The sequence below is a fragment of the Trachymyrmex cornetzi genome, unplaced genomic scaffold, assembly GCF_001594075.2.
Source record: "Trachymyrmex cornetzi isolate Tcor2-1 unplaced genomic scaffold, Tcor1.1 scaffold262, whole genome shotgun sequence".
Taxonomy (NCBI): Eukaryota; Metazoa; Arthropoda; class Insecta; order Hymenoptera; family Formicidae; genus Trachymyrmex; species Trachymyrmex cornetzi.
In genome coordinates, this window is record NW_017297292.1 from 715,016 (window position 1) to 837,827 (window position 122,812).

At 32.1% G+C, this 122,812-nt stretch overlaps 15 protein-coding genes across 24 annotated transcripts; 14 read left to right on the forward strand and 1 right to left on the reverse strand.

Annotated features, from left to right (window-relative positions):
• The first annotated feature begins 2,584 nt into the window (after positions 1–2,584).
• Positions 2,585–6,162, forward strand: LOC108761761 (putative protein TPRXL). The gene is made up of 2 exons (XM_018508471.1): positions 2,585–2,664; positions 4,453–6,162. Exons 1-2 carry the CDS (start codon positions 2,653–2,655, stop codon positions 5,839–5,841), a joined length of 1,401 nt encoding a protein of 466 aa, XP_018363973.1. The 5' UTR covers positions 2,585–2,652; the 3' UTR covers positions 5,842–6,162.
• A 4,794-nt stretch (positions 6,163–10,956) lies between these two features.
• Positions 10,957–13,421, forward strand: LOC108761763 (uncharacterized protein DDB_G0292186). The gene is made up of 2 exons (XM_018508474.1): positions 10,957–11,077; positions 11,626–13,421. Exons 1-2 carry the CDS (start codon positions 11,066–11,068, stop codon positions 13,222–13,224), a joined length of 1,611 nt encoding a protein of 536 aa, XP_018363976.1. The 5' UTR covers positions 10,957–11,065; the 3' UTR covers positions 13,225–13,421.
• Positions 13,422–24,418: 10,997 nt separating this feature from the next.
• LOC108761764 (uncharacterized) lies at positions 24,419–29,483 on the forward strand. 3 transcript variants are annotated; one of them, XM_018508476.1, is made up of 7 exons: positions 24,419–24,463; positions 25,538–25,786; positions 26,149–26,419; positions 26,739–26,977; positions 27,221–27,601; positions 28,843–29,051; positions 29,125–29,483. In XM_018508476.1, the coding sequence occupies exons 1-7, from the start codon at positions 24,461–24,463 to the stop codon at positions 29,207–29,209; spliced, it is 1,437 nt and encodes a 478-aa protein (XP_018363978.1). In that variant the 5' UTR covers positions 24,419–24,460; the 3' UTR covers positions 29,210–29,483. The 3 variants fall into 3 exon arrangements, with proteins under 3 accessions (XP_018363978.1, XP_018363980.1, XP_018363979.1); XM_018508478.1 differs by having other exon boundaries at positions 26,152–26,419; XM_018508477.1 differs by lacking the exon at positions 24,419–24,463 and adding an exon at positions 24,977–25,027.
• A 2,856-nt stretch (positions 29,484–32,339) lies between these two features.
• Positions 32,340–36,972, forward strand: LOC108761769 (uncharacterized). The gene is made up of 3 exons (XM_018508485.1): positions 32,340–32,401; positions 34,474–36,076; positions 36,357–36,972. Exons 1-3 carry the CDS (start codon positions 32,381–32,383, stop codon positions 36,947–36,949), a joined length of 2,217 nt encoding a protein of 738 aa, XP_018363987.1. The 5' UTR covers positions 32,340–32,380; the 3' UTR covers positions 36,950–36,972.
• Positions 36,973–40,137: 3,165 nt separating this feature from the next.
• On the forward strand, positions 40,138–46,284 carry LOC108761801 (uncharacterized). 2 transcript variants are annotated; one of them, XM_018508529.1, is made up of 3 exons: positions 40,138–40,302; positions 42,252–44,237; positions 44,292–46,284. In XM_018508529.1, the coding sequence occupies exons 1-3, from the start codon at positions 40,273–40,275 to the stop codon at positions 46,119–46,121; spliced, it is 3,846 nt and encodes a 1,281-aa protein (XP_018364031.1). In that variant the 5' UTR covers positions 40,138–40,272; the 3' UTR covers positions 46,122–46,284. The 2 variants fall into 2 exon arrangements, with proteins under 2 accessions (XP_018364031.1, XP_018364030.1); XM_018508528.1 differs by having other exon boundaries at positions 42,252–46,284.
• A 2,493-nt stretch (positions 46,285–48,777) lies between these two features.
• Positions 48,778–52,579, forward strand: LOC108761774 (glutactin). The gene is made up of 4 exons (XM_018508493.1): positions 48,778–48,819; positions 49,523–50,834; positions 51,096–51,575; positions 51,899–52,579. The coding sequence occupies exons 1-4, from the start codon at positions 48,814–48,816 to the stop codon at positions 52,477–52,479; spliced, it is 2,379 nt and encodes a 792-aa protein (XP_018363995.1). The 5' UTR covers positions 48,778–48,813; the 3' UTR covers positions 52,480–52,579.
• A 1,114-nt stretch (positions 52,580–53,693) lies between these two features.
• Positions 53,694–55,491, forward strand: LOC108761776 (protein TolA). Its single transcript, XM_018508495.1, has 5 exons — positions 53,694–53,733; positions 54,209–54,436; positions 54,566–54,762; positions 54,890–55,127; positions 55,316–55,491. The coding sequence occupies exons 1-5, from the start codon at positions 53,716–53,718 to the stop codon at positions 55,406–55,408; spliced, it is 774 nt and encodes a 257-aa protein (XP_018363997.1). The 5' UTR covers positions 53,694–53,715; the 3' UTR covers positions 55,409–55,491.
• A 9,892-nt stretch (positions 55,492–65,383) lies between these two features.
• LOC108761773 (zinc finger protein 512B) lies at positions 65,384–68,388 on the forward strand. Of its 2 annotated transcripts, none has more exons than XM_018508491.1 (4): positions 65,384–65,441; positions 66,248–66,318; positions 66,433–66,668; positions 67,793–68,388. In XM_018508491.1, the coding sequence occupies exons 1-4, from the start codon at positions 65,424–65,426 to the stop codon at positions 68,113–68,115; spliced, it is 648 nt and encodes a 215-aa protein (XP_018363993.1). In that variant the 5' UTR covers positions 65,384–65,423; the 3' UTR covers positions 68,116–68,388. The 2 variants fall into 2 exon arrangements, with proteins under 2 accessions (XP_018363993.1, XP_018363994.1); XM_018508492.1 differs by lacking the exon at positions 65,384–65,441 and adding an exon at positions 65,764–65,874.
• A 3,540-nt stretch (positions 68,389–71,928) lies between these two features.
• LOC108761802 (pupal cuticle protein 20) lies at positions 71,929–74,042 on the forward strand. Of its 2 annotated transcripts, XM_018508531.1 has the most exons (3): positions 71,929–71,995; positions 72,306–72,759; positions 73,153–74,042. In XM_018508531.1, the coding sequence occupies exons 1-3, from the start codon at positions 71,984–71,986 to the stop codon at positions 73,446–73,448; spliced, it is 762 nt and encodes a 253-aa protein (XP_018364033.1). In that variant the 5' UTR covers positions 71,929–71,983; the 3' UTR covers positions 73,449–74,042. The 2 variants fall into 2 exon arrangements, with proteins under 2 accessions (XP_018364033.1, XP_018364032.1); XM_018508530.1 differs by lacking the exon at positions 71,929–71,995 and having other exon boundaries at positions 72,291–72,759.
• Positions 74,043–76,232: 2,190 nt separating this feature from the next.
• LOC108761803 (uncharacterized) lies at positions 76,233–78,047 on the forward strand. Its single transcript, XM_018508532.1, has 5 exons — positions 76,233–76,281; positions 76,494–76,617; positions 76,827–76,940; positions 77,568–77,677; positions 77,778–78,047. The coding sequence occupies exons 1-5, from the start codon at positions 76,270–76,272 to the stop codon at positions 77,961–77,963; spliced, it is 546 nt and encodes a 181-aa protein (XP_018364034.1). The 5' UTR covers positions 76,233–76,269; the 3' UTR covers positions 77,964–78,047.
• A 5,445-nt stretch (positions 78,048–83,492) lies between these two features.
• LOC108761805 (proline-rich protein 4) lies at positions 83,493–84,893 on the forward strand. The gene is made up of 4 exons (XM_018508533.1): positions 83,493–83,569; positions 83,925–84,048; positions 84,213–84,382; positions 84,643–84,893. The coding sequence occupies exons 1-4, from the start codon at positions 83,558–83,560 to the stop codon at positions 84,784–84,786; spliced, it is 450 nt and encodes a 149-aa protein (XP_018364035.1). The 5' UTR covers positions 83,493–83,557; the 3' UTR covers positions 84,787–84,893.
• A 3,457-nt stretch (positions 84,894–88,350) lies between these two features.
• LOC108761789 (mantle protein) lies at positions 88,351–90,091 on the forward strand. Its single transcript, XM_018508510.1, has 3 exons — positions 88,351–88,433; positions 89,114–89,398; positions 89,789–90,091. Exons 1-3 carry the CDS (start codon positions 88,422–88,424, stop codon positions 89,942–89,944), a joined length of 453 nt encoding a protein of 150 aa, XP_018364012.1. The 5' UTR covers positions 88,351–88,421; the 3' UTR covers positions 89,945–90,091.
• A 1,097-nt stretch (positions 90,092–91,188) lies between these two features.
• On the forward strand, positions 91,189–92,928 carry LOC108761786 (repetitive proline-rich cell wall protein 1). Its single transcript, XM_018508509.1, has 2 exons — positions 91,189–91,279; positions 91,898–92,928. The coding sequence occupies exons 1-2, from the start codon at positions 91,265–91,267 to the stop codon at positions 92,597–92,599; spliced, it is 717 nt and encodes a 238-aa protein (XP_018364011.1). The 5' UTR covers positions 91,189–91,264; the 3' UTR covers positions 92,600–92,928.
• A 1,725-nt stretch (positions 92,929–94,653) lies between these two features.
• Positions 94,654–96,152, forward strand: LOC108761790 (uncharacterized). The gene is made up of 3 exons (XM_018508511.1): positions 94,654–94,692; positions 95,090–95,348; positions 95,747–96,152. Exons 1-3 carry the CDS (start codon positions 94,681–94,683, stop codon positions 95,839–95,841), a joined length of 366 nt encoding a protein of 121 aa, XP_018364013.1. The 5' UTR covers positions 94,654–94,680; the 3' UTR covers positions 95,842–96,152.
• LOC108761785 (1-phosphatidylinositol 4,5-bisphosphate phosphodiesterase) lies at positions 96,152–119,570 on the reverse strand. Of its 5 annotated transcripts, none has more exons than XM_018508508.1 (20): positions 119,308–119,570; positions 109,647–109,701; positions 107,416–107,644; positions 107,227–107,286; positions 106,776–106,913; positions 105,657–105,736; positions 105,089–105,224; positions 104,906–105,006; positions 104,202–104,368; positions 103,643–103,853; positions 102,895–103,153; positions 102,369–102,563; positions 102,058–102,256; positions 101,749–101,906; positions 101,459–101,665; positions 100,773–101,145; positions 100,292–100,453; positions 100,043–100,220; positions 98,556–99,006; positions 96,152–97,087 (listed from the first exon to the last, which is right to left on the reverse strand). In XM_018508508.1, exons 3-20 carry the CDS (start codon positions 107,584–107,586, stop codon positions 97,016–97,018), a joined length of 3,318 nt encoding a protein of 1,105 aa, XP_018364010.1. In that variant the 5' UTR covers positions 107,587–107,644; positions 109,647–109,701; positions 119,308–119,570; the 3' UTR covers positions 96,152–97,015. The 5 variants fall into 5 exon arrangements, with proteins under 5 accessions (XP_018364010.1, XP_018364008.1, XP_018364009.1 ...); XM_018508506.1 differs by having other exon boundaries at positions 102,363–102,563; XM_018508507.1 differs by having other exon boundaries at positions 106,776–106,916.
• Between the last annotated feature and the right edge of the window lie 3,242 nt (positions 119,571–122,812).

A 122,812-nucleotide genomic window follows, 5' to 3' on the forward strand; every position in this document is an offset into this window, starting at 1 on the left:
GGTTCTTTTCTTCATTTAGTGAAAGTAAAACAATCGAATGTTTTCAGATACTATAATTTAACATGTTGGAACAAGTTAGATGTAATGCTATGAGAGAATGATCGCAATTACCTTCTTACGGCTGCGTTCATTCTTAAACATGCTCGAACTTTGTATATGTTTATCGTATAAAGACGCAAAAACGAGAAACGAGATGTGGTAACTTTTTCATTCATTTCCCCAAACGCACGCATTTTACTTTCAAACGTCAATCGGCTTTTAACGTGTAGCAATATCTCATGTTTTTCCATTTGCACAGCCTAAGAACACTTCTCAGTGAGCGTTAACATCTTTTTCTCGCTAGTACATGCTACACTTTATGTAAGAGGCTGATGAACGAAGCACGCGCATAATACTCGGCACTGTGATGTTGACCTTACACTCTCTTGCAATCAATATTAACCCTTACCGTACAAGAATACAATTTGGTGCCTCATTCATACAAACGGGGATCACTGGATCGGTTCGTTTTTTTCATCTATTCAGAATGATTAAAAAAATTTCTAAAAATTCACCAACATACTTTCAACTTTCTAGAATAAATATTGGAACTTCATTTTGAAAAATAATAAAATGTAGTATAATTTATAATTACCGAAAGACTCAAAGAAACTTGCACGCACAGGAATCGCTCAGTCAGTGACCTATACTTGTAGAATAAGGGTTAAAAGTAAAATTAAAGTAAATGTTAAAAGTAAGATTCTCTCTATCTCTCTAGACTTGGAAGGAAGTTCCTTTGTTAAAAGACATGATAAATCTAAGGAACTCTCGCAATTTCGTGAAATATTTTGCTTTGTTTAAAATGCCTGAGATTCAGCTCCAACTTTTTATAATAAATAATGGTATCAATAAATCTACTTCTTTTCGTTGTATCTCTTACTTAGATAGATACGCCTAGTTTTGTATTTTATAGCACAAAGCAGTTTAGCTTTAATAGGCCGATAAAAAGACTGAAGACTAGATAAAAAAAGAGTATATAAAAATAAATTAAATAAAAAGTACGCGTGCTAAGATATGGTCTTTTTCATGTTTAACAGTAGATTTTATTAACTAAAATAAATCGTGAAAATAAATGCAAATAATGAACATTTCAGAAAACCATATATTCTGGAATTATTTCATGCATGAAGAAGCGTTACCAGGAACTAAATGTCCGGAAGCATACATACATATTTGGATAAGAACACTGAAATTAAGAATATCGGAAAACAATACAGTTCTGGAAATACATATTCATACATAATATAATAAGTCTGCCTTTCTCTTATCAAAATAAATTAATAGCGATAATTGCTAAGATTTACGCGTAACGGTACGTACTTCAACGAATTTAATGGTCTATTTTCTGTTCCTGAACTAGACTGCTCTTGAACTCTCTTTCTCGCTTTCGACAAATATCAAACGTATATCTATCTCACTTTAAGTTCTAAAACTGTACACTAGTTCAGCTACAGAAAACAGATCTTAAATGTTAGATTTGATGACCCTCTTGTAAGTTCAAACTAAAAGTGAAGAATATAAAATAAACTAGATATCTTGCTACGATCCGAGCAAACAATTGCGTTTTCTCTCGATGCTTGACGAAGCAGTGCTTCCGCTTGTCTACAGTAATTAATCGCACTGGGAAATAAAATAAAGTAAAATATTCCGAAAAAAAAGGTGGAATGAAGTGGCTCGAAACAATAGTAATTCTTATCACGTTGAAATTAGATCGTCGGTTCTGCAGAGAGTAGTAATTAAAAATGGCTTAGCATATCCTACTATTATACCCGGCCTTCCGAGGTTTTCTCGATTTCAGAGCAAGGATATTACGTGATATCGTTCATAGAAATGTATAAGGAAGAAAACAAAAGCCTTTAATTGAAATATCCCGGACAGAAAGTGCGGAAGGTGGTTGACCTTGTACACTTTCTCGAGATGTCTTGCGAGTGCAGGGGTAACAAGAAGCGAGAGGACAAAATTTCAATCTGTTACGCAAGAGAAGCAAAAAATCGTTTCGAGCCCCTTATGTGCTGACCCAGTTGACACTGTTCGCCAACGAATTTTGAGTCTTTTCTTTTTCCTCTCCTCACATTGAGGGAAACATTTTTGATAATTGTAACTATAATTACATGTTATTACAATTATGATTATTACTGCCATAATGATAATAATTATATGTATAGTTCTATCGACAAATATGTATAGCTTGTAACAAAAAATGACTATAAAATTATAGTTATTATTACCATAAAAATGGTTACAATTACTATAATTTAACTATAATTTAAAATTATCTTTTTCAACTAATTATAAGAATTGCGGTCGATAAGGATCGAATTGGTCCGCTTTTCACCTGCAAGTGGGGTCTGATTTGCAAAACACATGTGAATAGTCCCCGCGTTGCAGTTGACTACTATCTGTGCCAAACGGCGACGATGCGATGCGACGCTCGACATATTAGCGAGGGGATATTTACCTTCACCTAGACCTTTCTTTCACCGTACGAGAGGGGATCCATGTATAAAGGCTTTCTTCTTGCTAGCAATGGCATCAGAGACCACAATATCATTCAACCACTCGTCTACCACTAAGTTACGAGATAGTTACAACAGCAACCCCATTTTGGCAAGCATGTTGTTTATTGTGAGTATCACGTCTTCACAAGTGTTTGCGAAAATTCAGTTCTAATTTCCGTACCGATCATTTTTGTGTTTTCGTGTGTGTTTTGTACATATTGCAACTGTATAATTGCTCTTTTTATACAAACTATCAAACAAAAGTGATGTTCAGTCATTAAACTTTTAAACTTTTTATTTCTAAATAATTTCCAAGAAATTTTGCTTTTAAAGCATTAAGATATAATGTGTGTGTTTAATAATTTATATAAATATATTATAATTAACGTAAAATATAATAACTTAAGAAATAAAATTTTTATTAAGTTTTCATTTAGTGGATATGATATAGACACTATATTTATTTACTTATCATTTAATTTTTAATAGATGTTACTAGTAAATAATTAAGTAATAATTTTATATTAACGTATTTAAATTTGCAATACAGTGTCCAAAAATTAATAAACTAAATATATTGCAATTAATATCTACAGCATATTACTAATCAATATAAACTATATTTGAAAACCGACCAAAGTTTCGTGTCATTAAAAATTGACGCGATACTAGTTTTGATTTACATAGTCTTTATCAGTCGCTTATAACTACTTATGTTATTAGTAGCTATAAGCAAATGATGAAGACTATGTAAGTCGAAACTAATTTCGCGTCAATTTTTAATATATTGAACACATTAAATTTAATTAATATTATTTAACATCTATTATTCGTCTTTGGTTGGTTTCCAAAAGAGAGTTTATATTGTTTTTCAATAACAAGTTATAGGTTAAAGTTTTATTTATATTACTAATATATTACAATAATTATATTATTTAGTACAGTGCAACCTTTTTTAAGAGTCGTTTTTAGAGGATTATTTTTAGAAATAGGTAAAATCTTTAACATTTATTTCGGCAAGTCGGAAAAAATTCGCTGATAAGCCACATGCAGTTCGTAGACCGCAGATTGTGTATACTGATCTAAGTATATAAAACACTCTGCAACTCGCTTTTATTTTAATTTTTATTTTGTTTATTGAGGAATATGTACTTAAATTGATTAAACATATTAATGTCGGGAATATTAAAATTAACATAATATCAACGATATACATAAAAATATTATTTTTTAATAAAATTATTATTATAGTGAAATATTTATAAGAGTTAGTTAATTAATATAACAAATTTAATTACGTATACAACTGCTTAGATCTTTTAGCTTTTCTCTTAATAATTATTTATTAAGTATATATATATATATCTATACATAGATACATATATATATTAGCCATAATTGAGATTGAACTATTTTAGTTTAATTAATTAGTTATAACGACTTAAATTGATATTTAAAATATTTTACACATTTTACGTTAAATTCAAAGCACTCGTATTAATTACGATTCATCTATTTCAAATTCTGATTAAATACTTTCCCACGAATATTAACTGAATTACAATATTAATTAATACGATGTAGTTATCATGTAACCACTCATAGTTAGATTACGTATCACGTGCATTAATTATCGACTATCAACTCATAATACAGTGATAATAATGCGCTAGATCAGCCAATTAATTTTCATCTACTCCACTGACTAATTAGAATTTACCACCTGTTTTTTGTTCAATTAACGTAACTATTCATAGCTCATCTGTAATTATAACTCGGGTAACAGTTTAATATAATTGGCTAATATTGTAGTTTTGTATTCCACTTTCACGCAAACTGATCAATTGCACGAAAGTGGGACACCCTAGAAAGTGATGTATAAAGAAGTGCGATAACAACTGATCTGATCGTGTAGGTGTTTCTGGTGGCTTTCGCCTGTGGAGTCTGCTGCAATGAAAATCTGCCAACTCAGCTTCTATTGCAGCTGAAGGACAAACGCGGCATCAACGACAACTTGATAACTTTCCCGTCGGGATCTTCTTCCTCCTATTCGTCTCCCGTTTCGGGCTTGAGTTCCGGTTACGAGCTAGGTGGATCGTCCGGTGGCTTCTCCCTAGGACACGGCGGTTTGCTCAATTCGGGCGGCTCCGTCGGCCATGGAATCGGATATGCCTTAGCGCCGTCCAGCGGTCTCAGTCTTGGATCCGGGTACCAGTCACCTGGATTGAGCCACAGTCACTTGAGTCACCAAAGTGTCTCTTTGGGTGGACACTCGGCTCAAGGTACCTACTCCGTGCCCAGCATAGCTCATCTGGGAAGCGGCGGAAGTAGCAACGCACTATTTGCTCCAGCGAAAACAGGTCCCGTTACTTTCGGAGCCCATGGTGGCAGTGCCGCAAGTACTTCCAGTTCCAACTCGCACAACGCGCCGGTCTACGCTACCAATGGCCACGGACTCTCGGCTTACAGCAACGGAGGATCTAACGTTGGTTTTCAGCTCGTACTGGGATCGTCAAACCAACAACATGGTCTATCATTGGGCTCATCGGGCGCCTCGTCAGGCTACAGTCTTCCTACTCATTCCGCATCTTCAAGTTCTTCGCACCCCGTGACAGGTGGCCTGATCATCGCTAGCGGTTCGCACGGCAGCCCCTCCAGCTACAGCCTCCCGTCTACATCTTCTCACGGCATCTCTACCCTTGGTAGCTCTTCGGGTACTCAAGGAGCCACTTATTCTCTTCCGATTAGCTCAGGATCTCACGGAATCTCTTCATTGTCCTCTGGTGCTGCGTCGTCCAGTTATCCCGTTACTTCAGGATCTTCCAGCACTCATTCCGGATTTTCGTCCGGTGGTTCCAACTATCAGCTACCAATCACTTCAGGATCTCACTCGAACTCGGGATCGTCCAACACCATCACGTACACGAATTATCTGCCGTCTCATTCGTCCGGTAGCAGTACCAGCTATTCTAGCCCCAGTGCCTCTTATGCGAGTCCGAGTATCAGTCATGTGGGTTCTTCCAGTTCCGGCTACTCCGGCGCTGGTCCCAGCTATACCCTCAGCGCAAATTACGCAGCAGCTTCCAGTTCCAGCCCCGTCGTAACTTACACCGGAAGCCACGGCTATACGCCCACAATATATAGCTCGTCCAGTTCCCACGGGACATCCGCGGATTCGCAAGGCACTCATACTGGCGTAAGTCCGAGATATATCGGATACGTTTCCGAGAAAACTGTAAATGCGGACTTAGGTGGCGCAAAGTATGACACGATTTCGTACTCAGTTCCAAACGGAAAATATTAATTTATGTTTTGTAAATCTTTCTGCGTCCCGACACATTGTCAGGATTCGATAACAGCTTAGGATTATGATTTCAAGATCCATGTTTGGATCTCGACGAATGAGTAATTAAACGCCGAATCCATCTAATTATCTAATCTTATGCTGACTCGGTCTTGCCATGAAAAATAGCAATAGTATTTCTCAAGTAGAAAACCATGTATGTTGTTGAGATACAATAGAATAAATATTTATATTTAAATTTTCTACTGTATGATCTATATCTAGGGACAGAAATCTCTGTACTGTAATTGTACTCAAATACCTAATTGTTATCTATATTTATATCATATGTATTGTAGTAGGTCCCTGTTATTCTTTGTATCACTGACAATTGTGATTTTTGTTACGTAGTTTTATACATTCTTTTGTAATAAATGAGTTGATTTTCCAACGAATACCAGAGAACTCATTTTAAATCTTGAAAATTGATCGTATTATCGTTATGTTAAGTTTATTACAATTAATTAAATTTATAACAATTAACGATCGGCAATTAATTTAGCGATATTTACGATCGACTCATAAATTTCGAATAGCATAAGAGTTCAAATAAGTTTCTAGAGTCACGAAAATTATATACTATATACCAATAAATTGCATGTTGCATATTGCGTGCGGCGTGCATAAGACTGTACGCCAACGTTTTGTCTCTTAATAAAGATCAAACACGCACAGTAATGAAGATGATCAAAGAGATCGGAAAAGTGAAAGTGTAAATCGACAAATAAGATATAATTTTGATCCAATTATTTCAATTCATACTGCAATTAAAACATATAGAGTGCTGGTTTACTTTCGCGTGTTCGAGTTTACAAATATATCTTCGCGAATACTGAGTAATTGATTCGACACGCGCGATGGAGGGCAATACGCGTATCAAAAGATACTTGAATGGATCCTGTCGTTAGTATTGTTGTCCATCAAAATTGACGTATCTAACAACGACCAATGTTGCTTTTACCCGCGGCGCTACTGTGAAAGTTATTAATCGCACGAACGGCAACGGTATAACCGCACATGAAATATAATAAAAGCATAAGTCCGTCCAACGAACAGAACGGGATCGCTTTTACTCCAAGGCCAGGACGGATCAGGGTGAGTAAGAGATATTTTTCAAAACCTTTATTTTATTTTGGAAAGTGATTGCCAGCTGCAGACAGTAAGATTGACTGGTTAAGATTTATCTATAAGTGCAATGTAATGTCATATATAATGGAAATTGATAATGATATTGATAATAATAATATATGTATAACCTATTTTCTTTTTTGAGATATGGATACATAATTATAAAATAATTAATCTTAAAAGAGAACGAAATTACATAGCATAATAAAATGATATTTCTGTGTTGCTTGTTAAAATAATATTTAATAAATATAATTTATATGTTGCCTTGCTAGTTTATATTATTCTTTTGTGCATCAAAAGTGCTACTTAAAGCTCAATATATCATTTAAATTAAAATAAGAAGTTATAAAATTATAATTATTGATATTAATATCTAAGATTAGTAAAATAATTACCAATTAAGTATTTTTATTTTAGAAATTATTGATCGTCATATTTTTCTATTGAACTCATTATTCTTGTTAATAGCATTTCATATTCAGTCTAAGCGGATCTTAATGCTTAAACATTTCTGTGTGAATTTATATAAATCTGATTCTGCAAATTGCAAGCCAAAATTTTTCAGTGTTAAAACATAATCGTGAACAAAATCACAGTAATAATATCACTTATTAAATTGATAAGCAATTTAATAATTGTTGATGCTAATAAGCATCTTTATAAAAATAATAATAATTAAATGTTAATAAGAATCTCAAAACTGTAAATAATTTTACTCTCTTTTATCATTCTTGTATTTTTATAATTTAAAACTTATAAAATATATATAATTTTATAATTCAAAATTTATAAATTATATAAAATAATTTGCGACAGACAATAACTTATTAAACTACATTTAACGTTTCCAAACACATTACATGAAACATTTTAACATAATTTAATTTAATATAAATTTTATATTAATAAAACATGACATTACCTCCTCCTCCCCCCGATCACTAGATGATTAATAGATCATGATGGAAATCGTGATCAGTCATTCAGTTACTAACACGACAAAGCAATTAGTTTATTTACATTAATCAAGTTTTCAACCAAAGAGATATACTTCGTCGCCTACGCGTAAGAAAGCGACTTTGGTTAACCGCTCCAATCGCGTATTACTCGCTCCTTTCGTATACCTGACCCATTTTCTGTGACTCATATGCATGAGTACGTGTGTACTTACATACGCATGCGAGGGCAGCACGACACGATGCAACATGACATCAGTCACACGAGAGAGCCGCACGCATGGCAGAGGTCTTAGCTCTTCAGATGTGTAATCTAGCCGAGATATACGCCCCACGTCGTTGCTATATGCCCGATCTAACCGGTCTGTCTCGCAAATACAAAAAGCACAACTTTTCACTATTTTCTGACTGGTTTTGCGAGACACGCTCAGGCTTGTCTCAATCTCACGCCCCGGTACGGCGAGAGCGGGAAAAGTTCGCTCTTACTCTTCGCAAAGACGTTCCTCCGGGCGGACCTCCGTCACGCATCTTTGACTTGATCTCGGACTGCGAGTCCCCATCCTGTCAGACAACTGGGAGATTCACTTTCGTAACGTACTGACCTGTAACGCGAGACTTTTTTTCTAGTGAAGTAAGTTGAATGAGATGCGAACGTGTGCGAAAGGTAATGCAGCAGTTAGATGTATAAAAAGGAACGCTTTTGTTGCTGTATACTTTCAAAGTTAAACGGATGAAGTAGAATTTGTAATTAAATAGATGCAATAAAATATTTAGAATTCGACGATATGTGTGATACAAGATTTTTTAAATTCACTCAAAATGTTTATTAAAAGAAAAATCGGTATTTGATAAATTTTAATTGTACGCAAGAAAAACGTTATATATTTTTAATTGATGCTTGTTTAATTAATATTTAGTTCGAAAAATTATGTTATATATGCTGATATTGTATTATATATCATGGAATTATGAAATAATTTCACTAAATATTTGTATTATTTAAATAATAATGAATTATATTTTATTGAAGATATATATTCTGGTACCTGATACACAAGTGAAAAGCACCAATAGATATTAAGTTATTCCATGATATCTCTTTCTTTAATGATATCTCTTTCTAAGGTAAGAGAAATTGATGGCAAGATTTTTTTTTCGAATATCGTCGCGATCGTCCATTTCAAATGTTGTTATCATAGATGCGGTCTGCTTGATAAGAACATTTTGTCGGTGAGAGATGGTGCACGGGTGAAAGTGAAGTAAATCGATGTTTTCAAAGGTACAGTCGCGAAAGGTGTTGTTTGAGCAAGATTGGAAAGATCCTTCTCGAGGATGCCGGAGGGCGCTCCACTTCCTGGTCCGTTCGCTTCGAGTGGCTATCGTCTTTTTCTTCGGCCTTTTCAATTCGACCGATTCAATTCGGATTTTCATGCGTTGTAAAATATATTACAGAGGTGCTTTTCTTGGCCAAGGTCAAATTTTTTTTATCAAATTGCATCTTTTTTGAAACCATGGAATCAAAACTAAACTTTGATAGGGTAAACTAGGGTATTATGGCCATACGGAAAAGATGGCCATAGGCCATAATTTCTCCAACAATTGATAAATAGTGCATTTTTATAGTCATTCTTAAAGATAATCAATATTTACAGTAGTTCGTATGCGTACACTGTTCAAAATAACAATATTATAAAAATTATCTAATATTTTTTCTTTCGACTATCTGCAAAGTTTTGCACGTGTCTGCTAAAAACTGTTTTAATGTCTAATAAATTACAGTTCAGCTGCCATAATCAACATTACATACTCAATAAAGGTACGTAAATTGCAATGTGACTTATAATTAATACTTTTATTTTCACTATTTATTTATAAATACTATTTTTCTTAATGTTATGGCCATCTTTTCCCTAAAAATTAGATAAGATGGCCAATGAATACTTTGTAATATTTTTATAAAATTAAAGTTCTGTTAAGTATTTTCTCTTTAATTTCGATAGTATTTGTTACTTTAAGTTTCAGTGAAAGTAATATCTCAAATATTGTTAAAAAGTAATAAGAATAAATGTATGTTTTTTGCATTTTAAAAAACTATGGCCATCATACCCGAGTTTATCCTACCTTATCTAGTTCATGATATATTTTTGGATATTTGCGTTTATTGAAAAAAAGCATATTGTTTTTAATAAAATTTTAATAGTAAACGAGAAAGCGCTAAAAGCGCAAGTCAAATTTTTTATATCAAAATATATTTTCTTAAAATCATACTAACTAAAAAAAAAACAATCTCTTAGCTTGAAATACTCAAGTGAACTTATTAAAATGAAATATTTAATAATGAGTTTCTTAATAATAAACAAGCGCAAAAAAAATGTAGGTCAATTTTGAAGCAGACAACATTCTGTAGAATGTAATAGTATCCTTTTTTAAAGAGCTGTAAAGCATTGTGAAATTCAAGATACGTAGGTAACCGTATATGAAAAATCGATATATTATGAAGTTATTAGTTTAATATTTAATATTTAAATTTTATGATTATATTATAATCTTTAATGCTTCTAATGTTGTTTCTTTCATACACACAAATGAAAGGACACATATAGACTTTTAGATTTGAGAAATTCTCGAACAAAAACATATTTTACGGAAGTAAGTTAAGATTACCAACTTTTTTAATTTAATTCTTTTATTTTTTATTTTCTGTTCCTATTAAAAATAAATTGACTACTTTAGCGACTATAATTTTAAAGACAAGTGCTTTAAATGTTTATTTTACATAATTTTTAATTTAGCATTAAAATTATAACTTGGTTTTTCGTAACTTTTTGTAACGTTACAGCCCACTGCCATACACTGTCGAGGCGTGCACTATCACTTCCAGTTGCCTACACATAAGAGCAGAGAAATGTTAAACTAGTTTCCGTAATTTTTCCGGTGCTCGGGTATAAAGGAGAAATTCAATGCCGGTCGATGTGTCATTAAAGGTGGAACTGTCGTGTCGGTCTGATCTACGAAATTACTAGTGCGGACGAGGTGTTGGATGAGATAGCAATTAAACGACGGAAGAAACATAGCTTCACAGCTATCCGACGGCGGAGATGAAGCAGCTGGTTAGTAATAATAAATTAATTATAAATTACGAAATAAACTAATAAATTTATTAATTAAATGAAGAAGATTTCATATTTAATTTAATGCTATAAATGTACTTAGCGCTAAGTTTATTGTCTAATTTATTTTGCACGGGAATTACAGACAGGCATTTTAGGAAAATTTGTTATGTTTTAAAACGATTTTAGATTTAATGTATTTAATTTTGAAATTAAAATGTGAAACATACTTTTATTTTAATTTTTAGAGATTTCGTTTGTATATGCGTAGGTATGCATGAAGATAATTATAAATTGATAAACAATACTTTAATCATATCATTAATTTAAATGCAGTTTCTAAAGTTATATTATAATTACTGATAAATATTTTCATTTCTTTACGCAATTACACAGTACACTATTATAATATATTATTAATTAATATTACGAAGTAGTTACATCCATATCTCCTATCAATACAAAATTGAAAGTGTACATTATTTTTAATTAGCATAATTGTAGAATTGTCAATTCTATTTTATTACAAATACAATTATTTATTACAGATACTGTTCTGCTTGCTATCACCAGCAATTTTCGCCTGGTCGGATAAAACTGAGAATTTCAATAATGATCCATTTCCGACATATCCGGAGTACCCTTACAACCACAAACTAAAGCGAGGCACCGAAACAGAAGAAAACACTCAATTAACATCGGAACTGTACGCGCCGAAAGTCGACGCCAAGGACACCTATAGCTCCAGCTACAGCAACAATTATCAAAGGGATCCTTACAATAATCCTAATTATAATCCGTATCTCACAAACAGCACATCCTCATTCGTCAATCCCACGTATTATAACGGTGGCGACTTATATGTGTACGCGCCATATCCTGCCTATAATTCATATCCTGCCTCGTACGCGGTGAATCCCATGTCACCGTATCCAAACTATTACTATCAACCGCCCTATTACTACACTCATTACTTCAATCACGGTCTGTTCCCGCCACCGCCGCCGCCACCGGCGCAGCCACAGCCTCAGTCTCAGCCGCAACCGCAGCCGCAATCACAGCCGCAATCGCAGCCGCAACCGCAGCCGCAATCGCAGCCGCAACCACAGCCGCAATCGCAGCCGCAGGTGTACCCGCAGGGGCACCCGCAGGGGCAGCCGCAGTTCCTAGGTGTCTTTTATCAAGAGACACCGCAAGTTCCCATCGCGGAAGACGACAAGCAGGACAAAAAGGTTGAGAAAGAAGAGACGAGCCAAGATGCACAGGTGAGTCACTTCGTGGACGGCGGAAACTACATAGCCGGCAACTCACGGGACCTTGACGTGCAATCCAGCACGTATAAAGCGGCCAATCCGTACAATCAACTCGCGCAAAATGTTCAAGTGAAGAATCTACCGATATCTTCGCCAAAAGTGACGTATAAAGTCATCAACGTAGAACAGCTAATTAATCAAGATTACCAGCCGTCTACTGCATACGTCAACACTCAACAGATTGAACAGACGACGAGCCAAGCTTTTGCGAATCTATTGGGACAGCAACAAGTCGGCAACACCTACGACACCAGTAGGGACGCTTTAAACGGTGCCAATGATGGATCGTACGGTGGATCGTACGAGAACCAGAACGTTTACAATTCAAACGCGGCGTCGTACGTGAGCCTTCCAGACGCGGGAAACAAAGCCGCTGCTGCCTACGTGATCGATTCCGTCGGAATCCCTAAGGTCAATAGGGAACGTACGAAGCAGAGTTCGTCGACTCAGAGGGCCTCGAGTAAGAGTAAGTACTCAAATACCCGAAAGCCAGGATCGCGGAATCACTCCCAAGTGTCGTATACATCGCCTGAAAGTGGCAGCAATCATCGCGCTCATGCGGCCAACGCAAGACTGGCAGGTCAAACTGACAAATACGGCAGTTACGACGCGTCACAGAATTACGACGGTACTTACAGTCAGACAGGCCACAAGCAAGAGCAGAATTATGGAACCTATCAGAATCAAGCGGGTTCTTATCAGAATGAGGGTTTTACTACTGCTCCTCAGACAACTCGATCGTACATTTATCAGTACTCCGCTTACGATTCTGATCAGCAGGTGCAGCAGCAGCAGCAAGATGAGATCAACGGCAAGTTTGGAGCAAAACAATAGAAGATAAAATACAGCAAACACTCAAACTGATTTGATACTATTATGTATAAGTTGCACTGTTGTTATTTCTTGTTGTTGAATTGACGCGACTTCTTGTCCTAGCAAACTAAACAACTGTATAGAACACCACATATCAAACTTTGTTTTTACATTTATAATGTATTAATTATTTACGAAAATACACAGCTAAGTTAATAGTTTACACTCAGTTTTTCATGTTGAATGTTTTATTTTATTTTTATTTTACTTATAGTCCAAAATTACAAGTAAATAATCTACGATTTTAATTTTAAGATTATAAAATAAATCCCACTTATAAAAACTTAACGATATTTACCCGTTCTGGTTGATTCCTTTTTTCAGTTTGATATACCTACAGGTAAGTGGCGATACAAGTAGAAAAATATCTCATACACTAAATAATTTTAAATCTCTAAATTTGTAATTAAATTTTCGAATTGTTTAAAACTATGAAGCTTCACATTCAAAGTTAAATTATAAGTAAGAGCGTTATTAAAAGATATAAATATTAAATCCTTTTTTAAAATAAAATATTTATAATATGTATAAGTATAAATTTAAAATTGAAACATTAAATTTTGTTTGATATATTTCAATTTTTCATATTTATTATTTTTATTTCGTTCTAATTTTATTTAAAGGATATAATAAAGTACAGAATTAGAAATCTTTTAATTAACTTTGTATATTTTGACTTTTTATTATATTCATATGATGTCGCGTTATATTTTTTTGTGCCTAATGAGAAGATTACGAGATCGAGTTAAATTATAATTTCTTCTTCATATTATAAAACAGAAGAAATCCGCTTACTCATCCCGTCTCTATACTTTCACTCTCTAATTCGCTAAATCAAACAAAATCTGTGCTCAAATTAATATTATCCGTCTACCATTATTGATAGTTGCAAGTCGAAAAATAAGAACTTGACAATCTAATGGGTACCGACATTCCGAATGATTTATTTTAGCAATCGCTAAATGAAAGGCCTGCTTATGGGTGTAAGTACAAGATCACCACTTAATACGATTACTCATATCATCTTTCCATCCAGAGAGAAGCTTCGTACTTTCTTCCTTTTATATTTATACTAGCGGCGAATGTCGCTAGTTTTATGTTACCGTAAAAACGGGAGAGGGAGATGTTAATCTTTTAAAATTTACGAGACGCGTGAGAAGAACGCAAAGTTCTGTGTCTGCCTTGCAAAAGAATTGGAGAGTCTTTTCTGAAGCTAAAAAGTCACAATGTCGTATTGATTATAAGTCTGATCTGCTATAATCTGACAATGCCGATCTATGTGTTTACGACCTACATATGATTCAATATTAAATATGCGTTTTGTAGTCACTAATGATATAAAGGATCTTTTATACTGCCTATACCTTTGATGTTTGCACTCCTTTCTCTCCAGTGTAAGTAACCCGAACCGGTTTCCCTTTTGTGTTTATTTTTGTACTTTACTTTCGTTCGATGAGAGACAGCTTCCTGTTTCTTTCTACCGTGTTCCTTTCAACGTAATTATATACACGTCATCACAAACTGCAATGTACAGGAAAATCTAGTGGATTAAGATGCGGAAATTTATATGGAAGAGGCAATTTTAAGGGTGTACCATGTCATTAAGATAGTACGCTTCATGAGTCAAATAATTAATGCACGTACAATAGGAAACTTTTATTTTGTACTTCCATGTATCAGCAATATCGTGAATATCGATAAATTATACCAATGATTGGTTTTTAAAACCTGATGCATTTAATTACGCTATTAATGTTTGGTTATTAAAACTTAATGCATTTAATTACATTATTGAATGCTTATATGTTTAAAGTTCATTTATATAGATGATCTAAAAATTTGCGTCTGATTTTGATAAGTTATTTTGATAATTATTTATGCCGTACAGTTACGTGCATATTTTAACATACATATTTTTATAGATATTGTTATAATTCATTAAATAACTATTACATAGTATATAAAATTATAACTAAATTTCTATTTTATTCTGAACATAAATCATGTAAATCGTCTAAAATTAATTAATTATTCACTAATAATAAGTAAAAAAATAAATTTTAAACTCATAAAAATACATTCTCATCATAAGAAGTTTTAGATAATCGTAGAAAGTTAATATATGAAAGAAGCCGACATAAATTATGGATGCATCGATGCGACGATGTGATTGCTCTATCTTAAAATTCTATGAGATTATCGAACAGTGCGCTACATTTCTCTGCCGGCGAATCCCCTGTCACTACTAATTAATCCCGTGCTCAGTAATTAATTTCGTTATGGCCTTTCTGCGTGTCGTTGCTCTATACGTCGTTCTAGTGCGACGCTAATTTGTACGGTTAAAATTTTCTCTCGTACAGCATCATCTTAACGCGAATAACACAAAATCATACGAGTGACGGTCATAGTGTCGGAAAGCGGAAGAGATCTGGATCACGGCAATGTCCGGTCGATCAACCGGATGAGGCGTGCCAGCCGCGATGGAAAGCGGAAGCAAATCTCGTGATCTGTCTGCTCGCATCAGGCCTGGCGCGTCGATAGACCGTGTGAATGAGATAAGAAACGTTCACCGACCGTTTCCTTTCGAAGTTTCACGAAAGTACGCTCATATAGGTATCTGTTCAGCCGTGTCTTTTTACTTCGTTCTCATATATTTCCTCTGACAAGAATTTGTAAAAAAATCTTATCTGCGGAAGTGAAGTTATGATTCTAAAATATTTCCTCAAGTATGTTTTATATCGTATTCAAAGTCTGAGAATTAATTTTGTTTTCTATCTCTTACAGCAGCTAGCTGTATGGATCGAGTTAATTAACTCTTCTTAATTTTATCTTTGGAACATCAAATTCCGGACTAAATTAACCGAGAGATAGGACGTTGCGAGAGTAAGGACGTTTTATCTGACAATTTCATCAAATACTTTTAAACCACATTTTAACGTATTCTTTCCCGAGAACGACAAATTAGTTTGCAGCCCAATGCAATCTTTTACGAATCACGTTCTATTTTCAAATCTTACTCCTATGATTATTAAAGAAATGTATCTTTTTGTACTAAAGTGTTTATATCATTTTTTATATTATTACTTATTCGATTATTTTTATATGTCCAGCTTTTGAGATTATCTCTTGATGATCTTTTATAAGTTTTATATGAGAAGCTAATTATTTTATCATTTGAATATGCATTTGAATTTTATTGAGTTTATTGATTATTATTACTGTTATTATTACAATTATTACTATTATTATTATTATATGTTGTTAAATTATTTTTTTAGCTAAAGAAGACTCAATGAGTGCGAAATGTTCTTATTCGTAATATATGATTTTATTATGAATGTACATTTATGTTTAATATATATATATTTTTATTGTACGAATAAATCGTATTAACTATTTTCAATAAATACTTATACTTATGCTTGTTTCTCTCGCTAATTTATATTAATGTTTTTGTATGTAACGAGCAAGACTTTATGTTTTGGATAGAATTAATTTATATTTAACGCAATTGCATGTTTTATGCGAAATGCAATAAGTCTTGACGCCAATCCCAATGCGGATATCGCGGCAGATGAGTGAGAGCTGCGCTCTGTGCTCACCGTTTTACTTTATTTTGCTCATTTCAAGCGCGCTTGCGTATACTGATGGTCTGAAATAAAATCGGATGGACCAAGCCTGTTACTTTCACGCGGCGACTCGATCTCGATCGATACTACACACGCCGACCCGAAAGTTCGAGGCGCGTATTAAATGCCTCGCCTGTACAAAGTCTGAATAAACGAGGCTGCAGCTTTTGGCGACGCTACGGTGGTAGAAAGTCCCGTGCACACACGCGTGGGTAAGGACATCCATTATTGTAACTATAGCATTATTTTCTCTTCATGTTTATGAGCCGTCACGCCGTCGTGCTAGCCGACAGCTGAGTTATCTATTATTCCGACGGCAGGGAATGTTACATCCAAAAAAATGTTATAACATTCCAATTAATTTATGTAGAAAATGTGTTATTCTTTATTTGGCACTCTTCTCCAATTATATACTACTTGCTCTGTTTCCTTGGCCACAGCGAATAGATGTTTCTCACTCGGCGCGATGTTTATTTTTGCCATATTTTTTAAACGTGTCGGTTTTCTCTTTGATAAGTTCATAAATTACCGTTACATCGCATCATCATTTAATAAGATAAAAATTATTATCTACTAAAATTCTGACTATATAAAATAATTGCAGAATTACGGATACCTCAGAGGATTATATACATTATAATAATATTCTTATACACGATTTGTTGATGCTTTATTGCTGAATCGTTCGTGTTCCGGGTTAATTTTCATCACTTTTACAAGTATATACAAAAATTGTTAAATGATTCTTACATATAAGTACTTTAACATCTTTAGAAAGTATATGTAAGATTGTATATTAAAATGAATTGTATATTAAATTGTATATATAAATGTTACAACTAATTACTTGCTCCTAATATTCCAAAGAGAAGAAATGCATAGAACATGAATGTTTAAAATAAATAAATTGTTTAATAAATAAAATTATTCTTAATTCATTTTGGATATTGGAGAGAGACAGAAGTTTTATCTTTTATTTTAGTTTCTGAGAAAATTTCGAGTAATCGTAAAAATAATTTTAATTAGTTAATTGCAGCATCCCTTTAAAATGAAAAATATTATCAAAAAAAAATAATATAGAGAAATCATTAATTAAAGATCTTCTAGTATCTAGTATATTTTCTACCAATTTCCCAGCTGCTTTATAAGAGAAATATGCGTATAAATGACGATCGTTACTTGAAAATGATGATCATATAATTGATCGAGCCAATTTCGAAAGCGAATGAGCGGCAATTAACCCGAGTGAACATCAAAAATTTAACGGATCGCGCAAAATGGATAGGTAATCGTAAGCTATCTAGGCGGAGATCGAACTCGAGAAAGCGATCGGCCAAAAAGGTCGAATATTTGCATTTTTTATTGTCGCTTCATAGTAATGTGAGAAACTGCATTCCGATCGACGACGCGCCAGTGTAACGAGTCTAATTGACTTCCTCGTTTTTCTCCTCTCTTTTGCACGCATTTTGTCGGAGGCGCCCAGCTTCACGGCCGAGAAAGTTTTCTCACTCGAGGTTGCGGGTAATTCGTTTCAAGTGCAGTCGTGTCGACGATCGTTTGACGCAACAGCGGGCAATTGGTATATGTATAAGGTTGTAATCCACACCCATGACCACCGTAGAAAGTCCTTCCTCCTTCTTCTCCTCTCTTCATCGTTCTTCTCTTCCGCTTTAGCAGGTGGAATACACCTGGAAATGTCCGAGGAAAGGGTCTGCCTTTGTGCGACTCGATAGTAGAACGTTTCCACTTCTACAAAGAGAAAGAGAGAGAGAGAGAGAGAGGGGGGGGGAGGGAGAGGGAGAGAGAGAGAGAGAGATCGACAAAGAGATTGCGAGTCATTACGAGACCTCCTTTCCATCCTCGCGATCCTTTCCCTTCCGTGACTCCCGACTGCATCGATCACCCATTCCTGCCAAGGAATCTGTGCAAGAAAAGCCGTTCTCCATCCCCTTCTCTTTCCGCTTCCCCGAACCGAAGCCCTTTTCCCCATTGTCTACGACAGAATAGAATGAGCGAGCGATGGACATTCCGTATAGGATTTTTCAGAAACACTTTGTCACGCGATCGATGAGATAGGCGGTAGTTAGTTTGAGTGATTAGTCGGTTAACCGTTATCACTTAAATTTGATCGAACAACCGACAAGAAGATGAAAAATTATTCTGACATGCAGTGCGATCTTTTACCATTCTATGATACAATTCTGCGAGCTGTAACCGATCATCTTCACTAATTAGATTGTTTGATGTATACGAAAATGATTTATTGTTAGATCTAATCTCGAAAATTAAGAGAAAAGGAACGTGAACTTGAACGTATCATTACAGATCATACAGAATAAGATATTGTTCTAGATAGTAAAATCTACATGTAAAAGATTAGCATGATTAATTACTTTGTATACATTGTATCTGCACTGCAGAAAGAACAATTCTACTGAAGTCTAAAAATTTAACTAGATACACATCAGGAGATAATTTTGTTAAAATCATCAAAATTAATTCCGTAGCACGCTTAAACTTGTTGCTAAAATCTCAAAACTCCTTGCAGTATTGCGCAGCATGCTAGAGTTTTCTACATAATTATTTTGATACTCATCAAAATCAATTTCACGTCTGTATTTACCTAAATATTAATTATGTCAGCAAAATCATTCTTTTTGTGTGTTGTTAAAAATTTTGTTTATATTAGCACGTATATAAATATATTGGGCGAGTGAAAAGTTGCCTGATTTATTATTACAACTGAATTTAAAAACGGATCCTTAGAAATTATACTTTATGGAATATATTATAATTGAATTTGAGTAAAGTATCGCGTCCTGAACTTACATTTTTGTGGAATCGAGTACGAACTTTTGCACTCATTCAATATATTAATTACAGTTTTTAAAAATTACATATTAAAAACATTTAGAATAACGCGATATGTCAAAATTATGTTAAAAATCGTACAAAAACCAAAATTATTCTAGTAATTCATAATGAATGTAATTTTTTCCCTATGAGTTGTAATTATTGTAGAATATACATCTGTTTTAAATACCAAATACTTATCATTGCCTCTAAATTAAGCAAAATTACGCGTTCAAATCTCATAGCTCAATCTCGCATGCAACTATTAGACACGCAGTCGTGAGAATAATCCACTTTTCCAGAAGTGTGTACGCCATTATGTAGTTCAATAATCGGATATCATCACTTCCTACGAGACCAATCGATCATTTTCTCCATTGTTCGCAGAAGACAACTAACGTTGGTGCTTGTTTCTCATTATGTAGAACTTGAATTAATAAACGTGGTAGATAGTATCAAGAATTTTTAATTATTTAACACGGTAATAATGAGCCGCAACTATTTTTATTAAATTCCTATCAAATGTTAATTACAATTGTTTAAAAAAATGCTTAAAAATAATATTTAAAAAATAATCGTTATTTAACTTGTAATTAATTTATATCAAGCATTAATGGAAACATTATTGTAATTAAGAGAGAAGACATCTTAAGGGATGATCTTAATCAAATTTATATGCATAAAATTTCATGTCATATATTTTAATACACTGAGAAAAAAAAGTTGCTGTTTCAAGAAAATATTAGTTGATTCAACTAAATGTAGCAGTCACGGACTGTCAAGAAAATATTTGTTAATTCAACTAAATATTTGTTAATTCAAACAAATAATATGTTTTAAATTACAAGATTTTGTTAATCTAAATATATAAATATTTGAACTAAATAATCATTACGAACTAAACGCATTTAGTCAAGTTAACAACTTTTTTTTTTCAGTGTATCAATGCTATAAAAAATTATTTTTACATTTGTAATATAATCGATGTGTATTCTCATTATAGAGATGTAAATCAGTAAAGTTGTATTGTTTGATTTATTTTACGTTCCATTCAAATTATAATTGGTGCAAAATTGATCGAAACGCGCAACTTAGACAATTAGTAGCTTAATGATAACCGAATAATCAGGTATGATAATTAGCGCAAATAATACGGCTATAAAAGATCAAGAGCGCATTTACGTGAAGATAACGAGTACTTATACGCAGCATTTAACGCACTTTATTCCACATTAAATGCAATCGGATAGCCGATCACTGTGATCACACAAATAACGTTCGTGGAAAGAACGCTAATGATTAAGTACGTGAAGCTTGTTTCTGTGCAATTTATTCACCTCGACGCGATATATACATTCCCAGGAGATTGCGTTTTAATAACCGACTTTTTTCTGTCGCAAAGATTAATTTCACTTTAACGATGTGGCATCTTCGATGCGACTCTTTCTACGAAAGGATTAGTTTTCCGCCGTTCGTGATAGACGCAAAATGATCGTTCTAGGCAAAATAACGTTTTCTTATCTATTAATCATACTTAAAGTTTTCCTTTTATGTGTTTACAAAACATCATCGTATCTTGTACCCTTTTTGTATACGGATACGTACACGCGTGTATTTAACATCAATCAATTTCACCTCAATCATTATTCTAATTAACTTGAGTGTCAAGAATTACTCTTGTTAGAAATTCTGTTTATATTTTCCCGAAACTTATAAAGTCCACTTTAAGGCCCGGTTGTTCCACCTTTTGTTAAATTTTACCTATTGGGTAAGTAACAAGATTATTTAATTACATGCGCAGATTGCCAGATTTATCCAACAGGTAAAATTTACCAAAAGATGCAGGAACAATCAGCCCTAAACCCTTTGGCCTACAACCACGAGTGAGACTCGTGGTAAGGAATTTGGTCCATAAACAATAAGTACGAGTCAGACTCCTTACCACGAGTCTCACTTACCAAATTCTTTATCACGAGTCTCACTCGTGGTTGTAGGCCAAAGGGTTAATGATCTATATTTTAAATTATTTTAAATTTAAAAATAAACTTTTATATTTATAATTTTTGATATGCCGTGTATTTTAATATACATTTATGTATATATTTTAATATATATTAAGAAAGTATTATATAAGGGCTACGAGCCACAATAAACAATTTATTAAATATCTGTTTATTTAAAGAAACGTTTCGATCTCTTCATCGGGTCATCATCAGTGTTAGTATTTAAAATCTAAATGGACTAACTTAGTTAGTCCATTCAGTATAATATATATTATTGTGTAACTCGAGAAGTGTAATTGCAGAAAGAATATGCACTCCGTTTGTCTCAAATCCAGTAAAATATAAGTTTCGTACACTGTTAAAAATGTCATGAAATTTAATATACTTTTAAGTTACACGATTTGAACTTAATTTCATGACATTACATTACATTTAATGTATTTATAACTGAAAAGTATATTTGTGTACATGTAACATACATGAAATTTAATGTATTTTTCATTAAAATTTATGAAATTTAATGTACTTTTTATAAAATTTTATGAAAAGTACATTAAATATTATAAATTTAATGTACACGTTCATTACATTTAAGTAACTACTGTAACTGAATTTTCAGTTAAATCATTCATTACTTTTAATTTCGTTCATAACCACCAGCTTCATTTACATGTAAAGGAATCTCGTGGTTACATTTTTAACAGTGTAGTTACAAAGCAATTATTTATTTTAAAATAAAACAATTGATACAGCAAAATGCGATTTCTAATTAAACTTTAAAAACGAAGAAACCAAAAGTATAGTATATGTGAGTCCATTTCTAGTCAAACTTTAAAATTGGAGAAATTAAAAATTAGAAATATTATATAATATTGAAAGTTCATTAGTGACACACAGATAAGAAACTTCTAGTTTCTTCAATTTTAAAGTTTGACTAGAAATGGACTCACATATACTATACTTTTGGTTTCTTCGTTTTTAAAGTTTAATCAAAAATCGCATTTTGCTGTATCAACTGTTTTATTTTAAAATAAATGGTTGCTTCGTAACTACGAAACTTATATTTTACTGGATTTGAGATGAACGGAGTGCATATTCTTTCTGCAATTTCAGTACTTCTCAAATTACACAATAATATATATATTTACTAAACGGACTAAGTGATCTGAAGAAATAATGTTACACATACATGCGGAATTTGAGGGTTGATGGCCTGGCTTGCGTAATTATATTTTGCGATTTATAGAATTTAAATACTAATATTGAATATTTAACACGTTATAGAAACACATAACGAGCAAGAGTTACTGAAAAAAACAAATTTTTGTATTTACATGAAGCATGATTTTATGGATTTTTTGTCATTAACTTTATATTTTTCTTCTGTTTTTTCACGTACAATTTAATACTATCATTCTTACTAGACGTATAATAAGATATTAGCTAATTACTTTCACGCTTTGTTAACGATCATTGTTCTGCGTCATGTCGTAATATTAAAAAAGACTACGATAATTCTCATCATCGCTGGATTACTGATTTTTTCTTTGTTTTTAATCTGTTAACATTTAGATTCATTTCAAACGCAAATGACCAATCAGTCGTTTTGACTTTTGAATATGTATTCACGGAGGAACTGCATGAGGCTTTGGAATGAAGATAAACGTTCTTAACAGCTTTCTATAGTTTAGTTATTTTAGTTATGATCTCTATTTTATAGTATGTGTGTTGTACCAGAGGTAATAATTTATTTTATATTGTATCTGAAGATGGTTCAAATGTAGAACCGAAACATGTTATACTTATAATTAGAATTACACAATTTATATTTCAAACGAACTTCTTTACTGGATAATTATAAACTTGAATGTGTTAATCACTTCTTAGTTAATTGATGATTACATACGACTCTTATTTGCCTTGTTTCCAATTATTACATTTTAATATTGAATATGTTTAATAATTTGGTTTACACAACTATGATGTACGATTTATAGATTTTAAATACTAACACTGATGATGACTCGATGAAGAGGTCGAAACGTTTGTTTAAATAAACGGATATTTAATAAATTGTTTATTGGCTCGTAGCTCTTATATAATACTTTATTTATTTGAATTTATTGACCCATATATATTATTAATTTTAATATATATTATTTTTAGCATAATTAATTTTATGTCATATTTTATATTCTAATTTTTAAATTAGTTCGATTACACGAAATATAAAATTAAAAATAAAATTTTATCCTAAATTCTATTGTCACAGATCACCTAAAACGAGTTAATTTAATATAACATTTTATTAAAAAATTTAAACAATTGATATATGATATTATTTCTAAAGCAATTATTTCCAAAACCAATTATAAAAGCTTGAAAAATATTTATGTTTAATATTTTTATATGTATTACATAGCGTTTTTAAGACACGTTAATCTTTCTCTCAAATGAAATCCAGCCGTATGATCTGAAAAATCGAGGGAGTAATTTAACGAATATCTTTACTTTTACTTCTATCGATAGTATTCTGCGTGGTCCACGATCGACACGGATTATCACACACGCTTTGATCAAGAAGTGAAGTGCTTAACAGGAGATGCATCTGGTAGGGGTAAAGGCATATAAGAGAACGAACGTCTGATTCGGTTTTATAGTAGAGCTAAGTCCCTTGTGTCGTGTCTTTATTTTTTTTTATATATTTGCAATATGGTAAGTATGGCCCCGCTATTTAAATGTTTCCACTTCAATAATTTAGTGGGATAATACCGCATATTATATAACCACCGCGGAAAAGAAATGCATAACTTCGCTGTTAAATAAGAAAAGAGTTTTGTAACAGTTACATATTGACTTTATTAAAAAAATCATAAATAAAAATATCGTGCAAAAACGGACTTACTTTCAGCGAAATATATAAAATGAATTTTTTTGGTATCAAAATAAAAAAATAGTTATCTCCGTGGTTGGTGATATGTAAATTGAAAAATATTTAGAGTAATATTTCGAAGTTTCGTTATATATTTCTAAAAAGCCGTAGCTTTGTCTCGGTATAGTAACATGTACCTGAAAATTCGTTTAATAAAAAAAAAACGAGAGAAATGTATATACGTGCATATAGTGATACACATGTTTGGAGGAGGGAGCAATCCGCCCCGCCGATGGCGGGACAACACATTCTATATAAGAGTGGTCCATGCCGGATGTTTGACCCAGAACTTCGCGTGCAGTGAAAGTGTGACCGGTGCAAATACGTTTTTACCGGAAACGATAATGGTGATTAAAATATAATTAGTCGCTAAGACGCGTCATCGTTGATCACTTCGTTATTAGATTAATTATTATTATTATGTATAATTTAGGGATTATTAATTTTTTTCTGTTACATTATTTTTTGTATATATACGAATTAAAAGTAGAACGATAAATTTGACAAGAAGACGATTTCTTAAGTAATTAATCTTGCGATTTTTAGTGAGTCATATTGAAGTTTATTGAGTTCAACTTTCAATATAATTTCATGTCATCACATTTTATCATCGTATTTTTTCTAATGGTATATTTTCCTTCCTTTGATATGCATCAAGAAAGCAATTAACTTTTTATTTACATGACACATGCCAATCATGCCATTTATATTTTAAACTTGAAAGGCATTTATCAATGTTATATTTGATAGAAGCTTATAGATTATGCACAATTGGATGGCGAATTTTATAAAAGAGAATAAAAGAGCAGAGTAGACGGATGATTGACAGTAATTTTAACTTTCTCTTTCAATTACAGAAAGTCTATTTAATATTGGGTCTGCTGGTAACAGCGACGTGTGCCGAGAAGAAAATTAATTTAGATGATATAGAAAGAGATACTTTGAAGGCGGAGGGTAAGACTAAGGCCGAGAGCATCCAGACTGATGAAACGAAATATATCGCCAAGCCCAATCAGCAGCAGTATCAAATACCAAGCCAATATAATACTTTGGGTCAACCCGAACTGTACGTCCCACCTCAGCGACTTGAAGACATAAAATATAGTGTAAGATATTAATTAAATATTGTAATATGCGAAATTTCAAATGTTTTTATTTCTTTTAATCACGTTCTTATATCAATATAAAAATGATTGATAATGATATTATTCATAAGATATATTTAACTTATATACAGGGTGTCTCAGGATTTCACGGACAAACTGCAGGACTTAATTCTATATGTGGAAATAAAACAAAATGTTTATAAAGTTTGGTAAATGCTTTATTACAAAGTTATTTTGAGACACCCTGTATAAGATAAACGATAATTGATAGAAGAAAAATAATAATATATTTAAATCTACCAACTATAAATGATGTGCCTTCGTTTATTAATTCTTTTATTTTCTTGTTTTATTATCGTTAGCAGGTGCCTGAAGAATACATTCAAGCCAATCAATATGCTGTACAAGAAGCACAATATAAACAGCCGAGCCAAATTCTGTCACAGCAAAATATTCCACCAATCCAATATTACGACGGATATCAACAGCAAGTGGAAATAGCTAAAGGCATTAATCCTATTGTCTTTGAATCGCAAAAATTAAATTACCAACCGGAAATAGTGGTAGGCAATCACATTCAAAGTGTTCAACAAAAAGCAGTCACAGAAAAATACACGAAAGCTATTAATAAAGGTAAACTCGACAAACATGAAATGTTTATAATATGCCGTTATTCTTCAAATTTATATTCAAGAATTTTTTAAATAATAATTTTATATAAATTTTTCACTCATATATCTAATTATGTTCAAAATTGCGAAATTATAAATTAATAACAGAATAAAAAATTATTACATTTAATTATATGGGGAAAAGACACAATAAGTAAATCTATTCTTTTTTTAAATTAAGAAAGAAAAAAGAATCTAAATTCGTTTAATAGACATAAAGTTTTTAAAATAACTGTTAAAAGAGAGAATATAAAATTTGATTACACTTTTTTATTTTGCAGAGCCTGCTTACATTGACGTTCCGGTGGCACAATTGCTTCCCTATTATCCTCATTTGGATGTTAATCCCTTAGTGAATCTAAAAGGTGCTGGACTGGCGCAACCTCCGTTACAGTTTGCTAACCACGCGGCCCAACAAATTTCCATACCCGTATATGCCCCTGTATATAATCAGAAACAATTGATCTCTTCCGTAAAACAACCTTATTCTACTGTCGAGCCAGTAACATTCACGACCAAGGTAAATTTAATTTGCGTAAATCTGTATTCAACTCTCCCAAGTAAATTATATTCTTGTGCAAATGGTTATGTAGCACTAATCGTGTCGCAATATTGTGATTTAATGCAATGTGAAAGAGAAACGGTAGGCTTTCTTCCTGCATAGCAAACAGTTTCGCGAATATTTTATCATTGATTTAAACCGACCGCAAGTCGGTTTTTTGCCAATCCTGTTTTACTCGTCACACAATCGTAAATATTTCAGGCGCCGAAAGAATCGACATATGCAAATCCAAGTCCACACAAGAAAAAGATCAACTCGGCCCCACTATTGACGACACCCCTGTACGTCCAACCCCAGCAATCCCTAGCTCAAGAAAAGCACCTATTACATACGCAAGCTTACATCACGCCTTCGCAACCGCAGTATGTGCACCAATTAGTGTACATGCAGCCCGGCATAATTTACAGCGATCCCACTGCCTCTTATAGCGATCTTTACGCTCGTCTACCAGCCTACATTCAGGATAACTATCTTCGTGCAAATCAGCAACAGCTGTATATCGCATCGACAATCGGCCACGAAGTGCCAAAGGAAGTCTTGCAGGAGCAGATTAGCCAGGACCTCCCGCAAAATTTTATCAAGGTTGGTGTAATTGTAACAGATAGAAATAAATTTTAGTGCTATGTTGATATTTCACTCAGCGTGATTTACAACTTACATGACTACGTTACATTGATCGGAAATCGTTTTGTAATGGAAATGACAGCTTTACATAACTCGTTTTACTCGCCGGAGGTATAATTAGTGATTTAAATTAGCCTCGTGTGTGTGTTAACAGAATGATATCGCTATCTAATTAGTATAGCTTAATTACCTTTTTTGTCATGCTGCTGTCTATGTTTTCTATTGACATATTAATTTTATTTTATCAGATAGAAATGCATATTTCCTATCAATAATTTAGTTTTTTTTAAATAAAATACTATATATTGATTTAAAAACGATTAAAAAAAAGTATATGTCGCATACTTTTAACAATTCTTTTCGTTTTAAGGTAAAAAAATAAAATATTTTTAAAAATAAAATTTTCTTCTGATTTTTTATTACAAATATACACTAAGAACAAAATTTTTATATTTATGACTGTAATTATGGTATAATTATGATTATTATTATTATAATATTAGTAATAATCAAGGATAAGAAGTAAGTTACGCCGTTATTTTTAATGTTACTTTTTATAATAACGATTTGGTAATGACATTGCAATTTTTTGACAATAATTATAATTAACTAAAAGCTAAAGTTGAGAAAGTCAGTTGTCAGTTTAAAAGGTAACTTGTCACCATTACGCGTTATTTATTGAAAAAAAAGTAACTCTCATTGCAACGAGTTAAAGTAGCAAGTAAAAGTAACGCATCGGCAAGTTACAAGTAATGAGTTACGTTTTTCAATAAATAATGCGTAATGATGACAAGTTATTTTTCAAAAGTAATATTCCTAACCTTAATTTTTAATTAGTCATCGTTATTATCATAAAAAATTGTAAAGTCATTATCAAATTGTTATTACAAAAAGAACAAATAAAAGTAACAGTGTCCAGTGAAAGTTCCCATCCCTGGTAATAATTATAATCATTTTAAATGCCAACTATATATTTTTATAAAACTATAAATATAATAATTATTATTATTAATATTATAGTAGTAATAACTATAAGTACGATATTATGTACTTATAGTCTCAAATATAAAAAATTTTTCTGTCAGTGTGTATTATATATTTACGACATCCTGCGGGATTACTTGCTTAGAGTTCTCTTCTAAAATCGTCTTATTCCACGCGACAACAATCGTAATTTTGTTTAATTTATTTTCGAACAGGGGCCTGATGAGCCCAAAACTCATTTCGTACCGCCGCAATTTCCTCCACATGACTTCAAAGCCGGTAGCACACAATTGGAGCCTATTCGAAACTCCTTCGAAGACGAGCAGACTTTGCCGGCGCAAGATCACTCTTTGCCCTCGGAGCCGAGGTCGCTACTTGACACTTACATTCCAAGCAAAGTCATTGCTGCACAGGATACCGCCAGGTATAGTAGCGTGAATAATAAGACGTACCAGAGAATGCCGTATCACTATAATTACCCGTCATAACCATTACAGGTACAAAGAAAGGCCGATAAAGCTGGAAGGGGGTTTTCTCCCGTCGAAAGTAAACTTTGCGCTTAAGAAGCGCAAGTCTGAATGATGATAATTGCCATAAGTGGCATGACGATTGACGAATGTCATACGTACGCAAGGGTCAGTACAGTTTTTAAAACTCGATTATTAGCGATCATACGACGACCGAGGCATATGTGGATATCGAAAAGAAAATGTGACAGAGGTCGGCATCATCGCATCTAGTCTTTCATTGAAGATCACACAAAACCTTTTTATACTGTTCTCTTTTACGTTTGTAAAGATATGTCCAGTAAATGGCAAATACTTTGTTTACAATTTTCAATAAAATCTAAAATAGAAAACACAGCTGGTAACACCTTTCTTTTCTAACTTGTAAAATAAATTAAAAATGTAGGTGTATAGAATTTATTAATTATATAGGTAAATAATTAATTATGTAATTATTTTACATAATTACAATATAATTTCACAAAAAACTAATATTTTTTACTTGAGAGAAGTAATAATTATTTCTTGTACATTATCACCGTTTATCGCGCATAATCAAAGTTAAAAATTTGTATATATACAATTTTTAATAATAATATAATATATTTTTCTGATATTATTTACTTGTGAATAATATTCTTTTTAACATTTTATATAAAGTCTTATAAAGAATTATAAAAAAAAATTACGATATTCTTATATTTCGTTTCTCTATTTAATTTTTATACTTAATTCTTGCATTTAATATATTTCTATGTTTAATTTATTAATGCAAAGTTACATATCTAATAGAGCGATGTGCGAGAACCCGAATAGATCAGGTCGGATCGGAATCGGATCAGATTCCCAAAGTTTTCAGAAGTCCCGACGGAGTCGGGGATTCCCGAGAATGTTGACTTCTGTGAGAATCGGGATTCTCGAAAGAATCGAGATTCCCGATGAATTCAATATTCTTTAGCCTGCCGCTTTTTTCGAAAATTCGATTACCGTTCGTTTCGAGACTCGTTTTAATAAAAATTTTGTAATGTTTTTTGTAATTGTAACCGTTGAGCACAAATAATATAGAATTTGTCATTAAGTCTTTATTATTCGTAAAAGCGGCTCTAAGTAGTAATAGGGTTGTCGAAATTTTTTTCGGGAATATAAATTCTTTCGGGAGCCTCGACTTTATCCAGAATCTCAACTCCCTCGAGAATCCCGAACATTTTTGGAAATCTCGACTCTGTCGAAAATCCCGAACATTTTCGAGAATCCCGACACTTTCGAGAATCTCGAAATTTTCGAGATCCGACTCGACCGTTGTCTTTCCAACCCGTCCTGATCATCGGATTCCCGATATTTTCAGGTCCTCGCACACCTCTAATCTAAGAATTAATTAAGTCTGTTATCATAAAACGAATTCTAATGTAATTTTTTTTATATTTAATATCTTCTTTATTTTAATATAATTTCTTCCGTAAATATTATTTGTATTTTGTAACATAGAACTATAATCAAACAAACACGTAAGATTGTTAAATATATTATGGGATCTCTATAATATGAAACATAGCGTTTATAACATCAAAAAAGAATTTCAATATTAAGAAGGTAAATGATCAAATGATTAATTCGCGCAATAGAAGATCTGCCATTGGTAGACGACAAGGCCACGCTCTTGTCTTCTTTCTACTATTACGAAAGCAGTATATATTATTTATTACACGACATTATTACACAAGTTTTACTAATCTCCTCCATCAAGTACACGGACACAACAAAATTATTTATCGGTTATCAGCAATAAGCTCGTACAAGAGTAGCTGATTATATAAGTATTCTGTCTGTATACTGGTATTTATGATAGTTTATGTTGCGCATTCAGATAGACTGCGTTGACAGTCGAGAGGTAATGATGAAGGTACGTCTTATGTTAAGAAACCTACAAGTATATGCAAGTATTTATGCGAGTGCGATGTATCAACAGAGTCCACACGAGAAAGCTGTAAGAGATGAACTCAACGGTGTAGGCACGCAAACTTAACTTTGAAATTCTGACTGCTTTGTTATTAGTGTCGTCATGCGCTTTCTTTTTCTGTAAATGTATAATTTACTGGAATTTTCTGTTGATATATGGTTCATAATTTTATGGTTTAAATGAAAGTAAAAGCGGTTATGTGTACTTCGTGCATCACGCCTTCGAACTCATTATAATATTTTCTTAAGACCCCTGCAAGGTCAATAATACTGATCAATAATATTGAATCAGTAACACTAATAGTATGTATCAATATTTCTAGTATTTCTACAACCTTACACGAACAGTATTATTGACAATTAATTTCATTTTAGTTTTGATCCATGTCACAGTATATCACGTATAATATATCTATTTATTACACTGACATACTATTTATTATGCTGACATACACGGAGAGAACTTTTTCTTAGAATTTACCCTGAAAATATGACAGTTGTGGGACAACATTGTATTTCGAAGAATTTTAATATAAATCTCTCTCATTCATTAATAAAACTACAATAAAGTATAAAATAAGTTTGATCAATCTTACTAAAGTGCATGGTAAAAATCTTTAAAATATTGTATTGTACCACAATCACCATATTTTCAGGGTAAATTTTAAAAGAAAATTCTCTCCGTATACTGGATTCTAATAAAGCAATACTGATGCTCGAAAATCAAAATTCAAGTCAGTATTCTACGTCAATCCATCAATGTTAACCACACACGATCAATAATATTGTTAGTATTTGTTAATATTGACGGTATTATTGACCGCGTCACCTTTATGAGTAAAACGTGTTAAATAAATTTAATATAAATTATTATAAATTATATAAGTTTTTAAAAAATCGCTAAAATTCTATTTTACATGGAATTATGAATTTTAGATTCGCTTTTTACTATAGCAAACAATTTATAGCATCTAGTTCTCCGATATACATTCTTTATTCTAATATAGAAACTTCCCGGTTAGTCCATTTATAGAATGTTTATTTATGTAACGCAAAAAGAATAAAAAAGTTCGTATGATCGGTGTATCGATCTGTCAGACGTCGCTACGCTATTGGCAGGTGTCTTCCCATATCGCGAATAGCGTTCGTTTCACTGTGGTGAAACTATAATGATGGTGTCCTTCTCACACCAGGAGCGAGGGCATATAAGGTGGGATGTTCTGGCCTCAGCTTCATCAGTACCAAACATACACGACAAGTCCGCCAAGCTAGCAGGTTAAGGTCGGCCGTCATGAGTTTCGTTAGAATCTATGTAAGTACTTAAATCAAAATTGTTTTACATATTTAACGCTCTGTTCTCGTTTTCCTCTTTCATTTTATTAAGTAATGACATGGTTAATATTCATTATAAAATTTATTTTAATTAAAAAAAAATTTATTTTTAATTTTCTGTTAGCTATTTTTATCAATGCTATATTTGTTTATAGAGAAAGATATAATTGTTATATTATCTTCAATTTTATTGACATTTTAATATAAAAAAAGATATTAAGAAAAAATATATTAAGAAAAAATAATAAATTTTCATATTTTTCTATATTTGTAACTTTTATTTATTTATTTGTTTCTGTATAATTAAGACAAAAATAGATAATAACAATTTTTGCATGTATGATATTAATATTCTGCATTAATAATCTTAAATAACAACTTTATAATTTTAATAATAAAATGGCAATAATTGCGATAAATGTCACTGACACAGTTATACGTAATTGCGAAGCTAACAGTTGCGTGTTAACTCCAGTCACGAATAATATATTATCGGTAGGAATTGATTGCGCGTAAAATCTCGCGGTTACAACTGTTCCAATTTAATAATCCGACGGAAGCTTTAAAACAAAAAATCCGTGAAAAATATTTTAATGGAAACGCATCAATCGTGCCATTTTTCGGCGCGTCAGTTGCAAAAAATTTTCTTTTTTTTTTATGTGTGGTCGAATAAATGTTTCCTGGACTCGACCGGACGTAATTGCGGTGAAAGTGCCACAAATTTTTTTCTGATCACGGTCCATACGCGAAGAGGCGGTGATAAAGTAGCTACAGCAGATGCTCTTGAGTAAGCCAGTGAAAGTCAGCAAGAAGGATGAGCCACGCATCTCATCTGCACGCAACGCTTCTTTCAATTCGCGAACGCACTTTTTGACATTAGGTAACACTACGCGTTTCGCGCTGACGACGTAATGTGGACGTTCGGCGAGATCGGCGTGAAATTTGACATCTCTTCAATTGCGACACACCGCTCGCGTTTTTACATCTTTGTCACCACCAATTTCGAGTTGATTGACGAGCTGACGACCGACCGCGGTGACCACATTCGACACGCTGCACCCGTATCTATTTTCATCACGTGTCGCGTGCTGAATATTTATTGGGTTATTAATGTCAGAATTGTAATTTGAGAACAGTCGGCATGTTTAGTTCAGGAAAACAGAAAAAATCAGAGCGATTAAATTTAAATATATATCGCTACTTATAGACATACTTAATTTATATATGCTTTAAGGTATGCATAATTTCGCGAAAAGCATAAATATATAAATTATTCATTTTATTTGCAATGTTTGAATTTTACATTTAGTTGATTCCTAATTTGATATTCTTAATTTTTATATATTTTCTAAATTTGTAATATTAATTTTTTAATTTCTCTTATAAATTATTTTAATGTCGTCCTTATAAATATATAAGTTAAGTATATCTATCTAGATTTCATTAATATTAATTAATATTTTAATACAAATAATATTACAACAGATTAAATATTTTAACATAAATGATTAAATAATTTAATATCTATCCAGCTTTTAAGGTTATAATAAATTCTTTACGATTTTTTATTGCACAAATGGAAAGCAATATTTTCTGCTATCGTTATCTATATATTGCGACGTTTACCTAAAGAAAGCGGTGAAAATCGCAAGTGCGCAACGAATGAAACTCGTTATGGTATTGACCGACACACTTGACTCTGACCCTACAGGAATATCTTTCCATATCTTCAGCTCCGCTTTCCTCCTAGATGACAATTATGCGATCGTTATTTTTGTAATTACGTATCATAACCGGATTATTATTTCGACAATATCTTTATAAAACATAAAAATAATATCTAATTAATTACACATTCTTTTTTGAATGTATCTTATTACGGAGAAAATTCAATCCAGAATAATTTAACCGGTATTTCTTCGGTTCCAATCGTACATACTCGCTAAACAGAGAAGGGAAGTGAAAGTGAGATCTCCTTTGCCGGAGATCGATGACCAACACATTGTTACATCGCATCTGGTGCGATTTCTTACACATGCCCCTGACTTTCAGATCGCCACATTCCTATTGATACACGGGCTCTGCAATGCGGAGACTACCGGAAGCAGAGATATCAAGGTGAACGACTCCGACAGCATCGAACGTCCCATTACCGATGATGCTGCCGATGTTCCAGATGCCGAGAGAAGAAAGGAAGAGGAAGAGGAGCAAAGGGAAAATGTTGAGGAAATGCTGCCAATCTTACCGCCGATAATACTTCTAGACTTTGATAACGGTACTATCGAAGATAATGCGACCGATGAGAAGTCAAAACGCACCGTGAATAACGGCCTTGGGAATTACGGTTTCGACCGGAATTCCCTGCTTGCCCCACGAAAGTACAATTATTACTTTCCTGCGGGAAAGACCGGAACCACAGTGAGCATAGAAGAATCCATCAGCCCGTTTCTTCCGAGGACCATAATTGAAAAGATACCGCCGAGCAATCGGAAACCTATTTCTGGCTCAATTGATTTCGAACAACAGGGGTCCCGTGCTTCGACAGGATCGAACTATCAGTATTATAATTCCATGATAAAATCACCACAAGTATTTGGGCTACGAACGAAATTGACGAAGACATCCGATTCTGAAACTTATCAAGGATTCACGCCGATCGCCAGACCCTCCGTTGATGCGTACTCGAATGCAGACTTTCAGGACGGTGTATACACGTCTACAACGCCACAATCTTTGACGTTTGGTCCTGCAGAAGCAATAACGTCGAGTTACGTCACTCAAGATCCACGAAGTTATACAGCCTCCAGTTCAAGTCGATATACCTACGTCACTCCGAATCCGTCGTCGTACATCCAAAAATATCTGGGACAGAGTTCTCAGCACACAATAAACGTGCAGAGTTACTCCAGACCGAAGCAAGGTGCAACAAAATCCTCGACGTCCAATCCTCATGAGGCTGCTGCTTTCTCGGAACATCTAAATTCTCGTGATTACGCAAGACCAGGTTCGAACACGGTGGAATCATCGACTCCCGGGTCCAATGATGCGTCTAGCTACCCGGAGGACGCTAGACCGTTCCCCAATTTGTCCCGATATACGGTGGAAAACGGTGTCAGATACGAAAACAAGATATTCTGGAAATATCCAGACGGCAGAGTGTCCGACGAGCCGCCTAAGACGTACGAGACTTACTCCGAATATCCATCGTTGGCCGCATTACAGGCAGCTAAGGATCAGGACGCCTCGCAGGTCTACGTATCTGCCTCTACGGAGAGCAGCGTGATGTCACAGGGCCCAGTGCAGTTCCCGTTGGCGCCGGAATCCTCCGGTTCAAGAATCCCGTTCATCTCGGCTAATTCCCTGTCCCGTCTGCAGCAGCAGCAGCAAGCGTTTCGACTGGGCTATCAAAGTTTCATTAACCAGAAGCAGGCTGCTTTGCAGCAAGTCAAAGCTGGCAGCGGAGTTTCGCCCATATATTCAGTCCCCTCGACAACCCTGTCGCCGAGGAATCCTCTCAAGTCAACCGGGAAAAGTCCGAAGAATCGATACGAGACGTTGAGACCGATCTCGAAATACATGGTGAACAGTCCGAATCCGGAATACGTTAACAACGCGGAGAAGAGTGCGAAACCTACCAGACTTTTCACTTCATCAGGTGAGCTGATACTTTATACTTTATCAAGATACACTAGTAAAAAAATGATTGCATAATTTAACTATAATTTAAAATTTTCGCTAATTATTTTTAATTTGTTGGTAGAGCTGTGATAAATATTATTGTTACTGACATTATAGTAGTAATAACTGTAAAACTAGAGCTTCTAACCATTATTATTATACCATGCAATTATAGTAAAAAATATCAAAAACTTTTACTACACGACAGTGTATGTACATGTTGTGATCGTGCGATTACTTGAGAATTATTTTCCTAGCTGGCAGCAATTTGGCTAAAAAGAACACAGAAGACAAGAATCTGGACAGCTACTCGAATCTACAGTACTCGGATTTATTGAATTACAATCCGTCTATATCGCAGTATATCAAGAATCCTGCATCTATTCTCAATGTGCAACCAACCTTCGTGCAAGCCGGGAGCTCCTTGATACCCGTGATTATTCTAAGAGTGGACGGTGTGCCACCTATACAACGCAAGGCAACGCCAAACATGAACTTAAAAGCCTTGTTGCAACAATATCTCGTTCAATATGCCAAAAGTATTGAGGAATTAGCACAACAGTCCAATTACGATCTCGGTGACGATCAATCCCCGAAGGATCAAAGTTCGTTCTCCACCAGTCCTCTGCGCGAACTGGCGCGATTGACATCAAATGATCCTCGGGATTTGATCGGCAATCCTACAGAATCCTACTTCGGCAAGTCGAGTTACGAAACGAGCAATCTGGATGACGAAAAAAGTCCTTCAAGTGGAAAATATGGCGAGCGTACGGCGGCCCGGCCGAAAGTGAAAAGTGTGCAGATCATAGAAGATCCAATTGATCCAAGACTCGCAAATCATAGACTTTAGAACGAAATCACTTGTAAACAATAGACAGCGGATATATCCCTTGACTTTTGTGTTCTATAAATTCGGTTTTTCAAAATACATTCTGATGTAATGTAAAATATACTTATTGTCAGATCAATATATGTATTTCAAGATATGTTATAAAAAGGAATAAAAAATTCGGGGATTAAAAATCTCAACATAAATTCACAAAAACGAAAACTTGTAAGATGAAATGCACATTTTCATTCGAGTTTAATGAATATTGTGATAATATAGAATGTTACATATTGTAAGAAAAATAACCGATAATACAATAGAACACTAAAGTTAAGCTAAAATGATCGATTAATGCAGCATTAACTACTGGCGACAATGTAAAATACGGAATACGAAAGTTTTCATATGAAAAACTATTTTTTTTCCTTTGCATATTCTCTATTTTTAAGTATGAAATAATTACAATGTACATTATTTGGCACTTCACAGAGAATGAAATGTTTTGTGCCATGAACCGATTTAAGAAAACGAGATAATAATAATAATCGGGCGTTAGTGATACGATAGTATTTATAATGTGGGACTGTGCAATGTATTATAATACATACAAACGTACCTGCGCTACTGATTTGCTGAGAACACGCAAAGTTTGATACTAATAAATTTTTTTGCCGTTCTCAGGAAAGCAGTAGTAAGCAAAGCATATAACTTTTGCTTTGTGAAAGCACCTTTGAAAAATCTGCCAAACTTCCACACTTCAGAAAGGTACCTTATATATAAATCATAGTGCGTAAGTCTTTGTACGCGATTTAAGATAATCACAATTTGTATACTCTGCATTATTATAAGCTAATGAAATAAGCAAATAAGAAACCAATTTGTATATAAATTAGATTTGTATTATTTTTGCCTCAAATTTCTATGTAAATCAATTATTTCTAAAAGACAAATCTTTTCATTTTGTACTTTTTATCAAGATTTTTGGCAGTCACATTTTGTTTATTTCCTATAAAAATTAGTAGTTCTATAAAATTAGTAGCTCTATAAAATTTTATGGTTAACTTTACTAATAAGAATTTTTTTCTTTTAAATGTATGATAATATATTTGCTTAAATAAATATAGTTGCATGTGAAAGTCAATCAAAAGTAGAAAGCTATATAATAGTGGTTATATGTAAAAAAAAATTATCTATTGTACAAATTATTATGAAACTAATCGCTAGGACATAGTTTTCTACTTTGATTCATTTTTGATCATGATTTCAATATTCTTTGATTTTTTCCTTACTTAAAATATTTTAAATGACTTGAATACATTGTTACATTGTAAAGTTAAATAATAGTCCACAAAATATTAAAAAAACGAAATATATTTTTAAGAATTAATCAATGTTTAGTACATTATAGATTTTTTTGACATAAATTAAATCAATTTTAATTAAGATATTGTTCAACTGTTCGGCCAATTAACTATTAAAATCAAGAATTGCAATGGATAGACATGACAAGATTATTTTTTGATAAATCTTACACAAATAAATTCTGCTTTAATAAAATTTCATTTTGGTTATCTTGATTATAAAAATAAGCAATGTTAAAAATTAGGTAGTTGTAATAAAGTTCCTTGAACATTCCCCCCCCCCAACCCCCCAGAAGAATCTTTCTTTCACTTTTCCTATATCCATATTTATATTTATATATATATATTAATATTTATACATATTTATTTTTCCTATATTCCATAGACCACAGAAGCGATGATTAAAAAGCAGTTCTAGGATATCCTGTATATTACATTATATGAGCAACGGAAGTATCGTTTGATTACTGGAAAAAGCTGGTAAACATACATTAGAAGAGTATTTATTAACTTTTCCCACTAATTACATACAGCCTTGATTATAAGCACAAAGCACCCTCAATTTATTGTATTTTCTTGGAAAAGAAAACGGTAATAAGAGTTAAAGGATAACAAAATATTAAAATTTGTTTATTTTATTAGACATAGAACATCTACGTCAATTTTTATACTTATTGCAAAGGCCGTATAAGTGTATTATACGCATAAGTAAAGTAAAAGTTTTCGCTTTAGAATTGCTATCAATCTACACACATTAAGCGGCAATCAAGCGCTATTATGCGTTTACTCGGTATGGATAACGCGTAAATGCCGGTGCCATCCGAGAGAAATATAATAATCCAAAATTATTAATAAAAAAGGTACCGGCGCGCGAGTGTGTGGAAATACGCATCAATGTCGACCAGTGCCGTTGAACCTCAATTAACGTTAATTATCTGGCAGGCACGTAAAAAAAAAACTTAAGCCCGCTCTAGCTCCATTGTTAATTCCACGTTTTCACAACAGACAGGCTCCGACGATATATCTGCGTTGCATCTACGGCAATTGCGGCACGGCAATTAGGCGCGAGGCATTAAACTGCTGAACGTTCGAGCACGAGCGCGAAAGACTCCGCATGCAGGCAGGAGATCGGCTCGTGTTCATTACACACGGACGTGCACCTTCGTTTCCACGGCGCGCATCGGGAGGAGTAGGCGCATCAGGTATAACGCGTGTGTTCTAGAGCGCGTAAAATTACGGCGGAAAAAGTACTGGCGAGAGATACCTCGGATCCGATCCCGTCGATCAGAGACAACAAGAACCGCAGGAAGCTGTAAAGCGCCGGAAATGGTGTGCATTCGGATTGATGTTCCCAATGCGGTTTTCAATATAGATAAAACAATAATATTCTACAGAGAGACCTAGAATCTCTTCGAATCTCTCCTACTTATTTGTTTTATAATTGAGCCATCCTGTTGGTTATAAATAAATATTTTGCGATGCATTTAGAAAAATAGCTATCTCCTGTTCTTTTCATAACATTCCGCGATCAGTATCTCGGAACTTGAAATAAAACGATTTTTATTTCAATTGAGATCATTTTTTGTATACCGTGAGTATGCCCCCTCTCCATTTCCATATAATTGCGATCATTGTTGCTAGAATTCTACGTGATGGGATGACCACCACGTCCCATGATACGCCGGACAATATTTCTCCAGGCGCACTCGCGTGTTGCGAATGAAAGTATCTTCTGCGGCTGTGTGCTGTACAGGATAATATTTAGAACGATATTTTTCTCTTGGCTGCCGGACTGTATAAAGAAAATCGCGTATCTACTATGTGGCTCAGTTCTCGCGTGGAGGTTCACCACGCGCGTTTCTTGAGATTATTACGAGGCGAGGATACGGGAACGAATGATCGTTATCAATGTGAACGCGTAGTACAGTGTGGCATATGAATCTCCTTTTTGTTTAATGTTTCATCTCTGGAGGAATCTTAAAAATGATTTCAATGAAAATGATTTTTTATTATGTAAGTACTTGGATCTGAGTACTTTGTGAAAGTGCGAAGTTCATTTGTGCGATAAAAAACAAAATTTGTCGTTTGATTTTTGGTGTGAATAAAAACTTTTGGTGTAGAAATGAATTTGGTATATTAACTCTGATATAAATTAATAAGGCGGAATATTAAATGCAATGTAGCATTATTGTTTTCAATTTGAGTGATAGATTTTTCCCTATACATGGTATAGAACTTTTTTTAAGAAAATATTTATCTAATATAATATATTTCTCTCTCTCTCTCTCTCTCTCTCTCTCTCTCTCATCGTGATATATAGAGAAAAAGAGCATGTAAAAATATATCATCTTCTTTAATTTCTATCCTCGATTTCTTTCCTTTAAGCAATTTATTTTTTGTTATCAATGTTTGGAATTTTTTTTGTTATCAATTTTATATATTTTATAGATTTTTAATGACAAAGTTACATATATTAATATATTTTATAGATTTTTAATGACAAAGTTACATATATTAAAAAAATTTATAAAAAATAAATTACTATAAAAGGCACTTTGCATAAATAATATATACAACATGTATTCTTTTATGTACTTACTTTACATACTTTACATTTAACTAGTTAAATTATTTTTTATTTTATTATTGCATTATATTAATATATACATTTTTAATTGTATTCTGTTATAAAAATTTTTTTGTAAAATTTGTCGTATTAAATATGCAAGCTAAATATATTTTTCCAAATGATTTATATAAAAATTGCTATCTAAAGTTTGTACTAAATTAAAAACTATTAGAAGAATTACTTTTTTGTTGAGCATTTTTATTTTAATATACATATTGTTTAATATAATGACAAAAAATAAAATGTAAAATTTGCATTATAAAAATGTTATTAATCCACACATATCATTTTTAAATGCTTATGAAACCTAATCAAGAGACACACACAAAATTACTTCTAAATAAAGATGTGCATATTAATGACGTTATATTTCGATCGACAACTTCGACCGACTTGTTTAACGATAGGCATAAAGAATAGTTTAAATTGGCTCTGTTTTCTCCACAATTACTTTTCACCGACACTCTCTAAACGGATAAGCTATATGGTTAGCTGCTCGGATTTCTGCATTTTATAAAGAAAAGCCATTTATGTGATACAATTGCACTTCGAGCTTTGGAAATTCTTTTTTACCGTTCACAAAATTATTACATTAACGATGACACCAGTATGGGAGTCATTGTCAAATAATAACTCAAATGACCATGAATCAGTGAGAAAGTCCACAAAGATTTGCTTCCTTGCACATCCAGTCCTTATTTCCATTGCACACGCATTTTACTTTTCCAGTCTGCTTTTCTTTTCTAGGTCATCTCCTTGACGAAACAGCAATTAATACTGCTTACTATCATGAAGCGGCTATCCAAACTTTGCAATGCATATCTGCTTTCTTCTTTAGCAAGACTTATAATTAAAAATATGTATAAAATGTATCTTCCAGATCTCATACTTCTACAATAACTCGAGGTTCTTTTTATGTTTATCAGTTTAATTATATTATTACCAAGAAGAATAATTGTATTATCACCTAGGCGCTCTCTACTATGTATATTTATATATTATTACCAGTTTAATTATATTATAATTTTATCACGCATTTACGTCTTACAATAAAATTTTAATTTTTAATTAGTAAATTAATTTAGTTTTATAAAAATATGTTTTATAAAATTTTTTGTTGTATCATCTCAAGTACATTCTTTTAATTTTTATTTTATATGTTTTATTTTTTATTTAATTTTATATGTCAAATGATATGAAAATGATATAATATTGTTATTTAAATTTATTAAATTTATTATTAATCATTTGATTACTTAAATAAACGATTTGAAAGTTGGCTCTTAAGTTTCAATTACAGACGTAATTTAATAGCGTTTCTCAACTTTCGTAGGTGATATTGCTGTTCCTCGGCTGGCCACAAATAAGATGCTCAGAGGATGCAAACTTAAAGAGTGAAGAGATCTTCGATCAACTCGCAACTGCCTCGGAGACCGCTGTAAAACCGAATGGAGACTCGAAGGACCTTGAAGAACAGCTCTCGAACATATCGTCGTCAATGGTACACTATGAAAATTCTAACGGTTTTGTCCCTATAATACGATCCGTCTCGCCATCCGCCTTATACAAACTCGACTCGTCACAGACCAATGACTACGAGCAGGAGAGATCTGAAGAAAGCAACGTGACGAATGCCGTAAGTGCTCAAGACAGTTTCGATTCAAGGGTGAAAAAATTGGAAGAGGACTTAGCACACTCTTCCGAAGCGAGGATCTTCTTGAGTCTACCTGGAGCACTGACGAATCGCAGGTCTTTCGATTTACAGGACGTTAGGCTAAATGAGTTCGAGCTGCTAAAGGTGAGCAACGACACCCCCGCGGTAGCTAATTATCAGGATTTTTACGAGAACGTGCACGACACAGCGAACACCGAGACTTACAGTGAGTCCGGTAAATCTTCTTCGAGGCGTCCGAACAGCGAGGGAGGGAAGAGATTTGAGAACCACACCCATAATTACGATTGGCAGCCGCAACAAAACAATGACGCGGATATCTATGCTCAATTCTATTTGTACAAAAACGCTCAGGATACAAAGAAAACTCTTTACGAGCAGGAGAAAATCGTTGATAATTATCAGCAGCAGGATACTGCGAACTACAATGGACTGAGCGCGGCCAAGCAGAATGCAGAAGCGACTCCGTCCCCATCAAGGACGAATTACGTGGCCAACGAACTCGCCCATAGCGGAACTTATGACGATGCCGCAGAATTGTCGAGGACACGCCATAGATTCATGAAACCGGTCGTCGTCGCAGAGCCGAGTAATCATAAAATGGAGATAAAGTTCAGCAGACAGCTGAAAGACAGCGAGTCTGATAATGATGAGAAAACTTTGAAAAACTCAGAATTTTTTAACTTACAGACTTACGATACTTACAACAATAACAATAGGCAGCGTAGTTATCAACGCACGGAAGACTCCGAAGAGGTCTCAGATGACAGCAGGGATTACTCCGATTATATCGAACGACTGAGATTGAGAGCGCAAAAAAATCGGAAACGTGATTCCGTCAGAAAACAACTCTCCAAAGAACATCGAGACACATTGAACGAGAGCGCGGACGAAGATAAGTACACGTACAACTCTGCAAAATTAAAATCGCAGCGACACAGAACGAAGGCGAATCCATGGCTCAATGATCCCAACACAAATTACCATGACGAGAGCGTCGAAGACATTCGACACGATTCCAGCACAAAAACGAAGAAAGTTCATGGATCGAAGAATACCAACGCGTGGAGTCAGATATCTCCGAATCTCGAAGTCTCTCAGTCCAACGGGATCGAGTTGGATCAGCTGGAGAAGCCGAAATACTTTGTTAATCTCGTGCCCGTAGCAAACTTTGACCACGCAACCGCGTTAGGTGGTAGTCAAGGTTTTGACATGTCCAACGCTATGCTGCAGAATCTCGCTACCGTCGCGCCGATTGGTGCATTCAGCACGACAACGCCTCTCTTGAGTACGCCTCAACCTGTCCTCACTCAGAATTTGGCAGTATCGAAGAACCTGGTCTCCACGCCAGTGCCCGATATTATCGTTGGCCAGAACACTTTCCAAAATCCCGTGCAGACGGTTCTACTCTCACATCCGAATGGCCCAAATAAGATCGTAAATACTCTAAGAGCGACTTACGTTCCGAGCACTATGACACCTGTATTCGCCTTCGCACCGAACTTAACCCCGGCGCTGCAGAGCTTGAATGTTCACGGTATGCAGGGCAATGTAACACCACAAACGACTTTCACCGTGTTGCCGCAGCCGACTATTCAGACGTACCCAAGTTTTCTACAGACGCCGCTGCAGGCAACTCAAATCCAGGTGAATTCCCACGGACTGCAAGGTCAGAATTTGATAAATCATGGTAATTTACAGGTACAGAGTGTGCCGGCAGTGCCCACTCTGCTGTCCAGCCAAACGATGCCAGAGAGCAGAGCCAACTTGGAAATGCAGAACAAGAAGAACGTGTATCCCACTTCCGGCGGGAACTTTCTGGCTACCGCGAGCCTAGCCGTCGGCCAAAATGGACAAAAACAGGCGGCTAATATTAACTCGTATTATGTTCAGGGACAGAATACGCAGCTAATTCCAACTCAACAGAATTTACAGGAACTGCAAGCTCAAATAAATAAGCAACTAGCGAAGGGTGGTAGACTGTCCGGCATTGTGTTGCAGGCCGCTGACAGTACGACTAGTCACTCGATTAATAATTTAAATATGCTGGGAGCAGCAGCGGCAAACGCTCATCTTCCGAATGTAGGTGCGAAGACCGTAGAGATCGTGAATCCAAACATTAAACTCAGTCCTCTCAATGTGAATGCTTATCAAACGATGCATTATCCGGCTACTGTTTTGACGACACCCATCCCAATTTTCAGCACAATCGCCTCAGCTACTCCGCAAACCATTCTGCACAATTACATGAACCCTCTGACAGAGTCTGGAGCCAAACCTAAGCAAGTGGATCTCAAACTTGTGCAGTCTCAGGAACCAGTATTTAATCCCATCAATTTCATCCCTAACGTTGACATTATAAAAAATCAAAATGCTCTTAACAATAAGTTGCCAACGAACGAACCCCTTCAGCCTGGTTTAAATCTGGTGCCCGCCATGCCCGGCGGGAACTTTTTTAAATCGCATTCAGGGCAAACCCAGTTGATCATGAAGCCGAAGCTTACGTCGGACTTGCAGAATTACGCTGAGGAAATGTTCAGAGAATCCTTGAAGACGATGTACAACTCGCAGAAGTGGAACAACGATAGAAGACCGGTAAACGTTCCGGTCCAGAATAATTCCGAAGCGAGTGACTTAGCCAAACTAAAGCATGAATTACAAAAGTTAAAATCTTCCTTAACGGAGTCCAAGTACAGAGACGTTCTTGAAGCGCATCAGAGCGAGAACAACCTACACACAAGTGACGTACGCAACTCTTCAGGCGGTAAAAAAAAATTGGATCCTCTATTGGAGACTTTGGAACATTTGCTAAAGACACGACCCGCGGGACCAGTACATATCTATCATGGCGCCGTTAAGCCTGGTCGTAAACCTAAACTGGAAGATATAAACTTTGCTGCGAGTTCCAACTATGACTTTAATGATGATAGCTATTTAGAATTTCTTACGCCACCCAGACCGGATGCATTTCGTTCAAAAGTTCCCTTCCACGATAAGCAGATGAAGAAAAAACGACCCGGATCGAGATTTAAGGATGGCCCAAGGAAATGGAGGTCAAATAAAGGATCCAATGGACTAGAAACATCTGCTAGTAATGTAGAAATGTATGTGGATGGACCGCACGCTTACGCACGTAAGCCGCCTAAAGATTTCGATACTGAAAGCTTCGACTACGATTCTAGGCATCGGTCGTTCCTTGATTCTTATCCGACGTTCACCACGTCGACACCGGAAAGCCTCGGTAAAATCTTAAAGGAAATGAAAAGTAACACAGAATATGACATCAATCATCCTAGAATGCACAATCTTCTTGGTATGTTAATGAAGAACAAACAGTTGCCAAATAGAGGCGCGCAGAACTATTTTCGCAACAAGAATCAATTAAGGCAATTCTTCGAGAGAGACAGGCATCGGTTACAGCAGCAGTCCTACGGTAATACCTTCAGGGATTATATAGACAAGTCCGATATCGTTCCGCAGCCTACTTCGGTTGCCAACGAGAATGTCTATTCGGCGAACGATACCGCGTAAATTTGTAATCAAAAGTACAAGCAAGATGTCAATCACGCAATGCGCGCGCGCGCGCGTTCGCTGGATCTACGCGTAAAATCTGTACACTGAGAAAAATTTCTAATTGAAAATGGACGAATCAGAAAATTGTAATCACATTAATCAGAACTTTTATTATCTCACACACAACTATAAATTCAAATAAAAAATTTTGATTTGTCCATTTTCAATCAGAGTTCCAATTGATGCAATCAGACTTTTCCCAGTGTAAATCTGCTCGTGAAAGGACTCTAATTAATTAAATAGTACGTACGTTTACTCTCCCGTTCGCAATAACGGATGACTTTCCGTTCGCTTTGCGCATTATCAAATGCAGCATAAGGTCAGATCGAGCCGCTGTGTTGTTTGCACTAAGTGTTTATTACAATAAATAAGTTTTATACGGAAAATGAAAAATTAATCGTTAGTATCATATGCGCTCGCACGGAATGTTCGGGTCGAGGGGAAAAGAAATTCATCAGTCATTATTGTAAGACGCAGAAAAAAATACTGTATATACATATTAAATCAAACAAGAAATACATACGTCTTATAATTTGTATGGCTTTATATCTGTTTTATATTCTGTTAAACTTATATCTATTTCCTCTTCTTATCGACTTTCTCTTTTCTCTTTCATCTATTCAAGGACGTGATCAATAAATACGCGGTAAAAACTAAACACTTTTTCTGTACCAACGAAAAATGCAAAGAATTTTATAAAAGGTAAGTATTATAATAAAGTTTTATTTCACTAAACAAATATAATTATACTCTAATTAACTTAAACACATTGTTTTCTTATTTTTATTTATTTAAAATATCTTTCACCTTTGATGATTTGAATAATCATAATAAATACATTAATAAAATGTAATAATTATGATAATATTTGTGATAAACACGTTAATAAAATGTTCATTAAGATAAAATATACTTCTAATATATGTATAATGAGTATACTCAATTCCAATATTTAATAAATAATTTTGTTCCAATATTTAAAATTGCAAAAAACTGTTTTAAAAATTGTAGTTTTCAATAAAAATACGATGAATATCAAATTTTTACATCAACATTCTAAAGGCAAAATGTTTTTATGGTTGCATTAACATTCATAACAATTTTTTTCGAGCTTTTCATGACAAAATCATATCGGGATTTTAATCTTGGTTATAAAACTAAACTAATGAAAATATTTTATCTTCTAGAAGGAATTGTTCTTCTTAAAAACTGAAAATATTTCTTTATAATTTATGACATTATTATATTTTTATAATTATTTATAACAATCAAATTAAAAAAAGAATGATCGGTTAAAAATATTAAACGTTCAGTATTTTTGTAAAGTAAATAAAGTATTAATTAATTTTTTATGAAAATATTATTTTCGTTATATGTTTGTATTATTATCATTTAAGGTTTAAGTCCTTGAACATTATCTATTCTACATAGAATGTTAAATAATAAAAAAAATGTCTTTTAAAAGTGAAAACAATCGTAAATGATTATTATAATTTCAATGAATAGTTGTTTTAATTTAAAACAATAATTTGTAAGTTTTATGTTATAAAATATTAAAAATTGTTAGAAATATTTTTTACTTTTGAAAAAAATGTTACATTATATTTATAACTACAAAGTATAATAAGTGTAGAGATGCAATTATAATTTTTCCCAATATTTTAAAATAATTGATTAACAAGATGACCGACAACATAGAGATCAGAAATTAGTAACTGCGTTTAGAACAAACATTAAAATCATATTATAATATAAAAATTAATTACTTACACAACATAAATTAGCAATGTGGCGAAAATGTACATAACTGCATTCTTTCCACTTGATTGACATAATAATTCAACCATAAAACCAGAAGGAAGAGACGTTCACCTCACGGTATGTAACAATCATTACCTTTAAGATTTACTCAATAGAGCCTATACACATAAATCCATTTTTATTGTGCAATAGCCACTTTCTCGAAAATCCTGAGAATTAAGCAGAAATTAGTTTGGGATCTATGTTAATTCATAAAACTATTATGCTAGTTATGCTCGCACAAGTTTTCTCAGAATAACGGCCAATAAAATAAGAAATAATTATTCTGGTAAATGATACAGTTATTATTACCTCTACAGGATATTCAATAAACATTAGAAATATGTATATCTGTATAATTATACAGCAATTTTATATTATTATTCCATTTCCATTTAAATCTATGTAGCAAATATCTTATATTATAAATATTTCTTATTATATGTTATTAACTAATTCAAGTTTTACTAAACAATATCAAATAGGAAATCAAATTTAACCACATCCGCAGATTTAGTATGAAGAATCGTTCGTCTAATTTCTGGTTGCATTACAATTTACATGATGATAATATAAATATAACGAATCACAAAGAGAGAGAGAGAGAGAGAAGTATAAGTTAATAAAAAGCTAGATCAATAGTTACGATCATGGCTTCACTGATCAGGGAGAAGCAAGAGGTAATTTGACTCGGTTTTCCTCGATACGCTTTTTACAAAGTTTAGGAAAGTCCAACCCATTCTGTTGTTTTCGCATCGGTAAACGCCGAATATAAAAGATGAGAGAATGTCGTTCGCGACCAGTTAACATCGAACTTTGGTTTCTACTCGTACCGAACTGTACGAGTATCATGTTGGTACGTGCTTTTTTCAGTTTCCCAATTATTTTAAATAACGTTTACCGCACGTCGATCGTTTATGTGTATCGTAATATTGTAACAACAGTGATTTACTTCCAAAAGTGATTTATTTAATTTCATGGATACGTTGTGCGATGAAATCGACTTTTATCATATATTTGTGATAATTGTGTATTAATAATGTCATTAACATTTTTGATTTATGATTAGTTTAAAAATATTGAAAAAAGTTTCGAAGCTACCTTTCCTACATTTATTTATAAAAAGGATAATTTTCTTGAATTATCTAAACATTTAAATATAAGATACAGATTAGAAAAAAATAATTTTGTTGGATCTAATAATTATGTAAAACGCTCAAATATAATGAGCAATGTTGTAAAAAATTTTGGCGTTTTAACGACTATTTTGGACTATCATTTTATATTAATTATTTTGATGGTCCAACAAAATTATTTTCAGATCTGTATCTAGTTAAATTTTTAAATACTTTAGCAAAACATGAAAAAAATCGTTTTTTGTCATGTTCTTCAACCGTTTTTATTACACATATAATTTACACGAACACCAACTTAAACTTAAATATCATAAATTAATCAAACAAATTACTGTGCAACATTATATTTCTATTTTTATTAACATTTTTTCATATTAAATATAATTCAATATTTAAAGCGCGTGTGCGCTGAATACGTTCCAGATCGTAAACGTCATTCTCTTTACGTCTGCGATATGTTCCGCCACAAAGATCGTGACTTCGACTGGGGCTTCCGTCACGTCAGCAACGTCTACTAAATCGAAACGCGTAGGTCCCACCCGCAATATCCCTAATAATCAGGAGCAATCAAGAGGTACTCAAACTACATCAAGAATCCTATCGCCTCAGGATATTAACTTGAGATTATCGCCTCATTATGGAAACGTCAAGGCATCAGTTATTCAGAAAGTGCCTTATACCGGGACGAATCACGGACCTGGTTCCCATGCATATGGCAGCGTGCCAAAGCGGCCGCTTTCCTACGTTGCTCCACCCAGTCACCAGATAGAATCTCATCGGAGCAATTCATTGACTCCGTATTTTGGTATGTTGAATAATCCCGATGCTTACAAAGTTGCAAGGAGCATCGAGAAACCGCTAGATGCGTCCAAATCGATCGTGTCGCAGTCACATCAAAAACTCCAGGGCATCTATTCGCCTAACTACAATGCGTTCTATCAGGAAAAACCAATTGAACTGTCTAGCTTTTCCGATTTCGAATATTCTCCGCTCGCCAATATCGGCAAGCTTATCCCTCAGGGTATTTCTTCTCCCACTGTCCAGGCGCCAGTGTATAAAATGAGTTATCCACTGCCAAAAATTACCGATTACGCGCATGTGTACCCACCGAGCATTCCAACCGCGTCCAGCATTACTCCATCATCGGATAAAATAACCCAGAGCTCTGGGCAAAAAGATGAAGCTACTGTAGACATGAACGGCAAAAAGATCTCGGTCCCAATCATTCGACTTCAAAGCAATTTAGATCTCCCGGAAGTTTTGCCTGCCTTCGACAGTCAGCCGTTTTTACTAAGCTCGAACTATCCAATCGAACCGGATGTGGGATTTAAATTTGGAACCGGGCCAAAATTGAATTTAGCACTTCAATCAAGTAACATTTCACCGTTTTCATCGCCTCTATCGAGTTTCCAGGGTCAAGTTGTACCGATTCAGACGGCCAGTGGTAGCCCGCAATTTCCGCAGTACAAAGGCGCCAGTATAGAAGCTTACCCTGTTACGAATAATGTTCCTAAAGTGCAAGGCAATTACGAATCCCTTTATAATCAACCACAATTGCACTTTGACAAGGAGCGTAATGACAATGTGCAGACTGTTAATGTGCGACAAAATACCGCTCATCCTCCTGTCGGAACGCAAGGCATTCTGAATGACGCAGAGATTATCAATACGAAAAATCCAGAGCCACATACACCCCAACCTGATGATGACGACGATGAAACTAGAGATGATGAAAGTGTGTATTATCTTCTAATTTGTGTATTCAAAGTAAAAAAACTTAGTTAAAATATTAATTTATATAATATATATTAAAAAGTGACAGATTTTTAATTTATCTAAAATTATAAAATGAATATTAAAAAAATTATTACAAAATTTATATCGATTTACTGCAGATATTTTGATAATAAACTAATGTTTTTTATTAAATTCTAATTTGAAATATAATAAAACAAGTTTAAAATATATTTATACTATATAGAAATATTATTTCTAGGATACCAAAATTCGGATAAGGAATACGATGATAATTCCGAAGAGGATGATGTTGAGCGTCAACCAGGAAAACATTTCAAAGCGTCACCAACGGAAAGTGACTTCAAGCCTTCAACGTCTTACCCTTTCAAAGAGTACGACGAGAAATTTGGAAAGCATAGAACGTACTCTGATGACGACGACTTTGAGGATAAACCATTTTCCAGCTATAAGAATTATTCATCAGACGACGATGAAGAGGAACAAGACTCGCCATCAGAATACCGTAGTGAATACACTGAATCCTCGAAACCATCTCATGACTCGTTCGAAAAGGAGGATGAGGAAGAGGAAGAGGAAGAAGAAAGCCGTAAACAGGAGAAACGCAAGGAAGCTAATGAAGATTCTTCCGAAGTGCAACCTCCAAGACGATCCAAGTATTACCAAAAAGACTTTGAGCAAGAATTCGAAGAATCTTATAAAGAAGAGCTACCGAAACAAGGTATGTAGAAACTGAGAAATTGTATGCACACATACCATCTAGAATTACATTTATATTAATTTTAACTAAACTTTTTCAATAAGCGTTATATATTGTATATTATTAAACAATTTCGTTTAGTATAGCTTTATCTCTGAAAATAATTTTAAAATAATAAACCTTTTTAACTTTAAAATAATATGATATTATATAAACACAAAATATGCAGAAAATAAGTTATTATATATTTATGACCTATAGAGATTTTTACATAAAATTATATTTTTATTAATTGAAGTAATAAATCAATAATGGAAATATTAAATTAATATTTTTAATTACAGAATATGTGCACGTGAAGGAAGTGCCAGAAATAGGCAGTTATATTAATTCGAGTTCTTCTAAACGGCAACAAAGAAATAAATCTCGCGTAAAGCAAGAATCCAAAGAGTCGAACAGTCAAGAATCCCGTAATTCCCGAAAAAATCGTAAGGTACCAAAAACGGATTATAGAGACAGCACTGCTTATGGTTCTGACATATCCACTAAAACGTCGCCCAAAGTGATCTACGAAGAGTTTTTTGGATACAAACAACCCAAGATTGAAAAATATTCTAAACACGCAAAAACTGAAAAGTTCTCGTTCACTAAGAAATCACCGAAGACAAATGACTACCTTCGTGCTGCTAAGTATTACAAATTGAAGAATCCCAAGACTGAAAGCGAACACAGCTCCGAAGACAAAGATCCGTACACGTATTCTTCCGTGAATGACCGGAAATTGAAGAAAAACTCATCTAAGAAAACGGTTCCTAGATCGAATGTGAAACAATTGTCAGATTCTGGCGACGGACCAAGTATATTTAACGGCCGAGTGCGTTCTCCCACAAATGCAGAAATTTTTCGTGATCTGACGGGAATTTGAACAATTAAATAAATATTAAGTTAAGAAACATATTACGTGTGCATATTCTCAAACCAAATTTCTTCATAAAATCGATATTATATGTACGAAAATCTGAATTTTTCCCTGCAGCTTTCTTAGAAGAAACTAAGAAATGCACATTTACGTTCGTTATTGTTACATCCTATTTTTATTATCTATTATGTAATATTATAAAATAACACAATAGATTCCACATATTATTTGTTAAGTTTTTTGTTCCGTTTTCTTATTATTTACACTGTTATTATAATATATAGATAGTTATTATAATATCTGATAGAAATTATATCACAAATATTTTAATTTTTAACAAATATATTACAAATTTATTTCAAAAAGATAAGATAGTAACTTTATAAAAAAAACTCAAATTTTGTATATGAAACAAACAATGCTAAAAATATAATTTGTTTAATGTATGTAAAAATTTAATAAAAACTAAAAACATAAGTTTAATCATATTGTTATTATATATTTTATAATGTGTATATGATATAATATTATATCAAATTATTCATTTCTTTGCATTTTATTATACAAGTCATTAATTTTTTTCATTTTACTATTCCATATTATAATTACATCATTCCAGTGCAACGTGTTTTTGTTTTAACTTTGTTGTAATATTTATCCCATAAATGTAATATCATAATTAGATTGTATATTGATATCTATAAAATTAATATTTAATTGTAATTATTTTATTAAAGAATTAATAATTAATTTTCTTAATTTTCATTATATCGATTTTATTTATACTTTATTTCATAACTGTTTTATATAGAGCCATATATAAGTACAAAACAATACACACGTATAAACAATACCCTCTCATCAAGAGATCGAATGTCCTCTCAATATCTATTAAATTTACTTGTCTACGTAAAAGCGGAAGTACTTGGCTTACTCACAACTAGTTAACTACTTCCTGAGTTCGAGGACGAGATATGATCTTTGTCCATCGATTTCTAAGACATAAGTGGATTCGTGTGCAGTGATTGTATAGCATACGCCTTCCAGAAAATCGTCATTAAACAATAAAGGCCTATAATTCTGTTTGTGATACATGGACTTTTATGGACACCTTTAATAGTTTTAATTAATTCTATGATTATCCCGGAGACGCTAGAGCATTCTTCCTCGTATCACGAGTTGTATATATACCGGAGGCCCACCAGTGGAGAATTCAGTATCATCAGCAATATTTCTCGCAAGATGAAGATCATCGTAACGGTAACTAAAAGTTCAAGCACGTTTTTATCTATATTTTATCAGATCTACAAATTCTATGAATAAGATTTTTTATATCTTATATCGTAACAAATAAAAAATTTATATTTTCAAAATTAACACATGGAAAGAATAATTTTGTATTAAAGTAAAAATTAGTTAGATAAAGATCTGAAAATAAATTTATTTGTTTATCAAAACCATTAAGTAGAAATTTCAAGCAGTACTGCAAAAAGTTTTGACATCTAGGCAACTAGCTTTAATGTCCTACATAATTATTTTAATGGTCCAACAAAAAATTATATTCAGATTTAGCTACATTTTTGGATACTTCAACAAAACCGTTCTTTAATTCTATTATATTGTGCAAGTATTTAAAAAAATTCTAAAACTTTACAGAATCTAAGATAAAAACAGTGAACAATCCATTTCTAACTTATATTTTCATCGTTAAGAATAATTAAGCATTGATTTGCAGATCGTACTTTTGTCCGCTATTGCGACCGTGGTGGAGCTGAAATCGGAATCAAAGAAGAATAAGCGCGGAGTGACATTTTTCGGATCGCCTGATTTCTTTGGGTTCGTGCCAGCCTTCGCTCCTTCATGGGCCCCGAATTTTGCGACTTCGGCCTGGAACCCACCTATCTCTCCGGACGTAGCGCTCGCACAGGTCGAAGTTCAAGCTACGCATGATGTGGCACTTCAGGTATGCGTGTTTATTTCACACACTTCGTGTTACACTGCGCGTGCTATACACACAAACTTCTATAGAAGTCTGTGGTTTACATCATACGTCAAATTTGTGGAATATATTCGCTGTCAATTTACGTAACAGGCGTTGAAGGATCCGGTGCCTGGTACGCCCAGCATCGCGTACCCGCCCGAAGTTTTAAGAGCGATTCAGCAAGCAAAGGAGGCAAACAATAACGTTGCTGTAGCTCAACATAAAGTTGCGGAAGCGAAGCAAGCCGCGCTGATTCAGCAGAAAATTGCATTGGCAAAGGAAGCGGCGGCAAGGGAAGCTGCCGCGAGGTATACAAATAATTAATTTACTCTGGTTTTTCGACATTATATCTAATGTTCTACTGCAGACCGCCACGTGACATTCACTAGCTATCTCTTTTACGCTGCGAACTTATAACATTTCCACTTTATACAGATCCCATGAAATTTCGCAACATGCTGAGACCGAAGCTAAAGCCAGCGCCCGACAGCTCGTGGCATTGCAACAAAGATTAGCAACCCTAAAGGATACTGTGGCAGCTGCACAGAGAGTAGCAGCGGCAAGAGAAGCCGCCGCAGCTGCAGCAATCCAAAGAAACGCAGCTAACACCGCTGCAGAATTGCGAAAGCAGGATGTTGATAAGCAAATTAATCAGAGCGAGCAGGAAGCTAAGGTAGTATTATTAAAACTTTTCATTATATTTCTCTATAAAATAGAACAGTTATTTTCGCGAATATTGTTAATAATATTAATTATTACATGAAGTTCTTACTTAAAATTATTATCATTTTTGTTATTAATTGTTATAAGCTACTGACGTCAATTTATTCTTAATATGTTTATATTGTTTAATCTAAACAGGAAAAAGATATAATAGCTGCGAAAGAAAACGCAATAGCAGCTGCAGTCCAGCATGCGAGCTTACAGAAACCTACTCATCAACCTTGGGGTTAAAAACTGTTTCGTGACATTATATATATTTTATATACGTATATCAATAACAGCATATATTATACATTTGGTGATGGTTACATAAAAGGGCATTTATGTAGTGTGTTATAAATATAATTTAGTAATTATTATATGTAAAGATCGTTTCATCAATAAAGTTATATTCAGTTTTATTTTGTGAATTTTCTGTCAGTTTTTATTTTCTGTTATTTTACATTTTTTTTATAATTATTTATTTAATAAGTAGATAATAACATAATTTATATGTAGATCTAGAAAATATTTTTATATCCCCTCAAAAAGGCTCTTATTTTTATCTACATAATATATTAAATATTCTTACTTTTATTATAAAATATTAATGTTTATTATATTTTATATAATTATTTTGTTTAGCATATTGAACAATAATCTTCCTAATACTTTCTAAACCAAAATATAAATATGCCGTCATTTTTTAAAACTTCATTACAAATCAAAATTAATGCAAAACATAAATTAATTTACAAGAACCCCTTACTATTCAAAAGAAATTTGAAGATAACAGGGCTATAGGAGTCCGGCGCAATAGTCGTTGCGCAAATAATATACAGATATATAACACAAAATTCTTTATTACAATAACGCGCTTACATTTTTCGGCTTATTTTTGAGCCCTCTTCAGAGACATAAATCACCTTTATAAATACAATGATGCGTAATAACTATCTTGTCATAGTGAGCTCCCTTTACTTTATACACAAAAAATTCTATATCAGAATTAAACTCAGATTAATGTTAAAAAGAAAAGAGATTGTTCTTTTCTTTCCTTTTTAACATTTATCTAAGTTTAATTCTGATATAGGATTTTTTACATAGTGGAGGGAGTTCACTATGACAAGATAGTTATTACGTATACATTATATCTATAATATAATTATATAAAAAATGAGCCGAAATATGTAAGTGCGTTATTGTAATAAAGAGTTTTGTGTTATATCTATATATTATTTACGCAACGACTACCGCGCCTGACTACTATATTGCCCTGTCATCTCCAAATTTCATTTAAAATTATTGGATGTGAACCAAAAGACTCTAAGACTTAATCGTATTTCTATTGAATCGTTATTCGAATCTCATCGCTAACATATTAGGTGAGAAATTCAGAGTTAATGACTAGTGAGATCCGAAAGGAATAGAAATTTCGCACACAATTGATATACTTGTCAACGCGATGTTTTCACTTCATTGCGCGATATGCCTCCATGATTTTATATATCGAGTTATACATTTCTTTATTACACTGTTCGAAAATTATTAAAATTCTTTTGAGTATAATCTATTAGGGATATATTATTTTTATTAAACTTAAGCTTTATATATAATACATATAATTATCTTGATTTAATTTTTATTATTTATACAAAATTAAAAAATAATATAAATTTTTTGTTTCTTTAAATTAAAAAAATATTTTTTTATATATATTTAATACTAATAATAGTTAAAATTATAATATTAAAATATTTTCCAGTCTTTCATCTTTATTAAAAAAAAATTTTTTTTATGACTGAAAAAACATTAATGAATTTAATTTGATGTATCTGTATAAGTGTACCTTAAACACACATCAAATGTGTGGCATATCAAATAAAAAAGTAATGAGAAACTATAAATTTAAGATTACATATATGCCATAATCTGTTATAACTCATCCATTTTAAGGCACACATACATATAATGAATCCATGAAATTTTATATAATTTCTAACAACTTTTACAACATTGTTAATGCGGGAGTTTACTTTTAAATCAATTTTCATAGATCCATTATTTCATTCATAAAATTTCTTTTTTACTCACCAATCGATGCGTAACAGCGGAGTTAATCAGCCACGTAGCTACGATGATTCTGTAAGAAAAAGATACATATTACATGTAGGTATAGAATCCAAATTAAAACGGAGCAGAAAAAACACAATATTTAAAAAATATTTACTAAACGCACAGCTCTTTTGAAATAAACATATAAATTTCAAAATACAATTTTTTAAGCATCGAATTTTTTAATTTATTATTCAATTAGATATTTCTAAATAATTATATATTTTCGAAACAAATTTTATAAATACATTTTTAAAAAATTTCAAAATAATTTTAAAGTAATCCTTTTCCCTAATTATTATTTTTAAATCATTGTAAAATAAAATGGATCCAGAATAAACAAAAAAATATTAATTTTACATAAGCAAAAAATAATATTTACCGTAAGGTTGCTCCGCCGGTGCCTGATGTCTTTCCCAGACCTCCTCCTCCTCTCAGAATCGGGTTGACATCCTCTCGCACAGGACACTCGCGTAAAACACTCGCGAATAATATACTATAATCGCGCGCGGACTATAACTTGAGTCCGATAACTTGAACGGCACTCCCGAAGCAAACGCGCGACGCGACGAACCGGCTGCGGTTCGTTCATTTTCAAGTAAATCGGCGACGAGGGTACGTTAGCTTCCCCGTCGTTGGATTTTTATATGAAGAGAACGATTTTACTCAATATCTCAATAAAAATTGATCTAGACATATTATTCAGACAGATCAAAAAATTTTTAGATACTTGAGAAAAACCGTTTTTTTCGTATATATCCTCCAAGTACTGAGCCTTCTCACCATGTCAAGGTGTACCCATGAGAAGGAAGATATCATTTGAAAAATGTAATATGCAGCATTATCTCTATTCTATATTATTATGCAATTATCGATTAACTTCTAGAAACGAATATCAAACACACGTCTGTAATTCGTTATCATTGCGAAATAAATTCAGAGCAGATAAAAGGGCTAAATTTCTTTTATTTATACATAGATGATGTCTATAAGATATGATTACAATCAACGAAATGAGCTAGAGATTAATAAAAAAGAGAAATGTTTCTTTTATTACGGACAAATAGTGTTCCAAAGTTACTTTTAATTTTTTATATACGGACCATATAACGAAAGGTGCACGAAAAAATAAAAGATTAATTAAATTATTAATTACATAAATTATATTAATGATGAAAGCAGGAATTGTGTTATTTGCATGAGAGTTCATATTGACGTTGCTTTTTTATGACTCGTGTGATACCGTTCGTACAGACAAGTAGCCGTGTCGTGTGCCGCTCTTCTTCACATTTCTTTTTGAAACATATAATAATCGCAATAAATGCTAGATATAATACGAAATGTTGTATTTTATGAATATTCACGTAATACGATTACTAGTATGATTAATTAATCATTAAGTACAACGTTTCGTATTATATTTGGCATTCTTCGTAATAAAATTTCAAAAAGTAATGTGAAAAAGAGCCACATGCGACACGACTACCTGCTTGTACGAATCTCGGTAAGTGAATGACTGCGCGGTAACTACGCGTAAACGTGACGCGCCGCTCCGTGCCACCCCGTGCCATCCCCACCCCGAGGTCACGCGCCAACCGTCTAATTTTATTGTCGAAATAATAACGAATATATTACGAATAAGTAAAATAATATATTCGTTACATTTTTAATGTTCTCCGATTAACGAAATAATTTCTTATATGTATCTAGTTTCAGCGACGCGAGTCGTTTAATGTGATATCATAATTATATCGTGATACACCGAGGAACATATTTGACGTTCATTTTATAATTTTAAATATTTCGTATCAATTACAATGTGCTGACAAAAGACAAGAAGTAAAAGGCGGTTTTTACTAGCGTGGTTTTTCTTACATAATTGCTCATGTGAAATGCTTTTGACATCCCAACATTATATCTCAATTTTTATTGCTCTTTTTTGTGATGTACGATTAAATAAAGGTTAATAATATGTCATACATCCTTTAAATGAAGATAAATGCAAAGATTTATTTTAAATTATGAAACAATTTCGACTAAATAGAATAATACGTATAAATAGCATGCACATACATTTAGAGATAGGTAATTTAAATATAATTTATCTGTTACTTTTCCCGTATTAAGAATTAATGCGCAGTAACACGAAAATGACAGAATACGATTCAATTATATGATTCAAAGTGATAAAAAGCCACAATTTGAAATATCTAACAATAAGAATCTCATTTTTATACCGTACATGTAAGGACATATGAAATATTTAAAATATTCATGAGTTGTGTAAGTGCGTAATGAATCTAAAAAATAAAGCAAAAACCGTGCAACAAAATCCTATTTACCCTTAGTACACTCCTTAGTTTTAGGCAACCTTACGTAATTCTCGTTCGTAGATATGTAATTTTCATCATTAATTAATGCGACACCCGGAGCGACTCGTAAAACACGTCCGTCTCCCTTCGAGGTCGCCGAGCGAATGCCGAAGTGATGACGTAGTCAACCACCGCGCCGCGCGGCACGCTCCCCCTCGCTATTCGCCGCGTGACCCCTCCTCACGCTGGGCGCCGTTTGAATACCCAATTATTGCGTATAAAAAATATTCACGGTTTGTTCAATTATTCGCATTTTATACAAACGGGTATCGTCGTACATTCCGCGCTTTGCTTTGTGGCATCTCTAGCACTTGTTAAATCCTATATTATTTGCGCGGTTCTTGTAAACATAATCAGTAACTGTTTGCGTGTGTGGAGTATTTCTGATATTACATTATGTCTCAATTTTGAATTAAATAATTGTACTCTGTCGTTTTAGTTAAATTAACGAGATATCGAGTAACAGCAGTGGTGACTTGTAAAAATGGTTAAAAATAAAAATCAGATGTAATGTGATATTATATTTCTCATCTATATCTTTTAGATATTTCAATTGTGTTATAATGTAGGTATGTGATATAATAAATATTTTAATATAAGCGATTATTTTAGTTTATTATATCTTTATATTACATAAAATCCGTGCAATATACTAAATATTTTTAAAATTAGGAAAAGCTCATATACTCCATAAATTAATATTTTATTTAACCGTTTTATTAATTGCAATTCTTTTTCAATTTAATAACTTCTTTCCTTTAATTTTAATAATATGAAAAAAGGTATCTCTAAAAATTCCCGGGAAAAAATATTTTATATATAATTATATATAATTTTATATGTAAGTTTATACATAATTATATATAAATACATATAATTATATATATAAAATATACATTTTTATATAAATTTATATAATTATGTATAAACATTTTTTCCCGGAATTGTAATATACTGTTTGCATAAATAAATAAGTGAAACAGCACTAAATAATTTAAATAAATAGATATACTCATATTAATTTATGCTTATTTATTTGCGGCTGTAATTTTCAAGAAATTATTTGTAAAAAAGTCAATATATATAAGCAAATAACAGAAAAAATAACTTATATACATAAAAAGAAGCAATGACGAAATTACCAAACCATTAAGTCTTGAAAAGCGTCGCGTTCTTCTGATAGAAACAATATATCTTCTGACAGAAACAATATATCTAGTATGATCATTAATTAACCAGGCATGAGCAGTTTCCTTATGGAAAATCTGAAGAATGCACTTTTATTAACAGACTTGAAAAATGGCAATGGAAGGAATCCTCGTTTTACAAGATGGAAATATCTTTTTCTTTCATCAAAACAAATCGTCATGAAACTATCTAACGCTCATATCATATTCATCAAACGATCATTATACATATAATTATAATAACTATCATACATATAATATAAAGTGTCTGATTATATGTTTCAAAATTTTGATTTAAACTTAAAGTTAATGTTAATGAATCAAATAAAAATTACAAATACATTATTATGTATATTAAAATGATCAAATATATAAGTAATAATCTTGATGTTATTCTAATCATAAAATATCTGCTTGATTACTGATAGACTTTAGGAATTTACTACTCTGAAAGAAAAGTTGGCTGAATATTGCATAGCATTTTTAATTAACTGCAGCTGCAAATTTTTGGTTGCATTAGGTTATTCAAATTCTATACTAACATATTGTGGATAGGCTACCGTAACCAAAAGTTGGCTGTTGCAACTAATTAAAAACACTATGCTATATTTTACCATCTAATTTACTGCAACAGCCAATTTTTTTTTCAGTGCAGGCATTTAAAACTTAATGATTCACTCAATAGAGCATTTCACGCTTCAGACCGCAGAGATTTGCTTTTTAAATTTCCGACTCATTTTTATCGATGTTCCCCTGCAAAGAAGAGAGTGAAAGTATACCGGTAACCCTTCCGGGAAAATCGGCAGACAATGGAAGTGAGGTCAGAATGTCCAGTTACGTGGGACGCAACGCCCAAGATCAAGTACCTGCAACCTGTATTCTGCCAGCGGAAAACTGGGCGTAGTTATCAGTCAAATCTACGACTATGCATACACGGCGAACGTACCGAGATCCTTTCACTCGCCTCTTCCTTTCTTAGTCATCCTCGCAAATCGCTCGTCACCCTTACAATGCCGTTGCAAGTTCTATGAACCAGATGAGGAAGAAAGTCGTTCGATCAAAGTCGCTCTTTCTGCACTCTTTGGATCGCAGCTCTCGAACTCTTGTCCATTTGTAAGGACAAGAGATAGCTCTTTCAAAGTTCCGAAAAATGGACCGTGCGGTCAAGTTCTTGGTGCAAATATGACCCCACAATATTAATGATGCTCGGAAAAGCAAAGGGAGAATCATATAACCGAACAGAAATATGATGGATACGTTAAAATGGAATTATTTATAACATTATTATTGGATTGTATAATATATATTCAAAATTAGAAATTAATACTGTCGGATTATATATGTTCAAAATTAAAAGTTAAAAAATATTTAGAAAGGATATATATAATTTACATGTAATTATAAAATCTCTCATTGTATTTACAGTAAGATATAAGACTTTTTTTATAAAAAATTTTCTTGTACGAATACTTTTTACTCTTATTGTATATATTAAATTTTCTGTTTGAGGAATTAGGTATCTATTAAATGTTAAAAGATATGCATTAATATTTAGTGAATCAACATTTTTTTTATTTGAAAAGGTACACTGAGAAAAATAGTCTGGTCGGATTAAACAGTAACTCTGGTGGAAAATGGACGAATCAGAATTTTCTGGTTACGTCTATTCGAATTCTAGTTGAGATAACTAGAATTCTGATTAATATAATTATTCTGGTAAAAATAAGAATTCTAGTAGATTTTACTAGAAATATAGTATCAACCAGAATTCCGGTTATCTCAACTAGAATTCTAATAAATTTAACCAGAAATTTCTGATTCGTCCATTTTCAACCAGAAATTTTTTTCAGTGCAGGAAATTAATAGTTATATAAAATCTAAATTAATGTTATACTCTACGCACATTTAGATATTTATAATCACCAACATCATGAATCATGTACATTACTAACAAGACATTGCTGATAGTTGAATGTATGAACGCGATAAATTTAGTACATAGTAAACTCGTTTCATGCGAGACTTTGCATGGCTGGCGATGCAGAAATACCGGTGTCCAACACGCAATGGTTTTATTCTTTAAATATAAATTGCATTAAATGAAGTGATATCTCAACGGACACATAATTTTACGTAAAATTAAAATTTATATTTAAATGACATGGAAAGTGCTACAGATTTCGCTTATTTACTTCGAGTGAGCATTCATACGTTAAAAGTAATGCTGCGAATTGGAAGGCCATGTGACTTTTAGGCATCAATGAACACAGCAGCCCGATTTTCGCTAAACGTGGTCAATCATCCGTTCTGTAACGCCGCGCTAGTGCCACGGTAAACGCAATTTTCAAATACTGTCGTTAAAACAAGATCGAGAGATCCACCTTTCACACCGAACTGAATAATGCTCTTTTTGATCGAGTCTTTTTCTGTCGTTTTTTTCCGTGATCTTCTCCTTCACCCAGTTTTATTTGCTTTCTTTTCTTATGTGCGCACGTTAGCTACTCTCACTGGAATCTAAGTGTAATCCGATTTTTTATCACACATTAATGTACGATTAGGTGATACCCCTGACCGTACAGTTATTAATGTCTCTAATCAAATGACAAAGCGTTACATTTTGTATACTTAAAAGCCGTATAATTCACTTTGCACTTTCCTCGACTTTATAATGATAATAATTTTACGTTGAAATATACTATTATATTTCTCCCTTTAAGGCGAGATTACTCCAATAAACTTAACCTTGTCTGCAATTATAATTATCTCTTAGATTTTTTAGATATATAAATAATACAATAAATTACCATAATAAATATATGCAGTGACAAATCGTTTTTACTGAAGAAAGTATCTGAAGTATTAAATTTTGATATGCGTTGGATATCTCGGTTGACCAAACGCATATTATAATGTTATTCACTCTAATCAGAATGTTGACAGTGCTATCTCGTGAATCAAAGTTTGACAGTAATAAACTGCAATAACATACATTACAAAATATATACTAGTTTCGTAGTCACTTCTGTGCCGATGGGAATAATTTCTCCTTCGCTTATATTGCGAAATATGAAGCTTTAAATACATATTGAATGTGCACTGATATTTGATTAGATATTTCCATTTCACTGCCATAGCGATAAACAAGTTGCAAAATAAGAACACGTTTTAACGGAAAGGATATCACTTTCATATGTTTAAGAGTATGTGTAAGATGACGATTATAAGGGTGTTCAATGCTAATGTTATCATCATTTACTCTCCGTATCTGTAATTCAACACATTCTATTTTTTTGGGTCAGGAAATCGGTAAGAATTCGCGATTGAATGAGCAATTCATAGAAAAATCTAATCACCTTTCGATCACCATGCAAGCAACTGTGTTGATAATGATTGATCAAATTACTTCATGCATGTTAATCGTAACAGTTTTATAAAAACTTACAATTTGTTATGATACAATCCTGATTAGTTTACATTTTATTATAGTTTGTTTATTACTTCGGATAGAGATTTGATAATTTTAAATTTATGACTTTCTAAGCAGGTTTTAATATATATATAATTCTTTCATAATATAGACAGAAAAAACGATTTTGCTGAAGTATTTAAAAATTCGGCTAAATGTAAATCTGGAAACTTGTTTAATTAATTAATTTTATTTCTTTTGTTTATTTAATTATGTTGGATCATCAAAATAATTATGTACACTCAGAGAAAAACATAATGGCAACTGTATAAGTTTCATACAATTAATTTAGATTAATGTACATAGTTCAATTAATGTATATTGTTCAATAAACTAATATATATAATTAAAAAAATTATTTTATAATTGCTATAACTGTAAAAAAAATTTATTTTTAACTATGTACATTAATATAAAATTTATATAATTGTCATCTTTATAATCTTTTTTTATTACTATGTTTTCACTTCTAAATGTAGGATGCTCAAATATGAATATAAATGCAATACAAGTTTTGTTTCTATATAATTAAATTTAAGCGTCTAATATAATTGTTTAGATGGTCCAACATAATTACTTTCTTGACTAATTTTTGTATATACTTCAGTACCATTTTTCCATATAAATTGATATTAATAATAAATATTAATAGCATAGTATAATTTTTTAATACTATTATCGTATTAATCGTTTCTTTGCAAACGATGAACCTGATTTGCATACTAATATTTCTACCTCTTCGTGGTGTCATCTATGTAATATTTATTATTTTTCTGCATTAAGAGCAAATATCGTATGCCATCCATAAATGAGGCACCCCGATTGAGGATCGCTGGTATAATGTCTTGCAATGTCACGATCGCATCGAAAACACGTTCTACCTCGGTTGACTAGACTTGCAGTCAGTTTCGATCTAGTAATCTCAAACTAGTAGGCTTGAACTAGACTTGTTTTTAACTTGCTAATCGGATGTAGGTGCGTATATGCACGTGTCCAGTTTCCACGACAGACTATCAGCTATCCATCGAGTAGGGAGAATGAGAAAGCGTCATGTATAAAAACGAATGGTCCATCGGAACAAATCCGCAGTATCCCATTCGTTGTGCGCTCGCCACGTATTCTGAAAAATGCTCCATCTACCCTCAGTAAGTAGAAAAAGACAGATGGGGATTTTTGAGGACTGTGACGGGAGTCGCGTGGAAATTGCGGAAGCGGAGATTCACGGCGTTCGGTTCCTTGCTCGACTCAGTTCGCGAACGAGTTCCGGTTTTACGGCGAACAATAGCGATGGAAAGTGATTGTCGATATATTTCCATACTTTCTGTGTGCGATACATAGTACGGTAGCGTTCTCATAGATTCCGGATATTCTTATGTGGCGTAAGAGTGATGGTATCGAATTCGACGCGTCGCCAGCAGCACTTTCCTCAGAGGGAAGAAAAGGCACTTTGATAAACTTTTTTTTAAGTGTCCGCTCGCGAATAAGATGTTTCTTGTATAAGAAACTACTGCTATTCTGCTCACATATTCATATCGACCTAAATAATTGAATTTCGACGTAATGGTAGGGAAGAGAGAGGTGATACATTTAAATTTCGATTGATCAAAATTTAATATTTCAATTACATATAATTTTCTTATTTTTTTATATTTAAATTATTTGTTAATGAACCTATTAGTAAAATTAGTCATAAAAAGATTTTGCATACAAATTTATGTTCTTGACTCTTACTGTAGATATTTTATTATGATCTTATAAAAAAACAAGCAATTGTTTTATATTTTTTACAGATAAATAATATTGTTAATAAATACATATTTTTGCAATACATTACCTTTATATGTATATTCTTTATATATTTTCTATAAAAAAAATAATAATTTGCAAAAAAATGTTATATTAAAAATTGAAATCACGATTAAACGAAGAATTATTCATTTTATTATTCCAGATAATTACTCTATGTTTATTAATTAAAACAACGTTTGCTAACTTATCAGTGGACGATGCTGGATGGCATGGGTAAGTAGGAATGAAACGAGATTTAATAATCGTATTTATTACTTCTAATGTAGTACATATGTTAATATCAAATCATTGTGTTGCAATTCCTAATTTCTGTTCTAATTTTGACAGACTATCTGATTTCGACATCACGAATTATGTCTCCAACGACCATAACGTAAACATTCATCAGAATATTCCTTCTCATGGATCATATTCTTCCTTCGAAAATGGTGGCGGTTTTCATTTAGATATGGATCAAGGATTTAAAGACAGCAACATTCAACATACAATCGTTCAAGCTGTGCCGATCAACGAGCACGTGGAAATTACAAAACCAGTGCCAGTACCAGTTATAAAAAATATCGGTAAGGTTTTGCAAAGTATAATCAGAAATTAAAAAATAAAGTAACAGCGGATTATACGAAATTGTAGAAAACAATAATTTAAAATTTACCTTAAAGTAATAATTATTTATATAATATTATTATATAATATAGTAATAATTATTTATATAATATTATAGTAACAAGGAATACAAAAAAACATTATTATACAGTTTATAATATTATTTGATAATATCAATATGATAAATAAAACATTTGTTCACATCATGTTGAATATAATCGTAACTTTTAATTTAAAATGAAAGAAATGTTATTGATATATTAATGATAGCAAGAAATTTATATAAAGAATAACTTTCATTTAAAAAAATAGAAAAACGTATTTGCCAAATACATTAATTCTGACTTTTACATAATTAGTGAAAGTAGTATCCATACGAAAGTAATACGAAGAAGTTTTTCTTATCCGATTGATCGAAATAATATTCATGGAAAAATTCTTGTTTGATCCACATGCGCGGATTTGCGAAAACTTCAATTTCCACTTTTGAATACTAAAGCACGTTATGAAACTACGATCATATTAAGTTTCATTCTTTACATGGTACTTTCTATTTTCTTAATTAAACAACTTTGCGAAAATCTTTTTCCAAAATTAATTCTTAAACGAATTTTCTTTTTCGTACTGTTTTTGATAATAAACATATTAGATAGTACAATATTATAATTTTTTTATTATTATGAGATATTAATTTAGATGATATATATTATATTACAAACATAAATTATATTTGACCAATATTATTCTGTAATGGCAAATATATTGAAATGTTAATTTCACTTTTAATTAACTAATTTTATTATTACTAATTTCGATTATTACTAATTTTGTAGAAAATAGCATTATCTGTTTATTTTTTTCTATTATTCATATTGTTACCGACTAAGATTGTTATATAAACATTTTATATTTTCTTAATAGCTATATAGACCTTAATTTCCAGTAAAGTTATTCAAAATTCTCAGCATAATATAAAGCTAACAAATTAAAAATTATCGATTTAAAATAATTTTGATGCTTTGATTACACTTAAGAGAAAAGAAAACACAAAGTACTTAAATTATCACATTTCTTGATATTACAGGAATTCCAGTGCCACAGCACGTATCGATACCTATTCCTCATCCTATGGCAGTAGGTGTTGCTCAACCCTATCCTGTTCACGTGCCGGTCATCAAGCATATTCCTGTGCCGATTGTAAAAACCATCGCAATTCCAGTTGAGAAGAAGGTTCCATATCCGGTGGAGAAAATCATACCGGTGCCCGTGGAAAAGCCGGTGCCAATAACTATCGAGAAACATGTACCCGTTCCTGTGGAAAAGCTATATCCGATTCATATACCGATTTATAAGCACATCTTCCACCGAAGAAAAACAAAGAAACGCGGTCGCAAATGGTATTATTGAAGAAAGTTGAGCTATAATTAGTTATAATTAAACGAAATTTCAACGGATGACACGAATGACTGTTGATTCGTGGAATATTTTCTCGCAGACGAATGACATTAGATAGCGAAAGTAAACTCATTTTTCTTGAGTTACAAGTCTTGTTGACAAGATTGTTGTACTTGTTAATGATGAGAAAGCAATATTCGCTTCTCTCTCTCTCTCCTTGCCTGTTTTTTAGTAGCACCGTAGCACAATTGTATTTACACTTGTTAACAAGCGTTGTTCATTATTGCCAAATAATAATTATACTTAATAAATACATTTTTTTTATTATATGTGTAAGATTCTGTTAAGAAATGTAACAAAATGTTGGTAATAAAAATTTATAAAATTATTAATTTATCAAACATATATTTTAAATTTATTATTCTAGATAATCAAACAATAATATATACGTAATGATTCTGCAATTCAATTATTTGCACTTTGATATTTTTTTTCTTTTATAATAGAGAAGAAGGTGGTATTATAGCACTTCAGTTACATTTTACACATAACTTTGTTAATAATTAATATTTAAGTTTAAAACTTGACAATTACATTCGTTAAATAGTTGTTGAATCGATTCTGGATTTAAAGTTACGAAATATTTATTATTTAGGACACTATTAATGAAAATGTGGCGACATTGCATAATCATGAAGAAAAATATGGGTGGTAATGTGGCCTTTCATAAAAAATTAGTTTTGTTTAAAAAACAATACTTGGTTACAAAATTGACAAAAAAGTAAAACATTTTAAAATGTATGCAAATAAACATATATACATTCACACAACTTCTGCATATAAACTGCTCAGTACTAAAAATCTCAGTGTAAAAACAGTATACGTAATACAAAGTATAGATTAACAGTAGAGCTACAATCGATTATGAAAATAGTCATTTTGAGATGTAAATCTCAAAAAAGAGGACGTGAGTAATCAATATCCTTAGAGGGCCACATTAGCAAAATGCCATGCTATTGTTTATATTTGCATAACTCAAAACGTATACAGTCAAATAATAAATATTAAATAGCAAACAACACACTCAAAAATATATATATTTGTGCGATAATACGCTAAAGTTTAAGAAAAATGAGGAAGTAGGTGTAATTAAATGCTAAAATGTACCTCAGAAATGTTTCGAAATACTTGAAAGTAACAAATTATAATAAGTGCTGGTTATTGATTATTGGTATATTAGCGTTATGGTGTAACGGCGAGCTACTGAACAGATAATTCCATAAGTAATCACTAGAATTCGCTACTTAATAGCGAAAATATTAAGAGGGGCTATTATATTTACACTGGCCATAATACCACCTTCTATAAGTATTTTTTGAGAGAATAATTTATATAGAGAATAATTTAAATTAAATCTCAAATTGGCGCAGATTATTATAAAATTTATAATTTCTGTCCAAAATAATAAACTTCAAACATTTTCTATATTGATAAATTTAGATTAATTTAAAAAAAAACAATTAATTGTTCAATTAATTAATTGTTCATCTTCGTCTATGTTCTTATTAACTAATTACAATTATTATTGTCAGATTATACAATAATTTAATAATTAATTTAATAACACAATTTATTTTGAGTAATAAAACATATTTAAAAATGTAAAAATAATTTTTTTGTACACAAAATTTAAATCATAAGTATTTAAGTCTCACATTGAAAATTTTCTTTTTATACAAATCTTTTAATAAATCATAAAACAATTAATTATGAAAGCTACTGTATTACGCAAATTATTAATAATATACTAAATGAATATTTTTTATATCTTTGATTATTAAAGAACCTTATAATTAACATATATTTTTGTTAAAAAATTAAAAAAGAAGGATACAGATAATTAAGAACAATAAATACAATTATTTTTTAATGTATGTAGATATCAAATGTGTGATCGTTATGCACATGTTTTTATGCACTCTTTATATTCAACTATAACTTATATATATACTCGTATATGTAAACATAAAAACTATAAAAGGGATGATAAGTTTACAAGATCCTATATAATGTATATGATATGCTACATATATAAACATATATAACAGCTTTGTACATAGTGTACTTTAAGTCACAGTGGACCTTCACTTCCTTTCATTTCCGTATAATTCCCACGAACATGTTATCATTCGAGATCGTAATAAATTATAAAAGTTAATGATTAAAACTTTAGTGATTGTAATTGCAGGTCATTTCTCTGAAATCTTTATAATATATGTACTTATATATATCCTTATTGTACCTTTGAACTATTTACTATTCGTTTGATTTAATATTTTATAAACTACAATTCATTTTGGATTCATTGAAAGTGGTCACAGTTCAGTAAACTAGTAATTTTATTCCTCTTCCGACCTCAAGGAAGCTGTAGGAAAGTAGGAAAGTATACATTTTATGCTATTATTAATTTTGCTTCTGTGTATGATTGCCTTTTATATCCAATTCTTTCTAATGATTTACAAGAGATATGCATTCACCTGGTAGTTAATTGTTTTTGATTGCTTCTGGCTATAATATCTATATGTAAATTAAAGCATGCATAGATGATTTAATCATCATTTCGTATTGAAAATCATGCATGATTATTTTTTATAATAAGCATTTTGGCAAACTAATATAAAAATTCTCACTTGTTCTATTTCATCATTTACAAAAATTAAGTTTTGTTTCTTTTTTTAAAAAAAGATTCTACCGAGATCGAATCTCGCCAGACTTTTGAAAGTTTAAAGGAAAATTCCATAAATCAGGGACGGTACACTCACTTAGGAGCTACGTTATATCTTGCTAATTATTATAATATTAAAAAATTAGTTTACAGAGTAGCTGGGTACATCATCCACACATTCGTTATGCTCTCTTCACATATAGTTAAAGTTTATACGCGTGCACTAAAATTACTTTTCGAGTTTTGCAATTATATTGCTATTTGTCACATAAGATGGTTATCAATTTTGTTAGAAATAATGAGACTACAAAGGTGAAAGGATGAATAAAATAGGCGTAAATTACATTAATTTGTTATCGTTATATTAAATATAAATAACTTATACTTTAATATCTTTTAATTATAAAAATATTTTATATATAGAAATATAATAAATGAATACATAAATGAAAAATTTTACGTAGCTTTTTAACAAAACATTTTTAAATTTTTGTCTTATTATTTATTTTATTAAATGTAAAATACAATTTAATTATAATACTAACACGTAATCATAGCTGTTTGTCAAATAGTAATCAATAGGAAGTGTAGTAATCATATATAACGGGAAAATTAAGTATGTACTTAGACAATTAGAATAGATGTCTGTTCCGGCAATAGCGGAAGACATTATTTTCATACTTAACAACGTGATAAGAAGCGATATTAAAAACGATCGGTTTAAAACGTGAAATTAAGATGATTATGAAATGAACCGTGACAGACGATCTTGTGACGAATGACGTGTAAATTTAACGAACTTTTCCATATCAGACGTTGATTTAACGATGGTGTGGTAGACAGTAAACCCAGGTGAACGTGGAAATCCGTATTCATAGACGCTCACCTGTACAACAGAATAGGAAATGTCCGATTCGTTGTCAATGTGAAGGCCGCGAGGACACGGTCAATTATTTTCACGTGCACGCCGAGTAGACTACAGCGAAACACCGGGTGGGTATAATTCGCCGCAGTGCGAAGCGAGACGAAATCACATCATCTACAGTGAAAGGCCTCACGGTATATTAAGACGGGAAATGGACGAAGATGTATCAGTCGTTCTAGAGACTTGCGCTACTTGCAACTTGAAGCGCACTAATAGAAACACGTGGGAGCATGAGCGGAATCGTAAGTACTGTGTAAATTGCTGATTTCCAGATAACGTAATTTAAAATGCTGAATCGAAATTAGAGCATAAATCTGTTGGACATTCTCTGACAAGATCGTGTCAATTTTATCGTACGTTTAATTAATTTGTCTTTTGACTTAATTTTGTCACACTACATATAATATTATATCAGTATATTTAATTTATATTGTGTAGAATAAATTAATTGGAAAAAGGATAAAAGTTTTTTATATTTATATATATTATTACATGTTGACGGATTTTTGCGAATTATCATCACAATCCATTTTTTTAATGTCCCTTTTACAGGTGCTGCTTTCTTTGGTGTCCTTGGCCGCGGCTACGCCGATAACCATATTCGGCCAAGATGGAAGGCACTACATGTTGCAGTTATTTAGCGGCAACTATGGGATCGATCGATCTGATCAGGAAATCTCCGGTACTTCCGGCGGCGGAAGTGACTACGGAGGTGGCTATGGAGGTGGCTATGGAGGTGGTTATGGGGGTGGTGATATCGGGGGTGGCCATGGGGGTAGTGGTTTCGAAGCTAGTTCTGCTGGCGGGCATCTAGAATCCGGTGGTAGTCTCGAGAGTGGTCATCAGGATTTCTCTTCTGGCGGTGGATTCGACGGTGGTCACACTGGTGGAGATGGTGGTCATGGAATCTCACTGGACAGCGGACATAATTATGTTCACAGTGTTCCCGTTTCTGAGCATGTTGAAGTGACAAAGCCCGTTGCTATACCAGTTTACAAACACATTGGTAACGTACTGTTACATCTTCTCCGAACTGCGAGTTGTACTTGAAAGTTATAGAATCAGAAATTACAATTTTATAAAAAAGTCGTTCCTTTGCTAATAATTATGGAGAATCAGTTTGGAGACCATAATTATTATTGTTACTATTGGTTATTTATGTCAGCAGTCAAAAGTTAATAATTTGTTACTATTTTTGAGACTATATGTATGTGACAAAAAACAATAGTAATTTTTAATTAGTCATCGTCTTTTATGTATCCACAAAAACTCGCGATATTTATTTTTTTCATTAGCATAAATTTCAATATGTTAAAAAATTTCAAGTACTCTTTACGCTCGCTTTATTCTTTATAGTCTAAAGATCCATTCTTATCTCTGTTGAATCATTTTTTTTCAGGTGTACCGGTCCCGAAATCAGTGCCGATACACGTGCCGCATCCAGTAGCAGTTGGCATTCCGCAACCTTATCCCGTTCACGTCCCCGTACCGAAGCATATTCCCATACAAGTCGTGAAGACGGTGGCGGTCCCGGTAGAGAAGAAAGTGCCTTACCCCGTGGAGAAGCACATACCGATACCCATCGAGAAGCCAGTTCCCATCACAATCGAGAAACACATCCCCGTTCCAGTCGTGAAGCCGTATCCTATCAAGATTCCCATTTACAAGACTATTTACCATCACAAGAAGCATTAAAGTGTGCCTACGGCATAAAGGATTTCTATGGATAGGGAAGAACGTGGTACACATAGCCTAGGGCTATGTTCTAAAATTTGCCAGTGCTGAAAATCTATTTCGCACGTAACGTAAACTATAGATTTTTATAGCGCTGATAATGAATTTTAGAACACAGCCTAAAATTATAGTCTACCTGATGCTATAAAAGTTTCGAAGCATTTTTCGATCGGTTAGTAAAATTTTTTTTGATTGGTTAATCAAATACTTCGAAGCATTTGTAGTGTTAAGTAAATCTCATCCTAGAAATAACTCTTAGCGATCCACATCTTTTAATCGAGTGAATTTTAGAGGCTACGGTCCACTTGATGCTGTAAATGTTTTGAAGCATTTTTTGATTCTGGGATAAATTTATCTAAAATACATATATATTAGTCTAACATCTAACTTTGATCGTAATTGGTGGTTCTCGTACTCAGTTAATTCTTTGATTAGGTAATTAATAAAATTTTTCCTTCTGATTGGCCAATCAAAAGGAAGCTTCAAGGCATTTGCATTTGTAGGACGCTAAGTGGACCGCACCTATCGATTAAAGCACGCTGAAACATTTAAATTGATAATACTAATTTGAGTGTGATGAAGAACCGAGAGGATGCGTACTATGTATCTCTAAAAAATAACTATATGTATAGTTAAATAATTTACTATAAGTGCTTGGATTGCTCAGAGTTAATTCAGCTGCATTAGCTACTAGCCGTTTATTTGAAATTTATTTAACTTTAAACGCTAGTAACTCTGCGAAAGAAACTGTAAGGACCGATTAACTTGAACTTAATTGACGCACGTTTATCTATCCTAATCCTCATAGCACTACATGCCGTCAATAAGGAGAAAGTTTACGAAAAACAACCCATGTTCGCTTGGTCGAGCGCTCTTCGACTTTGCTTTATTTTTTTTTTTGTATATACGCGTAATTGTAATCGTAAGCGCAACTAGCGCGTTGTTAAGCCACTTTTTTAACGTTTTGTTGTTCTGTTACGTTTTTGAATAAAATGCTTACAAAACTAAATACTCTCGTTGTTCTTATTAAGTGAAAGTCTGTTGTCGAGATGGTTTTTACTATCTCTGCATGTACGTCAGAAAGTACTGAGATAGAAAATTAAGATAACGAGCTAAATTATAAATATAATTACAGACTGTCGTTCCTACTGCTTGCGATAATGATAAACGACCCGAGTGAGTTCGAAATCTAGCAATATTTATTACGTATAACAGCATAAACAGTTTAAATGCGCATTTTAATTAGTTCTGATCTAATCGTTCAATATCTATTTATTGTCCCTTTTTGATAAGTACACGTTCGAATTATAAAAATTATGTTTTAATTTTTAATTATTGCATCCATGTTATTTTTATATTACTTTTTAAATTCTTTAATACATTAACTTATTATTTATTCTTTAAATTATAATCACATATTCATTAACCCGAGAGTCAAAATTATAGTCCTACTTTCAATCTCTTTCAATCTTAATTAAACCTCATAAACCTATTTTGATACTTAAACAATTAAATAGGACGTCTTTTAATATTACTTAATCTACAGCTTCTATTTAGAAAACTTCTTTTGAACCTGAAAATAGGAAATTTTCCGGTAAATGTCATTTACAGGTTTAACGTAGGAGTTCAATTCATATATTAGATTAGAATCTATATTATAAATCTCTAGAGTCTACATACGTTCTAATTATAAATCTTTAGAGTCTATATACGTCCTAAAACTAATTGGTTTAAAGTAGGAGTAAAATTTCGACTTTAATTATTTTTTAAAGTTATATCATACGATTTAAATTTCTTTAACTTGTGAGTAATGCGAAATAATTTTTCACTGTAAATAGTAGTTATTTTTTAATGAAGGTAATCCGTAGCAAATTTGCGTCAGTAATGGTAATAGTAGTCAAACAAGCATCGATTACAGTCCGTATGTATTCCTCAGGTTGCATAGAGCGCGAGAAGTGCTCATGACAGGCTTTCACTTCGATTTTCGATAAAAGCACAGGAATTCTGTGGAAAGTGGACGTTAGACAGATTGATTTGCCCGCAATGTACGGGATCACCGTGGTCGCATGCAACAAATCATCCATGACATCGACAGCATCATTGTATCTAACAAGATGAGTCTGTCAATTCCTGTTTTCAACAATAAAAAATAACCGAGAAAACGCCAAGAAGACACTCACAAATAAATATTCACGAGTTTGTGGAATAAAAGAATTCTTAAAAAAATATGAAAGTACTGCTGAAAGATTGTACTTCCTCGATATTTCAATATTACATTATTTACGGTATTTTAACGTTTGAAAACCGTTGCGTCGTATTTTATTCTTAATTATTGTCTTTATATAATAATATAACATTTTCCGAAGCCCCGGAAAATATATTTTTAATTTTTTAAAGAAAGTTTTTTTGGATTAATCTAGTTTAAAATTAATTAAAGAAAAAGTATTTTTTATTAAAAAAGTTTATACAAAACACATATAGTATTCAAGGTTAAGACAAAATAGAATTAAATTTATAAATTAAAAAATACGAGTTAATGAGAAGATAAAGTAATAATTATGAACGGAGTCGCAAGTATTAGATGTTATGCAACATTTCCGCGTAACAGTGACCGCAAATGATCAGTTCCCCAATCGAGCGATTTATAGCATTTGCGGTGGGGCTATTTCAAAGAATAGTGGGGTTGTTTCTTTTCGTAGGCGATATATAAAGTGACGACAAAAGAATGTGTCCCGAGAGTAGACTATCTATTCATTGACGATAGAGATACCTTAATTAAAAAATGAAAAAAATTGTACGTAAAGTACCATCTTGGTTATGTAATGAAATGTAATAAAATATATAGACACACAATCTCGTGTTTAACAATTATTATATCTTCAACTATTTGGACCTAAGTGAAACACGTTTTTTGCGACCTGTGCAACGATTAATTTCTTTTTAATTTAAAGCCTGGCAGTAACAAAGATAAATCATGTTTTTCATAAATTCGGTTTCATGTTTAAGATTGTGCTGTTGGGAGTTATCACATGCTCCTACAGTTCCGATTGGAACTTTGGAAATCATGATGACGGTGGTGGACTTACGCTGGGAGAAATTTCTTTAGACCATTATGGCTTGGGAGGAACAGGTTTGAACACAAATTTTTAATTGCCTATTAATTCCACGATTATCTCTGAAATGTATTTTCTAATGTATAAAAGTTGTATAAACGATAACAGCGTAGCCAGGGATCGATTTATTGTGATAATTATAATTATATGTCATGCAGCTTATCACGTAAGTGTCTTGTTGTATCAATTTGATAAATAAATGCTGACAAATTGTTTTGAATTTTAGAAAGTCATTCCTTAGATTTATTGGGAGGTCATTCACCAATAAAAATTAGTGATTGGCACTCGGCCACCAGCGGTCATCACGGAATCAATGTCATTCCCAAGGTTAAGCATATCGGTAATATGCTATAATAAGAAAATACATGGACTTTATTAATGTAAAATATTAAGCATAATAATAATAATGACTTATATTAAAATGCAAATATAAGCTTGAATATATTAAGGTTGAAAAGATCAAAATAAATGGGTATATAAACAGATCAAATTAATTAAATAATGTTTTGCTTTATGAGAGCTTTGCTGAGCCGAAGCTTTTCGCTGATTAAAATTTATTAAATGTATACACATTTTATTAATTTGATATCTGCTCGCTACTTTAACCTTTTTAATCTTATATTTGTATAATAATGATTATTGGAATATTACCATATTAGATAAAAGTATATTTGCACGTTTAAAATGTTCAGATATGATAAGCTGATAGATTAATTCTATTAAGACTAAAACTAAAGAGTAATTTTAATTGATTGGTAATAAATTTAAATTTATTAATATATATATATTATATAATAATAATTTTATAACATTATATCATATATTAAATATATATTATATAATTGTTTGTTTATTATTGTATAATGCTTTGTACTATTTATCATTACTTTGAAATTATTTGTTATTAATAAAGGTTTTTAAGTAACTTATTTCATTTTTATGTCGCATCATATTCGCGGTGAAATAGGGATACCGACGGTTCAGAAAATTCCGATCAATATACCGCATCCGGTGGTGGAAACGGTCCCGCAGCCTTATCCTGTTCCTCTGGTAGTTCCGAAGCCTGTACCATTCCAGGTAACTACGCGAAAATTACCTTTATTTTTGCAGTAAAATCTGCACTTCCTTTATCACTCCCTTTGCTGAAAGCAGCCTTTTGTTTTTTTTTTTTTTTTAGGTGGAAAAGCAGGTAATTAAAACTGTCGAGAAGAAGATACCGACGCCTGTCGAGAAAATAATTCCGGTGAAAATTGAAAAGCCGGTACCATTTCACGTGGTAAAACACGTGCCCATACCGGTCGAAAAGCCGATTCCGATCAAGATTCCGATCTACAAGACCATCGTGCATAAAGTCAAGCATTGAATCCTTGCTTGACGATCTCTCCTCGTTATTGATTCATTCTATGTATTTAATAGAAAATATATACACAATACGAGAAGACTAATATTTTGCAATACTGTAACACGGTGCAATTATTTATTAAAATATTTGCATTAATAGATTAAAAATTTTGTTTTATTTTATTACCTCAGAACTGTAGTTATTATTTATTGTAAGATTTTATTAGAAAATATTTTATATATGCAAATTTTTGTATAATAATATTATATTATGGACATTTTTTCTCACAATAATTGAAAAAGACAAGATTTAAATTTGATAATTACATTTAACAAACAAAAACATTCATATAAAAGGTACTTAGTTATTCAATGTGCTCTATTATAGTGCTTGTCGAATATTAAATCTGCTAAAGGCAACATAAATTATACCTTTTTTCAATAAATGTAGTTGTTTTATGAAGGGTTAAATTGACGAGCAGAAAACTGCGGGATATCATTTAAATAATAACACCATGGTGATTCGAGACCCGCTATTCGAAATCTCGTGATAAATTCAAACAAGATATTAGCGGCGTGACACTCCGAGAACATCGTGCTTCTTATTTTCACGACCGTATATAGCCATTTGTGAATTTTCCAAGTATTATGAGAAAGGTGCTTACACCTAAGTATAAAATCATGTTATAAAAACATATTAATTTGCCAAATAGTTTGTTGCATGCTAACGAACACAGTTGCGATTAGTTAATTTATAATAAGCGACACAAAAAGTTCACCGTTCGAATAATTCTCGCTAAACGTTAAGTCTACATGATCACTAAACGCGCATGATCCGGAAAAGTTGCGTGATTGATTCCATCTATGTGAAAATGAAATGGTGCGAGAACGGAAATTCGCGATTTATTTCTTTTTCCACAACTGCCTATATATCTTGTCGAAGACGTTTTTCATTCAAGCGATTCTGAAGTAACTTATATGATCGTAAACCACATAAAAGAGTATGCTCATAAAAATAATCTGTCTAGTCTGAAATATGAAGTCCAAGTAAAGTAGTTAATGTAAAGTAATTTAGTCAAGTTAGTTAAGAATTGATTGGATTTTAATGTCTCGCAGATACTCATAATGTTCACTACATGCAAAGACTTAATAAAATCGTCAAAAAAAATATCATTTTGCATGTTATATTACATTTCATATTTTTCTTTATATTTCTCCTCGCACTTTCTGTTTCTCCTTGCATTTTCTCAATAATTTTATTTAAATTTATACGATAAATATTTTCATGCAATTTTGTTTTTGCAAAAGCGAGGCGGAAATAACAGAGCACCTCGAGTGGGCAAAACCAACATGGCGAAAGTGAAGTGCAAATTCCATCTTTCATTCCTTTAAGGTAGCTGAAAGTGAAAAGACTCCGGCATGCGGTATATATTATAGAAAATATTTTAATTACAAAACACCCCAACACAAAGCAGAGATAGACGGCAAACATAAAGTCGAAGTGAATTTAAAATTTTAAAAATTATGTAACAACAAATGCCTTCTTCCTGTACATGCCAAAGGATACAAAACAACGATGGAGAACGCACAACAGTGATTTAAAGTAGCAGCGAAAGGGAAGTCTTGTAGATTTAGTCTTTCTCCGACCATGGTAGTGGTCTTGATCGTTGTAAAAGGAGGAAGAGCGATCTCTCGCGACACGTAACAAAAAACGTCATACCGAGGCGCTTTGACGCTGGGTAATACTTGAAATGATTGCGGTCGCGTAAACCTTACCATTCCACACATTTCCGTACCATCATCTCTGATTAAGTCGTAATATCCGTTAAACCATCTTAATGTTCGTATCTCAATGATATGAGAATTCCAAGAAGCAAAAGAAGCTACATGAGCAGAAAGGAGCAGATTCTAGATTACTTCATTCCACTTGAACTTTTGTGACCTTATAATAGATACAATGTAATACAACTTCGTACGTGTATTATTTTTAAAGTAAACTATAAGCAGCTTGTAACATTATAATTGTACACGATTGCTCTATGATGCGGGAAGAAATCGGTTCCCTTCAATTATGGGAAAGCCAATCGATTGGGTACATTTGTAGATACACGCATTATGTCCGTATGAGTAGGTAACCTGAGGCTAGTATGAATCAGGAAGGAGCGTTTTAATATACAATCACCAACGGGCGGTTCCTCTTTTTGCGGCACAGCACGATCGTGGTGATTGTCGGCGGAGCAAATCGACTTTGAACTTTACTTTCGCTGTAAGTCTTTTTTCCTTCCCGTTGCGAACTTCCTTTGCTAGCTTCCTTTTTCCACGTTTCCGGCGGATTCCTTGATTATGCTCGTTATTTAAATGTGTTGAAGAAGAATTATGAATCCGTGGTAATGCTCTCTTTCCCTTTTTCCCTCTCCCTTACCTTCTCTCTCTCTCTCTCTCTCTCTCTCTCTCTCTTCCTTCCTCTAACATTATGAGAAATCTTCTGGTGCATTACCTCTCTATTCAAAAGGAGTTTTTAATTTGTTCAATTAAATTTTTCTATCGTATCCTTATCTCAATTTTTTAAAATTAAATGTTTATTAAACAATCTTTTTTCACAGAGTTATATATTTTATATATATGTATATATTTCTATTATTTCTCACCTTATTCTGAGTCGTAAATTTTGAACTAATAGATTAATATTACATTAATATTTATTACGTATAGTAATAGATACAAAAAGACTTCAGGTTACATTATTTGATACAATAAAAAAAGATATACATGAAGATTAATTGACTTCAACGACGTAATTTCTGTCATGTTTACGAAGCACGACCGAATTCATACTTTCTCCAATGTCAGAGGTTGTAGGTCAGTCGTTTGTTGTGACATTAGTACATACCGATGATTAATTGAGATCGAATTAGAGCGCGGACCTAAACTCCTGTGAGTGACATATCGTGAGTTTCAGCGACCGTAAGTTCGTCCAATTTTCCATGAGAGCGAATTAGCGATATCATTCTATCGTGGACATTAATTGAGATGGTCTTCGTTTCAAAGTCACGAAGTTTCTCTACGCATTAAGAACACATTTCCTTTCGTATATGATGAACCTGCCACGTGAATAATTAACCGGAAAGTAGAATTTCATGACTGTGTAAAAACTAAAACATTACAATATTGCTCATGATTCGTTAATAAATGTTTTTGATAGTTGTTTTAATCATTATTTTTCCATTAATCGTTTCTTTTTGCAAGATATTGCACACCTTGATGTATTTAATAAGTAAGGATAAAAATATATGGTAAATCATTGCAAAACGTTGATAAATAATTATATACTATTGATAAATAATTGCATAATAGTATAGATAGTAATGAAAATGTATTCTTAGTTATCAGTAATATTAAATTGCTTGTCAATTTATAATTTATAATGTATTTATACTCCAGTTTTAGTCTAGACTGTGTTTCAAGTCCAACAAATAAACGGTACGCAATTTGCTTGAACCGGAAATTATAAAATATTACATAAAAAACATTATTAAACTCTAAGCATTGACTGAAGGTTTATTTGTGTTGAACATTTTTCGGTCTATTTCACTTAATATTGTTTCAATATGTTTTTTAAACAATGTTATTTAAATATATTTTTAAATGTAAAAATATTTTTTTAATTTGTCCCCTCTTCCTCACTGGCATTAATGTTTATATTTGTTTTAGGGGATTGAAGATAAGATTTTAAAAATAAGATAAGATATGCATTTACTTGCATAAGGTTGTAAATTTATTCAATCCGAATTTTTCGAAAACTGTTTTTGCTATTAATATTGCAGATGCAACAAACTCCTTATTGTATATCATAATTTTTTATTTTGTCGGATATCAGTTATTGACTATCGAATATCTTCGAGTATTAATCCATTTTTAAAGATTATTTCACATCGCCTTTCACAGTCGAATGTTGAATGTCTTTCGATCGGTGTTCCGGCCGGAACCCTTTCACGGGGCGTTGTGTTTCGTACTTTCATTCTGATGTATCAAAAAATGTATCGTCTGGAAACGTCTCTTCTAGCAGGAGTATGCTTTGCGTTCACTTCCTAGTTGAATCTAAGAACAACATACAGAGGGAACTACCTTGCTGCATGACTCCCGGAAGGTTTGCATTTATGTAAGTGAATGGAAATCAAATTCATTTATCCATTGGGCACTCCTTTCTTGTATTTATCAAGCCAAATCATCGCGGTAAAAAATATTTCTGGTTAGTCATTCTAGTCATTTGTCTCAAGAAAATTAGTAATTATATAGAGTAACAACCGAAACGTTTCGTTGTTTGGTCATAAATTTAGACCCATTCATAGCCAACTTAGTCATTTAACATAATTTAATACACCCCACAGGGATGTCGGAAAGTCTCGGAGATTGTACATGCATGGTACCTTCACTTCCGCTAAATGTATAATAACAATAACATGCTCATTTACATTTGCTTAAAGATAATTGTCCTCCCACGGAATATCTTAACGTTTACACATCTGTCTGCTGTCTGCTGTATTCTCTTGAACTATTGACTTAAACCCATGGTAATTATGTAATGCTTACTTTAATTTAATTGAATGATTACATCCCAAATAATAGCTTATTCTATACATTATCGAACAATGAAATTAGAATATTGTGATTATTTCTTAAATACATTACGTTATATAAAACAAACATTAATATTGCAGGACACTTAAAACTTATAATTAAACTGTGATAAAAAATACCGATTTACGTTAGAATTTTTTTAAAAAGATGCACAAAAAAGAAAAAATAGATTAAAAATTTTTAACAGTTTATTTCTATAATTTTGTATCAACACACACGCACAATGTATCTTAATCTAAAGGTTAATGTTAAATTTTCGATAGCCTTTACAGAAATTTAATACTGGCCAATTTAATATTCATCAATTTAATATTGAAAGACGGTAATTATTTATTTTAAGTATTGTATTAAAATCATTGCTATTTAGTGCTTTTAGGACTCCAAATAAACAATGCAATTTAAATGAGAATTTAAGATAAAATTAAATTTCACCTTAAATTCTGGTTTAAATTGTAAATTATCTTCAATGAGTTAATATCTTATCCTTATCATAAGAAAATTAATACAAATGAAAATAATTCATAATTAATTGGCTGTAAGCTCGTTTTTTAATTTCTATAAAAAGTAGTTTTTGTAAAGTGGCGCAACCAAGTCATGAATTGCTTATCATCTATATACACTTTCTCTATTCTCAACGTTTTGTAATACACATGCATAATCATAGAGTAATTTATGTGCAAGACGCATGTTGCATCGCAATGGACCGATACATCTCCAAAGAAAGAAGACGGTTTCTCACGCGAGTACGCATGACAATCTTTTTATAGTTATCTTATCAATAGGATAAAGTCCTTTCGATAAATATTCTTGCACGATGCGAAATGCAACGTGATATATCCTGGGCCATTGGAACTCTATCAGGATTTTAGTGAAAGGTGGTGGAATCGAAGTCGTATATAAAGTCGGTCTTTGGAGGACATAGTCATTCAATGCTTGATTTCTCGTGTTCGCATTACTAGCCCCATAAAAGCAATCAACATGAATATAATTGTAAGATTCATTCACTTGCATATCGTGCAATAATTGTGTGTTTAATGTGTTAAACAGTGCTAATTGATACAATAAAAGAAGTGGCAGTTTATTATAAGAATAGAGAACTCTGCTTATATATTGTGCAAAAATATTATGCTTATTATAGCAATAGTATACATAGTATGATTACAATTATTCTTAAAAATAAAATAGTTACTAAAATAACACAATTTGTAACACTTTCCAAATTTTTATTGAAAGTCTTATAATAGTAATAATTAGTGTCTTGTGTGTTTAAATTATAACATCATTGTGTTAATATTAAAAATTAACAAATATTATAAAGCAAAATATAAATTATATAAAATTGCAGATTTTCTTGTATCTCGCTTTGTTTGGCAACATGATATTGGCTAGCCATTTAGAGGAGGATCATGGTGGTTCAACATATGAAGAGAAAACAAAAACTGTGGAAATTCCAATTATTAAGAAATTTGGTAAGTTTATTTTTCAATAATATTAATTTAAATGTTTTAATTTTATCGGATCATCACAATGCAATTGATTATTCTTAAGGCAAAGAATAGATGTTGTTAAAAAATTTGTGAAGAAAGTATGCATAATATTGTAAATGCAAATGCATAATTGCTCTTTATTTCAGCTATACCTATTCCGCATCCTGTACCTGTTGAAGTGCCTAAAGAAATTAAAATACCAGTGCCTCAACCATATAAAGTACCAATCGAAATCCCTCACCCATACCCAGTGGAAGTCATTAAACACGTCGAGATACCCATTGAAAAACCAGAGCCATATGTTGTCGAAAAACATGTAAGTATAATTCTCGATTTCTGATATTTTTAAGCTATATTTCATTTATTTCCCAACTTATAATCAGTACGAAATTGGAGTAAACGAGATATTAAAATAATTTTAATCTAATAAACATTTCCTATTCCCACCTTCTCTCTCTCTCTCTCTCTCTCTCTCTCTATTTTAATATATTTATTTTATTCTTCACAATTATTAAAAAGTCCCAAATTGATTGTATCATGAAGCACGTATATTATATTCACTGTATTTTTTCACAGGTTCCTTATGTTGTGGAAAAGCCATATCCCGTTTACGTGGAGAAGAAATTCCCTGTGCCAGTGGCGAAACCATATCCTGTTCATATCCCGATCTACAAACACGTGGTCCATTATACGTCTTCCAAGGGTAAAGGATGGAAATAGAATTCACGGATATTACGTATAATCTTATTATCGTGTTCCATCAAGAAATCCATTGTACGGAAAAATCCTCTCGATTTCAGCCAGTTCAACGATTGTATTAATGCAAATTTTTTGTGATATCTTGAGAACTTTTTTATTTGAATTTGTTAACAATAACTGTATGTAGATCTTCTCTCGATATTTATATTTATTTCTGACTAAAATCAGAAAGAAATGTTAAATTCTATAACATATATTTGTATTTTTTCTATATGTTATGTTATAGAATTTATCGTTGTCAGGATTTTTTAACCTGGCAATTCTTTCTATAAAATGTTACATGTTTTTTTACATGATTTGTTACTTATTACATATTGTTAAGTTTTTATTAATATAAAATACGTATTAATTTTTTAATATTTGTTAATAAATGTTGTCAATCTGAAGTGTTTTATTACTTGTTAATTTAAACATTAACTTTCGACTAAACATTAAACAACATGATTTAAATCTGTTTCACGCACAATAATTATATGTTTTCCGTACTGTATTAAAAAAAAGGAACAAAGTAAAAAGTATTTCATTCCAAGCATGAAACTTGAATTTGATTTTTAAAGTCTAATTTATTTTTAAATCAGTTACTATTTATTTTTAATTACATTATTGCTTTATTATTTATGATTTCAATAATAAATTAATTATAATTGCTATTTAATATTGAATACTTAATAAAAATAGTTGCTTTATTCGCGGTGATACAATAAATTTCCGTGTAAAATAAGTGTAATCTACAAAATGTAATTTGTAAAAATATGTAATCTACTGTTTCGTTTCCTCACCGAATGCTTGATTAGGATCGCCTAGAAAGAATCTGGCTGCGGCAACCGTGAGGGAGGCTCGCGCGCGGTCTCGATTCACCGTAATGAGCGTGGCGCGCGTTCTTACATCGACGTGCGAAACCACTTTTACTTGAGATGCACTTTCACTGTTCCGCTCGGCGATAGCATCGCACACGATTCAAATCTTAATCCCCTCTCACTGTCGCGCGACCACACCCTCGGCGTTGATGCCTTTCATAAATCGTTACCTCTGCATCAATTATCTGCGTCGAATTGATGCGGCCATGATGCTTGTAGCCGTTTTATCACTCGCGATATTATATATTCTTACAGTGAGAAAAAAATATAGTTAATTTTAATAAATATTTAGTTCAATACTGCCAACTAAATATTTACTTACAGTAAATAAATATTTGCTTAGTAAAAAAAATAATTGTTAAATCAAATTAACATTTCTTGTATCAAATAAATATATCTTTATATTTAATAAATATTTAGTTGGCATATATTCAATTAAATATTTATTAAAATTGACTATATTTTTTTTCAGTGTACTGTCACAAAAATACTAAATGTTTTTTTCTTGTTTAAAAAATTACTTTGTTAATTAGAGTAACATACTTTGTAACGTTAAAATGCTTTGAAAAAATTAATTACATGATAAGAATAGTTTTGCTGAAGTATCTAAAAATTTAGTTAGATACAAATTTAAAGATAATTTTGTTGAACTATGAAAACAATATATGTAAGATGCTCGAACTAGTTGTTAGAATGTCAACTTTTTGCAGCATTGCTTATCATGCTCGAGTTTCTTACATAATTATTTTGATGGTCCAACAAAATTATTTTTAGATTTGCATCTATTTAAATTTTTATAATAGATATTTCAGCAAACTCTTTAAATTTTTAGTTACTTTATCAAATTTATCTTATATATTAATGACAGATGTTATTAAAAATAAACATAATTTAATCTTTCAGTTTTTAGTTTTCTAATTAGCTCTCAAATATACATTGTTGTATATGGACTAATTTTACTAGATCAAAACTGCATAATTAAAATTGAGTTTTAAATTTTTAAAGAAGAAAATTAGGTGTGCCAGTGTGTAAATAATCTATTCAGTGAAATAATAGGATGTGCTCCCACAGCATTCTGTTGGTTGCATGAACATCTGCATTTTGGTGAATTGCAATCATGCAATCATGTTTATTCACAGATTGTTGAACAAGCATATTAAACCATGACATTACCACATTACCACATTTACGTTGATCTTCGTCTCACGAGTTGATACACGCAATTGCGAACATGAAAGGATAGCGCAACTGAAAAACAATTGCATGTAACTGCACCGGAGAGACTCTCTCCTTAAGTCTGATTGTGAGAATTACTTTATCATCTGATTTATCTGGAAGAATAACTTGTTAAAAGCAACGGAAGCGACAGTAAAAATGATAAAGTGTGCAGATTGTCATTATCACAATGCATTTATATCTGCCCCCTTTTATTTTCTCAGCAGTGAAAATAGCATTGAAGCACTGAAAATAACAAAGACCCCTGATGTTTGCTAAAGTCATTAGCCCTGACTAGTTTATGATGATTCCCGATTCTAGAAGCTACAATATAACAGTCAGTAAACAGATGAAAAGTTTTATACGCAATGATCGTATAACTTTTTGTCAATGTCAATAATGATCACTCTCTCTTTATTACATCTTTAAGTTTCGTTAGCATTAGTCTTTTCATTCGAAGAAAATAGTCTTTTCTTCAATTTTACTGTAAAGTTTTAAATAATATTATGTAAAGATTTTATTAATAAAATAGTGAATTTAATAATAAAGAATATTAAAACTAGTACAGTTTTATAATATTTTTTACATATATATGTGCAAATTAAAATTATATCACGTAATTAGTGTAACGTACTTAGTGTAAATGATGCGACAAATTACTAACATTATTACAAGTTATCTAATTTGTTAATGATTCAAATGGATAATCTTTATCTTATCTCGAAATTCTGCATAATAAAAAGTTATATTACATACAATACTTATTTACAGAAAATAAAAAAAAAACAAAAGTTATACTTAAATATTATTTCTAAATCAATAGATATATTTTATCAAAAATTATATAATACTATTGATTGACAAAAAGATCAATTTCAATTTTACTGAAAAAGATTTGCTACAAATGTGTTCGTTATACCATCTTACTTTATATATTAAAACCAACAATATATATAATGACTTTAATTGACGATAGCTATTAAAGACTCCCGTTCATCAAATCGTTTCGTTATGATATTCAGATTAGAGACAAGCCATTATTAATTAAGGTGTTAATTAATAATGGTGAGAAAGTATTACTTTGTGATATTCTTTACATTCTACCAATGTTGTAACACGTGCATATGCGTGTATAATGGTCTTAAGTACAAAAAGATAATTAATATGCGAACAGATAGCTTATTATCTACCCAGAAATCCTATCGCAAAATTACCTATAATGTAAAGTTTTAGTAATTTACTTCATGCATTTCAACTTTGGTGAACGTGAAGAAGTTGGCCGGGATTACACTCTCGGTATTTATCTTTATATTCGTGCAGCTGGCATTTGCACGTGCAAGAGTGCACTTGAATATAGCGAATTGTTACAATCAACGTAATGAAGAGAAGGGAGAAAGTAGTGCTGGTATATAAAGAGTTGGCCATGACTTTGAAAGCATCGTAGAATCTATTGCGCGTTTCCACGGACAAGTCTCGCAGAATCAATTGTCTCGACGGTGTCTTCGGCGCGTGATTTCGCAAATCATGAGACTTTTTGTGAGTACTTTCGTCATCACATTGAATATTGTACTGTGCATTTAGTATTACGTGTTCTTACATTATATTTCTAGAGGAGGATTATTTGTTATACATATAATTAAATTATTTATACTTGCAATTATTAACAGACGATATTAGTTTAGAATATAATTACTAACAAATGTTTAATTATTAATTTATATTAAAATTATGTTTTAAATAAATTTTTTTATTAATTAAAAAAAGCTAATTTCTTTTATCCAAATACGTTCTTGTGGATAAATTTTTTGTATATTATACTATTATTTCTTGAAAATGATAGTTAAATATTTAATTTTAATTTATTTTTTTCGTAAATGTTAAGTAATCATTAATTTATTGTATAAAGGGAAAGCAGAAAAACAAATCTTACTTTTCTCACGAAGAGTAATTCAGTCGATAAACGAGACAAGGTTGCAATTAGTTATTTCTTACGAAATTACTACATTCTGCGTGACACCATTCCGAATATGGTTTGGTAAGGCGATTAGAAAAACGAGTGATCTGCGCGTTCAACTAGATACAATTATCTCGTGAAACTGTTTAGAAGAAGAGTTTACTATCGTGGGTATCGCGACTAGAAAGCGGTTACAAACAACGATGTTGATGACATTCTACTTCGGAACTCGGTGATTTTAATGACTCACTTACACTTGTAGGTACTTGCCACGATGGTGGCCGCAGTGTGGGCTTCTTACCACGATGAGGATCACGGTAGCACTACATATCACGAAACTTCTAAGCCAGTGGAGATTCCTATCTACAAGAAATACGCGATCCCAATTCCGCACCCGGTTGCCGTTCCAGTCCCTCAGCAAATTAAAATTCCGATACCTCAACCCTATCAGGTCGAAGTCGCAGTTCCGCATCCAGTACCTGTGGAAGTTATTAAACACATTGAGATACCTATAGAGAAACCGGAACCATATGTCGTCGAGAAGAAGGTTTGTATTGTAAATAAATATTTTTAAAAGGTTATATAAAACTGTAATAAATCGTCTGTAAAGGAAAACGTTAGATACACACCTAGTATAACATAATTTTTACTTTGTGATATTATAAGTATATTATTATTTTCTTACACAGATAATAAGAAACAAGATTATATAGAAAATATTATATTATTTAAATATTATAAAAATGTTATACTGTTTATATTATTTAAATTAATTGTGTTTTTGAAATTTAAAATATTGATGATCTATATAAAGTATCGTGATATTAAAAGAGATAAAAAAAAATAATTATAAAATATTTTATATATGTTCCTAAAATAAAATAAAATATCCTTTATTATAAACTTTGTGAATATCTATAAACGTATTGCGTTGCAGGTACCATATGTCGTCGAGAAGCCGTACCCAGTGACAGTGGAGAAGCACTTTCCAGTGCCAATACCTAAACCGTATCCAGTTCACGTGCCAGTGTACAAGCACGTTTTTCATCATAAAAGTTCAGGACATGGTTCAGGACACTGGAAGAAGCATTGATTCATTTTGGGCGATTCTCTTCAGTATCTTTATGCCAAAAATAGCGACAAGCGTTACACGAGCAATATTAAGTCATAAGCGTTGTGATGTATGTACATAGTTTATTGTTATAAATGTAACATTTATATTTGTTAAATAAACTGTTGAACAAACTGATAAATAAATTGTTTCTTCTCTCTCTTATACAAACACTAGTTATTATTACTTAAATAAATTTAGAATCATAGAAAAATTAACATGGATATTTAATTTGTATAATTACACAGAAAAAAATTGATGATTTTGCTAAAGTATTATAAAATTTAATTAGATAGAAAATAATCTGAAAATAATTTAATAGACAGATCTGAAAATAATTTTGTTGGATCATCAAAATAATTATGTAGGAATCTCGAGCATAAGTAATGCTACAAAAAATTTTTACAATCTATACAATCAGTTGAGTATCCTATACAATTATTTTTATGAATAAACAAAATTATTTTTTAGATCTGTATTTAACTAAATTTGTTTTATCCGTTTTTTTATATCTTTGATAATCATGTTTGAATTAAATAACGTAATAAACAAAGTAATTTCTTAAAAATGTAGATAACGATATTATATATAGCATAAGTATATATAAGATGATAAAAATGTGTGTGTGCATATTACATAAATTATTCGTATAATTAAATATCTGGTATATAAATTAATATATTGAATGATAAATATAATATATAAATATATAATATAATATGCATGTGCATACATAGTTACACTAGTATTTTTTTGATAAATCTTCTTTGTACACTAATTTTCTGAAAAATTTAAAGTCTCTGAGATTTCAACGCTCCCGGCGACATAGGGTTGCATGCAATAAATACTTCAGGTGCGCCTGATTTTTTGTCCAAACGTGAAATGCATCCGTAATTATTATAAATTATATACGTCACTATTTTCCTACAGGCGGCACTTCAGGCGATATTTCACGATACAGTGTTCGGCTTGTACGGCAGATTGGCGTATCCACCGCGTGGATAAACGACGACGAATAATGCCAACGACGCAATGTGTCGCCATGCCCGAGGTGGTCACTCACTCACGTCGTCACAGAATTTATTCAGGAAATACCAAGACGCGTACGATTGCATCATAGATCTAGCGACAGCTTTTTACGCCGCTTAAGGGAATCACATTCGACTTCAGCGAGAAACTTGCCCTCTTTAAGTGGAGCAAAAGTTTATAAAACCGAGGACTACGAGTGACGCGCTTCTAGTTTGGTCCAGAACTCCCGATCTATTGGTCGTCGTGCAATTCAACGGAAACAGAAGCAAAATCATGTTCAGACTATTGGTAAGCACACCAATGTAATACTCCGTGATTTAACCCTTTGATGCCACCTAAGTATGGCGTTCCAGAAGTTTTTTTTACTTAACCATAACTTTTTTATTAATAAAGATATTTACTTTTGCTTGCTTCTATATTATCTTTCTTAATGTCTGTTTCGATTAAAAAAAATTGTTATAATACGTTCATTTTTATATACAATTTTTATATTTTTATACAATACCCATATGATACCTGATAAAACGATTCCGAATAGAATGGCAAATAGAGAATTCAACTTTTCATTTTATAATTTCCAGATTGATAATAAATTATAAAAATAGATTCCCAGAGAATTAATTTCGATTAAGAGAGGTCCCTCAGAAAGTTTAACTCAATTTCTGAATGGCACTTAATATATTAATTATCAAGCGAAACATTTATAGTTAGCGAATATGCAACATAATACTCGCAAACGCGTATTATTTTTTACAAAATTTAAAAAGAATGGTTTTTAAATAGACTTCAAATATATTAAATATTTTACACATTCTATACTTGGTTTTATATATATATATATACGGATCTTTTAGCAAGTTCTTTATTACGTCATAACAATTTGGCCCTATATAATCTAATTCCTAGATACCATGCCTGTTGTGGCTGTCAATGGTGCGCTCGGAGACCGGGATGCACATGGACATGCCGGTCGAGTCGCTGGACAAAACATCGGACGCTTCAATGCTGAAGGCAAAGAGAGATTCCATCCACCAACCTTGCGAACCCATTCACCAACCGCTCTATCCGCATGTTCCCGCTTACTCACCACCAGTCTACATTAAGCCCGTGGTCCAACCGGCCTACTTGAAGAAAGAGCTGGGTATAGCACCCTTAGCTCACCTGCAATACATCCAACAGTCTCACGCCTATCCCTCTGTGGTACAGAAGCCGACCATCACGTACGTGAAACCGGCGACTCCCGTGGTAAATTACCATGCGCAGCATCAATACATCAAACCCGTAATGCCCATCTACCAGAGCCCCATCGCGCCGTCCTACGCGCCGATTTACCAGAAACCGCTGAATTACGCACCCACGTATCAGAGCCCTATATACCAAGATGTGATGCCGAAGATCGTCTTTAAGAAGTACGAGGCACCCGCTGCCCAGATACTGTACCAGAAACCGCTGGTCCATGCGCCCGCCATTCAGTACGCGCCGCCGAAAGTGGTGCACGTGCAGGAACCGCAGGTGTCCTACGTGAAACCTGTGGTTCATGCACCATCATCTGTGTACGTCCCGCAGCCGGATCACGATTCCATTATAGTTAAACCTCATTGTGCGTAGAACACTTGATCGAACGATCGATACTGATATCTCAAGCTGCGCAAAATGAGAACATTTCTAAATGCGCTTAAGATTAAATGATCGACTGATGATTTCATGTCGGCTCACATTGACCAGCGTTTTCTAAATTGAAAATATGAAACTTGTAAAATGCAATGGAAAATTGTAAATTGTAAAATTATATGTAAGATGTTATATCAGAACAATGCAACGTGTTCATAGGATAAGGATCAAGAAATGTTACGAGTTGTCAAAATGAAAGGAAGCGAATTGTCAAAACTGACACAAATTTAATCTGGAGAATATAATAAAATTATTTTTCTTTATCATTTCTTCGTGTTAATTTTTTCTTAAATTTTGAAATTATGCAATACATTTTCTTGACGCTTCAATCTGATGGAGATCTTCAGTCTGTAATACACCGAAAAAAAGTATTCTAAATGCATCTTTGATAAATTTTTTGTTTGGAAATTCCCAACTAAATACTTATTAAAAAAAAAAAAAAATGTAAAGATACATTTTTTTGGTACAAAAACTATTAATTTAATTTAATAATCATTTTTTCTTAAGTAACTATTTATTTACTATAAGTGAATGTTTAGTTAGCCCATTCTAATAAATATTTATTAAAATTCAGTACATTTCTTCTCAGTATAAAAACAAAATTTACACGAACGTAAATCATAATTGAAAGTATGAAAATAATTGTGCGTTTAATAAATATTAGTTAATAATATAAAATCGTATAATTTATATTATAAAACGTATCTAGAGTTTATATTATTTAAACTCTCAATTTACGTAAGTAATTACCTTGCTTCTTAATCAAGGAATTCTAATTAAGCTTTAATAAAACGATGTCTATCCTGTTTTAAAACAAAAATCTTTAGTCTCTGAATATCTTAATACTCTCTTGATAAAATTCACATAAAGATTATAAACACTGAACGACCTTAATGCCAAAACTTTCCAGACGTAAAACATCGCTACTCTTTCAAACTTTCATCTACAGAGAAGCAATTTTGCATAGAAATTTCATAAGCGTACAATTAACGTTACGAAGTTGCGGACATCTTCCGCTTATCCAGATTGCGTCGAAATCATAATTCTTTAAGCTATGAAAAAAATCCCGCTATTATTAAGCTCCTTTAATTGTTCTCAGGAATTGAATCGCATCATTAAACATTACACATCATAATTACAGAGCTTAAATCACAATTATAAATTACAAATATATAATTATGCATAATTTTAATTTCATTTAACAATTCATTTAATTATTAATGTGTAATTCAAAGATCGTGGTAAAAAAATTTATCATGAAAATTCTACACGAAAAGGACGATTTTACTGAAAAGTATCTAAAAATTCAGTTAACTATAGAAAAAAAATAATTTTCTTGGATTATCAAAATAATTATGTAGGACGCTCAAACAGATTATTAGAATGTTAAAACTTTTTGTAGCATTGTTCATTATACTTGAGTTTCTTACATAATTATTTTGACCGTTTAAAATTATTTTGAGATTTAGCTAAATTTTTAAATATTTCGTTCTTTCCGTATTTGGAAGAAGAAATGAGGTTGCTTGTGAGAGTTTTTATCGCAAATCACCGAACTTTTCTTCCCGTTTTGTCGCGTCAGAAACTGATTGCATAAAATCAATACTTACTGGAGTTGGAATTAATAGCGTCGCGCTGGTGAGCTTTCTACTTATTCCCGAGATTTCGAAGAATCGCACGATTTCGTCACTCACTTACGCGCAACACCGCTCGGACGGGGTTGCATAACTCGGCAATGAAACGGTGAACTATCTCGGCGTTTTGAAATGGCCTACACATGCACGTTCGCGGGTGTAACCGGCCGGCTTTCCCATACTTATGTACAAACGTGCTATGTATGGATTCGCGTCCACGCGAATCCACGCCATGAAGAACGAATTGTAAACATCCGTCCATGATGTGTAATATTCACATAAAACTTACGCAATATTACGCGGCCACCGTTGTATAAAATAGACATCCATGAGAAGATGCTTTCAGTATAATAGAGTCTACCGAGCTGTCCGAGAAGTGAATTCATTATGAGTTACTATGTAAGTGAACGCTGAAGAAATTATTAAGAAAACAGTGGAAACTATATAAGAGTGACGTAAAGGAAGGACTTAATTTTATAATGTCTTTCATTCATCGTGCAATTGTGACGTGCATAAAAGAATTGTATATAATTTCATATATCGCGTAAGAATTGTCGCGACGAATAATTGGAAAAATCGAGTAATTAAATCCAAAAATGCTCTAATATTTTTTTGATATAAACTCTATGATGAATTATTATTTAAAATTGTGTTATAAATTAATATTTAATCTTAGCTCGACTCGAAAGATCGTACGAATTAAGAATCGTCGGTATACTTTAGCAAAATTAACATAAAAAATTAAACTAACTTTCGTACTTTTCGTCATAGTGTGTTTAAATTTACTGTATTCCAGTTGTTTCTCTCTCTATTAATTGCCGTTTGCAAGGCGGGCATAATACCAAACGAGGATTATTCGCACCATGCGGTTTATCACGGCTATGGCGCTACCAGTTATCAAAACGTGCGGCTTAATAATCACGATGCTATAGAGTTGCCCGCGAATTATGGAGACCCCGCAGAAATTCAGGAGGCTGATGTGGAGCACCATCACGAGAGAATCATCCCAATTGTGGAATCAGACAATGACGTAGATCACATCGTGTCTCATTCCGGTAAATAAAAACGTGAATTCCCATTAAATCGATCATGCTCGTAAAAAATTGATGTAATTTTTGCAAAATGGAAATGTCTGAAAAGGAAGATACTCTAAGCATAATACAAGTCATCATGACATCAAAATGATATCAAAGTAGTTCCAAAATGATTACTAAAAGACAGTTTTTAATCAGTTACGATTCACTTTAATATTATTTTGACGTTATCGTAACTTGTTGTTTTGTTTGAATATACTAATAATTTACATTAGAAACATCATGATAATTTGATATAATTTTAAAATATTGAATTTTTAGAGATTATTTATATTATTTTAAAATGATCAGTACATACTATAATTATGTTTTGTAGAGACAAATAGAAAAAAAAATATATATATATTAATTTGTTTCAGCTCCATATGAAGAATTTGCTGTTGATGACGTCAAGTCTGACATACTCGATCATGATCATTATCTCGATCATGACCATTATGAAACATCATTATGATCTTCATCTATAAAAATGATTTAGAAAATAGTGTTCGAATAATTAAAGTGCAATCTTTGTCTATGTGATCAATTTAAAATTAATTGAAAATTTCTGAGACTCAAATGTATTTAACAGACACGTTCGATTATTTGATAGTTAAACAAAAATAATTAATACGTGTTTTAGAAAATATTCTTTTTATAGCGCGCATAACTGTTTTCGCATCGCAGTTTTAATCGTAGTACAAATATGTTCTTGTGAAAATAATTCGCAACAGACGAAAATAATTGCGAACGTGATTTGCGTAATTTTTTTTATTTCGTCCTTTATATCCAATATAGATATATATATGTATAGGATGATATAATAATTTATGTAAATAACATTATGTTATAATGAAAACAACAACGTAGTAATCATTATACTAGGCTCTTGTTTGAAGTTTATTTACAATCCTATGCGACCATTCATGTGAGGGCCATGTAAGAGGCGCTTCCTTCGATCTATAAATTATAGTCCGCGACTGTAAATTGCGCGGTCTCGAGATTCTCAAACGCTCTATAATACTCTAGTCATTATCAGTAATCACGAGAATTATCGGCTAAGTCCGACCGTGAGAGCGTCTCTCAACTTAAGGTATGTATGGTCTAGGAATCATCACGGTAACAGAGAAAGTTCCTCCCAATATTAGGCATCGATTCACGAATACAGACAACAGTTTCACACACGCCCACACACATACATGTTTTCCACTCTGATAGACTTCGACAATAGCGTTAACAATCGAAAAATATTCACTTCGACGAATCGCGCGATGCATCACACGTTTCACATCAGCCACGACATGATATACGTTTTGTATAAGTATAATATATATTTAATACTTGACTAGATCACTTTAGTTGTATTGACTCCCTCGTTAGTCTAGGTACTTGGAGACTATGGAGACATAAAATGTCTGCTTATAAAAAAATACTTGGCTGAATGAATTAGAAACGTTAATGTAGTTGCTTATTTTCTTTCTTTCTCACAATATGCGACATTTGTAGATACGAGAACGATATCTAATGAAATTTGATCCCAATTTCAAGTATAATTAACGACAGTAGTAAATTGTTTGAAAACAGTTCTTCCCTTCGCAACGTATTTCTCGCTACGGAGAAAATTTGCAGAGAAACTTGGCTGGCACTCATCACACGTAGAATTCAGCCAGCATCTTAGCCGGTTCGTAGTCCATATCCTCATTCTTGTACATATCCATGATCTGGAAAAGTCGTTTATATGACAAAACCAATAATTTTGAAGGAAGCGAACTTGATATTTTAAATAAATGAATTTAAATAGAGTAAACTTATGTATAGATAAATTACATGTTTGAGTCAATTAATTTATTTTTTACAATAACTAAAAAACTTTAATTTTTTGTAATTAAAAAAATTATAATTTTATGAAAGAAACTTAAATTCATACATTAACAGACTCATGATAGATTACATTGAATAAAATTAGATATATTGACAAAATATATGTATTAAAAATTTTTTTTTAATAATTATTTATTAATAATTATTAATGTAAAAATATTATTAAAACATTTCATATTATTTAATTTTAATTATTTCTATTTGAACATAAATCTGTTCCAAACAACAGGTTTCAAACATTGAATAAAAGTTTGTGGTACCTTATACACACACATGTAAAAGATTTTTGTATTATTATTTCTGTATATTTTATAATAGATTTCACAATGTATACGATAAAAATTATTATAATCATTTATAGTAAAAAAAATTAATTGTTTTTTAATTAAAGTCTTCTTAAAAACTAAGTTGCAATTTTGAAAAAGGCTTTGTATATAATCAAATGATTTCGGTTAGTATGGCATTGGAAAATTTAATTCTCAAAGGTAAAAATTTAGTACTAAAAAATAATTTAATGAGTGAGAGTGATTATATTAACAAACAATCTTGGAAAAGTTATTCATTATTAAAATTTAAAAAATATTAGTGTATTAAGTATATATTTTCAATACATTTTCTAAAGGCTTTTACGCATAAATAAAAATAAAAATAAATAGAGAAGTATGTGTGTTGTACAAATAAAAAATTCATAACATAAAACCAATAATTTTAGATAATCCACATTTTTGATACTTCGAATCTGTTACGGTCCTACTTATTTCGAATTAAAGAAATTTTATTGCAATAAATTATCTATAACTTATTATCTATTTTGTTATACAATATAAAATATCACAAATAATATAAGATATACAATAAAAAATATTTTAAGAAGATAAATTTATTTAAAAAATAAAGAGTAGTATTAAATAAAATATTAAATAAAGTGTAATAATTAAAACAACATAAGGAAAAAATACAATAACAAAATTAATTTTAGCATTCAATAAATAGAATTTAGCTTAATTATGAAACAGAAATGTACAATAAATTAGATTTTTTAACAATCTTCTCTTTTATCAAATTCGCTGTATATATCACATCGATACTTATTTTATCAAAATAAATACACAAAAAACTTAAAATATTTTCAAAATTTTCTATTCTATCAATGGAATATTAAAATAAACGTTTAAGAGTTTAATATCAGATTGTATAAATTACTTACGATTACAAATCATATATTAAATATATAGATATATTGGTTTTGATTGGGCAAAGCTATACTATTGGAAAAACTTCTAGCCTAGCGAGAGTCTGTTGTCTTACCGCGTTTATATCCTTTTGCAACTCCTCCAATTGTTTTTCGTGGACAACCTTTAGTTTCTCTTTTTCCCTATTCTGTACTATCTGAGCGACTTTGCGCTCCTCCATAAACTTTTTCGTGTTGTTCTGCTGCAGCTCCCTGAGTCTGCCTTCCTTGATCCCGCGTGTCTTCAAGGTCTTGTCGTTCATCACTTCCCTCGCACTCTCCACCGACCGTCTCGCCTGTCGTGCTGTTATTTCTTTCATCTCGCGATCGTGACGCGCAGTCTGCTGTTTCTGTTGCGCCAGCTGCGCGGTCATGCACAATTTGCACAGCTGCGTCCGTCGCTCTTCCAAATGTCCACGGATCAGATCGCGTTCCTCCCGACGCTGCCTGTCGGCGAGACGCGACCACTGGGTCGTCTGTTCAGAAACTGCACGGCGAACAATGGGGTCCCTCGAAAGTTCCGCTTTGCTAAAATTTTCATCACTTTTGTGTCTCTCTCTCTTATTTTATTTTATTTTATTTTATAAGAATTTATTCTGCTATTATTTTAATCAACTATTTTCTTAATGTGTATATTTAACTTTCAATTTTACGAACTTTAAATTGTATCAGTTCTATGTATTAAAATAATTTTATTTTAACCGATTTATTAGAAATTTTCATTTTTTTGAAACAAATCATATTTTAATTTTTTATTTACTCCAAATTCAGTTTACTATTATTATCTTAAATTTTTTCTACACTATATTTTAAAATTGTAGAATTTTTTCTTCAAATTTTCAGTAATTCTGAAATATTTAATCTTAAATAATAAATAAAAACTTTCAAACAAAATTTTTTTGTTGAAGGAAACCTATAAAAATTTCTTATCTTTTATAATTCTGTATAGAAGAAGAACATATTTAATTAAGAGAAAGATATTTAATTTACTAATTAAGCAAATACTTTTATAAGACCAATATAATATATTATAGGACCATATATGTGATAACACAAACTAAAAATCAAAGCCTTAAACGGTCTAGCTGGATCTTAATATTTGTATGATTCTTATGTGAATTTATATACTACGTGTGTAGTCCTCAGAAACAAATTTTTTATGTTTATTCGCATCTTCGAAACGATCTTAATAATGTTGACATATTAAAATCTGTAAATAATTAAATTCTTATTGCGAAAAATGTTACCTCGGCCGGGAATCGAACCCGGATCTCTTGCATTCCGTGCGAGCGTCTTAAGCCTTTAGACTACAGAGGCCTCGGTAAATTTGTTAAATTGCTAATCAATTTAACTCGTGATATTACTGCGTTAGTTTAATTAGCGTTTCAAGACCGAAAAGTCATTTCGGCGCGCGTTTCTGGGGATTACACACGTAGTATATAAATTCACATAAGAATCATACAAGCATTCCAGCTAGACCGTTTAAGGCTCTGATTTCTATAACTTTTATAAGAGTTGTTATCAAATATATGAAGAAAATTTAAATTGCATAAAAATGACTAACTTTTTCCCCTTAAAAATCTTCTCTATTGCTACGCAATGTTGCTTCTGGACAGTGACTTTCTCCTTGTGATGTCTCTTCTTCAAAGACTCCAATTCTTTTTGCTGTTTTCGTAATACTTTTTGATAACCCTTTTCTTGTCTCAGAGTCTCGAGAGTGATTGGATCGAACTTCATTTCCTCTGTAGAAACAAAATAAGTATAGATTCATCAATCATAGTTGGCAATTCTGTATTTCATCCGTATCTTATACCTCTTGGTTTCGCTGCCTCTTGGTGATGAGATAGTACGTTGTTTTTGTTATCTATGTTATTTTTACTATCACTCTCTTCGATTCCCAAACCCCGCATTTTAGTTTGCGACATGCTTTCTGATTTTTTAAATGCTCGCGGCGCCGACAAGGCGTCCATAAATTCTAAAAAGATCATAAAAAATTTTAAGTCTAACATTACTCGATTAATATCATTAATATATATATACAATGTTTTATATAGAATTTATTTTTTTTATAATTGAGAGTTTTAAATAAAAGATGAACTCATTAATTAAATGACAATATTAAGCAGAAAAAATGAGATACTTATATGAAATAGTTCAATTTAACAGAATTAGCAGGAAATACATAATTTTGAACAAAATTATATAATATATTAAAATTATAATTATATAAATGCGAAAATAAATAGTAGCGGAGATTTATTATGCGACTAAAACATAGCCGATGTCGAACGTACCTTCAAAACCATCTGGCACATAGATTTTTATATCAATATTACAAAACAGCATAGGCAAAGACATAGGAAAGTTGGCCTCAGTTCGCAATGCAATGTGCCGATATCCAGCTTGCAAACCGTCCAAAGGAACGATTCTCTGTCCTAGCAGTTTGCCGTTCGATTCATCGTATACCGCGAATCTCAAAGCGGCCAAATCTGGTAGGACGACTTTCCTGAAGAGGAAGGGCTCTTCATTGTAAACGGGGTTCAAACCGTTGGCAGGAACCACTCTTGTGCGAAATTCCTTGCGTATCGTATCGGTTGGTAGGCCATACATTTCAACTTCAACGTACGTCCCGACTTTTTTGTCGGATAAAAACTGACCAGCTATTACCTATTATTATAACAAATCAATAATAAATTTACATAATGAAAGTACGTTTCTTAATTTTTAATTCATTTTTTTGTATTTTATCTTATTTTCCTATTATTCTATTATTCTATATCAATATATTAATACAAAGAACAAGTATTATAGAGAAAACATTTTTTTAAAATGCCCTACATAAATTTCATAATGTATACATATAATAAAAACGAGAATGATATAAAAATCATTCTTATGTAAATTGTTCGACTTTTTAAGTAGAATAGAAAAATATATTTTGAAAGTGACTTGGATTATCATTCAGGAAAAAGGAACGTACCTGAACGCTGCACTGCGTAGCGATCACTCCATCCACGGGGCTTTCGGCAAAAGGATCGAAGCTCCTATCAGCGCGTCTCATGAAATCCGGCTTTAATAAATAGCCCGAAGATCCGTTATACTCGAACTTGCCTTGATTCAGTTGCATGTGCAGATCCGCGGTTTGAAAGTTCAGCGACACCATTTGGCAGCCAGCGTTCCAGAAGACCTGTTTCACGACAATCGATCATTGAGAGACTTTTCTTCGTGTTTCCCGTTGTGCAAATTGCGCTCTACAAGTTCGTGTTTTACCTGTGGCATATAGTTGGAAGAGTCGGCTCGTGTACCTTTCGGATAAATCCGACTCATCTGTCGCTTGTTATAATTTACAAATTCAATGGCAGAGGTTTTCATGTAGGACAAGCCAGCCGTTTCCGGGAAGGAAGACATATTGTAATGAATGTTCTTTTCTGAAATAGTACTTCTTTTCTATAACTGACACTCATTGAAGAATACTTATAATACTGTAGCATAACTGACGATACTTATAATTCTGCAGAAAATAATTAAAATTCTAAATAAAATATAATTTTCTCTCAAAGATGCAAAAATTTCACCTACCTTCAGCCTCATCGAAACTGACAAATTTTATAGGTTGCGCATAGTTGACCATGGAGGACAACCACGGATGTACATTGGTTGTACTTCCGATATAATTCTGAGCCACTGCCAACTCTATGCTTTCTCCAAATCCCACCGAACCAGTGCCAGATTGCTGTTGCTGAATGCCCGCTGACGTTATGGATTCAGAATTATCTTCCTGTAGTCGAGGAGAAATATTTTACCAAACGAAACTTTGATCGCTTAATTCGGTTAAAGTGAAGGGGCACTATCATGCTCCATCTGAGGATCATAATGATTGTTACTTTTACCGATGGCTGCTCCACAGCGACGGCGACTGTCGGCGGCGCACTGGCGTCTTCCTTGATCTCGTCCTCAATCACGAATTGACCTTGCATGAAGAGCTCCAATTCCTGCTTCTCGACTTCGGGCCTTAGGCGCTTGTTTTTAATGAGAATCTTGCGTTTCAGTATACTGGGTGGTGGTAGCGGTACTCCTGGCTCCAACTGTTAATAATGTTTTATCTATAAGTGCATTTAAAGCTACAAAAAATACAAAAAAATTACCAAAAATGTTGAGTAATTAATTAATCATAAATGCAAGTTTGATACAAGAAATTAAAAAAAAAAACAAGAGCGCAAGAAATTTTATTCATATTTTTATTCATTGTTATCTGTTAGTATATATTATAATAATTTATTAATTATAAAATTTATTGTAATTATGTACCTTAATAACAACTGAAAATATTTATTAGAACAAATCCATGTACTCAGAAACCGTCATTATGAAACATTTTACAATATCTATGATTAATCGACACGCATAAGAACTTACAGGATATTCTTTTAGAGGTTCTTTTAACAACAGATCACCCAGAATTTCATCACAGTACTTGGCCAGTTTGTTTTGTTGCTTCTTGCTACAATGATTTTCGAAGCTGAGAATCACTGGATATTCCGATGTAACGAAGGCCGTGTCTCTGACTGCATATATAACGTCCTTGAATAGAATGTCGGTACACATGGCTTTGCCATGAGTGATTATCGGTTCCTCGTCTTCCCCTTTGCCGTCCCAACAATCCAATTCGACGCACCTTTAAATTTAAATTGAAAAAAAAAGAGAAATTAAAATTGATAATTTCTGTAGTTATCGATTATTCGCTATTTTATTACCGAATAATTTTTCGATTATTTGTATATAGTAATATCTAAAGTAATTTTCTCGTACCAATTAATAAAGTGTAACAAATTAATAAATTAAAATTATTCTAAATGTCACAAGGATCTATTTAAATATAACAATTTAATTTAAGATAAAAATAATAAGAAGAAACAAATATTTATTAAATTAATCCTTAGAACTGTGTTGTAATTTATTGTAAAAAAATGAGTTAGATTGCTTTATTATTTTGAAATAAAGCTATTTGTATGGGTATATCGATCTAATGTATATTATATATTCAATCAGATACGTTGATAATCTGGCACAATCGATATAGCTATAAATATACCGGATATTGAAAATCGCTACAGTTGTAAATTCGGAATAATCATTACTTCCATATTTATGCAGTATTTGTTACCTGCATCCGGCTAATAGAACTTGTCTATACATTTCGACGCTGCTCCTTCCACCGAATTGACGTCCGCTCAGGTATGTATTGTGGCTCGAATTGATGTAATAATGCGCAAGAGGTTGATCCATATCCATATAAACGTCTAGTCTATCGAGGAAAACTGGCGCGTTCTCATCGGACATCAGGTACCTTATGAAGCCGTCCTTCGTCATCGTTCCTGAAAACATGCAATTATGTATAAAAGAAAGTTGATTTGAAGCTACAAATTAAGGCGGGTTCATTAATTCTTCAGTCATGGCTAAGCCAAGTCAATGGAATTTTGCCAATTCAATTTTGCAGGCTCGAGCTTGTCAAACTTAAAGTTTACTCCATCTTTGATATCTTTATGACAGCTTAATATCTTAATATAACTTATACATGAAGAGAGATAAATGAAATGTTTATAAAGGAATCGATATCTCGGGCTTTAGAAATGCGAACGATCAGATCTAATTTTAGATAGATTCGAGAGAACTGTTGGAGAGAAACATTTCGAGGATACGTGATTTGTTTATCAAGCTCTTACTTTCATTACGAGCAATTTCATTCTGCTCGTAATCATTAATGATCTCCAGCGCGCGTTTCTCTTCATAGAGTGGGTAGAGAATTTCGTTCAGGGTTGGGTCTCTTTGCTTTTCGTTAAGAAAAGTGATCAGTTGCTCCAGGTTAATTGTATCGGCCTTGCCCTGCGTTCTAAAATTTTTGAGATAAATTAGCGATATGTTGCTTATCGTAAAACAATTGTCTGCCCGTATCGTGTTAAAATGAAAAACTATAAAATATTGCAAAAAATAAAATGTAATAAAATGTATGCATAAAAATGTATACACATGTATAAAATACATTATTTTATATATATATTTTTACTATTGTCGCATATAAATGATATAAAATAAAATAAATGATATAAAATAATTAATGATATAAAATAAAATTCGTTTTAAAATTTTATTTTAATAATTTTTGCTTGTGTCACAACGCTAAAATAAATTCAAACCATAAAGTATATTACAAAAAATAAAATGTATGTTTAAAGTTCATTCTTGTATATAAAATATACGCAACTTTCTTTACATATTTTTTTATTTATTTTTATACCATATAAATAATATGAGATGATTAAAATTTATAATTAATAATGGTTGTTAAAAAATGTGTTAATTATTTTTATACAGGAAGTAGTATTTGATATAATTTTTTAATTTAAAATTTCTCCGAAAAAATACTCACATTGATTGAAATAATTCTTCTATGTCGTTCCTCGGGCATATTTTGTGATATAGCGCGTAGAATGCATCGAAAGTGAAATCGTCAGGTTCTATCACATCGTTCTAAACACAAACAAAAGTTTGTAATAATTCCGCAAGATATGAAAGTGAGATCGATTATTTATTCTAATAATCATTAAGATACCTTTCCGCTAGGTAGGCCTAATTCAGAGAGACACTGGTAAACGAGCTTTTCTGTTTTACCAGACGCGAAAGTTCTCGCGACTACTTTCACTGGAACTTTTCCATTGGGATCCACCAACATTCTGAGTCGCATCCAACTAAAATTGCACAAAATGCGTTTTATTCGCGATTCATTTTCTCAAAAAATAAGAAAATATGTGCGGTTTGATAAATCATGTATTTTTGTCAACTTTCAGGCTTTCGTCAAGTCTTTGATCATAAAATCGAATATAATCTTCTTAAAAAAGAAAAGAGATTTAAAAAAAGAAAGAATGCTTCAATAAAATACATAAATATAAAAAGAAAAAACAATTTAAAAAAGCTTAATAATTTCTACTTAAATCGAATATGCTTATCGGCTCATTAAAAATTAAATATTCTTTTGCGTCAGAAAGGAATTAAAAAACACGAAGTTATATTACATACGTCTATTATGGACACATTTATGGCTAATTATTTCACAGAAGTAAACAGTATGGTGTTTACAGACGCGTTATTGCAAGTGTATATAAATGCATTGGCAAACTCACTGTTTCTTCAGACACGTAAGTGGGCAAACGTTATTCGCTTTGACGTTGTGCGTAATCGATCGAACGCCGTCCAACCATACCTATGACGACATATATGAATAAAGTAACATCAGTTTGTTCTTTTATTTTTAATGGAAGAATATATTAAGTTTGTTACAACAGAGACATAAATCTAAAAGAGCATTAAGGTAACTTTATCAGTTGCTATAACATAATACTATTATAAATAGTATTACGTTTATAGGTAGATAAAGTACTTATAACTGGAGAGAGAGAAATAATTTTGCTAACTCGACAAAACTGTTGCTAATTTAAATATTCGATATAAAAACGATTTAAACAACAACTTTCTTAAATGTCATTGATTCTCAATAGCATTAAAATATACAAAAAATACGTGAAGTTAACGAGCTTCAAATAAAGAGCAAGATGTGCTGCCCGATAATATAATATTTCAACACAAAAAAAATAACGTCCAATGATATCTTAATAATACCTTAATAATGCCTTTAACATCAATAAGACGTCATTAAAATGTCACCTTGTTACTTAGGAAACATACGATAATTAGTCATAATTCATTTCAATGGAATTGTCAAGTTGTGTTATCACAATTTAGCATGGCACATACAGTACACGATAAGGAATCGATTGTAATACGATATACAGAACCGTGTATGGCACATTCACGCTATTTCCTCTCCACCACGGTAGAAACTAACGATTCTCTTGAAAACGACACGGAACACGTAACGGAGAGAAGTAAAAGAGCAGTACAAAGCAAATCGATCGAGAAATTTAGCATAATCGCGATTACAGGTTCATGTCGCGTCGCGTGTTACGTTTTACAGAAGCTATTACGAAAAAGTATTATAATAATAAGATATTGCAATCTAATGTCGTTAATGTAATGATACTTATTGATATAATGACACTTTACTATTTATATCCGTAATAAACTATGAGGAAACAACAATTTCATAAAACGATAGCGATCCTGGATGCTATATCGGTATTATATCACCCCGCTAATAATAGTTCACTTGACCGATAAATCGAATGACATGTTGATGCCGTGCTTCCGCAGTTATCACGATTAGTTTACGGCACGTGTGTTACCTTGGCTGTGGCAGGATCCGGACATACAACGTGCTGATAGTTGATATTGGTGTAATCTGCACCAGAACAGATGGTCAGACTTTTCTCTTCCAACTGTTCGCCATGTTTGCTAAGTAGCTTGTCAAATAACTTGGGGTCCTGCTTAAAATGCGTCGATTTTATTAGATATCAAACGTTACCTCATATTTCCTTTCTTCCTTTCCTTTCTTTTTTTTAATAAAAAATTAAACTGGACTGCTAAATAAATTAATCAATTGAGCAAATAAGAACCAAACAATATTGAGGCTAAATCTCAATACCCCTATGTAAATTTTTAAATACATTTTTCAGTACTTTAATTTTTTTTTATCAATTTAATCGGTTCTTTTTTCCGGTAAATCTGAGTGACTATTGTAACTTTAACAAATCTGATTTATCATCATATTTTGAAACGGTAGAACAATTGTTTTACCTTAGGAACGCCTCCGGCTCTAATGTCACTCACTTGACACAACTCTATAACATCGCCGTCCTGCAAGGAGGAGAAACAGGATAAAAATAACCGTGTATATTCAGGACTTGTGAGAATGTCCAAGGTACTTCACTCCTTTATCGAGAGGACGAAAGGGCGCGAACAGAAAGGGCAAACAAAAATCCTCACCTTTCCCTCGCTCTGCCAATAGATAAAGAAACCGTACTCGTCGACTTTAAACAGACAATTTAGCTCGATTTCAGTGTTATCCTTCTCTTCCGTCCAACGATCGAAGACGCAGCCGGTGCGGAGGGCTTCCGGCACCTCGATCTGCCAGTTGAACTCGAACCTCTTCGTCATCTCCGCGTCGTTCTACCGACTTCCGGCAAAGTCAGCCTAGATACGGCGTCTTCCGGTTCTGTCAACAAAGATCAGTGTCATGTCGTTAAAAGCATCTCCATCGGGCATCTTTCCTGCACCGGTTGCCGTCAAATGTGTCGAATTGAGTATCTGCTTTACGTCCGAGACTTTGAAGTTCGACATTTATACCTCGCATTCTTCGTACTAGTCCGTAAATTGTTGTAATGAATTAGGATTGAACACACTGTACAGTATATCCGAGCGAGTTTGTGTGCAGTGAGCGTAAATCTCGGAGAGTTTATATTTTGCACGTATATTTAACGAAGTTAACGTTTATTCAGCGGACAGTTTACATCGCGGAGGTACGAAAGCATGGCGTATAACAGGTAATTAAACTTTAAGAAATTACCATCATTAATTATATAAGATGAACTGATTGGTGAAACACGCAGTAGTGCTGACATTTAAGTGGACTTCATTCTGACATGCAATCTACTTGTTTAAAACTCGTTTAATCAGATATAGTTAGTTAATTGTTAACTCCGACTTGTATGGTTCCCGATAAATAACAAATGAACGTAATACCTCAATAGAGCCTCCTGAACCTTAATCGGACATTAACCCCTTTGTAAAATAAAGCGTCAAAGTTTCTTGACCTTTAACCTATCGGTTTACTATACGTAAGCAAACTCCAATATTAAAATTAGTTTTTAGGGAGTATTCCGTGCAAAAAGAAATTCAGACAAATAATACGCGATATCGTTAATATTTTGATTACATTTATTATGTTTAATGCTTCATCGCTATATTATACAACGAGAAAATTTTAAAAAATTACAACATCCACATAATTACAATGTTCGTAATTACAATGTTTGTCTTGCTTCGAAATTTAATAGATATGCAGGAGGAAATTGTTATTAAGAGACAAAGGAATGAATTAGCATTATTGTTTCTGTTATCTCATAATAATACTCGTTACTGTTAATGTGCCCAATTATCTTAATTTTATTATTTTTTTTATTTGGTTTGTACTTTTTACAGAGAGAAATAAGAATATATTACGTATTTTAACAATTAAAGTTGAATAGATTATTGAGAATATTTCTTCCTCACAAGGTTGCACACAGTTAAACATACTTCGTAAGCTTTCTTTTTCTATAATTAGAAGATAAAAATAAAAACTTTCACTGTATAACCAATAATTATTTAACATATATCTCACCACACATATGCATCGAAACTTTCATCTACAAATTTTGAGCATACTCTTCCTTTCTTTATATATTATAGATACAACTTTTCAGTTATTCTTATTTAGCATTTCTTTTTGAAGACACATTAAAAGGTTAAAAGAAGCATTTTCTCTTTCTTGTTCTTTTTTTAGAATATTTATTATTCTTATTTTTTAGTCTCTTGACAGAGTTAATTTTACGTACAGAAGTTAAAGGATTGGAATTAGAATAGAATACGTTATAATGTGTGAATAGCTTCAGAACTGTGTGCATAGAAAATTGAAAAAACTGACATTGAGGAAAGACGTCATCGCAGACTTGGTTATATAGAAGCTATAGTTCGAAGGAAATGGCCAAGTTCTTTTTTTTTACACACAACGTCATGGAACGCTTTCTGATGATATAAATAAATATCTTTTGTGTATCATGACGTGCAGTATACTATAGTTACACTATATAAGTTTTGAAGAGTATATTACATGAATACCGTTATTTAAAAGTTTGGAAATATAAATAAATTTTTCTTTTATCTGATGTTACAGTATATGCAATAATTGGAATATATCATGTAATGAATTACGTGATTCAAGAGTTAAATATTAAATTTCTACTACAGGACGTTTCCCACTTGAAACTTTTGGATTTTGGATAATCGATAGTTCATCACGCTACAGAGAACCTTTTAGCATCGTTGCACCGATTAACCTTTATAACAAACTTGCACTATGTAGGACGAAGCGCACTTAAATGCTGCCGAGTGAAAATATCAAAAAGTTCTATTATATATTATTACAACAGTATCATAAAATCGTGAGAGGTACTCACAATGTTAAGAGCGTCTCTTCCGAGTTGACTTGCTCATTTTAACTCGCTGTTGCACCTGCAACATAATATTTAGTGGACCTTAATGTAAATTTTAATAATTAAAAGTTACTTTCCAGAATATTCTCAGTGAAATATGTTCGTTTCAAAAGTAGGTACTGCAGAGATCGATACGTCAGAATTATTTTGCGACAAAAGATACATTTTTTTTATACTTAAATCTTCCTTTTATATATATATATATATATATATATATCGAGCTTAAAAAATATCCAATTAAAAATTTCTAACCCCATTTATTTTTCGCGTAGTAAACCCTTCACACCCTTATCCTATTAAGTAGCGTGTTAATTATATCTGCGGGCAAACACGTGCTTTTCTGAAATAGGTTTCACTCTTCGATTAAGTGTCTCAATCGATACCTCTGTATAATTACGATGAGCTTACGTAATAGAGGTTACGTATGTTTAACACTTAAGTGAAGCGTATAAAATCTAGATAATAACCTTTTTGTGCCATTAAGCCTATTCTCTCAATGGCGTATCTCAATTATAATACTATGAATAGTATTTTCTCATTGTTCATAATTTAAAGAAAGATAATATTAATAAAAGAAGGATATTTAAATCAGATATTTAACTTATCAGGGTAAATCAACTGCGCAATAGTTTTGTTCTCAGAAATTTTTTTGCATTTCTTAAATAATGGAAGTAAAATATAAATAAAATATAAAAAGGAATATGTATGTGCCGACTAGAGTTAGAAAATTCTTTCAAGTCACGTGACTGATAAAAAAGGTTTGGAAAAAGATTGTAATTTAAAATTCTTAACAATATAATCGGTAAATATTTTGTTATAATTATTTTAAATATTTTCTTAAAATATTTAATTAATTAAAATGTTTATCGACTACTTTGCCGATAATGAAATTGTTTTCTTCTATTATCTAGATTAAAAATACATCAAAGTAATTGCGAAGGGTATAGAAAACAACAACTTGACGTATCACACTTCCAAGATTTTTATTAATAGATGACGTGGCATTTTATTGTCTTTACGTAAAAGGCCACTCTAGTACATTTCTTGATATCTTTAGTGATTTACACGGAAGTTATCTTTGGAAATTGATTGTAGAATCATTTTTAATGCCAGAATTATTATAAATAAGAAAGAACATATTAATCATTTAAACATTTTTTAATGATGGAAAATATGTAATTAATAAAACATGCAGTTTTGTAGATTTGGGAAGTTACGTACCAATTAATTATTACAAGTAAGGAAAAACATATTAATTATTTAAATATTTTTTTAATAATGGAAAGCATTTATAATTAGTAAAACATGAAGTTTTGTAGATTTCAAAGTTATATAACAATTAATGTGTTATATTATTTCACAAAATTTAACATATTTTAGGCGTGTTTTCAACATTCCTATAAAAATTATTAATTTTTGCTGCTTTCATACAAATATTTAATATAATTTATTATACACTTTACTGTTTAATTTAAAATTTAATTTTCATATTATAAAATATAGTGTAATACTGAAATAAAAATTTTATTGTGGATGTTGGTATCAATATATATATCGTCAACGGATATCCCACGCTCTATCACGACTTATCTTAATTGGTGCATCAGGAAATGGAAGCTGCTGGACGCCATATTCCATACCTACGTACCGTGTACCAACACGAGAAGCCACTCACGATTAAATACACATTTTTTATCGCGACTGTAAAAATATTTACAGCAAACCAATTCTTCTGCGCAAAAAATAACTGACCTCTCGAAAACGTTATTGTAACTCAAGAGTTTCAAGTTTCACAATATTACTAACTTGTCGTAGACATTAAACTTACAAAAACCTACATTTTGTAATGAGATAAATTTACGTTCATAAATTTGTTTATTTATATTTATTATTGTCGCATTTTATACAAATATTAATAAATTTTATACAAAAAACAACCACCTTTATTGAATTTTGGGATATATCTCTTTTGCACAAAGTATTTTAAATCATATTATATGCTTAAATGCAAATATATCTATATTTAAAAAAATTTTAATAATGACATATATTTCTGTAACAATAAATTATCACTACACCATTCCGGAATTTAGAAGTGAAGCATTTTGATCTATTATTAGATATTGACCTATGATTTTCGATCTTTAAATCTAAAGATACTTCAACGATGAAGTTATCCTTGAGGATTTCAGCGTTCGTAATGCGACGATGTTAAGATTGAAGTAAGATCTTTAAGACTTTTGAATTTTAAGCAAAGTTTAAAATTGAAAGTGATTTAAGTGTAAAAATATGTGGAGGAAGATTATAAATGTTCGCTCAGTACATTGGCAATAATGTAGATATAGCAACGGATCATAAAATCATGAGAGAGAGAGAAAGAGGGGGGGGGAAGAGAGGGAGGGAAAGAGAGAAAGAGAAGAGGAGAGAGAGAGAGAGTGAGTAAACATTATATTAGTAAATGAGATATTTGTATATGAAGAAGTTCGCAACGATGACTCACATACTTCATGGCCAAGGTCAACCAACGCAGAAATTATATAATTTTACATTTCGCAAGATATATATTTTTTTATATTATGCGATGCTGCTGTTATTAAAAGGATAATTAAATAAACTGGAAAGATGATATTTATTAAAAATTGAAAAACTTTTTAAATAGTAAGTAAATAAAATGATATTAATGTTTCTGTAAAAATGATATTTAATAAATTATAATAATTAACCTTATTATAAAAACAATACAGTTGTCTCTGTTTAATATATAAATCAGTTTTGACAAGTTACATGTATGTATACTTTATGAAGCAAAACATTCATACAATTCTCTCAACCACCTTGACCTATAATTTGATGGAGAGAGGGGGGGGGGAGGGAGAGGAGGGAAGAGAGAGAAAGAGAGAGAGAGATATGGGAGTATAGAACAAGTTTTCAGAACGAATAAACGCAGATTCCAAAAGCAAATGTTCAATCTCGCCAAAACTTGCCATTTACGACATCGGTAGCCACAACTTCCGAGAAATAGCCACATCCTCCCGGATGTTTTCTACTTGCAGCAATGCAGTTTATCGTTGCCGTTTTCACAGAAAGGAATTCGAATTGCTGTCGATTTCCTTCGAATGATCAGCTGACACGCAGTTTCGCGTGTAACGCGTCCATTATGGGCGAAATAATGATTTTCATGAAACATTGCAAAATTTTGCAATGCAAGTAGGGGTGATGCGATGCTCATCCGATTGCATTCGATGTATACACAGAATGATCTTGCTGTAGTATCTCGAAATTTAACTAGGTATACGTGGAAATAATTTTGTTCAACTATCAAAATAATTATTATGTAGGACACTTAAGCATAATAAGCAATATAAATGAATGAACAAAACTACATTTAGTTAAAGCATGTTTTGGTGCCTAATAAATATTTTTGTGTGAATATTTACAATTTCTAGCTAAATTGGAAATTTACAAAAATATATTATTAGGCACCAAGGTTCTATCTTGACCACAAATTAAATATCAAAGGGCTATCTTTTAAATTGTAATTTTATTTTTGTAAGAAATTTTACCATTTCCAATTCAAGTAACTATATAAATTTTTATAATTTTTAGTTGAACTAAACATTTTAAAAGTTTATACAAAAATATTAGGCACCGAGACTTACATTGACCGCAAATATTCATTCAGTTGTGTTGAACATTTCTCGCGGTCCACACAATCTCATTTAATAATTAGCAATATTCCTTGACATTTTCGCAATCAACTTGAGCGTTACATCCTACATAATTATTTTAATTGTTTAACCCAATTTTTTTTCAGGCATCTAGGTAAATTTTTAGATACTTTATCAAAACTTTCTTTTCGTACATGAAACGCACGATGAGCATTGAATGCGAGAGTAAATGCCTACCATATAATACGAGTATTTGTAATCGGCCGATACACCGATGTATATCTCGTAGATACATGCAAGTATACAACGCGTGTCTATATAAACGGCGTGTTTACGGAGCGTATAAACAGACAAGCGTTACGAAAATACATATAACGTATGACTCGTGCCGCTATGTCTCTTCTCTTTGGTAAACTACGAAAACGTTCTTAGAGCCTGGCAACCTACGTATTCCCATGAGCCGACCGCATTAAGTTATAATTTATGACTGCCGTGATCCCCATCGTACCGTATTGCGACTTGTTAATGCGGCATTAAGAGCACCAAGATGGCGGGTGAAAGTAAAACTGAAGATAAGAAATCGGTTTGTAAGATAACCTGTATTGTTCTGCTTAATTATTGATAATCGTTGATGTTAGTAATAATTGCTTCAGAATACATCATTGCCTAAGATTTAATTTTAAAATGACACGATATAAAAATCTGCAAAAATCTAAAAAAATAGTAAATTGTTACAAATTATCAATTATTATTAATTATAGAATTATACAAATAAATTAAATTTTAAATAATATAGCATTCTTATTTGTCTAAAAATCTTGAATTTAGTTTTAAAAGATATTTTTAAACTTACACATATATAATTTAAAGAAAGCATGCTTTTAAACAGTATACCTTTGGATTAAGGTGATTTATTTATCACTACGATATAGAGAAATTATGTAGCATAATCTTGTAAGAAATTTATGTTGGATCATAATCTCATGGTAAAATACGGAAATACTAACTTCTTTTACATTTAATCTCTTCCCATCTTTACATTTATCTAATTTATCTTCTTATAAGATTAATTGACATCATCGTGCATGTCTGTTTGTATATCAAACATGATTTTGTCGAATGCGTTCCACATATTTTATCTAGCATATTGAAGTACACTTTATACATATTATTGCAGTTCGTAACTTTCGTTGCATCGAGCATTTGTAAGCACAAGAAATTTTCAACAAAATATAACGCTTTATTACCCGTAATTACATAATATTTAACACAAAAGCTTTGACTTTCAGAAATTTGATGAAATTATGAACATGTAAATTTGCAAAAATTTTAATGGCCTTCTCTCGCGCATGCATAAGTAATTCATTTATAAATTTATTTATATATTATTGTTATTTATTGTATTTTAGTCTTTTCCACGTACCTAGATAAATCTGTTCATTATACGTAATATAAATATATTTTTCCATAAGCAAATCTTTTTATCATATATAATATATAAATAATTCCTGCCGCTACAATTATTATTCGTTATAAAATTATCGTACACATAACAGTATTATTCTGTAATTAGTCCAATTTTCTGTAGCATGACAAAGTTATTTATGCAACTAATAATCAGTAACAAATAATGTTTTATAGTCGCATTTTTAGTGATTACGCGTGAAGTTGTCTAATCGCCTGTTAAAATCAAAATTAATTTAAATATGGTGTAAGTTTAATTAATTTAAGTAATATGAAAACTCTCTTCTCTTCTCTTACTAAATTAAGATACTTCCATTCGAAATTATCAACGAAGCACAGAAAGTATTACAGTGAAACCATCCAACTAAAAATTTACATAATATAATCCGTAAAGAAATCGTAAGAGTTTAAGAGTATTAAACAACGTCTGCTGCAGAAAATCAATTGCTAAAAGACCGTGATTCAATTACCTAGTGCGGATCAATAATTATATAATTTCCGGATCTTTCGAGGCTGAATTACACCGTCGCGACATTGACCGCTCAATTACTTAATACACTTAATGGTCACTTTAGAAAGAATGGGACAAATGAGGCTTATGACCTGACTACCTCTGTTTTTTAGTAGACATATTTATATTACGTAACTTACGTTGCATACATGTTAAGTTTCATACATATCTCATCAAACTTATATAATCAACTATTAAATTTGTGGTATTAATATTCAATTTAATTAAAAAAAAAGAACGTTAGTACGTAAATTTTAAAGCCAGATTAAGTATATTTGTTGGGATTTATTCAAAAAGAAAGAGAGAAAAAGAATAATCAAATTTAATATATCTCAAAATTGTTATCCCTTGAAGTTAAGATAACAGATAATTGTGAAAAAAACATTTTAAAAAGAAAGAAATGATGTATCATACTTTTTAGTTTGTAAAAAATGCTTGAAATTTATAAGAAATTTAAAAAATTATAAAAAGAGGAAAAGAAATAAAGCATAATTATGAGAAAAGTAACACTTTACAATTATCAAAAAAATTATAGACAAGTTAATATTTGCAGCGGTAAAATAACAAATTGTATCAACACAATTATTATTTAATAACTAATGTTATTTAGAAAGAGAGAGAGAGAAAAAAAAGTATATTTTTAAATTCCTCTTTATTATTCCTAATTATTCTTAATTATTATAGTTCTAACTCATTCGCTTCTTATACAAACAATGTCACATGGCTTTATTATTAACTGTTATATGTTATGTTATGTCCTTCATTGTTATCGACTATACAACGATACCATGTGTACAACAGATAGTTCGCGTTATGCAGTAAAAAATACGTTATGCAATATGTTTGTGGTCGTAATTTATTCACTTCTCGTGTTTGCATTTTGTGTGGTTAACGCGAAAGAAACTGATGACTCGCTATCCATATTATCGTTAAAATTTACGAGCGTATTTCTCTTACGATGCAGAATTTACTGGGAGATTACAAACATTTCAAGATACAGATCCATCCAAAAGGTTTTGCACTTTGCAATTGTCGTAGTATTTACGTGCAGATATCTTGCATTATTATGCGAGCCAACAAGTTCGCATTTTATCCGACAAGGATAAAACTTGCATCGCGTAATAAGGTTTCTCGTGAGATCACCATCCAATTGAACAATTGCGCAATTAAAGTTTCCTCTAAGCTATATTATTGCGTTTTTGTAGCAATATTTTCCAGAGAAACGTCGCGTCACGTTTTTGTTGCTATGCACAAAGGGAACGAAAGATGATAACAACTTTCGAGAGTAAAGATAGCAGAAAAATGTTCTGATATGATTATTTAAATTATGAAGCCTTAGGAAGAAACGCTTTGTGTATCTTCAACGTTACGTATATGGAATGAGAAAAAGATAATGATAATTTTTTAGAGTAACGATAGCAGGAGAATGTTATGATGTTATTCAAATTATTAAGCTCCAGAAAAAAATACTTCTTATATCTTCAACATTATCGAGTAAAGAACGAGAAACCCACATTAAAGATAAAAAAAAACATATATCATTCTGCGCACTAAGAAAAATGTTCTGATTAAATCAACAAAAATACTTAATAGGAACGACATTTTAGTTATAACTAGAAATTCTGTTTGTTCTCATTAAAATACTATTGGCTGCATTCAATAGAAAAAGCAGTCTTGTAACTGTCGTAAAATTCTTTAATATGATTGGTTTAGTTAATATTATTTATCGTCATTTGGACACAAAAATGACATTAAAGACATTATTTTGACATTAAAACGTCAGCTAGCTTGCTACCTGGACAGTTGGATCTAATATTTCATTGAGAAACTAAGGACAAACCAATCATATTAAAGAAGTCCACAATTGCAGAGCTGCTTTTTCTGTAGCCATCTTTGTTGGTTTAATCGGAACATTTTTCCAGCGTGATTAATATCTGCTAACTACGTCGTTCGAAAATACACTTGTTATTAAAAAAAAACTAAGTGTCTCTCGCTGGAACTCACAGACGCGATCCATTTTCAATTAAAAGCGCGTCTGCGAGATTGGCGCCTATTTAAGACATGCACTAAAGCAGCATACACTATAGCACTATTCAATTTCCTCGCGCCAAGATAACGAGGAGCTCAGGTGCGGATGGTATTCGCGACACGTCTCGACTCGGCGAATACGGTTGGCTGATGACGGATGAGAAATCCGAGGGATCAGGTGTCGGACCGACGGTCGACCCGGCCTGACCTCGCGAGAGAACGTCGTAACATTCGCGCACGACGGCGGCGCCTCCGAGTTCCCTTGACCTCGAAAATCCCTCGGGAAGCCCGCAGTCAGGGTCGCGTCCCAATATCCATCGCGGCCTCCATCTCGCGCACCTATCTCGCGCCTTATTCGTGGCTTATCTCCTCCCAGCGATAGCACGCCGTTGTTAATTAGCAAGTCGCCCGCTTCCTAGCGCGAGTGTGTGCGTGCGGCCGGATGGCGCGCGATGTGTGTACATTGCGCGCGTGATAGCACGCATGTACGATACCGCGAGCGGCGGCCGTCGGAGTAGCGAGAGAAGGTGGATAAGTATAATGAAAGAAAGAGAAAGACAGAGAGGCAGAGCGAGAACGAGAGAGCGAGCGAGTACCGCGTGGCGTGCGAGTGTACGCACGTACAGTGCGTTTGGTTAATGGTCGTCGATTGACCCATTCTTTCATTAAACAATATGTCTCCCGTGAGGGGAATTCCTTTAGGATATATTCCGTGTTAATTTGGTTAATTTTTTTGGAGAATGATAGCCACTTGACTAAATTGAAAAATGTTTCAAACATGTTAGTCTATAAAAGTTAGTAGTTCACAGCTAACAAGTTTTCTTTCATAAATTTCGTTATTGCGGTCTTGGATTTCTAAATTAAATTATTTTTAACACCTTTTTCCTTAATTTCATTTTACTGACACTGTGTCTGTGCCAGTCTGTAATTGCATACAATAATGATCGAGCTATTTGCAGATTATGATTAAATCGAAACTTTCGAGCTTAGATAAGTAACTGCCAACATCCAGAACAAAAATCAACCGAACTAACATCGTTCGGAATGTACTCTTAATAATTGATAGTATCATAAGTAGAAGACAATTTAATTTATTATGACTTGAGAAAGTATCAATTGTGGTTATCCTCGTTTTACTAGAGCTCTGAGTAATTAGTAGTTAATACTGCGCAAATAGGAAGCGATAATGCATTTGGTACATTGCATGTACAGCTCAATCTTGATGGTACGCCCTTTATATGCAAATTAATTACGCGCAGAGCACCAAAGCAATTCAAAGTGCTCACTGATATGATGGACGGAAATATTATTCATACTCTTAATGAGTACATTTAACGTTAAAAGCAAATACTTCGATATTTTATCAGATTAAGTAAAATAATAAAAAAAAACAAATAATTGTGTTTAGCAACGTTTGAACTGAAGTCAAACGATAAAATTTTGTAAATGAAATTGCAGGCAGATTCTCTTATAAAAATTCAATTTAATACTGGCTAATTTAATACCGAAAATTACTTAATTTGAGTATTAAAAGTACTAAACAGTGGTGCTTTTGTTACTTAAAATAAATAACTTATTATTTATTAAAGTACTAAAAACAGTAGTGTTTTTATTATTTAAAATAAGTAATTAATCACAACCTTTCAGTGTCAAATTTCTATGAGAGGGAAGAAAATGAAGCAAATGCGCAGTAAAGGAATGAGGATGGCAAACAAATGTCATTCGCGAAAGAAAGCACGGAAACGGATGTACTTCGGGTACGAAAAGGAAAATACAGAAACAGAGTTTTAACCGGTGCGCCGTGTATGCGCGTGCAAGAGCGCGGGCACGCGTGACATGTCTCATGACCGCGCACTGAAGCGTACATCGGCGACATCAGCTGTACCTCGCACGCGTGCACCTCGTCACGTAAGTTCGTCTATAAAATTGGCAATGGGAATTCCTTCGGTCTTACCGCTGAGTCGGTTTTCTCCGGCCGCGCGTGATTATCCGTCGAACGACGAAAGCGGCAGCGGTGACGGTGGCGATCTCATCCTCCGGCAGAGCTCCGCGCGCACATCAGCTCCGCGGCGGGCACCCGCGAACGGTGAAAAAATTTTTGAAGTGGAAACGGAAGATAAAGAGCCAGACGCGGGACGTCTTGTACGCGTGAAATTACGCTCCGGCGCCGGACGTCCTCCGGGCGCGATGGAAGAAACTGACGCTGCCGCACCGTTTCTGTTAACGGGCGCACCAGCCGTCTGGCTCGATACCGTCTTTTTCCCCTGCGCGCATGTGCCGCTCGTGACCGTCATTCAGTTTCCACTACATCTCGTCGGCAAGAACGAGATCTGCTGGTTCCGAAGCTATTGCATCACGAGCGTGGACGTAATCCACGTCGGAAGTAGCGCTCGGAATATTCCGGCGATCGAATGAGCTTCAACGCTTCGAACTTCCTACTCAAACTTGAAGATTTTCGATTCGTAATCCATAACTGGATCACACATTTTTTTGTAACGCTAAAGGAAAATATAGGTCTTTGAGAGATACTACATTTTTTGGTTATTTATTTTCTTTAATAATTTTTCAAGTTCATAATTATTATTTTTAATCTATGGTATAAGATTATTTGAAAAATACAAGTAAAATGTTATTAATAGAATTTATTGCTTCTAAATTTTGTTAGGCATAACATGCGTTTCGAAATTTGTTTTCGAAAAACACTAGCTTTTAAATTATTCCCAAGATCACCAATATTTATGTATGTTCCCAGTAATGAATTAAATATACATTCACAAAGAATACAAAATTTGTATTTTTAAAAGTTCAAACTTAAGATAGAATTAAAAAATGAAGGTAAAAAATATAAAAATGGAAATACAAAATTTGATTATTTGTATCTGAAGAAGATATCTATTATTTCCATGTAAATCTTTCTCAAATTCTCAATTGTTTAAACTACGCATCCGGAAAAATTATCACATTAGCTCCATTATTTAAACTTTATCAGATTTTTTCTTTTTGGTCTATTTAAACTCAAATCTAAGTAACTGAATCTAAGTTTGAACAGTCAAATTTTTAGTTTGATTTTTCAATCAAAGAGAAAATTATTTTACGTATTTAACATATAATATACTAAGAAAAATTCGAAGTATTCAGAAGCAAATATTATTTACGATGTCTTTTTCGACATGTATAATGGTTATAAATAGACATCAGATTATATGCATTTGCATATTTGCATATGCAAAATGCATATAATGGGCTGTTCGCAGCATTTTGCATATAATAATAATTTTTTTATTAAAAGTGCATATTTTTGTATAAAACGCCAAAACTTTTATAAATATAGTAATTTGAAATAGGCGCGTAAAACGCGCACTTTGGAAACGATGGCCGGTATTCATAGTCGGTATTTCAAAACCGTCTTAAGTAATGTCTTAAGACGTTAATGCGGCCCTCTGATTGGTCTGTGACATCTTAAGTTATAAACGCTTATGTTTAATTGATTTTTAAATTCTTATGTTTCGTTGATTTTTCTAATATTTTGCTGTAATTTGTTTAATTCAAAGAGATAATTTGATTTGGGTTAGTTCAATTTGACATTAAAGCAATAAAATATATATCTTAAATTAAGTCGTTTCTTTTTTGTGCATATTTTATGTGTATTTTGGTCTTTTTTAGTACATACTTGCATGCATATTTTAACACTTTGATTATGCATATAATCCGATGTCTAGTTATAAAAAACTTCGACTGTAATGACGAAATATACATTTCTGTGAAATATATTTTATTTTTTTATTCATTATAAAAAATAAAATAGATAATTCATTTGTTAAGAAGAAAATTGTTTTTTATTAATATTTATATTAAAATTATATAAAAACATTTAATATAAAAACATTTATATTAAAATAATGGTTAAATTTGACACTATATATAATTTCAAATTTAACCATGTTTTGTTTTAGTATAAAATAACGATATATTGAATAAAATTTGGTTAAATTTGATACTACAGATTTAAATGTTCATTTCAGTAAAATATATAATCATTACATTCTACACATAAATTTTTAAGTATCTCTTTCTCAACTTACGCAACTTACCAAGCAAATATTAATATTTTCTTTTTATTGTATTTTGAAACAAAATTTTGATAAATTCTGCAGCTTATCAAAAGAAATAAGCACATTTGTCGATAAACAACATTTATCTTTTTAATTTTACCAAACACTGATCACGTTTATTTATTTATTTATAGCATTTGCTGATAGAATAATATATTCACTGTTAGAGTCAATGCTTGAAGAAGAAATACGAATATTACGAAGAATACGATAATTTTTTACTTTAATTTATCACCTCATATACCCAATAAATCATGAAAACAGGCGAAAGTTAATTTTGTAATAAATAATATCGTATATCAGCATTAGAGTTACAAATAATAGTATCATTTATCAGACTTTCTAAGATACGTTCAGAAAGAAGAAATTAATCGCTTCTCACTAATTACCGAAGGAAATCATTTATAGAAATGCAAAGTTTAAATGAAAAATGTTTAATTTAAACTTTCGTGCATCTCATGGAACTATCACGGTTGCTAACTATCCAGTTCCGATTTATATCACAGTCGATTTAATCAGTGCAAGCCGCAATAAACTTTTATTTACTTCGTAAATACACACGTGATGAAAACGGAGCAGAATAAAGTTCGATTATAAGACGGATCGGTAAAAAGAGCGCAATGATTAGAAAACAAACGCGAGCGTCAGTTATAATCACTGATCTGACGTTAATTTTCTGATAAGCGAACTTCATCATGTATCGGGTTTGTGATATAAGTGTAGACGGAAATAAGTGTAAGAGGCGCGTGTATCATATACACACACACACACACACACACACACACACACACACACACACACACACACACACACACACACACACACACACAGTGTGAACATATCTCAATCGCAAATTCCAATGTAGAATGAACTCGTGAGTCATCGGATAGAAATATCTCACTTGCACGACGCAAACGAATCGTATGTAAATAAACAAGCAAGTCCTATCTTAAAGCTGCACTAACAGTAAAAATAACAGCGGTAATGTATTATGCAATAATACTATTGCTTGAAGTCAAACGTGACCGATTTTTGTTTCAGACGAAAATGAAACCGGAAGCAACAGCACAATGCGTGATGTTTTTTATTAATATTTTCGATGAAAATTATGAATAAATTGCGATTGTGTATTCTTCTGTTATCTACTTTAAGATTGACCATCGTGCCGTTGATTGTATATTATATCTGCTTTGTTTTGTCGGCAGATAAAGAGAATCAAAAAGCAAAAATTTTTTTCTTTATATATTATTTTCTTTTAAAATTTCTTAATTATTATCATGCGATAAATCAATAAAATATTTTATATAATAAATAAAATTAACAATTAATATTTTTATATCAAAACTC

What these genes read in the sequence shown, in the direction of transcription:
- LOC108761764 (XM_018508476.1), top strand. An exon ending in CACGAAAGCTATTAATAAAG is followed by an intron (nt 26,420 to 26,738) that starts GTAAACTCGACA and finishes TTTATTTTGCAG; the next exon opens with AGCCTGCTTACATTGACGTT. An exon ending in CAGTAACATTCACGACCAAG is followed by an intron (nt 26,978 to 27,220) that starts GTAAATTTAATT and finishes TAAATATTTCAG; the next exon opens with GCGCCGAAAGAATCGACATA.
- LOC108761774 (XM_018508493.1), top strand. An exon ending in TGAAACTAGAGATGATGAAA is followed by an intron (nt 50,835 to 51,095) that starts GTGTGTATTATC and finishes TATTATTTCTAG; the next exon opens with GATACCAAAATTCGGATAAG. An exon ending in AGAAGAGCTACCGAAACAAG is followed by an intron (nt 51,576 to 51,898) that starts GTATGTAGAAAC and finishes TTTTAATTACAG; the next exon opens with AATATGTGCACGTGAAGGAA.
- LOC108761805 (XM_018508533.1), top strand. An exon ending in TCCAATTATTAAGAAATTTG is followed by an intron (nt 84,049 to 84,212) that starts GTAAGTTTATTT and finishes TCTTTATTTCAG; the next exon opens with CTATACCTATTCCGCATCCT. An exon ending in CATATGTTGTCGAAAAACAT is followed by an intron (nt 84,383 to 84,642) that starts GTAAGTATAATT and finishes ATTTTTTCACAG; the next exon opens with GTTCCTTATGTTGTGGAAAA.
- LOC108761785 (XM_018508504.1), bottom strand. Translation starts at nt 107,586, where the DNA reads ATGACGAAGAGGTTCGAGTTCAACTGGCAGATCGAGGTGCCGGAAGCC. An exon ending in CGGATCCTGCCACAGCCAAG is followed by an intron (nt 105,737 to 106,775) that starts GTAACACACGTG and finishes ATGTCGTCATAG; the next exon opens with GTATGGTTGGACGGCGTTCG. An exon ending in CTACGCAGTGCAGCGTTCAG is followed by an intron (nt 101,146 to 101,458) that starts GTACGTTCCTTT and finishes TTATAATAATAG; the next exon opens with GTAATAGCTGGTCAGTTTTT.
- LOC108761803 (XM_018508532.1), top strand. An exon ending in TTATGGCTTGGGAGGAACAG is followed by an intron (nt 76,618 to 76,826) that starts GTTTGAACACAA and finishes TTTGAATTTTAG; the next exon opens with AAAGTCATTCCTTAGATTTA. An exon ending in CGAAGCCTGTACCATTCCAG is followed by an intron (nt 77,678 to 77,777) that starts GTAACTACGCGA and finishes TTTTTTTTTTAG; the next exon opens with GTGGAAAAGCAGGTAATTAA.
- LOC108761790 (XM_018508511.1), top strand. An exon ending in TCACATCGTGTCTCATTCCG is followed by an intron (nt 95,349 to 95,746) that starts GTAAATAAAAAC and finishes AATTTGTTTCAG; the next exon opens with CTCCATATGAAGAATTTGCT.
- LOC108761789 (XM_018508510.1), top strand. An exon ending in CATATGTCGTCGAGAAGAAG is followed by an intron (nt 89,399 to 89,788) that starts GTTTGTATTGTA and finishes ATTGCGTTGCAG; the next exon opens with GTACCATATGTCGTCGAGAA.
- LOC108761773 (XM_018508491.1), top strand. An exon ending in GACGATGCTGGATGGCATGG is followed by an intron (nt 66,319 to 66,432) that starts GTAAGTAGGAAT and finishes TAATTTTGACAG; the next exon opens with ACTATCTGATTTCGACATCA. An exon ending in ACCAGTTATAAAAAATATCG is followed by an intron (nt 66,669 to 67,792) that starts GTAAGGTTTTGC and finishes TTGATATTACAG; the next exon opens with GAATTCCAGTGCCACAGCAC.
- LOC108761801 (XM_018508528.1), top strand. Translation starts at nt 40,273, where the DNA reads ATGATTTCAATGAAAATGATTTTTTATTAT. An exon ending in TGAAAATGATTTTTTATTAT is followed by an intron (nt 40,303 to 42,251) that starts GTAAGTACTTGG and finishes CAACTTTCGTAG; the next exon opens with GTGATATTGCTGTTCCTCGG.
- LOC108761769 (XM_018508485.1), top strand. Translation starts at nt 32,381, where the DNA reads ATGAGTTTCGTTAGAATCTAT. An exon ending in TGAGTTTCGTTAGAATCTAT is followed by an intron (nt 32,402 to 34,473) that starts GTAAGTACTTAA and finishes CCTGACTTTCAG; the next exon opens with ATCGCCACATTCCTATTGAT. An exon ending in CAGACTTTTCACTTCATCAG is followed by an intron (nt 36,077 to 36,356) that starts GTGAGCTGATAC and finishes TTATTTTCCTAG; the next exon opens with CTGGCAGCAATTTGGCTAAA.
- LOC108761802 (XM_018508530.1), top strand. Translation starts at nt 72,291, where the DNA reads ATGTCCCTTTTACAGGTGCTGCTTTCTTTGGTGTCCTTGGCCGCGGCT. An exon ending in ACCAGTTTACAAACACATTG is followed by an intron (nt 72,760 to 73,152) that starts GTAACGTACTGT and finishes ATTTTTTTTCAG; the next exon opens with GTGTACCGGTCCCGAAATCA.
- LOC108761776 (XM_018508495.1), top strand. An exon ending in GCAAGGGAAGCTGCCGCGAG is followed by an intron (nt 54,763 to 54,889) that starts GTATACAAATAA and finishes CACTTTATACAG; the next exon opens with ATCCCATGAAATTTCGCAAC. An exon ending in AGAGCGAGCAGGAAGCTAAG is followed by an intron (nt 55,128 to 55,315) that starts GTAGTATTATTA and finishes TAATCTAAACAG; the next exon opens with GAAAAAGATATAATAGCTGC.